Source organism: Conger conger, chromosome 6 (assembly GCF_963514075.1).
Source record: "Conger conger chromosome 6, fConCon1.1, whole genome shotgun sequence".
Lineage (NCBI taxonomy): Eukaryota > Metazoa > Chordata > Actinopteri > Anguilliformes > Congridae > Conger > Conger conger.
Window position 1 is genome coordinate 33,702,507 of NC_083765.1, and position 144,179 is coordinate 33,846,685.

General features: G+C 42.4%; 2 protein-coding genes across 8 annotated transcripts; one reads left to right on the forward strand and one right to left on the reverse strand.

Moving 5' to 3' along the window:
- The first annotated feature begins 12,011 nt into the window (after positions 1 to 12,011).
- LOC133130198 (mineralocorticoid receptor-like) lies at positions 12,012 to 82,684 on the forward strand. The gene is made up of 9 exons (XM_061244575.1): positions 12,012 to 12,345; positions 14,405 to 16,189; positions 51,395 to 51,531; positions 63,524 to 63,640; positions 66,781 to 67,098; positions 68,802 to 68,946; positions 70,816 to 70,946; positions 78,519 to 78,676; positions 79,379 to 82,684. Exons 2-9 carry the CDS (start codon positions 14,424 to 14,426, stop codon positions 79,532 to 79,534), a joined length of 2,928 nt encoding a protein of 975 aa, XP_061100559.1. The 5' UTR covers positions 12,012 to 12,345; positions 14,405 to 14,423; the 3' UTR covers positions 79,535 to 82,684.
- Positions 82,685 to 88,862: 6,178 nt separating this feature from the next.
- On the reverse strand, positions 88,863 to 141,173 carry LOC133130810 (rho GTPase-activating protein 10-like). Of its 7 annotated transcripts, none has more exons than XM_061245671.1 (23): positions 140,527 to 141,173; positions 123,892 to 123,987; positions 123,411 to 123,472; positions 122,077 to 122,148; positions 121,127 to 121,228; positions 118,573 to 118,683; positions 118,153 to 118,257; positions 117,698 to 117,827; positions 117,295 to 117,401; positions 117,050 to 117,144; positions 116,724 to 116,805; positions 116,417 to 116,456; positions 115,875 to 115,943; positions 112,978 to 113,052; positions 111,454 to 111,541; positions 110,666 to 110,724; positions 106,485 to 106,590; positions 105,842 to 106,001; positions 101,078 to 101,216; positions 98,982 to 99,111; positions 92,572 to 92,694; positions 91,094 to 91,182; positions 88,863 to 90,247 (listed from the first exon to the last, which is right to left on the reverse strand). In XM_061245671.1, exons 1-23 carry the CDS (start codon positions 140,678 to 140,680, stop codon positions 90,159 to 90,161), a joined length of 2,283 nt encoding a protein of 760 aa, XP_061101655.1. In that variant the 5' UTR covers positions 140,681 to 141,173; the 3' UTR covers positions 88,863 to 90,158. The 7 variants fall into 7 exon arrangements, with proteins under 7 accessions (XP_061101655.1, XP_061101659.1, XP_061101657.1 ...); XM_061245675.1 differs by having other exon boundaries at positions 88,863 to 90,312; XM_061245673.1 differs by having other exon boundaries at positions 88,863 to 90,503.
- Between the last annotated feature and the right edge of the window lie 3,006 nt (positions 141,174 to 144,179).

Below are 144,179 nucleotides of genomic sequence, written 5' to 3' on the forward strand. Positions count from 1 at the left end.
TGTGTGTGTGTGTGTGTGTCTGTGTGTGTGTGTATGTTTTCAGGCTGTCAGAGTGATGGTTCACAATGTTTCTCATTCATTCTGCTCTGGTACACTTTCATCGGGGTTCCCAGTTGCTCTGAAGCAGTTCCTACTGTACACAGCTCGTATAAGAAACCCCACAGAAACCGCATCTCTGTTGGCCAATTGTATAATAATATTAATCTGTTGAAAACAATTTGCACATTACAATCAGAAATTATTGTGTAATAACATCCCAAAATAACATCCCCCTGTTGTTTATTCAATAGAAATTCATTTAAATGTAAATTTATACATTTATTTATGGTTGTGAGCGCCCAAATTTCGCCAACTATGTGAGTACGTATGTGCATGCCACAGATGGGAACATAGGAACACATTTCTGGGCAGCATACTTGCTTTTGCTTCAAGTACTGTTGCTTTCTGTTCATTTCCAGCGTGTGTATGCCTTGGAATGTACTGGAAGGGAACATATTAGATACAGAAAGGCATTCCTTTTTTAAACCAAGAAAGCCTGGAGATGCACATGGTGTGTTTATTTTGTTCTGAGCCATAGATGAATTCCTTTTGCATCTTCAAGTGATATTTTTATTCAGAGAGGGCTTTATTTAAGGCTCCCTCAAATATTTAAGTCAGTAAAACATGACAGCACCAAAGGCGGGTTCCTTAGAGCACAGCTGTCCTAATTTTCCGTTTTCTGACCTAGAATTATGTCCTCAGCTGCTCCGCATGTGATGCAGTCGTGCACCTCGCCGTTAAGCAGATAATATCAATGTTTACTGAAGTGGAAAGTGCCATCTTTTATTTTTAATCCCTGTCTCTTATTGAACATATTTTTAAACAAGTTGTCAAGGTTTGTAAATATTGTTTGTGATATTACTATGCCTTGATATATTTTTAATTTCTCTGCATGGTTTGTACTACAGAAGCATTTATGCAAGACATTTATTATATATAATTATATAATTGAATTATGTAATTATATGACCTTTGTCATCATGATAGGGCAGATTACTTGGAAAATGCAATCATGTGCTGATTAGAAATGACATGACTAGCCATAATACATACATTCAATTTCTGCTCATCCTCCTGTGTAGGTTTACATTGAAGTAGAAGTTTAATGTTGTGCATGTGTATGTGTGTGAGTGTGTGTGTGTACTGCAGCTGAAGTAATGGAAACTGTAATCAGGTAACCGTAAGAAAAGTAACTGCAATCACATTAGGCATATATTTAAAAGTATTCATCACCAATTACAATTACTTCATTCATACTCTGTGTAATATATAACCTGTTACTACCATCATTTGTATAGGAAATGAAGCAGTGCGGCAACATTAAGTAGCACTCTATGTAATGTCATGGTTAGTTAGTGTTCTTGTTTTCTGTGGTAAGGGATCCAAGATACTGTGCACCTATTATATGCTGTTGGCTAGTTGCTTGCTCCTGAACAATCATTTATGATAATTAATTTAATAAAGCGGCTGCAAATTAATCCAGCCGTCTTGTTTGAGTTATGTATTGGATACAATATGATTTAGATAAATAACTCATGAGGCTCTACTTTACTTTTTTTTAAATAAATGAGTTATTAACTCTCTATGTCATCAAGTGAAACAGAAGAAATGACTTGGATCTGTGGGATACTGGTCAGGCATTGGCAGCTACTGTCCATGGCGTCTTCCATTGCCTAAAGGCGGCAGTGCATCCTGATAAGCTCTGCCTTGGTTCACAGGAGTACAGTGCATTAGCGGAACATTTTTATTTTGCCTTGGACACAGAGGACATGCACCTCCATACTCACAATGAGGCTGATGGTTTAATACTGTCTGGGTCAAGGATTACTTTCATTTCCCATGGAAACAGTTTTTTTTTATGGAATAATGACTGTCAAATTTTGCTTAAACAGTCGTAACATTTACAGAAGGCTATCTGTGTGTGTGTGTGTGTGTGTGTGTGTGTCCACATATGTGTGCCCATACTGTATATAAAAAAGCTTCTTATCAGATGAATATTCAATATTGTGTCATTTCATTAATATAGTAGTTTTCCATATAATTACAACAACTGTACCATTTTCAATTATTACAACTAAAATTGCTTACAATCTGCAAGATTAATGAATGAAAATATAAGCTGGTGCGGTTGTCAGAGAGAGGTAGTCAACTCAACAGGAGTGCCTCTCCTCCTTTTGACAGACATTCAGCCCACCTTATTACAGAAATAACAGGGGCCTTTATTGGTACTGACTGGGATAAATAAACAAAGGCAATAGAAGCCTGTCAATTTCTCTGTGAAACTTCCGATTCAAGCCAGTGTTATTTTTATGTTTTGAAGACACCCACTTGATTTTCTTTTTACAGAAGGCAAAGGAAATGCTTGTGCTAAAGTAACCAAGCTGAAATGCTTCCAAACATTTAAATTACAAATTGGTGAAAAGAAAGGTAAGAACTTGCTCGTAAGAAAATATACATTTACTGCACTTTCTTATCAAGAACAAGAGGCTTCAGCTTCTATCAAATCACACATTGCTTGTTTGTCAAATACTAGTGTCTGAAACAGGTGAAACAGCCCAGCACTAGCTTAACTTCACTTAGTTCAGCCCAAGTTATGCTTTGTTAAATATGTTCACTTGGTTCAGATCAAATTATGCTGGGTTAAATATGTTCACTTGGTTCAGATCAAATTATGCTGGGTTAAAATTGTTTACTCGGTTCAGATCAAATTATGCTGGGTTAAAAAATGTATCTCGGTTCAGGCCAAAGACGATCTGGACTCATAGGTGCGATCCCAAGCAGGGGCCAATAAGATGCCACCCACCCTGACACACAGTATGGCTCATTATGCAACAGCTCTTATTAATTACCACTGACATGTCTGAGAATGTTCCCTGTAAAATTAATCATCACACTCATGTCAGCGCTCCATGTGTAACATCAACTTTTTCATGCAAACGATCATAGCCATTCCTCTTCACAAGCCATGTGGCAACACAGCTTGGCCTAGAAGCAGAGAATGTGTTTTCTTTCTCCCTCAGGAACGATTCTGCGTATAAAAAAACAATCGTCTTTTTTAAAATCTGGTAAGCTTGCAATGGAACTGCCACACAGTGGTTTGCAAAACCAAAGGCAAAGAAATGGCAAAGAAAATGGAAAGAGAAAGAGGCCAACCGAGAAATGTGAAACGATCAAGATAAATCGAAGAAAGGTTTTCATTGGTGAAAGCGATCTGCATTTCTGATAGACTGGGGAGAAGCCAGAGCTGTGATACTCAAATCTGGCCCTCAAGATCAAGAGTACAGCTGGTTTTCTTTTCTGTCTGATAGTCACTAGTCCACTGTCACTGATTGACAGGAGATTACGCTCACCTGGGGTGTCAGGTTTTAAATTAGTCCCTGATTTGGGGGGAGGACCAGCAGCACTACTGGCCCCGAGTACCACATTTTAGTACCCCTGCACCTTCAGTAACCTGCAGTGACATTATGGAAGGGGACAGTATGTGAGGAGACAGTATGGAAGGGGGCAGTATGTGAGGAGACAGTATGGAAGGGGACAGTATGCGAGGGGACAGTGTGAAAGGGGACAGTATGCGAGGAGACAGTATGGAAGGGGACAGTATGCGAGGGGACAGTATGTGAGGAGACAGCTTGAGAGCATACAGTATGGAAGGGGGCAGTATGTGAGGAGACAGTATGGAAGGGGACAGTATGTGAGGAGACAGTATGGAAGGGGACAGTATGTGAGGAGACAGTATGGAAGGGAGCAGTATGTGAGGAGACAGTATGGAAGGGGGCAGTATGTGAGGAGACAGTATGGAAGGGGACAGTATGTGAGGAGACAGTATGTGAGGAGACAGTATGGAAGGGGACAGTATGTGAAGAGACAGTATGGAAGGGGACAGTATGTGAGGAGACAGTATGAAAGGGGACAGTCTGTGAGGAGACAGTATGGAAGGGGACAGTATGTGTGGAGACAGTATGGAAGGGGGCAGTATGTGAGGAGACAGTATGGAAGGGGACAGTGTGAAAGGGGACAGTATGCGAGGAGACAGTATGGAAGGGGACAGTATGCGAGGGGACAGTATGTGAGGAGACAGCTTGAGAGCATACAGTATGGAAGGGGGCAGTATGTGAGGAGACAGTATGGAAGGGGACAGTATGTGAGGAGACAGTATGTGAGGAGACAGTATGGAAGGGGACAGTATGTGAGGAGACAGTATGGAAGGGAGCAGTATGTGAGGAGACAGTATGGAAGGGGGCAGTATGTGAGGAGACAGTATGGAAGGGGACAGTATGTGAGGAGACAGTATGGAAGGGGACAGTATGTGAGGAGACAGTATGGAAGGGGACAGTATGTGAGGAGACAGTATGGAAGGGGACAGTATGTGAGGAGACAGTATGGAAGGGGGCAGTATGTGAGGAGACAGTATGGAAGGGGACAGTATGCGAGGGGACAGTGTGAAAGGGGACAGTATGCGAGGAGACAGTATGGAAGGGGACAGTATGTGAGGAGACAGTATGGAAGAGGACAGTATGTGAGGAGACAGTATATGAGGAGACAGTATGGAAGGGGACAGTATGTGAGGAGACAGTATGGAAGGGGACAGTATGTGAGGAGACAGTATGGAAGGGGACAGTATGTGAGGAGACAGCATGAGAGCATACAGTATGGGAGGTAACTCTCATTATGAGCCAATCAGAGGACCTGAGGACAAGCTGCATTTGAGGGCCCAGATCCTCTCTGCTTTGGCTATTGTTGGTCCAGATAAAATCCTCATGTATAAAAATGAAAAATCCGACTTTTTCTTTGGAATGATGACCGTTCAAGTCTAGTTGCTGAATGTCTCAATAAGTGTGAAGCCACATGAGACTCCAACACAGCAGGGCTGCTAACTGGGGGCAAGTAGTAAAGACAGGATGTAAATCCTGAAACAGAACTTGACTGTTTCACAACCTGGTTTCTGTTAATTGGTATGAATTAATTTTGCACAAAGGAAAATGGGCCATTTCTTTACAATAGTGTATGCATGTAGATGCCTGGAACTTATTGTCTGTATTTTTGTCTCATATATAAGGCTTGCTCCATAATTCATTCATTTTATTCATAAGTTTTAAATAAAGCATTTTAGAGTTCATTGTACAAAATGGGTATTCTGGTTTGTGTTTGTAATGCAATTGCCTTCAAGCATGTCATCAACGTATCATATCATCACAGATAAAGAGATTTATCTATCAATATACTGGGAGCTGGATTCAATTTTTACTATCTTCTTCAGATATTAAAATACAATTTTCTCATTATGTGTGATTTTTGCCTTGTGCAAACTGTGGATGAGTAATTCCATAATTACTTGTACATTGCTTACATCAATAAGCAATGTGTGCTTAATTTTATATATATGCAGTAAGTTCATTTGAAACAATTTAATATTTTGGAAACATTAAATTACATTTAAATGACATTTTCAGCTTCAGGATTTACACCCCAAAACTGCTATATATGGGCTTGTGGGAATTTTAAGGAAGATTGGTACAACATTTTGTAATGATGAAATGCATATAATCATGTTTGTTGGGAGCCAGAAATGGCAATAGTGGTAATTTCATTATGAATGCTCCATGTAGTAAGGACCTTTCTTTACACAGATGAATGCATTGGACATAGTGAAAGATTATCCTAGCTGGACCCTGTGACTGGCGGCTCTTGACCTAGTTCTGGGTCCCAGCCCTGACTTTAAAGGCCCCGCTCAACATCGTTTTCTGTGTGCTTGGGGCAAGGGGTGGGGGGGGTGGTTCTTTACTGTAGAATATGTGCTGCACTCCAGAGAGGAATACTCACATGGCTACTGTCAAAGAGTTCATCAGCAAACCAATTAAAGCAGCTCAGATTGTGTTATCACTTCTCACAAAGAGGTGCCTCTCGTATGCAAAATGAAGTGAAGTGTGTACGTTCACAGAATCTGCATGGGGTTTTACTCTAATCCTCCTGCCCCCACAGCTCTAGCCAATCAGCTGGCTTCTGCCTCTCTGTTACATCACAGACTGACTGACCCAATTTGTCTGACAGCCTCTGCACCAGAGCTTGGACAAGTTCAGCTTAGGACATGCGTGTGTGTGTGTGTGTGTGTGTGTGTGTGTGTGTGTGTGTGACTGCATGCATGTGTGTATGTGTGTGTGTGTGTGCATGTGTGTGTATGTGTGTGTGTGTGTGTGTGTGTGTGTATACCCATGAGCCAAGGACTAGTGTGATATATGACACAGTGGTGCAAACATTAAGTCCAATATGATCATTTTTAAGTCTTAGCAAAACAAAACATCTTATGTAAGTCATGCCAAAATGCAGCCCATATTATTTGGATTTATTAATTAATTATTCATTATTAATTATTAATATGATAATAATAATAATAATAATAATAATTATTATTATTATTATTATTAATCCATGTGGCTTAACAGTTTGCAGTAGATGGATTTGCCCCCAACTTTATGCGTGTCGAGTTGTTGTAATTTGTTACAACTTCTTATTTTATTTTGATTTGTCTTTGTCTTTGCTAGTCACAGGATCAATGCAGACACTGCACAGTTTCCTGCTTCAGTATAAGGCAAGACGTACAATGTGACAAATGAAGGAGAAAATATTTTCTTACGGTGCTGATGCAACACGGCTCCACACAACAGGGCGGAAACGGTAAACACATGGCGCTGTCGTTAAATGTAGAGCAGAGAGGTTCCTGAGTGTTCACACTTCCTTCTGCACCATGTGTGCAGAAAGAGATACTGCTGGGTTCAATGAAAAATGATTAGATATCATTTCACCAAACGTCACGTAATTCTTCAATTAAGGGGGGCACGGTAATGGGCAGATTAATATTCTGGCTACATTTTACACACTGTGTCCCTTATGAATATGCATTTGCTGATGTTTTATGTCCAATGTGATTCATCTCAGGTTACGTTCAGACTGCAGACCTCAATGCTGAATTCCGTGTCTTTGCTCAAGTCAGATCTTTTAGGCTGGCTGTTCTTATTCATTTTTGAAAAGGGCCCAAAAGTACTGCCACTGCAGGCATGAGAGTGTGGCGAGTGACGTGTGGATAACTTTGCTGGTGTTCCTCCGGTTGGGCTGGGGATGACATTCTGTACTGACCGTATCTGTAATGTAGTGCATACCCCACCCACTTGCCATATGCTAGTGTATGAAATGCATGTGTGAAGTGATCCATTTAGATCCACACAACATTTGCTGCAAGTTGCAGGACTGCATATCAATTTATTTCCGCGTAGAAATGCAGCACAAATCAGTACTGAAAATATGTGGCTCCAAATAGTTTTTAGCTGTTCAGTGTTCTAAAAACATGTCACCTAGTACAGAATAAATAATTTTGGCCATTTTTGGTCTGCATGTGTTACTCTTCACCTTATTTGGAGGTTATTGCTATTAATGTAGCATAAGGAATCTATGCTCTGGGATCAAATAATGGAGAAGCCGTTTTTGGTGTTGAACTGTCAACTGCTGTGTATCCTTCTTTTGATTTCCCACTGGCGAGCTTTGGGGATGAATCTGGCCGGTCAGAATCGCAGGTGGGCAGCCAGGGGAAAGATCTGCGGAGTCTGACGCACAGCTCTCTCGGCCATGATCCCAGCAGGAAATGAGGGTTTTGGAGGATCTCGGGCTCAGTGTACGGGAGCATGAGAGGTCATAATTTCACACTGTCAGGGCAGGAAATTGACTCAGTTTTGAGTGAGGAGGTAGAGGCCACTGCTGTAACACGCTGTTGATAAAAACAGCCCAACGGACACCCTCCACTGCCGGAGAGAAGCTGGTCTACATTCTTTATATTCTTGTAATGCTTTTTGTCAGTCTTGTCCAGTACAGATCTGCACATTACAGTTCCTACACTGTCATTAATACAAATGGTGGACATTCATTGGTTAAAAATAAAAGCAGCCCAACCACCCTGAATTAAAACCTATAAGTTTGTGGTGCTGGTCCAGTCAAGTCCACTCCATTTTGTCTCTGTAATAGGGAATTCTTTGTGAAACCAAGCTGTATCACAAATATGTGGTAACATGCGTGATCATGCTGTCTGATGCGCTTGAGTGACAGTCGAACCATGGACAGGATTGGTGAAGACCAGCAGGGGCTGCCTCTGTCCCCACCCTCACAACGCAAAAGCAAGGTCACAGAGAAACCGGTACACATGTGTCAGGGGAAGAAGCTTACTGATCTCTCATCTTGTTGTACAGGTAACCTCCTTTGTTCTAAGGGTGAAAAATGAACAATATACACATGGAAAGCCATAGAGGAAAGACATAAATATATTTGGATTCTATTGCTTGTGGAATTTAAACATTATGAGTTCAAATGTGAGGTTTTTTGTGAAGCTAAAAGCATCCAAAAGCTAATCAGACCCCATACACCTGCCAGACCTCTCAGTTCTGCTACATCTGGATGCTTGGCACCTCCCCCTCGTCACACCTGCACTTCTTGGTCACGACTGCTGTCTGTTCTGGCCCCACAGTGGTGGAATAACCTTCCTGTGGACGTCAGAACACCAGTCTTTGACCACTTTCAAGCGCAGACTGAAAACTTGCCTCTTCAGGCTGCACCTTTCCCTCACTGTTGTAATTAAGCTATGTGTATGCTATAGGTTATAATTGCACCTATGTATAATTATTTTAGTATTCGGGGTATTATAGCTGCCAACTATGGTACGCTACTTGGTAAGTTGATTTATTCTTCAAAGGTTCAATTGTGATCTCTCTTGGACTTGGAACTGTACTTTCCTCTAGCGTCGTCTTCAGCACACTTGTCCCTGGTTATGATTTTCACTTTATTGTGCATTGCTCTGGATAAGAGAGTCTGCTAATGTAATGTAATGAAGCAGCATCCTGAAGGCACGGATATGTAAAATTGATTTAAATAATTTATTCAGTTCACCTGTAAATGTCTTGAGGAGTCATCATCTTTATCACAGATGCATTTTTACTTTGATTTTGTTTTTAATAGTAATTTATCCAAAAAAATCATGTATGCAGCATTATTTAGGATAACGTGAAAATTATAAGATTTTTAAGTGGAAGTGCTTGTTTCCTTGTTAAAAAGGAAAAAATGAATTTGCCTTCTTTTTTTATCCATGTCCCTAAACAAATACTGCTGCAGAAAATATTTTTCCTGATGATGATAAACTGCGCATGTAAACTTGTTTTTTTAAGACAGAGACACACAAAAGTTTTTGAATATACATGTTCAACTGTCTGTAGAGCTGTCCAAAGTGCTGAAATTACTGTGTGCCAATGTTCCTAAATGTACATTTATCATATATCTGGTCAAGCACAGAATATTTCCTGATATTCCCCCATTTTGTTTTCCCATTTGGAATAGTCATTTGTGCTTCTTTAGTCACCATTGCAGCTATAAAATGAGCACAGTGCAAACTACACTGTACTACAGCAGAGCTAGCCCTGACTGGAGAATAGTCAAATCTACCACTGTTTGACTACGGCTGGTAACCTGCTGCCACCTGCCTCATCGCAGGGGAAAATGTTCTGATATCTTCACTAATGTTTTCAATTCCCCCAGGAAAGCCCAACGAAATCCGCCCGTCAGAATAACACAAATCTCTCGTGTTTTCAAGAATTGTGTTTTAATGTTACATTAAGGGCCCCGTTGAAAATAACACATTCCCATCGCTGTAATTACACTTAAAAGCACCTCAGAGTCCTGTTCAAAGGGATGAGCCGGGATCTGGGTTGTCAGATATATGAGAGGCTCAGAGTCGCCGTTATCGTCTCCTTGGGAGAGAATTTCATGCTCTTTTAAGCAGCATGCGGGGTGGGGGATTGGGCGCTGTGGGGAAGGGGGGAGGGGGGTAGTTGTGCTGCAGGTCTGGGGGATCTATATTACCTGCCGTCACCTCCGCTTCCACACAACCACCCCCATGTCTGTGCTAAAGTTACAATCAGCTTCTGGAATACTGAATACTACTGTGTCGTAATGGGAAAGAAATGGAAAAAAAAACAAACAAACAATTTGTTTTACACCTAAAGAGTGTGATTACTTACAAATGAACAGGAAACAGCATTGAGTGAATCATACCACTGCGGCACCGAAACAGACAGTGAGTGGGCGGAGAGAGAGACAGCAAGGCTAACAAGGACTTTAACCCTCTTGAATTGTTGCATTTAAATCATTCTGCGAGAGAAATAGGATATTCAAAGTGCATGGCTATAAGCAGACAGAACATGTACAGTATTCATTATACATAGTTTTTTTTTCATATAGGTAATATGGGAGGATAAATTTATCCATGGAAATCAGTCAGTGAACCAGCCAGCTGTCTCTCCTGCCTATTTTCCTTTAAGCTACTGCTGGCTGTCAATGTCAGGTCTTGCATTTGAATAAAGTGAAATAAAACATTCTGAAGCAGGCTTCCTCTGTGCCCAGAAGCCACATAGACACATAGAGTATCTACATACTGTATGGGTATCATGCCTTACACAGTAGAAGACAAATGCAATTCAATCAAATGTGTTTTGTCTTTAATTTTGCAATCGTTTAATTAAATTTCCATTAACCTTGATCACAGCCTTTAAATTAGAATGACCTTTTCTGTATCGAAACTCGTTTGTTTTACTGCTGAAACTTCCTAGTCAAAGTTTTAGGAAGAAACAAAACAAAGCAACCATACATTTGTGTGTCAAGGGTAAAGAACAATTCCAGCAGACTGAATAACCATTTTCTATAATATTTGGAACCGACCACAGAAAACACTCAGGGCATAAATTGCTTTCTATTCCTCAAGCAGTGTCTAGAGAAAAGACTGCAACCAAACACATTTTCTCCTCAAAGACAGCACAATACTGTGTAATATCTATGTGCAGGACATTACTGAGACTTATGAAAAGAAGAATTGTAGTGACATTACGTTATGATGTCACCCTGCAACATAAATCAGCTTCTCAGTCTTTACAGTACTACAGTTTCAGCAGTACAGCACCACCTGGCGGGATGATATTTCACCGTCCCTCGACTACCAGTTGGAGACGCAGCTAACTGTCCTTGCTATGTCCCTGCAAAGTTTAAACATACACTGTAATACCTTTGAATTAATGTACTGGGTTTTGGTAGGACGTTTACCGACGTCCGTTTATACGCTCAACATCGCATGTGCAATTTTTCATTCCGTAAATGTGTACATTTAGTAATTATACAGATTTAGAGAAGCAACCTACTGTATTATTGCTGTTTTCAGATTAATGAGCTCTTGATATACTCTATGTATAACTATGGTATATTTGTTTAGTACTGTGACATATACGGTATGGATATATGAAGACATGCATGTTATGTCACGCCATACCGTAATCCACATACAGTACCCTGACGGCATATTACAATGCAAGTCAACCCTCCCTAAAATAAAAACAATACATAGGCAAACTTGCTATGAATTAAAATGGAAGATGCATTCAACCTGATGGTAAACCAAACTGCATTGCAGCATCAGAACATGTCAGTGGAATGATAACTAGAAAAATATTATTTATATATTTATTTATGTATAGGTCCATGGTGATAAAAAAAAATACAAGCATTTACCTTCACACGTGGTCTGACATTGATTTATGTGTGCATTTTAACACAGCTAACAGTTTCATCTTTACAGCAATAAAACCTAATCGGCCATGGTACATTACAACAAACTGGCATTCTCTGCAAGTTTAAAAAACATTTTTTTACCCCACTGTCCCCTCCATTTCTTTAGCTTTACAGAACACCTGCTTAATTAGAATGCCCTGTCCTACTTCCAAAGGCTTGCAGTAGCGAACCTCTGTGCAGTAGCCGAAGAAAGAGTCTACCCCCTCCCAACCCGCGCCCTCCCATCCCTTGAGTTTGCAATGCACTCGTTGCAGTAGGAGGATCCATGTGCACAGAATGACGTCTCACTGCAAGTCTGTCTGACTGCTTCGCTGTTATTACCAGTCTTCTGTCGGGAAGCAACAGAATCGGAAATCAGCAGTAATATGAAGTGAATGTAAAAATATCTAGACAGTGCTGTCTGAGTCGTCAGTGTCAATCGATTAAAACGACACTGTGCTGAACAGGATTACGACTGAGAAATGCAGCCGTATACTTTTGCGCTTTAAGCTGTCAGAACTGGAACTAGTGGATGTATGGCAGGAGTGAATGGTTGTCGTTACACTGGGAATATTATAAGGGAAACATCCTTTTCAGTTTATTATCGCCTCTTCTTTTCATTTCTGGATTATTACTGCCCAGCAACACTGTCACCTGACTAAATTGGATGTCGTAATTCAGGTAAGGACTCAAATGGCTATATGTAGGCTATATAATCCACTCAAATCTTACAGTTTATTTCATATTCACATTTACGCCAAGTTCAAAATAAATAGAGTAATCGTCGGGTGTTAGTTTTTATATGACTCGGTGTTTGTTCTGGATTTACTCAAAAGAAAAGATATTCACTTTGAATTACCCGAGTCTTCGTAAAACGCACGGTTCAGATATGAAACCATAACTGATATACTACGGTCTATAAAACCATATAGCCTTCCGAGAAATTTAAATAATCAAATTAACGAATGGTAGCGTGCTGTATAATATCCACAACGCAAATAACAACAAATAATGATGTTTAATTACGTTTTTAAAGGATGGTCAAACTATTTATAACTTTCACCGTGTAAACTACTCTACATTTATTTTCTCTTACGCTTTATCTAGGCCTATACAATTTGACAACCAATATTACAATATATTGTATAGCCCAGTTAGTTAATGTTTGTCAAATTCATGAACAACGGTAACCAACCACATCAGTGGGAGAAGTAACCTTAACCCCCCGTCACTCCATTCAACAATTTCTGTTGATCTCTCAGTAGAAAGTTTGACACGGAACCGTAAAAAAGTGTATGTAAACAGAAATATTTTTGTTTATACTACTTAAAAAGACTTTGTCTACATTAATCCGCGGTTTTGATGCGTTCACCAATGTCACTGATGTGTAGCCTAGGCTAGACTGTTAATTAATGCAAATTTGCAATTTTGCGTTTAAAGTTTCTAGCATCTGCAGTGATCAATATTACAATTATATATCGCAAGTCGTTTTTTGAAGTCAACCATATTCTTGCAAAGTAACGATGTTACTTTGATATTGCAATTTGATATTTTACGAAATCTGCTGGGTTGTTAACGTGTAATTTCCCGTTGGAGTATTTATTACAGAGAACATAAATTTGCATCCTGCTTTCACCTTAACACTTTCCCCTAGTTCTATTATGCTCTGTAGCCTTATGGATCTTAGAATCCCAGGCGACAGCGCAGCAATGTTTTGACTGCAGTACCAATAAATGTGCGAAAGACAGTAGTCGAACCAATCCGTAGGTAGCATGATGGAAGTTTTCTAGCGGAGCGTCTTATTTTGTCCAATGGCTGCAAACAAGAGGTGGGGGTAAGAAGAGAACGCTACGGAGCCACGTGATGTAATTTTAAAACACCAAAAAGAATAAATAAAAAAGTAAGTAAATAAATAAATAAATAAATAAATACTGGGGAGAATTGAGGGGTGGGATGTAATATAAATGTATTAATATGGCGTTACATTGAATGTACCGCAATATAGAATTGCTTGCAATATTTTTCAAATAAAATAAAAACGGTCGACGAATAACATGCAGTTATCAATAATAAGGTATTATGACGATATGCATTCTAGCAAAAACCCATCCATTGGGAAAGGCATAGCCTTGCTCTGCCAAAAGCAATTTGAAAGTGGCACTCAATGGTGTTACTTGGCATGAGTGAAAATTTCGGTTCACTGTCCCACTGGCCCCATCCTCCTGTTAGCCAGATCATATCTCACCCCTGTTCTGTCTCACCCCTGTTCCCTCTGCTTGTGCTTCCTAGTTATTCTCACTGGACATCTTCAAGCCCTTTAATCCTTTTTTTTTGTGTATACACAATTTAAAATACGAGAGATTCATACATGGTTATAATTATTAATTGCTTTCTCACTGTATCTGTTAAAAAGGCAAATAGTTTCAAAGATGCAATCGTGGAAATGTTTGCCCACTTAACCCCAGCATAACCATTGCAAACACTTCAAATAATTTTAGTACATTCCGTTATTATATGTATTGACTTTTTTAAAAATATGATTACCTATGTTGTTGTTTTTTGTGGATATATCAGAACAATATATCTCAAACTGATCAAACTGATGCTTTCCTTCATAATTTTCACATTATTTTAAATTCATTCCTTTGTTGAAATGTGTATGAACACAACTGCATGTATACGGAGTAATACATTCTAAATGCTCTTTTGCTTTGCATCCCCCCTACCCCCCATCATCCAGAAGTATCAATGGTCCAGTCATGGAAACAAAGAGATACCAAAGCTTCTTTGAAGGCAAAGACACGGAGCACAGGTGGCCTCACGTGCCCAATACGGATTACGGATCTGCAGTGGTGGACGGGAATCAGCCCAACTGTGACATTTTAAAAGAAGGTTTAATTGTCAGTCCTGGGCACAATGTAACGGACAGCTTCAAGGAGAATGATGGAGTCAAGGTCGAGCATCCCCCACTCTGCATGAAGCACGGTCAACAGCTCGCCCCCTCAGGTTTTGGAACTTCTGTCAAGCTGGAAACGGACTCTAAAGAGCTCTCCAAAACAGTGGCGGAGTCGATGGGGCTGTATATGAACGACGTCAGAGACGTGGACTACGCCTATGGCCAGCAGCGTGGCCACGAGGGACGAGGTATTTCCCAGAAACTGTACGCCCACGCTGGGTCGCACCTGGAGGCCAAACTGCCTGGGTCAGCGGACAGTCCCAAATTGACTCCTCCCCCGTCGTCCTGTCCCTTGATGCCCCATCTCCTGAAGACTCCAGTGGATGGTTCCTCTGGAGTCCAGCAAGGGTCTGGCTCTTTGGCCCTGGCAGTCCCTTGCAGCCCCCACAACTCACACAGTTCACTCTCCAGCCCGACCAGCCTCGCATCCTCCATCGCTTCTCCCTCTTGCTTCGGGAACCCTCGCTCGTCTGTAGGCAGCCCTGTCCAGCAGGCTCTCCCTGGGCCTGTCCTCCCCCGAATTCACCCCCGGCTCCCCACCACGTGCAGCCCTTTGAACAGCAGTGGTGTCGTTTCCCCGCTGGCGAGTCCCCTCAACGTTCTGAGGTCCCCAATCTCCAGCCCCCAGAGCATGAGCAGCGTGAGGTCGCCGCCCTCCTGCCACGGCAACCTGAGGTCATCAGCACCGAGCCCAGCGGGCGCCAACGGCAACAACACGCACCCGCCGCTGCGCTCCAGCCCTGGGGCCGCCAACGCCGCGACGGTGTCCAGCCCCCCGACCTCGTCAGGGTTTCCCGTCTCTAGCCCCGATAGCACCATCGGCCTCAGCCTGGGCCAGAGCGACAGCCTCAGCCCCGGGGAGAGGGGCCGGGAGTTTAAGGCCTTCGAGTTCCCCAAGGTGGAGAGCGAGGATGGGGACATGTACAGCGTGGGCCTTGACCAGACGGGCACGGTGAAGTACATTAAAAACGAGCCGGACCCTGAGGGCAGGAGCATGTGTCTGGCCTCGGTGCAGAGACGCACCTCCGGGGCGGCCTTCTCCTTGCAGATAAAGAGCGAACCGAACAATGGAGGAGCCTGTTTGAATCTTCCCTACGAGCAGCAGCAGCAGCACTCTTTAAGTCTTTTCCCTGGAACGGAGACCACATACTTGTCCCTGAGGGACAACATAGACGAGTACAGCCTCTCTGGGATATTAGGTCCTCCTGTTTCCTCCCTGAATGGTAGCTATGACCCTGGCGTGTTTTCCAGTGCTGCACTGCCCAAGGGGATTAAACAGGAATTGAATGATGGCTGCTATTACCAAGAGAACAGCAGTGTCCCGACGTCGGCCATCGTCGGCGTCAATTCGGGCGGCCATTCATTTCATTACCAGATCGGGGCGCAAGGGATGATGTCGTTTTCACGACATGATGTGAAGGACCAGACGAACCCCTTGTTGAATCTAATTTCTCCCGTTACATCTCAAATGGAGACCTGGAAGCCACACCCAGACCTGTCCCACTGCCCTTTGTCATCCAGAGGAGGAGGTTATGTAGGTCAGAACTACATCACAGAAAGCATGTCAAGGTAAGGATCATTTAAACATTGACACTGTCTGTGTTCTGTGTAGACGCAACATCTTGAGTACTTTGAGTACGGAGGTGAATTGTGAGCACGGCCCCTGTGACATTTTGTTATCATTGGTAATATTGCGGAGATGTTTGAGATGTTTTTGCTCCATATGAAGACTTAAGGACACATTATGGGAAGGATTACAGAGCTGCAAGCTGTCACTCATCTCGAGGGAACAGTACAAAACCACTAAAAAGTCGAATTCATGTGTTTAGGCATGCTTACATATATTTGGTGTAGGATTTGAGAATATAATAACTGTAATCATTTAGGTTTATTCAGTGCATCAGCACTGGAATCAGAAGGTGATAAATACACTCTTAAGAAAATGATGAAGAAAATTACAGATTCAGTGCCAAATTTGTTATTGGTGTTTTCCAGGAGAGCAACAAGTGAATAACAACTTCTGGGCTTTCATAGCTCGTTATTATTATTGATCTAGAAACAGGGTGAGTTTGATGGAAATACATTTTATATTTCCGTTTCTCATGTGAAACTGCACTAATTATATATTTATATATTTGATGCTCTTTTTTCAAGCCTACACCTTGTGAGGTCAGGCTGCATTAATTTTCCTGCAGTTGGTTTAAAATCCATTCAGTTCTTATAATCTCCCTCCATGAATGCATTCATTTCAAGAACACAGAGTGTCTATATCTCCCTGGACTTGAGAAATTTTATATATGCCACATTCAAAGAAAATGCTTTAAAGTAAGGGTGCTTTTGAGTGTCTGATGTTAAACCTGCATGGTTGGAGAGTGAGGAGAAATCCAACAGAGACCCAACAGGCCTGAACAGGGATGCAGAGAACACACACTGAGAGATGGCGTTTGCACCATTGCCACTGAAACATGAGATCCTGATATCGACTGTAAACACTGACATTCACCACAATGTAACTAGGAGCCAAAGTCTATCTCTTATCAAGGGAAAATGTATGCTCAAAACCCAATTCATCCTATTATCATTAAGACGTCAGAGAGAAACCTTGTGTAATGCAAACATCTTTTATGAAGAGGTCCCTTAGTTTTGAAGCAACTATATATGTTAATTATTGATGGTAGGTTCCATGTTTTTGTTGCCAAATGGTTGGATTAAACTTCTCTTTACTGGGAAGGTGCCCGAGCACCATAAAAAAAAAATCCTTGTATTTAAAAGAGGCCAGGCTGAACTATGTTTTAAGGGGCATTTAGATGGCCTAGATGCATCTCATTTTTTTTTCCTGATCCTGGAGATTACAATACTTCTAATACAAGCATAGCACACATAGTTTAGTACATTTTGTCCAAGTATAATCAATAGAAAATACAGTATATCACCACCAATATGAACCATCTCCGTTTAAATATATTTTGGTACAAATACAAGTGATAGTATTCACCGTGTAATATTTGTCTATCTTTTAATTTTTGGATGAATTACTGACACATTTCCATTATCTGAAGCCTTGGCTTGCAATGATAAGTATAACTGATAATTTTGGTATATTTACATTCTACATTGACAAAGTTTACATTTTAGTAACAAAACCACACATATTGTCTCCTCTTGCTTACATAAGATGAGTAAACACAGTGATCTTTTTCTTGGTTGTGCGTCCCATTACTATTCCAGGGTAGCTGATTTCCGTGTACTTGCCTAATGTGGCCCGGTGCTGTCTAGTTAATAATTCTTTTCCCCAAAGCTCACTACTACAACCTCAACAATTACCCGCACTGGCAGTCACAATAGCTGTATTAGTTGAGTTGTGTAAGGTGAACTGGGCCAAGGACAGTGGTAATGACCCTGTGGTTGAGACTCTCCCTAACCCACTCTTGACCTTGCTTGGCAATGGCCTATGAGGCTCCTTGCTTGAGCTGGCTTTGGTTTTGTCTATCTCCCCCCACTGCTCCCCCCTCAACCACTTCCATTCCAAATTGAAGGATTAGCCTGCCAATTCTTATCCTAAACCCTGACCAAAGATTGGTGCTTGTGGGCCATGCATCCACTCACCACACTGTAAATAGGCTCTTCAGTCATTTCATTTCAAGAATTGTCCCGACGTGTGATTGGCAGAAACCATTTTTGTCTCAAGCAATTCAAGCAATTTGTTGTTCACTTTCAAACCTCTGGCTATAAGTGACTTTCTTACACTGTATCCTTATATGTTAGTGCATGTCCACATTTTTCAATTACCAAACCTTTACCAAAACCTTTCCAGTTGCAGTCTTAAATATTACTCCAACAGTGCTTCAAGTCAACAGGAAGTTCATAAACTCACAAACCCACACTGCTGCCCAATTAACTGCATGGCCAATTAATTACACCACACTGCTGCCTAATTAGTGGATTTAGTTGAACAATTATGGGAACAATAAAAGCGTTTAGTTGATGATTGTTTTGATTCTTAGTTGTTGATTTTCACGCCACCTGACAAGATTGGGCCATTTTTTCCCACATCACTCTTAATCAAGATTAGGGATGGGCCAGATCAGGTTGGAGGACAAGCCACTGACAGCAGAAAACTAGTAAGATCACACATCTATGTTTATGTGTTCTGGTGCACTTCAGTAGAAAATACAGACGCTTCCAACAGATGGTTCTTTCACTGCTGCAATAAATTTGTCTACAGATGATGAATTATAGCAGGAAAACATCATAAATATAAAGTGATATAATTTCTGAAAGTGCTCATTTGCTTGAAATACGTATTTCTTGTCCCTGGTCTGCATCTGGGACGAGCCCTTCTCCTTCTGATAGGATCAGTGTGGTCACAGGTGTATCTGGGTAATCACGATCCAAAATGTATTCTCATGACTAGAATCTGCCTTTTTCTGTTGATGACGCTGAAACAGTGATAACTGGGTCTTTTGAGAGTATATTAAAGACCCACATGCATCAGCGTTCTCTTCCGGGTTTTAGTATACATTTCTTCTATTCAATTCAATTCAGTTTGCTTTATTGGCATGACAAAACACTACATTTCATATTTCCAAAGCATACAATGTTATAAAAAGAGAGCGAAGACTGACGTAGGTTTTTTTAAAAGTCCCTAACCCCGCCACCAGAGCCCAATTCCCCCTCCCGCTCTGCCTGCTGTGGTGAGCTCCCTGTGTTATCATTTTCAACGACATCCGATGATTATGCAAAAACATACGACAAGTCACATGGGACATTGTTTTACAAACAGCTTGGGAAAATAGCAGTTTTCTACCAAAATTGCAAATGTTTTAATCTAATCAGAATGGAACTCAAATGTGACAAGATGATATGAAAAAGAAACAGGAAACATATACTTATGAGCCATTAGGCACAGAGGTCAACCTACAGCTTAGCTACAGTTGTCTCCCTCCCATTTGAACTCTATTCTGTGTTACTGACCTCATTTCACCCGGATGAAAAAAGCACAGCTTCCTGGATAACAGAAATCAATTTCCCTTTTGCTCAGTCACTTCTCTACTAGAAACAAAACTTTACCCTGAGGGTATTTCACAGATAGATTCGATAGTTTTTATATAATGGTTGCATGAGTTTGCTGTGTCTCGATCAATAATTGCCTTTCAGCGAGCTCTGTGTGGCTGATAAGATGAAAAAGGAAGTGTGTATCCATCTCAGTGGAAAAACCCACTAACCAGACAGTGAAATGACTCTGCAGTCCCCGTAATGCCATATGGTCACAGGGATATCAGTGGAATCCCAGCCACCCTTGTCTTAATAAGATCCAGCTTATCATAGTGTCAGACGGGATGACAGGGCGAGTGGAGTGGCAGAGCGCCACAGAGATTTGACATCAGGTGTGACATTGAGCAGTGTCCATGGGACTAGGGGACTAACTGCGGAGGTCAAACCCATTCTCTTGTGACAGTTGAGACAGTGCGTCCAATATGCTGCTGTTTACATTTTACTTGTGATATTCAAGCCCTGTGCTTGTGCTAACATTGTCGATACAAAACATTACATAAGAGTAAAAACTCAAATCTTTGGCTCCCGCTCACCCCCGGAGTGAAATCCCAGTTATGCGTGTCTGTCTTTTGGTGGGCCTGTAGGCGGGGGTAACGTTTTTAATTAAAAAAGGCTGTACAGCAGAGGAATCTGGATTACACAGTATGAGCTGGCTCTGCTTTGAGAGCTTTTAAACTCATTTAAATGCAAAAAAAAAAAAAAAAAATCTGCTGAGACTGAATTTATACTTTAAAAAGGCACATTCCACTATGAGGACAAAGTACATTATTTATCAAATCTACACTGGTTAAGCATATTCTGTGAAAAGGAGAAAAATGACATTTAACTACTGTTGTTACACACAGACACAATTAAATGTGATTTCAGCCAAGCGATAAAAAATGAGAAAGCATTATCAATGACCTACTTTTGTGTTGTAAATGACTTGTGTGTGAAATCATCATGTACTCAATTTAGACAGCGATTCTGCCCTGGAGAGAAATGTCATTTGCTGTTTGTGGAGGAATGCTTTGTATTCTCTCTCAAATTCTGTTTAGGCCATTCATTAAAGAGCATTGAAAGCAGTTATTTACCTTGAAACTGTTAATGGCAAACTGTTTGGTTTGACTAAACTCTAGTACTGTACATGTTTCTAAATGAAACCTGTATGGAAAAGGACTTCCGACCTGAGGGCTGCATGTTTGAATTGAAGTAAGGCAACAGGAATGAGCTAGGTGCTCTACTTAACCCTAACATTCTCAGTAAAAATAGAGCCCTGTGAAAAGAACAAAATGCAAATTGCGAAAGATGGTTACAGTGCCAAGGATAAAAGTTAATATTAAGCAAATTAATTATAACATTGCTCATCATATCAACCTACTGAGCCAGAGGTATCATTCTAAACTGACGACAGCAAGATGACAGGAAATTTGTTACATATACAAATGAGGAAGGGAAGCATCTTGAACCCTGAAACAGGTGAATGTATTATGAGGTACAACATTTGCACTGAACCATCAGTGTTTTGGCACAGACAACAAATGTTTCTATTTGTTAATGCAAATGACTGACAGCAGTTTGCACCCATTAGAAAGGTTCATGAATCCTCCCTCCCCCATCACTTCCGTTGTCATTCAAACTAAACACTGCATTGGCTAGTGTATACTCACAAATATGTGGCCTACACAAAAACTATTTTTATTCCCCACGTGCACATAATAATAAGAAAAGATTCAACAAGGGGCGGGCGTCTAAAGTTTGAGTATTTCACCTGCTCTGTGTAGCTAAGGCTCAACAGCTGACAAGACAACAGGGGAGGATCAGTTCAACAGGAAAGAACACTTGTAACTGGACCCCTGCCAACACAATGTTCTGCACTGGGATGAACGCGCCTATTCCTGCTGGAGCGATAATAGGTACTTAATTGTATGTTCTTATACTGAATTAATGGATGGCATTGATTTCATTAAGCTCTTCGCCACTGGATACAAATACCCAATGAAATCCAAACCTGCACACGTTCGCCCGGTTCATCGCTCGGCTGGGAGCACTCTGAACTGTGTGAATCCCTCACCCACTCTCCGCTTGGCTTCGGATAGTTCAGTTGCGTGTGATTTGCAATGCTGGTGCTCTCTCAGTGGCTATGTTTTGAGCTTCAGCCTGATTTACTTAAGGCCAGGACGAACTTGAATTAGTTTGAAAAGTTTGCACATTGCATTTGCAATGTGGATCAGGGTTATGCTCGATTTGGGCTGCTGGGTGGCTGATCCTGTTAAGGCACTGTTCTAATGCATGGGCCCCAATGTGGGGTGTCAAATCTGGGCCGTGTCAGTGCTGATTGTTGCTGGCAGCCCCACAAGGTGAAGCACAATTGCCTGTGGCATTATGTAGGCATTTATGGGGTGTGGTTCGTAAAAAGTTGCACACTGCAACCCTGCTCAATTTTTGCACATTTAGCTTTGCCAAGTTTAAAAATAAGCACCACAATTTTCAAGTGTCGCTTTTTTCAGCATTTAGAGAGAAAATTCTCTAAAACATTGTTATCAGTTTTCCAAGAGTAATGTTTTGCATTAAAGCAAGATTGATAAATGATATATTGCGTATTTAAATATAAGCATTAAATGTAAATGTGACTCATGTCAGTGCTACAGGTGCAGAAATTGAGCAGGGTTACAGAGTGCAACTGCACCCCATAGACATGAGGACCTTTCAGTCTACAGAGAGGAGAGCATCTCACAGACCCTGATGGTCAGGCACCTACAGTCCGCCTGATAAGTGGCCAACTTACAAGACATGGTAGCTGATGTCACATTCTTATCGTTGATCTTAACTGGATCTCTAGCAGACTCAGAATAAGTGAGTGCTGATAATATATATATTTTTAAACAATATATTTTTATTTTTATCATGTTTCAGTGGCATTGGATTTACCTGGAAGTTGGAAACAATTGTATGACTGTAATTAAGCGAAAGCAAATGGTTGAACATGTTTGATTGTTTGAATTCACATTCAGATTACATTCACATAGTATCATCATCAGACATACCACATATCATCTCTGAAGGAGCCAGAATGAAATCTTATTCAAGTCAGTTCAACAGAAGCAGGTGCAGAAGTGTACCTGTGCTGAATGATGGTGAGAAGCAGGTTGGGCTGAAATGACCACCCCTGTTTAGAGTAAGAGAGCATCAATGAGCTGACCAAGGCCATGTAGGGCTCTCACTGTTAGTTTGCTGGTGTCGGGTGAGTGAAATTATCCAGGGCTTCAGAGTATATCTTTCACATATACAGTACTGTGCAAAAGTTTTAGGCACCTGTATAACATACAGATAAGACTTTAAAAAATAATTCAATGAAGGGTCCTAAATAAACATACTATACATTTTACATTACATTTTAGTAATTTGGCAAAATAGTTAAAAGCTGAATCAAATCAATATCACTATATACGCTGTCCTTCAGTTCTATAAGACAATCAGCGGGAGGTTGTTCCAAGCATCTGATCTCATACAGCCTTGATCAAGTTTTTATGTAAAAAGTAGTCAATTGCTTACAGTAATATGTAAAATTAAATCTTTTGGAAAATGAATATTTGAAATCTCAAATGTGTTCTTTTATACTAACACACACACACACAAAAAAAGAAACATATATAAAATAAAGCCTAGGGTGCCTAAGAATTCTGCACAGTACTGTAGGTTTATGAGTTTGTTTTGGACACTGTGGCAGTTACAGTCACGTTAAACCTGTTTTTCAGGATTTAAAAAGAATTTCCATTGTGCTCTTTAGGTAAATTGGAATCGCCAGTTTAACTTTTGTGCATTCTTCTACAAGAAAGTATCCATTCCCAATAATTTAATTCAATTGCTGACTTCAGTTCAATTTCACAGATCGGAAATCATGATCTTTTTGGATTGCCTCACTGGGCCCCTGACACGCAGTGGTTCTGGTGTGCTGTATTTCTTCAGAAAGTAAAAAACCTCCTGGACACCCCAGGTTTATATATAGAGATAAGACCTGCACCGTGACTTTTAATTGCCCCAAGGATTTTTATTTTGATTCCTATGGAGGGCAGAACAGAAACTGGCAACATTTTCATGGCGGGAGACAGAAGCAAGATAATATTTGCATATATATATATATGGTACAAAATACCAACATTTAATTAAATATTCCTTTTAATATGGAGAAACCAAAGAGCAATTTTAAGGGGCTAGGCTCAAGAATTAAAGCAAACTGGCCTTCCGCTGTGTCTGTCAGATGCCTTTTCCTCTTGCAGTATACACAGCTTGTAACAACAATAATACCTAGGCATGTAAACCTTTTACATCTTGTCTTTTGTATTTTTGCCGGAGACAGAATTTTGTTTTGTTTACTTGGCACTCACCTACAGCCAACCCCCTCCCACCCCTCCTCCATCGCACGCACACATATTCACACAGGCGCGCACACACAAACACACACGCACACATATCCACACCGGCACGCACACACACGCACACACATATTCACACAGGCGCACACACACACACACACATATTCACACAGGCACGCACACACAAACACACACGCGCACATATCCACACAGGCGCACACACACACACACACATATATTCACACAGGCATGCACACACACGCACGCACACGGAATGAATGCTGGTTAAAAACAGCCTGTCCTCATTTGAACTCTTTCCTTAAAAGAGTTATGGGCATGCCTGAGTGCCAATATTTCTTTCTTCCTTTTGAAAAAAAAACATGCTCCTTCATTATCTCTGAAGCTTGCTGTATCTCTGGTCCTGGATCTGGTAGTTGTGTCCTCCGGGTGCAGTGTTGTCCGGTCACTTTAATGGAGCGATGGGAGCAGTGTGTCCCCCTAAAAACTGTCCTCCATCTTAACTTTGCTTGGGGTATTCCCCCTTACTGCAGCTCTTGGAACCTGTCTGGACATGTATGGCCATGCCTACCCTGCCCTGAGCTCCAGAACACGCCACAATAGCACGCCTACAATTACCCATCCGTGTTCAGGCTGCTCTATGCCATATGGTAAATGATAAATGGTAGGAATTTATATAGTGCCTTTATCCAAAGCGCTGTACAATTGATGCTTCTCATTCACCCATTCATACACACACTCACACACCAACGGTGATTGGCTGCCATGCAAGGCGCCGACCAGCTCGTCGGGAGCATTTGGGGGGTTAGGTGTCTTGCTCAGGGACCCTTCGGCACAGCCCAGGCGGGGGATCGAACCGGCAACCCTCCGACTGCCAGACAACTGCTCTTACTGCCTGAGCCATGTCGCCCCTATATCTGTTGGGGCGACATTTTTTAAACTACTTTTACTAATGAGGCTTTCATTTCCTCTGAAGTATTACCAAAAGCACTGTAACAGTTTAGCTGTTATTCATCATTAGAAGTATTATCCACATCATATGGCTTATTCAGAAGACATACAAATGCAAGTATTTTACAGTAACAAAGCTGGTGATTCAGTCCAGCTTGCTATTTACCACACAGTGTGGCAGTTTGGCAGAGCATTAGCATGCCATTTATACACATGCCACTAACTCCGTTCTGCTGGTCTACAGTGCAAGCTGCATTATATTTGGACGTACTCCTTTTCAGCAGATTGTTAGACTTGATCCTGAGAAAACTATTTTTTTCCTATTAAACCAGTGTACGCTACTTTTCAAAGTTAGAGCCTACTTCATTTAGCATATTTGTAATGGAAATGCTGAATATCGGGGCCTCTCTGTGTGGAGTTTGCATATTCTCCCCGTGCTTGTGTGGGTTTCCTCTGGTTTCCTCCCACAGTTCAAAGACATGCAGGGTAGGCTGATTGGAGAGTCTAAATTGCCCGTAGGTATGAGTGTGTGAGTGAATGGTGTGTGTGCCCTGCAATGGACTGGCGACCTGTCCAGAGTGTATTCCTGCCTTTCGCCCAATGTATGTTGGGATAGGCTCCAGCCCCCCTGCGACCCTGTTCAGGATAAGTGGGTTAGGATAATGAATGAATGAACGAATGAATGCTGAATATATTTTATTTGCAGTAATTATGATTGAACAAAAGAGGCCAAGACAGTTCAAGCTCATTCTGTAGTGTTTAATGTGAAACTTCTCTGATTGTATTTTCAGATTAGTTTGCATCTTCTTTCCCCTACAGCTGAAAAAAGCCTCCATTAAAAAATATGAAAAAAAAAAAAAAAAACATGCAAGAAGCAACCTGAATAAGGAAGACCTGCCAGACTAGAAATATTTGATATAGAACAGTCTCTATCGGGCGGGTGCATATATGCATGTATGAAAACTATTGAATATGCAAAAAAAATAAAATAAAATAATACTGTACCTACAAAGCTTGTTGCTGGTCAGATATCATTACATATTTGCTAGAGTTGCAGTCATGCATAGTTTATGTTGGTTTTTGCTAGAATTGCATAATGGAAAGATATGGATCTTAGCTGACATTTCAACTTTTAACTTGTGGGCCCATATCATTCTTGGTAACTGAAATAGATGAAATTCTGTGTCCTCTAAAAGGTCACTACACCAACTGTGGATTATACAGAATTAAGTATGCATACAGTGTTTTACAGAAATTTTTGCAAAAAAGCGTACTGGCAACTAGTGAAACAGGAAATGTTGCTAGTTTCTGTGCTTTGTTTATTTGATCCTGGGTTACTGTTATGGAGCAGAAAAACCTGCTTACTTAACACAATATATACTGGGGTTTCACACAGGTCCTCTGTTGCCTTCAGGATATTCAGTATAGTGACACATTGACCCAGTAAGAAGATGAGATATCTGATGGTAGCCCACAGAAAAAAAGCACACATTCTATATCACATGTACCTGTTCAAAGAGCGGCCAAAGGCCATGAAACAGGAATATATATCATTGCTGCAGAAAAGAAAAATGTGCATGTTGAAATGTCTACAGTACAGTAGGTCAGAAGAGAAACGCTTGTTTGACTGTATGAGGGAAAGCTTTAGAGTGATTTTGTTCTGAGGCTGATTGAGGGTTGGATGGTACAATGATGTCCTGAGCTCACCTTGCATTAGGCCATCGGTATAGCGCAGCGATGGACATGATGTAACAACAGTGTTTGAGGTCATATTGTAGGATAGCTGGGGTCCTTTTTTGTCATTGGGAAATGGCCGCTTGAACGCTTGAGCCCTGAGTGCGTCACGTACAGCAGGGGGCGGGATTTGATGTCTCCCGGCTGATGGAAATTGCGGGAGTGTTGCGGGCGCTACGCCGCCATGTTGTGGATGTTTTGCGGGCACGTTGTGGGCCCCACAGCAGTCAGCTGGAAGCCAGCTCTGAAATTGCTTCTCACCCTTAGCCTCTGTGCACCTGTCATAGGCAGAGCTGCCAAGCCTGTTCCTGTCTGGCAGTCTGGACTATTTTTTACCACTTACCTTTCCTGGCACTCGAGTGGGTGTGGGGTCAGAAGTAGAGCTCTCTGGAATCACGTTAAAACAATGAAGTCTTTCACACTGTAATAGTTTTGTAATATTTAAAATTTCACACATTACTGCATCTCTTATGTCATTTCTTGTTTCCAGGCTTGTTACATTTTAAAATATGCATTTTACTGTAATAACCACATCATGTATCTGATGCAAATCTATGTAAAAACCGTGTGGAAGTCTCCCAAATGCAAATGCTCATTTGATCTGCGCTTAAGGCGTCAACAGAATACACATCTGGAGTGAGAATTTAGTATTTCTATGGATGCTTGGAGTAATACTTTGCATTCTTTGCCCAAGCCAGAAAACGAGGGAAGAATGCAAGGAAAAGTGTCATTCAACCATAAAATGCACATTCCCACCATAAAATGCACATTATACAAGCTGTCGATAAGGGCATTCAGGTACACAGCCAGTGATGTTGCTGATACCATCTGTTCATTTCTGGTGGTGCTATCCCCCTCCTCCCCAAAATGAGAATTTGTTATCTGACCGAGACAGCCAGTACATTACCAGGCTCCTTCCTCCAGAACCAGTCTTTATTTTTGCCCTTCGCTCGGCTGGCTGGCAGTACATGTTCACTTTCATGACTATTGGCTTATTTCGAATAATTGAATATAATCATATTATCTATTGATACTGACTTTGCCTTGGCGAAGAACCAGTCTGCTACTGTCGTTATCTCAAAGCCAGTGTTTTGTTCAGTTTTTTTCTACTTGTCAATACAGAAGGTAAAATGAATCGCATATTTATTTATTTAAAGACTTTCCTGGAATTCGCGAGCGCTTCATTCACAAGAACTTAACTGGTCCAAACAGTTTTTTGTTTTTTTTTACAGATGGCTGTTTCTCCCAGAAGGAGGAAGCTTTTTGGCCGTGGCCAGTTCTCAGGCCGGCTGGTGCATTAACTTCATTCCTCTCTTTTTTTTTACACGGCATAACGCGTTTAAATGAAGCTGTTCAGCGTACGTGTGGAAGAGCAGCAGCACCAGATCCATCAGCCAGGCTCACGCAGCCCCGTGTCAGCAGTAAGCTGTTCACACACGGCTACTTTTCATGGCTGTAACCAGAGGGCTTTGCTCTTTTGGGGGGATGCTGTTCTGTCGCAACATGTCTGTTTGTTGTTTTCGTTTACCTGTGTTCAGCTTTCTTTTCCCTTGAGCATCACAGTCCAGCCTGAACAGAGCCGGGTCTGCATGTAGAGTACGCTCATACTTACCTGCTGTTGTGATATGGTGTGTGTCGGTGTGTGTGTGTGTGTGTCTGTGTCTGTTTGTGTGTGTGTCTGTGTGTGTGTGTGTCTGTGTCTGTGTCTGTGTCTGTGTGTGTGTGTGTGTGTGTGTGTGTGTGTGTGTGTGTGTGTGTGTGTGTGTGTGCCTGTGTCTGTGTCTGTGTGTGTGTGTGTGTGTGTGTGTGTGTGTCAGTGTAGTATAAAGGGAACTGGGCCTATAAAACATATGTTCCAGTTTTGTTTCTCTTTGCACCATTGAGCAAGGAAGTTAACCTAAGTGATTTAGTAAAACACCAGCATGCATAGCTAAATGGTGTACAAGCTTTAAACAATGACAAAATGCAGAAATGCATTATTTCCCAGAGTATATTGCAATTATCTCAAAGAGAATGGGTCCCCAGCTGACTGGCTTGATCAGACTTTAGATCATCCCTGAGTTTAAATGGTTTAATAATCCGATCCTTTCTACCTCAGTTGAAGTATGTGGTGAGTTCTGGCAGGATGGCTGCCTTGCATCACCCAGGTGGGTGCAACACATTGGTGGATACTGAGGTGACATTACACCCCTCATTCTCTGTTGAGCACTGTGTTATTCTGAAATGTGTTAGCCTAGAAACAATGCAGTATTGTAATTTTATATGTGTTTATTGAAGGGACAGTTCGCAAAACTGCATTGGATCAGTATCACACTTACTGTATGTCAAGTGGGAAATGTTAACAGCAGATATTGATTGCATCCAAGCCATTTATAACAGAAAGCATGGGCTTATTGCTGTATACATTGAAACTGTTACACTCTAATGGAGGACAAATTTAAATTGCATTGGACTGTCATGTTAATGAAGCAAAAGCTTGAATACTCTATAAAATGAAATTTGGGGGATTTCTTTCTTTCTACTGCTTATATCGGCCCTTCCATTTAAATGTAACGCATTTCAAACTAGGCAGGAAAATGAATGAAAACTGAAACATCAAACCTTTTTAGCCAAACCCAACAAAGTTCTGGAATGGTTTGGCGCAGAACAGTTCTGTCAGCGGGTTAAAAAGTGTTCATTCAGCTGTCAGAGAGACAGGAAAAATATACACGCATGTAGAAAATAACCACCTTAGAAATGAGGTTTTTTGTAATGACTGTAGTTTGGTTGCCAGAGCTCTTTAAAGAGCGTAGTTTATGGAAACAGACCACCAAGGCAGCCACGGCAGGAGCCAGGTAGCACAGACAGTGAAAATCCCAGCATGCAAGTGCTCACTGGACCGCTATTGGCCCACCAGCATTTTGCACATCGCCACAACCAAACCAACCGCATGACTTGACTTTACTACAGCTATCTGTTTGCAGTGGGATCTTTCATCAGCCATTTTGTCTTCTCCCTGATGATCCCCATCCCGGGCGCCTCGCCTCAACTCCCCGCTGGTGGACTGCTGAAGTGTCAATTTGCAAAATATATTTAAAAAAGAAAGAAAGAGGGATCAGTTTCCCATTTTCCTGCCTGAGGTCACCGAAGCACAACATTGAGGCACCTTTTGTGGGTGTCCTTCCCTAAGAGTGGGCCAGCCCTGTGGTAGACAGTGAGACCTTTTGCAATGAAAAGTCGGTGAAACACTGTCTAGGCGTTCAGGTGAAAACCTGGCCACATTTGGCTGAAGGGTTTTATAGCAGAGTAGGACATAACCAGGCTATATTGGGGTTAACCTAGCCCATACTTGTCAAATGTCTTGATTGCCGTCCCTTTGCATGTCTAGGTTCTGGCTTTAGCTCCCTGAGTCCCTTTATTCTAACAGCACTCTGGCCATTGCATTGCAGTCAGTGGTCCTGTGAGTTTGACATGCTTGTCTAGAGTTCCACCCTTTTCTGTGTTTTTACAGAAATCAGCAGGAGCACAGTGTAGAGAGCTGTGACTGTTGAGCTTCCTTTCTGTCACAACACCGTGAACTCTCCAACTGGAGCTGGCTTTGAATGTTCACTTCAGAGCTTTAAGTCACAGTCACTAGGGATGGACAAAATACAAAAACCTCCCAAATAAATGAGTGTAAAATACAGGTCAGTAAGGTGGTGGCATTAGTTGCTTTGCCAGGGGCACTGCTATTCACTCAGCTTAATCATGCATTTCGGCTTAAGGGCAGACCTCACAAGAAACAGCAAATTAATTGAAAGTAAATGTCCAAACATTTTAAAATAAAAAATACATAACTTTTGTTGCTCATTCTGTTCAGATGAGCACACACATGATATGGCGCTGGACTGGATGAATGGGGTACCAGTAATCTGGCCTGATCCAAACTCTGGTAGTATTTACACAAACACCAAATGAAATACAGTGTCCTCAGATTTTAAGCAAGGAGACGTGAATGCACACACCCCAAATTGGAATGCTATAAAAAACAAAGAAAAAAAGCAGCAAATATTTATTTTTGGATCAGTGTGACTAAAGTACGCTCTGAAGGGTGTGTGAGTCTGTGTTGTCTGTGCGGTTAGAAAGTGCTCTGAGGATACCTCGGTATCATTGTGCTCATCCGAAGATAATACAAGTGAAGTGATATAACTGTAAACCAAACAGTCCATTTTTTATAGCTCATTGTACAAAACATTTCATGTACCCAAGCCAAACACTCAAACAAAACCAAGGCAAAGATAACAGCGGCAAGGAAAAACTCACTGCATGTAGGTTGAAGAAATAGGAATAAAAATTGGGAGGAACCGGACTCAATAGGGGGAGCCCTTCCAACCCTCTCGTTAATTATGACAGCGAAGGTGGGGGAACTGCGAACTTGGCATTGTTTACCCATTATCCCACAGTACAGTACATTTCTGCTATATGAAGAGATAACTTTCACTGGCTCGCCATTATAGTCAGTGGAGTGACTTTGCCCCTAGTTGTGTTGTCCTAATGCAGGATCACTCATTGTCATTTTATTTCTGTCACAGTATTCAGTGACTTATTACCTCCTGGGAATCCATTCTGTGCTCATGGACCAAACAGACACATTAACAAAACTGCATGAGCTACTGTACTGTATGAGAGCACTACTGTATGTGGCTACCATGAATTATCTGTCCTGTATATGCTTGTGTGTGTATGTGTCTGTGTGTGCTTGCGTGTGTCTATGAATGTGTGATCAGTGAGCACATACAGAGAAAGAGAGAGAGAGAGAGAGAGAGAGAGAGAGAGACATTGTGTGTGAGTGTGTGCTAGTAGGCCTACGTTAAGGTGTGTGTGTATGTGTGGTGCATGAAGGCTGGTACTTCTGACCAGGCAGTGAACGTACACAGTGGCACAGTAAAATCTTCCTTATTGAAGTGAGCCATATCCTGTACTCACCATGTGACATTGCATATAACCTCATGCTGCTCTGTCACCCACACTAGTACTGATGATAGGGAAGATTGCTCTTCCTTACAGATTGCAGATATGAAGAGCCATATTCTCAGGAAATTAAACATGCTGTCTATGCCCTCATGCACTCTCCAGTGGTGTTTTCCTTTCTTTCTTCTGTTGCTGTGCAGGAGAGTTTCTCAGGCTAATCAACAGGAATGAGTGACCTGGGTCACGTTCAGCCCCAACAAAACAGCAAAACTTCTATTTAAACGGAAACGGTGGCATATTGAATACCCTGTTGCAGACTGTGGGCGGACAGACTGACGTAATGTAGTACGGTTTTCTATTATGCCTTCTGAGAGGCCACTCTGTACGTTCTCCGGGCCTACACCCCCGACACATCCACCAAATAGGAGCAAACATACCTCAAAGCCCGTTGCAAAATGTTGCACACCATTGGGAGGAAACATATCATTCAACCAGGAAACCATAGAAAAACATTTTCCATTTGATCTTACCCCTAGCCTTTTCTCTGAGGTGTTGTTGTGACCTCACAGGGGTCAGTGGGCAGAGCTGTCTCATAATTGGTCAGTGGTGAATCATCATGTCTAAGCACCATTTTTCTCTCTATCTGCTGTCAAGGACATTGTAATGAAAATATTGCTTTCTAATATTTTAGGAATATGCTCTAACCTCTGAAAATTTTTATGTACATCCTCTGTTTAACAGTCATGACTAAAATATGGGGAATGACAGTTTATAGATACAGGAAATTCAAGTGAATTCATTTCCTGGGACAGTAGTTCTGGATTGGCTTGCTGTATTGCGCTGATTTAGCAGCCTGTTGTAAATTGAATCTCTTGCTGATTATGGAGGGTTAATCCATCAAGCCATTAACTTGCATTTAATGCCAAAATCCAGTTAGCATGTGATAAATAGACTGAGATACTGTAAAGCCTGGCTGTACAAACATGTCAGACTGAACCTAATTCATGGCCTTAAAAATAGTATTCAATGTGGCTGACTGCAAAGATTCACTGTAAAGATCGCGCAAGGAAATCAAATTACCACAAACATTTCCCTGCGGGTTCCGAAAATGTATGACTGTGGCCTTTGATTTGTCTATAATTTATTTGTTAATGTATTAAAAGTGGTCAGCATGCAGCCTGCAGCTGCCGTCTTTGTCCGTTTGTTTTCAGATTACTCAATAATCCAATTACGGCCTGAGAGCTTTCTTTAGCCTAGCCTCCTGGCAGCACTAAAGAGCACTCCACAGCAGCGTGAACCCCATGACCTCCTACGGTGCTCCTCTTAAAGTGATACCCCTGTAGTCTCCGCAACAGTCAGTCGACTCAAGCCTTTCTGAAGTGGTAGAACCTGAGTGTTACCATGGGAAGAAGCTCAGGTGAACTCATCTGGTCGTGTTTGTGAAAGCAAAGACAACTTTCCAGTCTCCAGTTCTTTGGTCTTGTTTTTTATAGTTGAATAAGATGTGGATGGGCATTCAATTATTATTGCTGCTATTAAAAGCTGTACATTCCTATCTGCTCAATATCAATGTCAAATGATGATGCTTGGAACACAACTGATCTTGTAATGTGAAAGAAGTGGAAGCAGATTTCTCTAGGGGGAGAAGACAGTGTTTACAGGTGCCCAGAAAAGGTTAATTAAATTGCTTGGTAAGAGAGAGCATCTCTTCTCTGAGCTTGTTGCCAGGCAGAGGAAAACCTTCTTAATAGTAGCATTGGATATCTTAACATCTCAGGTATGAGCTGAATGAAAATACATCACTTGCTAAAAAGATAAATTATATTTGGTTATTTTAAACCAGTGGTGTTTAGTTTTGTTTTTGCAGATACAGCACAACACAGCCTCTATAGGGTGATTTTTCGCATTTGAAAACACCAAATTATCAAGGGAGCATAGAACTTGCTTTTACTTGTTACCCAACTTGAGGAGACTGTGCATTTTGAGGCAATATTTTTTTTCATTTTGAATTATATATTGAAACAACAAACTGGCAGCCATGTAAAAATATGAATTTGGTAATTGCCAAAACAGGCATTGCATTTGTACAGTGTATAAAAGAATAAGCGTATAAGTATATTTTCCATTATGATTTTACATATACTGCACCTTCTGGCACTGGACCTGAATACTAAATATGACATTCGGGACCAGCTGACAGATGATTAATATACATAACTGATAAAAGGCAGGTAGTAATAACAAACTATATGTAAAGCCAACACTGCGTCTCTGCAAAGGGCCAGCTTTTTAACTGATTGAGAACTCTTATCAGCAGGTTTTCCTCCCAGAATAACTGGGGTTTCCTCTTTACTTACATGACCTACATAAGATATTATACAGGAAAAAGATACTGAGCTCCACACTCAGCATGCCTTGCATTTCAATGAAAGGCTACCATCAGATAAATGTTGCTCGGTGCTATTTCAGTTTCATTGGCTGTGCCGTTAAATCAGTGGTCCAATTTAACAATTTTTGTGGTTTTCTCTTTCTGTCCTTGAAACAAATTTAATCAAAACATTAGAGGCTCAGACAGCACAGTCTCCCTGGCTTTATCAAAAGCCCAGAAATGCTGGTGCAGAATTTTTATTCATATGCACATATTTCAGGAGAAGCTGTTACAGGAAAAGCGCAACTCTATTCCTTCTTCCAGTGTCTTTTATTTTATTCAATTTAAGTGTTGTATAATACTTCACCATAGCCTTGATTGACTAGTTTTCACTTGACAGTATATTCACTGGAAAAATAAAGCTCTGGAAAATGAATGTGAACTTCTGACATATCGGGAAAATCTCTTAAGCATATGTACTCTTTCTGGTCAAACTTTTCATCAGTTTACATGAGGTTCAAGAGGAGTTCAAGAGAACCGTACTCTTTATACAGTTGTTCCAGCTTAATTCCTTTTAATCCAGATATGTACAGGTACAGCCTGTTCAATATTTGTAAGTTAATGTACTGAAGTGGCCAAAATTCATTTGTCATTGAAACTAACAAAACAAATCATCAACAACAAAAGATAGCATGAATCATTTTGTTGAGTTATTAAGTGAGTGTGAAAACATAATTCTGTTAAAAGCCTGTCTTTGTCCCAGGTAATGTACAATGCATGCAACATTGCAGGCGCTCAAAATATTGAAACTAATAAATTACATTCAAATGAAATGAGGGACCAAAATACATTTAATGTGCAAGCCATTTGAAACAGCTAAAAACAATCCCCGGCACAATTACTGGACTGGAAAACAAGCAGTCATTAAGAAAAAAATAATGTGTGCAATTTCAGAAGATAAGATGAGATAAGAGAAAGAAAATGGAAGGCACTAAATGAGGTATGAGCAGCAGAACAAAACAGGCAGATGAGGAAATAATTATTGTTATAAATCAAGTCCTATGATGTTTCTACCTGTGTAGTATGTGCTAGTTTTAATTCCAATATTTTTTCCAATATACTGTAAGTGAAACCAGCTGCTAATTGGAAATGTCTGACTTAGCTGTCAGCAGTTAGTTCCTTTCTTAAGGTCACACTCTGTTGGAAAGTCTCTGAATTGATACAGTAGTGGAATTAAAGCAATTTTGCAGGTCTATTAAATCAATATTAAGATTAAGATAGCTGTGGAAGAAATGAGCAGAATGAGGACAGTTGGACAGAGATCAGATAACATGAGTTGTTATTGCTTGCTTGCAGTATATGTTGACTGTGAGAATTCAGAGTGATTTTTAAATCACAGCCATTGACTTGGTCAGGGGACTGCTTGGACTGTCTTACAGTTAGCACAGCACAACAGAGAAGAACACAGGGTTTATTGACCAGCTCAGGGGCTATAGCTAGGGGCTGGGACTGTAAGATCTGATCTGGTGGAGGAGACACAGAGAGAAGAGAAACCAGAAGAGGAAGTCAGAATGAAGTCATTTTCTCTTCTCACTCAGCCCAGTCTTGTGAACTACTTAATTCCGCATAACCGTGTATACAGCCAATGGAGACAGTACATAGTGCCAAAGTCTTATTTGCGTGTAAGTCCAGGGTGTTGACTTTTATGCCATCGTTGCGGCGGTGTGGATTCCTAATGTGTCAGGTCTACGATGACGCTATATGGCGCATCCACACATGGTACTTCTTAACCAGCTCCTACCTGCTCCTCATTCCCAGTCAGTTTCTCTCATGGAGAACTACACCCAGCATTGATTATGAAGAGAGAAACTGCACCCAGCTCCATTTCACTCAGCTCCTGAAACGACTGTTTATGATAACCACAAATTACTGTTTACTTATCAGAATCCAACCAAAATCAACTTCTGGCAATAGTTCTTGGGCAGATGTGTTGGCTGGAAATCTCTCGGAAACCAGTCGGACAAATTATATTCTCTTTAATTCACAATATTAATAAAGAAAGCTGAAGTTCCATTTATATTTTAATATTGAAATGTGCCTCTCTGATATACAGTATGTGGGCAGTTAATAGAAGTGCTACAGTAGAGGGTGTTATGCTAAGCTCTGTTCAGTGTTGACGATAGCTCCTTTGTGTCGTAGGGGTTTGGATGCCTCCCACAGTGTCTTCAGTATTGTTGTATTCCATAATTATGTCTGTAATTTCCAGTGATGAAGCTGGGCATTAGCAATGGAGTGCTCAACGTGAAGCTTCAACAATGAGGTGAGACACAAAAGAATTAAATTGAATCCATAAGTGGGTATTCTTTCAGACAAATGAAAGATTTTTTCTTTTGTTAACAATTTACTGTAGCATCATAGCATACAGTGTTTAAAATCTCACTAGCAGCTGGAACTACTGGCAAAAAATTAATAAATAAATAAATACATGGAAAAAATCTAAACCCTAACCCCTGTCCCTAGATTTTAACGAAGTGGTTTTCGAATAACTCCGTTTTGATATTTCTCTTTTCTCCTAGTACCACATGCACTCTCAGTAAAAAGGCATGAAAAAGTGCCTACAAAGGGGCAAACACTTGTCACTGTGGTGGTGCCCGATAGGTACATAAAACTACCCCGAGCCGGCAGTGCATAATTCATCTGTACCTTTTTTGCTTGAAAAAGGTACTTACTAGTACCCAAATAGGACGTTATTGAACTTTCATAGTGCATTTGGGAAATGTGTTCCTTACAGAAAAAAATGAACCTCCATTATATTTCCTGTATTTCTGCGATTTACAGTTATAGTCAATGTAATGCATGGATTTTTTGAGCACTTACTAACCTGTAAAGGCGGCCATTCTGGCTCGAAGAGAGATATTACCGAAATGAAGACAGAATGCAATGAGATCAGCTTGAGAAGTGGTCATAGTCATGTGTTCATGTGTGTGCAGTCGCCTCTGCTCTGATACTCTGTGAATCGCAGTGACCATGGTGAGCTGGAAGTACAGAGGAATCAGCAGGACCTCTGTGTGAACAGAAGGTGTGATTTATTCACAGATGAGAATGTGTGTGTGTGCTTGCTTGTACATGTGTGTCTATTTGAGAGTGCATGAGAGATTGTGTGCGTGTATGATTATGTGTGCATTTGTATCTTTGTGTATATGCCTCCCGCGGTATGTGTGTATGTACAGTATGTGTGTGTTTACGTGTGCATGAATGTGTGCATGTGTGTGTGCGCATGAAGTGTTTTATATTAGTGTGTGTTCATGTGAATTTGTGTGCATCTATATGTGCATGTATGTCTGTGTGACTGCGGCTAGCAGACGAATGCCTGTAACAAGTCAGAACGAAGTGTTGAGTTTTGTAAGCCTTTGATTTATCCCCTGAACTGGACTTCAGTTTTAGTTCTGTTATTTGTTTTTCCCCATTGCATGCATTAATATAAGCCATTTGCTGACTGAATTGACCACAAGCATTCAAAAGCAGGGTATACAAACAAAATCAGACCAGATTTAGAGATTATATCTCAGTGGTTTGTCTTTTGGGGTATTTATTTTAGAGCTGTGCCCCAGGGAAATGTTTTTAACTAATAAATACTTACCCAGCTGTAGCTCGTACCCAGTCCTAATTGGCCATGCCGTCATGCAGTGAGGGAGGGATTTAGTCAGCAGTGTGGTTCAACTAATTCAGTAGGGTATAGTATGGGTCTTTTATTACACCACTCAGAATCTGTGCCAACACAATAAAGCGTGCAAAAAGGGAAGGGGTCTGAATACTTTCTGAAAGGTCTTCCTCCGACTCAACTCTATGTGAGCTGAGCTGTAGCCTGCAGTGTGAAAATAAGCAGAATGGTGACATTGTGTGTTTCGGAGGAGAACCACAGCTGTCGTCACTCTCCTGAATTGGCAGTTGGGTTCACACATGAACTCGGCTGCAGGCAGTCTGCCATTCCATATTTTGGTGGTAATTCAATATGCTCAGCCCAATGGTGCACGGCAAAAAAATAAATAAATAAATTATATATATATATATATATATATATATATATACTGTCATTTTTTTTTACATTTACAACTAATTTGCAATTGCTTAAATTAGCTATTTAATTGAGGCAAAACAACATGTGTTGAACAGGTTCTTTGTTTTGTTCTTTTTGCTTTAATTAAGTACATTCTTTTAATCAGAATATCCTTTGACTATGTGATGTGTATGATGTGACAGCTTCTGTAAGATTTTAATTAGCCAGTTAGAAAAACCACACTAACATGAACAGGCGCTAATGAGTGAAAGTGAGTTTTCTTATATTGATTTATTTAAATGATTTAAATTCACAACAAATGCTTTTAATTATTTGCCTAAAAGAATACATACAGATTGAAATCGAAAAGTATATTTTGAAGTATATTTGTATCCTGCTGTTAACAGATTTGTTTATCAAAAGTATAAGTATACACTCACCGATCACTTTATTGGGAACAGTTTTACTTACTACTTACAGTTTACCCCTACTCATTCATGCGATTATCTAATCAGCCAATTGTGTGGCAGCAGTGCAATGCATACAGTCATGTAGATACGGGTCAGGAGCTTCAGTTAATGTTCACATCAACCATCAGAATGGGGAAAAAATTTGATCTCAGTGACTTTGACCATGATTGTTGGTGGCAGACAGGCTGGTTTGAGTATCTCAGAAACGTTCACACACAACTAGTCTCTAGAGTTTGCAAAGAATTGTGCAAAAAACACATCATAACACATCATAACTCTAAGTGGATAGGCTACAGCAGTAGAAGTTTAAAAAAGAAGTCTAATAAGTACCTAATAAAGTGCTCGGAGAGTGTATATACTAAGTTATATGCTTTTATATAAATTAGATATGTATATAGTTTGTAGCTTATACTGTATGATTCAGCTGTTCTGCTTTACCTAGGTGGCTCTGACCTTTTGTGTCGCCTTGCTAAATCCTTGTGGTGGTGCGACTGAGCTTGTGTTACTAGCTTCTGTCCTTTAAAGAGTTGAGCACGCTCACTTTACAATCTGAAAAGAAGAAAGAAATTCATAAAGACTGAGATTTCACTGCAGAGATGTGTGTCCACAGAAACGTTGTGAGCCTCGTCATCACGCACACATTGGATTGTTGCCATGCTGTTGAGTAGCAGTGTGGAAGTACTGAGGGAGATTAAGTGACAGTTGGTTGGCCCTCGATGGGCAGCAGGGTGATATTTCATCCTCTGCATGGAGCCTGTTAAACAAACTCTTGAGAGCAAAGCTAACCAGTGTGTGTGTGGGGGGGAAGGAGGGTTGGCGAGGGGTTATCCATGTCTACAACCTTCTCGCCTGGATTCAACCACCAGCCGGCTTCTTGCTGCCAAATGTTCTCGGGGGCCTTAGCTTATGGTTGCAGTTTCAGTCTTATGTGATGATAAACACTTCTGGCAGTTATCCCAAAATAAAGTGTTGATATTCACCCCTCTCTCTTCATTGCATTTTTTTTTTCCGCAGTAGTCTTTTATTTACATTTGTTCAGCTAAATTGCAAGTTCCTTTTCCAGTTTAAAATGGCAGGTTAGAGGTTATAACATTTTGGAAAATATTTGAAGTGCTGCAGCAAATTAATAATAATAATAATAATACTAATAATAACCAGGGTAGTCTAAGAAGAATTATCTCTGGCAATTGATCTGAGTAGTTGATATGTGAAGTTTTCCACTGTCCTATCCTGCTTTTGGGAATGTTTGTGTAAATGGGATTTAAGCCTCATGTTACTTCCTGTTTTGCTACTGTTGGACACAAGAAAGTTGAGGACCTCATGCCCCTTGCATTTCTTTGACCATAGATTACGGCAGCTGAGCAGCTTCTCTCTAGACTTCCATCCATGGCTTACATACGTGCGCTACGCTAAACTGCGGCGGCACGTATATCCTCACATCCTGTTTATATGGTTACTTACGGGACTCTTACAGCCAAACCCATCTGCCTCGTGGGGCACTTCAGGAGAATGTCCCTGCGTGAACCCAATTGTTTATTGTTCTGTAGAGTAAACATCCAGGCTCGATGGCCCTATCAGGGAGCTAAAGCGGACACTGAAGCTGTGCGACTTCACTGCACATTTATTGCATGTTTCAGTGGATATTTTTTGATATTTTAATAAAGAAAATGTCCACCTGCAGGGGTTCTCTCAGACCCTGACTGACCCTGATAAAGGCAGTGGGTGTGAAGGGCAGAGTATGTGGGGAGAGAAGGAGAGAGAGAGCAATCCTTTGAAGGTAATCTCACGCTCGAAGGGTTTATCAGTCCTGTTTGCCCCAGTCGCTGTTAGACTGGTGTGGAGGTCGCCACCAAATCCAGGCCAGCCTGCCCCTGCCCTACAGAACTGCCCCTTCAACAAGGGGCTTCAACCACCGGGGAGAACAGGTTCACAAGTTCACTCCATGCCACTGTGTTTGAGTGACGCTGATTTACCTAGACAGCTCAGATATTGGACTGCTTTCTAAGTATATGGCAAATGTCGCTTATCCAGAATAAACCATTTTAGCATGTGGACAATTAACTCAGTGGTTTGGGGAAATGGTGCCAGCGGCAACTCTGTCCAGCTTTCCTCATAGAGTTGCTCTTTCACATTGTTATCACAGAACCGGGGTTATTAGGAAGGAAATTACGATGAACTTGTGTGCCTGGTATTTTACGCCCCCTCTGTGCATTTAACCTCTGTCAACTATGTGACAAAACGGTCCTCTTCCTCTGCCTGGAAATAAATCCAATGTCCAACTGTTTAATTTCCCAACAATTGAAATAAACCCGATGCCCACTATTTACTCTCCAACAAATGTGTCCAGGTGCCAGCTGGCCCTGGGTCTGGCTCGGAGTACTCTCTGTTTCCTGATCTGACTCGTTCCAGGAAGGTGATGACTAAACACGGTGGACGTTCACTAACTGATCGGCCCAAGCCTTTGCACAGTAAACACAAATATTGTCAGCCGGCCAGATGGAACTGCTCGGGGTCAGATTCCGGAAGGGTACTTTAGAAAGTGACATAACCATAGTTTTGGTATTTCTTCAAGTGTATAATATAGAAAGCAATACACTCATGGCAGGTGTAAGCAAGCTCTGAAATGTGTCTTTGCACTCTGCAGCATGGCCTTTTATACATTTTTAAATCAAATATTTTTGGCAGAGGAAAGTTATTTACAGGCTACTATAAGGACATACAAATACATTTTTTGATGAGGAGAACAGGCCATTCAGCCCATGTTGGCTCATCGGCTTGATTACTGCATGGAAATGAACTGGCCCTATGTCAAGGCTGGTCTTCAACATCCAAAGGGTTTTCGCTTCTATTATATAACCTGGCACGCTATTCCACAAAAATGTTTCCTAATATCAGGGCTAAATTTACGTCTATTTTCCCCCTATGTTCCCTTTTTGTGTTGACAGAACCACCTACGTTTTGTTTATGATGTGAATCATGAACTCTTGAAAAGCACAAAAAATGTTGGTGCCTTAGCTGGATATGAACTATGCCTGTTTGAACATGAGATTCCTGCAACACCTGACCAATGTATTAAAATAATATCTATAGCGCCATTCAAATATTAACACATGGATTTCTGCTACAGAATGCGACTTGCGTGAATTCTCCCCTTGGCAGGGAACCTTGTTCTTTATCTCAGCTAACTGTGTCTTGTTGAAAGCAGTGTCAGATGGCTGTGGATAGATCCCCACAGCATCCCTACTCCTCATATATAACAACCTCTCTCACCTCAGAATGCTTCCTTCCTTGGACAGCAGGTATCCACCTAAGACACGGCAATCCATTTCTGCCCTCTGTAGGGGACATTCAATTTCAATTTTAATTGTATGTCACTTTTTAGAGAAAAAAAAGATGCTTTACAGAGTAGCATAAAGGCACCTGAACCCCCCAAAATAGCAAGCGCAGTGGGGAAAAAGCCTGAAACAGTGCTGAGAAAAAACTCCCCAATTGGAAGAAATCTCAGGAGGAACCCGACTATAGAAGGGGAGCTCATCCTTATCTGGCCGGCAGGTGTAATGGTAAATGAATAAAACAGAAATATAGTCGCTGGTCTAAAGGAGAAGAAGAACCATATATTCTACTTTGCTCCAACCTACAGTGTTTGACTGGTTCTGTAATGGGCACTGTGACATTAGTTTCTCCTATACCTGTTCAGGGTGCTTTTTACATGTGAAACACGGAATCAATCAAAGACCATTATCATCATCAGAAAGACTTTAAAAGCACAAACTAGCCCAAACCGTCAGTATGCAAGCATACAGTAAATATCATCTCAATAGAGGGACTGGTTTTGGTTTTGTGAAGTAATCAGTGCTGTACTGCTCTTTAAAGAGGAGAGAGGACGGCACATCACCCCTAAAGTTATTTTTTCCCCACTTTACTCAGACATGGCTATACTGTAGATACAGATGAAATCACAGTGCAAAAAGCACCATGGAAGGGAATCAAACCCCTACCTGGTCAGGGGAATTCATATAAAGTATGAGCTATAAGAGTCTACTCACTTTCCTACACAGTCTTCAGTGCTGCCCTTCTCCTATATCATGCATTATTCCTTCATAAGTGATATTTTTGTAGTATGAATACAGCACACTGAGCTCTGAGGTGCTGCCAGGTGCTGCGCTCTGCTGCATTGCACAGATATGGTACATGCAGATTTATCTAGCTGAGTGTGTACTCTCAATTATAAATTAGTCTTGGATGTACGATTCTATTGTTCGCACTGTGGATATTACTGTACACACTGTAGATACGCTATGGCTTTCAGGGGGTCCCGTTTCCCTGGCTAGGATATGAAAGCTGCTGATGTCCTTTCTGTATCCTTCTGAGAGAACCCTACCTGTGGCCTCATGGGGCGGGCAGGCACCTGCAGTGAAGCGCCTGTAATCTAAATCTCTCCGAAAGGCGTGTGATTTATTGTTTACTCAGGCACTTTTGTAGACGACCCCTAATGAGGGGCACCTTCATTATTGGAGCTGGAGGACGCTGGTCCTGAAGGGACTTGTGTGGCAGGGATATGAGTGGGTGTCGGCATAATGTTTACGCTAACTCAGTACCACTATATAACCTGGCCTGAAGGGCATTAAAATGGAAAATATCTGCACTGGCTGTTAGTATACAGTATATTATAGAAACACAGAAACTGCTCCAGCTAGGTTTTGAAACAGCTGGTTGCTGGTTGACCAGTTCAGACAGCTCTCAGCTCGACATGGTTTAGCTGGTTGTCCAGTCCAGAGCTACAACCAGCTTGACATGGTTTGAAACAGTTGACAAGACAAGCTACAGTACCTGCACTAGCTGTTTGACCAGCTCATACCCAGGTAGACCAGCTTCATGACCAGCTTGGTCATGCTGGTTGACCAGCTCTTACCCAGCTATACCAGCTTCATGACCAGCTTGGTCATCCTGGTTGACCAGCTCATACCCAGCTAGACCAGCTTTATGACCAGCTTGGCCAGCTCCATTTTCTAGCTGGTCAAGCTGGCATAGCTGAAGGTAATCTTCACGTGTGTTCTTTTTAATTTGCGTTTAACTCAGTTTCTTGTCTTCCTATGCCCTGAATCAGTGATGGTTATTGTTTTGGCCCTGCCGTTATGCCCAGCCCACTTGAAAAAGAGCCGTAAAATGTAATGAAACTGCTGGCAGCTTGCTTCAGTGGTGCAGGCACCTGCATTTTTTGGTGGTTTAACCTAATCCTTTTCTCAGCTGGTTCGTTCATGTGAACATTGTTTATATTTAGCAATTTCAGCAGCCCGGATGACGGTTATGTCAGAAAAGTTGTTTTCTCACACCTGCGTTGCTGCTAGTAGCGTGGATTGCTTTTACTACTTTTTCCTGACATGCAAGCGGTACAGCTGTTCTGCACACAGTATGTTCAGTTAAAAGGCCCATGAAGAAGGATTGGTTTATTATAAAACTGGCAAATGACAACTGGTGCTGATCTGTGTGGGAGTTGTTTTGCTGTTGCTGTTGCTGCAGCTTTCTCTCGATTCTGAGTCGGTCGCAGGCTTCCTCTGTTGTCAGAATCACACAGGTCCTCAGTTGATCTACAGTATTGATCGTCCTGGAGGACCATTCGCCCCCGCTCGACTGTCTTTTCGGCAAACTATTTTTGCTCAATTGGAGCTGCCTGCGTTGTGAGGTCTTCATGCCTTGGTTCCGTATGGTGAGGCCTGTGGTCTCCTTTCCGCCCTGAGCTTTCCCACATCTCCACAGAGTTCAGGCAGCCCTTCCTCTGACCCCTGGCATCGGCCCATTTTCTCAATGTTTGTTCACCGCTGTGAACCAGATCGACTTAATGAGGCTGGGAACCGAACTGGGCCAAAAAAAGCAACCCTTCTTCTCTATGTTCAGTAACCACAAACCTGCTCCTCTATGGCTCAGTAACCACAAACCTGCTTTTCTATGTACAGTAACCACAAACTTCCTCCTCTCCATTCAGTAACCACAAACCTGCTCCGCAATGACTCAGTAACCACAAACCTGCTTCTCTATGTTCAGTAACCACAAACCTGCTCCGCAATGACTCAGTAACCACAAACCTCTACATTCAGTAACCACAAACCTGGTCCTCTGTGTTCAGTAACCACAAACCTGGTCCTCTATGGTTAGTGAGCACAAACATGATCCTCTATGTTCAGTAACCACAGCCCTGGTTCCCTGTGTTCAGGAACTGTAATCATGGTCCTATATATGAATTAACCCTAACCCTGGTCTTATATGTTCAGCAACCACAGTGCTGGTCCTCTTACCATGATCCTTTAAAACCATGACCCAATGCTTAGAAACCCCACAATCCTATTTTTGTATGGTCATTACTGTAACATTGGTTCTATTAAAGAACTTTGGAAGGCTGACCTCAGCCTCATAGCAGTTTTTTGTTTTATTTCTTTTTTGTGAGCAGTGGTGGTGGGCGGGGCCACTGTATTCCAACTTTTCCACCAATGAATCACCATCTCCCCCCACTGTACGGACTACAGTATGTGCTGATACAGCATGGCTCAGACAGCTGTGAAGCAGAAAATCTGAACAATGTGGAAAATGCTCCCACTGCAACATCTAATATAGACCAAGAGCTAAATACGAGCCATGTGCTACACTGAGTCTGAACATCTGTCCCGCAGCAAAGACACGTGTTTGGTGCGGCCCCTCGCCTGTTTTATACACCAGCAGTCAGAGAGGATGACTCACCTGAAAGGAATTGCTTGATCATCCAAAGCTAGATCATCACAGCCATGGATGATGTCAGTCATCGATTTCATCCCACCTAGCGCGATTCATGCAAGCTACAGCTGTCAGCCAGCTGGTTAAGGTTCCATAGATAAAGAAAATTAGTTCTAGGATTTCTTTAACGCGCCCTGGAGTTTCATTTTAAATGCCAACATGAATGTGAGCATTAAGCGGCTTGCAGTACCCAAACAGTAATATACATTCAATGAGTACTTTATTAGGTATTTGTTCAACTTATTCTTCTGCTGCTGTAGCCTATCCACGTTTGACATGTTCTGTGTTCATACCACTGTTTTAACGTGTAGTTATTTGAGTTACTGTCATGTTCCTGTTAGCTTCGACCAGTCTGGCCCTTCTTCTCTGACCTCTCTCATTAACAACGCATTTCTGCCTGCAGAAGTGCTGCTCACTGCATGTTTTTCTGTTTTTCACTTCATTCTCTGCAAACTGTAGAGACTGTTGTGCGTAAAATCCCAAGAGATCAACCATTTCTGAGATACTCAAACCACCAACAATCATTCCCTGGTCAAAGTCACTTAGATCACATTTCTTCTCCATTCTCACATTTGGTCTAAAAAACAGCTGAACCTCTTGACCACGTCTGCATGCCTTCATGCATTTAGTTGCTGCCACATGATTGGCTGATTAAATATTTGCATCAACAACAGACCTGGTGTACAGGTCTACCTAATAAAGTGCTCACTGAGTGACATTGATCATTTAATGACTGTTTTTGTTATTTGTTGTGTTCACAACAATGTCTGTGTTTTAGACAAAATGGGGAACAAAGCTTTTGAAATGAAATTGTTTTGAATTGTGTTTACAACGGTTCAGAACATCGATCAGATAAAGTCCATACCCTGAAGTGTTGCCAGCGGGTGACTGCGATGGCCAATTCAACATGCACAGTTCCCTTCTCCAACCTTTTATTGGTGCTGCAGATTTTAATCTGTGACCACTGACAAGTTGTTCTTTTCACCTGCACGGAGCAGGTACACAAACCGTGGTATAATATCGGAATAATATCTTGACTAAAGTTTGCAGAAATCAATAATTCAGATTTGTCTGTGAGCTGCTTTTCGCTCTTGACTTGGTGCAACGCCACAGTGTTTTGAAGCGTTGCAGATCTCATTCCGCTGTGTTTGAGCATGACTCCCTGCGAGTAGAAAGCGTGTAAAGTGGAGCTCCTGCCCAGAGCGTCGTGTGAGAGAAAACGCCCCTTTGATGGCGCTGTGATCCACACGCCCTCGGGTCCTCCGGTCTGGAACCACAGCCGCACGTGCAAATGCGAGGAGGCTGGGAGTGGGAAGGAGAGCCGGGATTGATTTCACAAGTAGACTGCTAGCTGCGCGGGCTGGTTTAAGGATTTGAGATGCGTACAGTGTGTCCGTAGGCTGCCAGTTGGCAGTGTCAGTTATTCCACTTTACTGTATCCAGGACATTGCGGTTCCTTAATCCTTTGAATGAATGAGACTTGCACTCTAGCAGTGACAAGTTCATCGATTGGTCCTTAATTATCTAATTGGTCATGTGCCTCTGACTGTTTACTGCCGATTAATCCAATTAGAGTCCTTATCATGATGTCATGGGGACAAGGGCTGACGTACAGATGAAATGTTTTCCTGGTCACATGTTCAGGGAAAACTCTGTATCCTTCAAACAGCCCTACAAACAGCACAGTGTATTTCTATTTGGAATAAGAACAAACTGCCTTTAAGATCACTACGAAAACAGCCTCCAAGGGAAAATAATGTAACTTTTTATTCATAATGGTGAAATGAAAATGGTTAGGACATTGATCAAACCATACGAGCGTCTTTATAGTGCAATAACTGGGGGAGTAGAGGTCCGACTTCACTGTGTAAGAGGAGGCAGTTCTTAGAATTGGGCCCATAGATATGAAGCTTCTTAGAGCACGGGTGCTGTGCGGATCGTATTGTGGCTACAGCGGGCCTTGAACCAGCAGCCTTCCAGGTCCCCATCATGTACCTTCACCACTAGGCTACTGGCCGACCCACTAAGCTCTTAAAGATTGTCTGATCTGTCCAATCAAGTTTCTAGTCGATCGTGAGGCCCACACACCATTCACTTATACATTCACATTGTACCTACCGGCAATTTAGAGTCCAAATTAGCCTACAGCATATTTCTGGACTGTGGAGTACCTAGCAGTGGCAACATGCAGTCTCCCCACAGAAAGGCCCTTGATTGGGATTCACCACACCGCCATGCTGCCCTGTACAGTACAGGCACATACACTTACTGAGCACTTTATGCGGTATTTATTAAACTTATATTTTAGACTTATTAGTCTACTGCTACTGTTGCCTATCCACCTAGAGGTTTGACACGTTGTGTGTTCAGAGATGCTCTTCTCCAAACTCTAGAGACTGTTTTGCATGAAAATCTCCGGAGATCAGTTTCTGAAATACTCAAACCACCCTTTCTGGCACCAACAATCATTCCATGGTCAAAGTCACTTAAATCACATCCCTATTCTGACATTTGGTCTGAAAAACAGCTGAACCTCTTGACCATATCTGCATGCTTGTATGTATTTAGTTGCTGCCACATGATTGATGTACTGATTAAATATTGCATTAACAAGCTGGTGTACAGGTCTATCTAATAAAGTGCTCACTGAGCATATTACCTAATTATTGTTATAAATATTAATCTTATATTCAGCTGGAACTGTTTCCTATAGTAACTGAGGCACAGCTTTCACAATCAGCATTGCTGTTGATGGGTCCTTGGGAGTACTTGACGTGTATTTTCTTACATTCATCCCTTGAATGTCTCTTTACCGGCCTTTGTAAAGCAAGCTGGTCGTCAGAAATGTATGTGAGTATCTGAAATATCTTTCATTGCACCAAAATCTGCATTGGCCTATTTAAAACACAGTAAAAGTTAAATAATAGAAGTAATCCATGCCTTGGATTAGGTCCCTTAAAGTCCTAAAGGTTCCTTTAAGAGATAGTGCCCTTATTCTCTCTGCTCCTAGTGGACAGATATGATGATAATTGTAAAGGCAAGTAGACAAGACAATATTTTGTCACCTCATTGAAATGAGCAGCCACATTCATAACTCCAGCTCTCAAGTTTATTGCCATCCTCTGTGTGGATTTGTAAAATGGAAAAGTCACCTTGTGGAGATCGAGCGTTTGAAGGAGTGGGGGCCGCACTCAAGCAGGGTGCAATATAAAATCGATACGACCCCAGGTGGCATGAACAATGGCGAAGAGGAGCATGCGGAGAGGCACCGGTGTCGGTAACACGGCGGTGTTATCGGTCCAAGGTCTCTGCCCAACAACAGGCCGAGTCGGTGTACTTGTTGTGCGCAACCAACGGGGCTGCATCTGGGCCCCTGCCGGCTAGTACATCTAAACTGCTGTTTGCGCACATTACGTGAGAATGTGCCTTTGAGAGGAGACAGCCTGTTTAGAAAGGGACAGAGACAGAATCCTAAACAGATCATCAGCCTGTGGTATTGACTGGACGGCTTGTGCTCTAATGAGACAAACTGAGTATCTCCAATGACCCTAAAGGAGGGAAACGGAGGGGGAGAAGCCAGCCGAATGTAGCTGTTTTAATAACTCCATTCTCAGCCTCAACAAACCTGCAGAGTTCATCTGCAGATTAAAAGGTTTCATTATTAATGCTGAATACCAAGTAAGGCGAGTAAATTATAGCGATGGTATGTTTATTTTTTCTGAAAAAAACCAAAATGGAAATACAATATAACTTCTTGATTTCACTACTGTATTTAAATAAACCTACTGCATCAACAATGGTAGCTTGTTGTTAATAATAACTTAAATGTTAAAGCTCCTACCGCCTTGGCAATTCAGTAAATAAGGGCACATGTGCATTCAAGCCATGCGTCACTGCAAACCCTCAGAGACTCTCACCTACCATGTGAGATTATTCTAGCTGTCTGCAGAGTACTCTGTCTTCCAAATGCTGTACCTACCATGGTCATTTGATGTGGATTCAGTCAGAGCTGACTGGGAGTTGGAAAGTTGAGGGGTCAGAAAAGAAAAGTGAGTATTTCTTCCGCCCATGAACTCAGAAATCTGATTTCAGTAATTAGTTCTACTTCCTGGGCCTGGCTGAAGTATTGTGCTAAATAGCAAACCCAAGTGATTGGAACAAAATAGTGGAGAAGACTTTCTGCATCTGAATTTTCCAACTCTGTGCCAAATGTGACTTGGTAATGGGGAACACGGCGTATGTGAAAAGTACAGTACAAGAGTTAATTTAGGAAAAACTAAATGAATTCCTGGCTTGGTTCAATTTACCTTTCTCACAGTCAAAGAACACCTTACTCAGACACCTTTTTATGCTTTACCCAGACTACACTGTAAAAAAATCTTGTTTCAATATAAAAAAGTTTGTGACTGCATTAGAATTTTAAGTTCAGTGAACTTGATATGACACTTGCCCAAGGTGTAATTAGTGTAGACTAATTCCTTTACACTGATTAGTCTTCTCAAGTTCTTACAGTATAGGCCAGCATAGGTGATGTAGAGTTTCATTAATTTATTCATATAATGGAACTAATACTTCAGCATTTATATCTTTTGGGGAGGTCACTGTGCATCATCATAAAGGTTATGCTTGTGCGCACTCTGCTGAAAACATGTCAGATTTGGCTACTTTCTGCTGATTCAGAGAAACTATCTAGAGCGTGAGGCCCATTTCCTGGTGTCTGTGTTTCGACTAGAGGGCGTGTCTCACAAAAGGATATCTCCCTCCCTCTTGCATTCTCTCCCACACTCTGTAAAAGTGATGAAAGCCTTTTTTATTTTCGCATTAAATCATTGGTGGAAACATAGGGTAAAACCAATGAGATGGTCCTGGGTCACAGGGTGAGGTTTGGTTCGACCTCCAATTCCCATGCATAATCGAGGAGCCATCCCTGAGACAAATGGCTGGGGAACGGGGTGCTGAATGGGGACGGGGCCCCATAGTGTGGGGGCCCCAGGTATCACCGACAGAGATGCCTGCCGTAAAGGAACACACGACACACGTTACCTGTACACTCCTCTGTTCTCAGCTCTCTGTAGGAATCAGCCTCCACAGTGCAGAATGCTTCCCTGACCGCTGCAGTAACAATGATTCACTGTGATCACTATCAGTCTGGGCCGCTCAGTGTACATCCAGCTCTCAGGCTGCGTTATCTTTACTGCTGCGCTGTCTGTCGAACTGCTCTGCATCTCCCATACTGCGCACGTATTTCACACTGCGAGAGAGTGTAATCTCACTCTTTATACACTGTCTCCCATACAATCACACACTGTTTGTAATTTATCTATATGCTGTCTCTCATCCACTAGATACTGTTATCTCAGTGTGTAATCTCTCTTTCTACACTGTCATACTCTACAATCTCTCATACTGTTATCTCAGTGTGTAATCTCTCTCTTTCTACACTGTCATACTCTACAATCTCTCATACTGTTATCTCAGTGTAATCTCTCTCTTTCTACACTGTGTCATACTCTACAATCTCATACTGTTATCTCAGTGTAATCTCTCTCTTTCTACACTGCGTCATACTCTACAATCTCTCATACTGTTATCTCAGTGTAATCTCTCTCTTTCTACACTGGCTCATACTCTACAATCTCTCATACTGAGTGTATAATCTGTATTGTATGTGTGATCCTATGCACACTATAATCTCTTAATTCTCTGTTATCACTTAGTTTGATATTTTAGGCATTGTGCTGCTTCTCACTTTGTACTACATCTCACACACTGCGTTATCTCTGATTGTGACATTGTAATTTGCAGATATCAATTTTCTTCTATTGGATCAGCATGGATAGTCTGTAAAATGTTTACCTATTTTCACAGACATGTGAGATCATTGCTAAACGTAGTTTTTTCTAAGCATGCCGCTGCAGTGTTCCTACTACAAACAAACTTGTGGCACAAATCTCCTTAATTCATATCAGGACACACTAAGAGAAATGTTGCTCTTATAGTCATTGTTTTGTCCTTCCTTGGGTGGCATAACATGTTAGAAAGTGTAACTTCTGTCCCTGCTTTGTGTTTCAGCACGACCCTAAGGCACACGTCCATTGGCTCCTCATCGGCCAAAGTGTGCTTGGTTTGTGGGGACGAGGCGTCGGGATGTCACTACGGGGTCGTGACCTGTGGCAGCTGTAAGGTCTTCTTCAAAAGAGCTGTGGAAGGTATGTGCAGTATCCATGGGGTTTTCTTCATTGCCAATTATCACACCTGTCATTCTCTCTATGCCAAAGGTTCATGAATATATCTATCTATGCATAGCCTGAAACAGTAGTTCTGAGCAGGGTGTGTAATGTGAAAAAAGGTGTGTCTGTTGCCGAGAGATCTGAAGCTTTGTATTTGGGTGCAGTATATGCACTCAGTGAGCACTTTATTAGGTAGACCTGTACACCAGCTTATTAATGCAAATATTTAATCGGCCAATCGCGCGGCAGCAACTAAATGCGTAAAGGCATACAGACATGGCCAAGAGGTTCAGCTGTTGTTTAAACCAAATGTAAGAATTGGGAGGAAAAGTGACTTTGACCATGGAATGATTGTTGGTGCCAGACAGGGTGGTTTGAGTATCTCTGCTGATCTCCTGGGATTTTACGCACAACAGTCTCTAGAGTTTGCAGATAATGGTGCTAAAGACAAAAAACATCCAGTGAGCAGCAGTTCTGCGGGCAAAAACGTGTTGCTAATGAGAGAGGTCAGAGGAGAAGGGCCAGACTGGTCGAAGCTGACAGGAACGTGACGGTAACTCAAATAACTACACGTTAAAACAGTGGTAAGAACACAGAACATGTAAAACCTCTAAGTGGATAGGCTAGCAGAAGTCTTAATAAGTCTAATAAATACCTAATACAGTGCTCAATGAGTGTATATTAGAGGCCCCAGGTTGAAAGGTATATTGGACAGATGCAGTAGCCAAAATGGGTGCCTGTGAAACCTCACGCTGAGATTAGCCATTTTTTATTGATAAGTGAACATTAAGAACAAATATTGATTGAACCCAGGCGATAGTCTTCTAGGCCATTGGGCAAGTGCCTTCAATCGCTGAGCCAATCAGAGAAGCAGAGATTGCAACATGAGGGAAGTTTGAGCTTCTGTTTGAAATAAATGCGATGATAAAAAAGGCACAAGCAGCTGTCACCTTTCATTATGCCAAAATGACTGGACTCAAATCTGGGGTATATACATTTATGCTTGCACAGAACAGGAACAGATGGACTAACTTGTGTTTTAAATTTTACTGTTATTTTATAAATTCAACTATATTTTAAATTGTTCTCTCAAACTGCTTCCAGCTATATTTGAAAAGCACCGGTGCAACTTTTTCTTGCCTACTGTTAGAGCCAGTTGGTAGTAGGGACAAAGTTTTAAACTTTCCTTTAAACTTTCCTTTTTCTTTAAACTGATCTACATTTTCCTTTGCCCTGGTTTGGGAAGATCAGAGCCTTCTGTAATGTTTATTTTGCTCTCCCAGAACTGACTATTTCAGGAAAGGACCATCAGTTCTGCAGGCCTTGTCCAAGCTGACTCATCTTGCACTGTTAAAACTTGTAATTTCCCTCTGGCCAGTATGTGGCCACTGCAGAGACAGTTACCTTAAACCCCCAGCAGGTCGGCGCTGTGCAGCAGGCCTGCTCTTATCTCTGCTGAATAGAGAGAAGAGAGAGAGAGTGGGAGATATTGAACAGCCATTATTTTGTCATTGAGCCAAACTGTGTATCAAACACCCAAAAGGGAAAAAATACAATATTAATTAAACCTACAGGGTTAAGGGGGCCATGCAGTCCAGGGTCACCATGGAAACTTGATCGGACCGTGTTAAAAGAGTGGCTGTAAGCACTGATAGCAAGTTTTATGTCAATTGACTAAAGATTGGGTGTAACTAAGATATGAGCTTGCATCCTGTTCAGGTCGTTTGCCTTTGATTTGGCTATAATGGATGAATGTTTGGTATGGTGGCCTGTAGCGTATTGGTTAAGGTACATGACTGGGACCTGCAAGGTTGGTGGTTAGATCCCTGGTGTAGCCACAATAAGATCTGCACAGCTGTTGGGCCCTTAACCCTGCATTGCTCCAGGGGAGGATTGTCTCCGGCTTAGTCTAATCAACTGTACGTCGCTTGGGATAAGAGCGTCTGCCAAATTCCATTAATGTAATGTAATGTTTTTGAAAATCAAAAATACATCTGAGAGGTTTTGTGAAAATTGGTCTGAAGATGATCTGTGCAATATGGTAGTCCATTATGGCAGCCACATCAATTTAGTTGAGATAACAGGTTGTCATGTCTCAGCTTTGGGATTTACCAAAGTATCAGCATTCCTTCCACATCTGCAGAAAGGAGTCCTGAGTCCATATGCCAAGTTTTGTAGGAACACATCAAAGCGTCTGTATGCACCCAAAAAAGAAAGAAAGATTGTGCTCAACAATAATATTTTTTCTAAAAAGATGTCACAACTATTAACACCCCCGTTTGTTGTATTTTGTGCTATTTTGTGCATCCTCCTTTCAAGATAACTCTACTGAGTCATCTTCTATCATGTTTTATGTGATTTGTCAGCATCTCATGTGGGGAGAAGGGGCTCTTTGACAATTCCTCCAGAAACTTTAGTTGGTGCTTGTGGACTGTCCTCTTCAATTTAAACCACAAAATCACAAAACCACAAAAATTGTGAGGTTAGTTAGTCATTTCTTGGTGGATTTTGTGGTGTACTTGGAATCACTGTATTGCTGAAATATGCATTTGTGGCCAAGTTTGAGCTTCCTGGCAGGGGGAGCCAGGGTTTTGGCCAAAATGTCTTGGCACTTGCTGGAGTTCATGATTCCATTGACCTTATCCACTAGACCACTAGAACCCATAACGTCAAAGATCCACCACCATATTTCACCTTAGGTATGAAGTCCTTTTCAGAATACTGTATGTGATCGTCTTCTGATGCCAAACCCACCACTGGTGTGTGTGGCCAAAACCTTAATGGTCTCCTCTGACCATAACACCCGGTTCCAATTGAAGTTCCTATGCCGTTTAGCAAACTCCAGATGCTTATTTTTGTTGATTCAATAGAGGCTTTTTTCTGGCAACCATTGTAAAAAGCCTACTGGCATCCCATCTGATGGTAGATGTGGAGACTTTTTGTCTCCCAGATGCAACAAATCTGTGTAGATCCTTTTCTGTTAAAACAAGTATTTTTCTCTGAGCAATTGCATTACTGTAAAATAATCTAATTTTTCAAGCTTTTTTAGCATGAGCTCATTGCTCATGCTTGCGCTATTTATTTATTCTGTAGAATTTCCTTTGCTTATCTTTAACCATGATGTGAATACTTTTGGATTGTACTGTATGTACTGTACATTGTACAGTATACACTGTGTGTGAGTGAGAGAGAGAGAGAGAGAGAGAGATAGAGAGAGAAAATGAGAGAGGATGAAAAGGTAAAAAGAAAGAGGGAGAGATAGAGAGGTTTTGGTTTTAAAACAATGACTCAGCACTAAGGGGCATTGCTTGACAGTCTGCTTCCCCCTCTCTTTCTCTATGGTAAAAAACTCTTCATCCTATGATATATGAGAGGAGACTGCAGGACACAGCCAAGGATACAGGTGGGAATTAAAACAGCCATTGCTTAATTTCTGTTGGCGTTGTCCTCTCAGGGGAAAGAGCTATTTCTGTGCCCTCCAAAGCAGGAAGGCCTGGGAATATACTGACTCAGACAAATCACAAAGAAAAAAAAAAAAACACTCTTTTAACTCTTAACTTTGCATTCTTCCTGATTTACCCATGCATGCACACTGACTTTTGCAATGACAGTCTGGGGGTTCTGAGTGTATATGTAACAAATTATAGGGAAGGAGAAATAGGCATGTTTGTCATAATTGTGTTTAACTGCGCCTGCTATACGTCAGTTCCTCTATTATGGTAGTATTGCCCTTCTTGTATGACCAACAGAATGTTCAGGAGATATTTCTCAATCTGTGCCCCTACTGGACATCTTTGAACTTCTTCTGATACTAGATATGGATACTAGATACTGACCTTGCATTAGGTTTGCCTTGGGTGTAAACTAGGGCAAGTAGTATTAAAAAATGGTTGACATTACATGTGGAGTACCACAGGGATCCATTTTGGGGTCTCTTTTTCCTGTTTATAACCCCCCTGGCAGTATAATTTAGTAGCTATATCATTTCAGTGTTACCTAATTACCACAGTGCCATCAGTACATTTCAACTGTGCAACTGTATGCATATTTAAAAGAATGTAACATCTGCAAAATGTTTTACTTATTAGATCAAAAAGAAAAGTTTGTGACCTAGGCTCCTCAGCATTGAATGTTAAACCAGAGGGGAGGAACATGTAGTTAATCTACATGTTCGGCTTGTAGCGTAGTGGTTAAGGTAAATGACTGGGAGCCGCAAGGTCAGTGGTTCTAATCCCGGTGTAGCCACAATAAGATCCGCACAGCCATTGGGCCCTTGAGCAAGGCCATTAACCCTGCATTGCTCCAGGGGAGGATTGTCTCCTGCTTAGTCTAATCAACTGTACATTGCTCTGGATAAGAGCGTCTGCCAAATGCCAGTAATGTAATGTCATGTAATCTTAGAGTCGGAATAGAGCTTCCAACCCCATATTTCTGTTGTTTGTTTTTTTACCTTCAGAATATAGCTGGAGATTGTGTCTTTCACAGCATTTCACAGTCTTTTCTGGTGAAAAAAATTATTCACACATTTGTTTCATGTAGATTAAATTATGGTAGTGCCCTTTTCCCCTGGCCTTTAAAAGCACAGTATAGAAAGACTACTATCTGTCCAAAAATGGTGCTGCAAGACTGTTGACTAAAACAATGAAGACAGTTCATATTAGCCTGCACTTGCACTGGTATTGATTTTGAAAGTCCTTTACTTGTTTTTAAAGCCCTAAATGGCTTGGCACCAGAAACATTGCTGAACCTTCTGCAGCCCAACCAACCATGCTCTTTGATCTGCAGATGCTAGATTTCTCTGTATCCCAAAATTTCACTATACAGCTTCTTTCTCTGTCTACACTCAGTGAGCACTTTATTAGGTATCTATTAGACTTATTTTTTAGACTTATTAAGTCATCTGGTGCTGTAGCCTATCCACTTAAAGGTTTGACGCGTTGTGTGTTCTGAGATGCTGTTCTGCATACCACTGTTGCATGGTTATTGGTGTTACTGTCACCTTCCTGTCAGCTTCCACCAGTCTGGCTCTTCTCCTATGACCTCTCTTATTAACAATGCATTTCTACCGACAGAACTGCTGCTCACTGGATGTTTCTTGTTTTTCGCTCTATTCTCTGCAAACTCTAGAGACTGTTGTGCATAAAAATCCCAGGAGATGAGCTGAGATACTCAAATCACCCTGTAGGGCACCAACAATCATTTTATGGTCGACGTCACTTAGATCACATCTCTTCTCCATTCTCACATTTGTTCTGAAAAACAGCTGAACCTCTTGACCACATCTGTGTGCTTTTATGCATTTAGTTGCTGCCACATGATTGGCTGATTAAATATTTGCATTAACAAGCTGGTGTACAGGTCTATCTAATAAAGTGATCACTGAGTGTATATTTCTTGACCAAGCCTCATTGTTCTCTAGTAGGGAGTTCCTAGCCTCAGAAGTTGAGAAGTATAGGAGCTACAAAGTGAAGGTTGATAACTGGGAAACAGGAGTTTTGCTCATAATTCTCCATTGCCATACCTACACATTACAAAAACAAACAAAGCTAGAGAACACAGGTTTTTACAAGGCATTAACTGTTGTGTTGCCATAGATTGTACGTGTTAATTGCATTGGAATTCCAATTTACTGTTATATGCTTCCTACCTCTGTCTCCCTTGCAAAGTAGATCATTAATCTCAAGAGGTTAAATAAATCTGTAAATATGACCGGGAAAGCAGGAGCATGGTGAGGAGGTGAGGTAACTGGTAACAAGGTAGTATAACAGTTACAGAAGACAGAAGTGCGTGAAATTTACAGGTAGATGTGAGAGCTTTGATTCCAAGATAAAGCAGCGCTGTTATAATTTCAAACAGCCCAATGCTGAATGCTTTAAAATGTACTGAAATGCAATGCAATGTAAAGAAAGAGTCTTCACTGCTGTGCGATGCGTGTTGAACAATTGGTGTCCTTTATGTACTGATATACCTCAGCATATCCAGATAATGGGTTTTAGCAGTGAATGAATTTGCTTCAAACTGGGCTGTCCCTTCTTAATCAAAATCTAATGCAGCTCAGAACATGTTAAGCTCATGCTGTGTTGAGCAAAGCTGTTATCCATCTGAGAAATAACCTACGGTAGTTCAGAAAATCAAGGGAGTCATTTCAGAGACATGCAAAGCTCTTAGCTTTATCCTTACTTAATTTACCTTGCCCTGGTCACATGATCAAATTTGCCGTGCCTGTTCATGGGACATGGGCAAGATTAATCAGGTGTAATGGGTGAGCAAAGTCTTAATAAAGCCATCACGGCCCATGACATCAGCCATTTCATGTCTCCTTTGTGGAAGGTTTTTTTTTTAAATCAGAATTGTCTGACATCACAAACCATGGTGCATTTGATAGCACAGACCACAGTGCGTTTGATATCACAGACCACAGTGCATTTGATATCACAGACCACAGTGTGTTTGATATCACAGACCACAGTGTGTTTGATATCACAGACCACAGTGTGTTTGACATCACAGACCACAATGTGTTTCACAGCACAGACCACAGTGCATTTGATAGCACAGACCAGTGTGTTTGATTTCACTGACCACAGTGCATTTTACATCACAGACCACCGTGTGTTTGATAGCACAGACAACATTGTGTTTGCTATCACAGACCACACTGTGTTTGATAGCAGAGACCACATTGCGTTTGATATCTCAGACCACAGTGCGTTTGATATCACAGACCACAGTGTGTTTGATATCACAGAGGACAGTGTGTTTGATAGCACAGACCACAGTGGGTTTCATAACATAGATCACGGTGTGTTTGATAGTACAGACCACAGTGTGTTTGACAGTCATATTCAATTATTGTTCTGAAATTAAAGAAACATATGAACCATACTAAACTATATGCGTGTATTCTGGTTATAAATTGCATTTTTAGCTTATGAAAACCTTGCCATTTGCTCTGAGCTTTTCTTATTGTTTTCAAACAGGGCAGTCATTTCACCCCACAGGGCAGGCCATTGTTAAATGGAATTTGATCACTGCTAACCCAGTGTAGTGGTGGAATATGGCAGGGCATAAACAGAATGAACCCACTGTTCAACATTCAGCAGGTGAGGCAATAGAGCTAACATTTACCACATTTATCCAGAGGGACTTACTTTTTTTATATACAATCCATATATACAGTGTAAATACATAAATAATAGCCAACTTGATCACGAACACCAGAACAGAACATCACCTAGATTACAAAGCTATGACTTTTCAACCATTTTCTCTCATCAATCTACAATCTATCAGATCACAAATAGAAACGGTCAAGCCTGTGCAAGAAAGTGGTATTTAATTGTTTAATAGCCTTTGTGATCTTGCAGGATGAGGAAAGAAGATAACGTTGTTGTTAGCATATGAGCTGCATATCTAATGCATATACAGTAAATGCTTCTGTCTCCCATATCCAAAGAGCTTTGTGGGATCTGTGAAGATTATTAACCCAAAAGGGCCCCAAAAACTTAACTCTCCGCATTTTACCCATCTATCGTCACTCTATCACCATATTATTAAGCCAGCGTGCGTGATGCTCACACAGACACACATGCACACGCAAACATTCAGACACACAGTCACATTTACCCACACAAACACACACACAGGTGCTACACAGCTGGCCCCTGACAAGTTTATTTTGCATTAATACAGCTGGTGCTAAGAGCCATTAAATCTCCACCTCAGCAATTTAACACCGAAAAGACACACCATTTTTAGCCTGATGCACAGAAAACTGTGGACTGGCTGAAATGATTTATGTTGGCGGTTTGATGTTTGATTACATAAAACTGTATGCGAACATCAGTGGATCCATGGATGCAGCTGGTTTGAAGAGAGGCATTTAGGGTGAGGTGTTTACAACCTCAGAGGAAAACAGAAAAAACACGAATCTGCAGCATAAACAGCACAGTTTCCTTTAATGCCAAGCCAAGGTTTATATTTCTTTAACTGTTTTACCGCAGTTGTCTTGTTACCCCGGTTGTCACAGCTCATATTTTACTGAGTACTCCCAGTGAGAACACAGGAATGAGAGCTGCAAATGAATTAAAGAACCATACAGTAATGCAGTGCCTCATTTCCAAAATGGTCTGAAAAAGTTTGCGGGGAGAACAAAAGTGTGAGAACAAATTCTCGTTCCTGCGTTATAAAATAATGACGACAGCTCTTCTGCATTGTTTAGAGGACCAGCAAAGCCAGCTTCCCAGATCTCACACGCACCAGAGGGGATACTCCTCTCTGTGTAAAGGGGATTCAGGCTATCAGTTATTTGGAACTATTCAGAGGAGAGAATTGATGATTCTGCAGAGGCTGCTGGAGTTTGGAGCACAGAGCGAGGCCACGATTTATTGAATCATTGGACATGGTGCCATGACAGTTCCACTCTGAATTCTGAGCAACCTAAATTCACAAGTCTCATCAGTGTTCCAAAAAAATGTCTTCTTCCGAGATCCTTCACGGTCACTGACTGCGCTCAATATCCTGAGTGTGATGTCACTGGCTAAAAGGAGTCACCGATCTATTCAGTAACCAATCCATTCATTAACTTTCCTCTTGGATTGCGCTGAATCAATTTTCTTTAGCAACTTGGAGCTGTGGCCTGTATTGTAATTGTGGAATATCAAAATATTAAAATGAGTAAGTAACAGTTTGTTTCTTTGTTCACAAAATTTTAAAAGAAATAGTCGTTCAGTTGAGTGATTGAGCTTCTTTCCTTGCTTCTTTTAACCACTTTTGAACATTAAAATATTAGTAGGCTCTGGCCCGTCTGTGGTTTTAACGTTGCGTTAATACCATTATGTAATCGAGTTTAAAAGGCCTGTAGTGTTGGCTCAGAATTATTCACAGAACAGAAGTTGGAGGGGTGGGAGGCAAACAAGGATTCCAGAAACAAATCTCCGCAGTTTCTCAATCCATACGAAAGGTGCGTGATTAATCCCTGGAAAAGCCAGCTCTTATCAGTAAATGTCACTTTCTGTAAATGTTGGGGGGGGGGAAACCCCAGGCCCAGTGTGCAGAAGTTCCATGTTGGCTGAGAGTACAGTTTCTGACAATAATTAACGGGATGGAGTAGAGGGGGGAGGGGGTCTCTCAGCAGGCAGAGGGGCTGTGGGTTTGTCTCTGTTGACTCCAGTCGCATCGGTGCGCGGTGCTGCGCCCCGTTTCCTGTGCTACAGTTGAATGTTTTTTAGAGCAGGAAAAATGGCCTTATGTAACAGCCATGTGATTCAGCCCGAAATAGCGTCTGAGCTCTGACTGCTCCTCCTGCTGGCCCTCTGGCTCTTGCCAGACCTCCCGTCAGACAGACGGATGCAGCGTGCGCCTGTCCTGCCCGACAGCCTCGCGCGTTCTGCGGGCGTGGTCCGCGCGGAGAGGATTAACCGCGCCTCCGCTCCCGCTCGCCGCTGTTCTGTAGCCTCTCCGGAAAGATCTGTGTACAGTGCGCGGGACCCAGAGAGAGAGGGGAAGGAGAGAGAGAGAGAGAGAAAGTGAGAAGAGGCACACAGAGAGTGTGTGAGAGAGAGAGAAAGAGAGTGAGAGGAGGAGAGAAGAGCCGCACAGAGAGACAGAGAGAGAGAGAGAGTGTTTGAGGAAGTCCTGGACTCCCAGTGTTGAGAGGGTGTAGGCGGGCGGCTCGCTGTCCTGGGGTCAGTTCTGGCTCAGAGAGAGCGTGGGTGTGTGCTGCTCTGTCCTACAGAGATACAGGAAGGAGTGCATAGCGGGCCTGATATACTGCAAAAGCACGCTCTGTCAGACTTTCGGGTAGGTTCTGCTTTAAAGATTCTCAGGTTGTTACATTGGCCAGACCACAAGGCCAAACCCTCGTATCAATCATCCAACTGGTGAAGGCCTTTGGCCACAAAATGGAGGTGTGTGGTGGAGGGGTGGGGGTTAAACACTAGCCCTGAAACCTATTGTTCTCCAGCCGGCTTCCACTTGTTTTTTTCCGTTGCTGTTTTTATTATGCATCGCCCATCTGCAGCTGATTCTTTTTTTCTTAATTGGGTCTAACACTCCTATGCGCACATTATTAAAAAACGGGGAAAAACAGCAATCTCTCGTGTTTTGCAGCTTTTTTTAGGTCAAAACGATGTCCCCAAGTGGAATTTTGTTTTTGCCTTCTGTTGTTAATTAAGTTAATTAATCCATCTGCCTTTTTCCTGTCCATTTGAAAACTGCATCTGAAGGGCACAACGAGAATAATCCTTTATTATCGCATAATAAGCAATCTGTGAGTGGAGTTGTGCGACTGAGGCTCACTGAACACAACAAAATGAGCATAAGGGTCTGAAGAAAATGACAATGGTAAAAAATCTGAAATAATGAGGCTTTTGAAGATAAGACTTTATTATCTGCATATAAATATGTACTCTGTCTTTGAGAAGGCTAATATTTAATTTGTAATATTGTGCTTGTGCAGGTTGTATTTAATCACTGTATTAATAGTTAGAAACGATGCACAGAACCTTTGGTAATCAGAATTACGCACCGTGCTGCAGCCTTTCAGTTAGTTACGCTCAAACTCATTTCATGTGGAGAGAACAAAGACAATGCTATCACTTAAGGGAAACAATCATATTCAAAAAAACAATTACATAATAATGAGTCTGTCACTGGTGGGTGAACTTATTAAAATCACCAAAATTGGCAAGCTTGAAAATCACAAAAGACAATTGCTAACAGGTTCAAGACAATTCTGCATTCACAGATAGCCTAAGCGTTTGTTTGTGGGTCATGTCTGCAATACATATCTTTAATGTTATTGAGAAGGTCTTCCATTGTATTTGTATTGCATTGTATTGTAATTGTGGGTTAAAGTATATTGATTTTTAGCCCACAGTGTTGAATAATAATTTCAAAATGTGTTTAAAGAGCATCTATGGTTGTTTATATCAATTTGATGAAAGCAACACACCAGGATACAATATATTAAATATAGTGTTTATGGTAATGCTTGAAAGGCAAAATTTACCTTAATCTATTGTTGCACTTTTTCCTGTTCCTTTGCCAGGAAGATGAAAATGGATGTGACAGGGACCATTTCAACGGAAATTTCAATACATTACATGGATAGATAGCTTACGAGTAGCCAGTCAGGATAGTGAACAGCGACACATCCCGCCGCACAATAAAATGTTTAGTGTTAATTCAACTCTAACAGAGTTTATACGAGTCCACTAGGAATGAAATGTGCCCAATCATAGAAAAATGTACTACACCAGACTTGATTTAACACTGAACATTTTACTGTGCTGTCAGAAGTGCTTTCATTATGGAGCCAATACATTGCTGCAGTAAAACACAGCTTTCTAGACTGGTGAAGGATACAACTGGAGGCCCTCTGTAGTTCACAGGATGCATTTTAGTAGCGCTAATAAGATACTCAGGAATAGGTGTGGGATCGGAATGATACCTACAGTAAAGAGAACAATACACAGACTGTTTAAACAGACGATTTCAATGGCTATAATTTCATATTTTTCATACTGCCTAAGGTGTTGTGCTATCTAGATCTTTCACAAGTGAGGGTGAGATCCCCCTTTAAGAAAAGAGAGGCATTTTCTTCTTAAAGGGTGTGAATATTGCAGACAGAGTCGTATACAAAAGTACAATGAAATCAAATGTTTATGAAAAGTGTGGGGATATCATTGCCTGTAACAGAGAAGATAATGTGATAATGAGAAAAGTGATGCCACACACTAAATGCCCAAATCATTAAAATAGCACGTTAGCCCCAATATTTGCTCTAGCATTGTACCTACACTACGAATATGAAACAGTATGAATGCTGCATCTACAGTACAGTATGAGTGCTCATCAGCAGTAATATGCAGTATTCTGATCGCACACCAGCTCTGTTTTGCTGTGTACATTAGGTCATGTCGCTGACTTTGTTTCCTTTAAAGCTAAATGTCCTCCTGTTTCCTCGCAGGTCAGCATAACTACCTTTGTGCCGGGAGGAATGACTGCATCATTGACAAAATCCGGAGGAAGAACTGCCCGGCTTGTCGAGTGCGCAAGTGTCTCCAGGCCGGGATGAACCTTGGAGGTATGGGAACACACAACTGCCAGAGGGAAAAACCTTTTAAATATCCTCAACCGTGGTCCTGGAGAGCCACGGGGTGTCCACAGCCTTGTTGGTACTCAGCTCTTCATTGATCCATTAAAGTGGCTGTTGAGCAGTCAGCTTCAACAGGTTTCTTTCGGTGTAGATTGTTGTCAATTTTAAGGTGAAAACAAAAACCAGCACACCCTGTGTACTGTACTGTAGCTTAAATGTGTCCTTGGATCTAGCGTTTGTGAAAATCACAATCTAATGCTACATTTCTCTGTAAATGATCACCAGTTGTGGCATGGATACATGCTTTCTGATACACAGCTATTTTCATTATTGGAAAATCAGCAAAATGATACACAGAGGAAGAATTGCGCACAGCTCTGATAAAATACTGATCTGGTTTTGTATTCGCCTCCATTGGCTTTATTTTTGGCATTGCCTCTCCCCAAGTTTTTTTGCAGCATACAATTGAAGCCATTCACACAAAAACAGAAAGCAGCTGAGAAGTTACCATAAAACTGAGGCCAAAAGAGATGGCATGGAAACCAACATTTTCGACATAATGCATGCGAGCTTGTTGTGGTAAGACAGTACAGTAGGCAGAGGTGACGCCTTACGTAGGCGTGTACAGTACTCTGCAGTGCGGCTTCTGTGTTGCATCGCTGCTGAGGGACGCTGGGAAGGTTGACCGAGAGAGCCCTGCTGACAGACGCACCTGTGCAGAATACCTGATCAGCCCCTGAAGCTGGTGCCTGAAGCCCAGAGTTTGAGCTGTGCCCAAGGTTACAGTTACCTCAGTCTGCGCCAGGCCATTTCTGCAGGGCCACAAGCATCTGCTCACGTCTATTTCACACCAGCTGAACAATAGAGGGTAGGCATATAATAACGCTAATACAGCCTTTGGTTAATTCACTCTGGTTTTTCTGTTTTAAGAGCAACCTTGTGTTATAAAATGGATCCCTGACATAAACAGTGTATTCATATAGTGCCTCTATGAATATGACTCTTCAGTCAGTGGTTGCGGTATCAGAGGGCTAAAACTATGTTTTGTTATCAAATAGCGATGTCAGAAACCATTGAAAATCTAAAATTTGAACTGTGAGCAGTTACTGAAGTATTATCACACAGTTTGGCAGTTCAGCTGAGTCATAGCCTGACAAGTCTTTAACCTGTCTAGCATTGCATTTTACCTCTCTGTGAGATGCCAACACTGATTCCTCAAACAAAAGCAAGCATGGCATGAGTGTTTGTCATGAGTATCCCTAGAAACACATTTGCGTTTCTGGATTGGTGAAAAGAAACGCTAGCCAATGTTATTTTTAAGGTTTAAGTAATTTTATTTATTGTTGTTTTATGTCTTTCTAATTATATAAAAAAATGTGTGGCTTTACTTTTGATTGCTGTAGAGGTACACTTTACAAATCTGTGAATAATGCAATGTTAAGCATATTTGTCTCCAAGGAAACCAATTTGGTAATGGAATTTATTCAACATCTGTTTTTTTCTGTATTTAGCATACTGTGAGGATTTCTTAGAGCACATTATTTACATTTTTGAAAAAAGTAATCTTACAGTTCAAAGGAGAGGTACGTTTTGGCAGAAATCCAATTTAATCAGTTTTGATATTCTAACTTTTCTTTGTTTGTTTTAACACATCCTCACCAACTATATACAAATTTTAATGCAAGGTAAAAAAAAGTGTAATATATTTTCAAATAAGGTTATAACCAACAGTACATTACTTCTAGAATTTAGACATGCAGTATATTATATGTATACAATGCTTTCAATATAATCATGGCATACAGTGAATATATTATTTGAAGGTGAGGTAAATAATTGAATGTTAAAAAACCAATACTAATGGCTGACATGGAAGAATTACAGATTGTCTTGACAGCAACCATACCACCATATCCCCTTCTCTCTGATCGCAGGGACTAAGAAGGCTTAGGGTCAGGGTTACTGCTGCAGATTGTTAGGCCAGTAGGGGGTCAGTCTTCCTTCTGGACAAAGCAGAAAACCAAAATCTTAATGTAGTGACTTAATGTGGGTCACTGTTGTGTCATTTTCTTGTGCCTTTATTTCAGGTCCTGACTTACTGTGGTCATTAAAGACCCAATGGCAATTACTACAAAGAGTATGACGTTCCTTCAGTCCTGGCCCATCTAATCATCCCCTGTTTTAATAGGCTTAATAAGCTTGATAATCCATCCCTCTCCATCTTAGAATGGATGCTGAGCGTTGTGCTGAATAAATGCCTCGCATCCACGCCCTGAGTTCCACGCGTAAGAATACATAATGAGCAGAACTGGCTGTGCAGCCCATTGGGGTCAGCGGATAGCCTGGTGGCTAAGGTGCTTGAGTGGGTCCTGGAAGGTTGGCTGAAACTCCAGTGTAACCACAGTACGATGTTTGCAGCTGTTGGGCCCTTGAGCTAGGCCCTTAACCCCACATTACTCCAAGAGGGAGTGGCCCCACTTTAGCCTAATCAACTGTAAGTTCCTTTGGTCTGTTAAATAACTGTAATGTATCTGGGCTCACAATTTACCTAAAGTCTAGAGAGTATCCAGCAGTGTAACAAACCTGGGCTTGTGTCTCTATCTCTGCTGCCGCTATTACATTAGTGGTGGTTGCAGTGAGCTTCCCTCCTTAAAAGCCTTTTGAGTTCATGAGATGAAAGGCTCAACACACTATTATCATCATTTCTGGCTCTTGAAAGTGAGAAGAATTGTGCTGAAATTTCCTTTTTTTTTTTTCTTTAATGGGCTACACAGTCGTTTGGTCTCAGCAGATTGGACGTTCTATGTCAGAGATCATCTTTTTTTCCCCCGGGCAATTAACTGAACAATTGGTGTTGCTGATTGGCCAGACTGTCTTCATCCCTGACTCCCAGGTGAAGGGAGGGTGGAAAACCAGCAGTTCTCAGCCCTCGATTTCTGGTCTACTGTAGGTCCTTGTACGCAGCCTGCAGTCTAGTGGCTAAGGTACATGACTGGGGCCCGGAAGGTTGGTGGTTCATTCCCCGCCACAATAAGGATTGTCCCCTGCTTAGTCTTATCAACTGTATCCATGGCTTTGGATGAAAGTGTCAGCAGTCAAATGATTATTATTTTTATTGTGCTTTGCAGCCCGGAAGTCAAAGAAACTGGGGAAGCTGAAAGTGCTGAGTGAGGACGGGTCCCTGCAGAGCTCCAAGGATGGCCAGATGTGCCTGGCCTCGGAGAAGGAACTGAGTGCCGCTGGGGCCCTGGTGCCTGGGATGGGCGGCATGACGCCGTACCTCTCCCCGTCCATCTGCAGCGTCCTGGAGCTCATCGAGCCTGAGGTGGTGTACGCCGGCTACGACAACACCCAGCCAGACACCACCGACCACCTCCTCTCCAGCCTCAACCAGCTCGCCGGCAAGCAGATGATCCGAGTGGTCAAGTGGGCCAAAGTACTACCAGGTCGGCGGGTCAATTCGTACCGCTGTAGTGTGCGCATGTTGTCATATGGTCGAGCTGCTGCGTTTTTTGAGCCAGGAGCTCCACACAGCCGGAGATACGAGTAGCCCGCTAAGCTAATGTCCTCAGCCAAGGCAATGAATCATAGTCGTATTGCTGCTCCAGGAATGACATCATATTCTATAGTGGATGGCACATCCTCATTGACATTCTGCTACAGCCTACTCATGTTCATTGAAGTTTCTTAGTGACAAAGCCCGGCTCTCTGAAAACCTTACATTCACATTCAAAATATTAAACCAGTGGTAAATATATTGACATCTTTTTTTAAACATTGAAAGTTATTGGAACACATACATGTAGGCATAGGACAATTACACTATGCAGTTAAAAAAACTGTCAGCTGCTATGATAACAGCATGTGAATGTCAGTGTTGCATGTCTGATTTTTGTTTCCTGTGGCTAACAGCGAGCTAGTTATCAAATAAATGAATGTTCATTGAATTTTTTTGTTAGATCCATATTTCTTTCCAGCAAGTTGTGGTTCCACCTTTTAACTGTATGGCTTGTTAATATCCAATTTCAGAATGTGTAATAAGTTTGGAGAATAATGTTAAGGAGAGTGTTGCATGGGGCAATGGCTCACCTACGTTTTTATGTTTAATACTTTTTGAGCGGTTGCAGGTTCTGTTCAGGCGTATAAATAGAATATTAGGTGAACAGCAGGCCAGAATACATATTTCTGACTTTGAAAGCACCACGTCATCACCATTAATTCATTTCAGTCCTCTCAGAGGAATTTTATAATAATTTATTTAACCTCAACAGTAGAATGTGTAAAAAGGCTCATTGGGGAAGTACCTGTGATGTAGCTCTGTAGCTTTAAGTCTGTCCTGGAAATGCTTGTCACTTTCACTGCCTAGCATTTTTAACTCTTTCTTTGGTATTGTGTTGGTTTCATTCCATCCTCTCGTCTTGTGTTTATTAAAGTCTGCCTTTTCCAAGAAGCAAGGATTTTTCAAAAAGGGGCAAAAATACACGTACAATACAAGTACATGTTCTCATAGCTGTACGGTATGAAACTGATAGAATAGCATGTTGACATTGTGCTGAACACGGTGTAATTGTAGTTGTCAAATTACTGCAAACATCTTAGCCCTTCCTGCCCTGACTGAGTGTAGCAAATGTGATAAAGCATTTTATGACTTGAAAGAGTATTCGAGGTACAGACAGGTAGAAGGACAGGGCAGGAGCAGTAGATGGAACCTACGAGGGAATCATGGCCTTATGACTTACTGCTGCAGTTAAAATTTGAAAGGGTAAACACAGATTAGAATATTTCTGGCCATGTGCCAGTGTATATAGTGTGTACTTTTGTGTGTATGTATGTGTGTGTGTGAAGGAGAGAGAGAGTGTGTGTGTGTACTTTTGCCTGTGTGCACGTTTGTCTGGATGTGCACACATTTGTGTGTGTGTGTGTGTGTGTGTGTGTGCATGTGTACATGTGTGCATACTGTACAGTATACCTTGTGCATTTGTCGTTGTGTGTGTCATTAGCAGGGAACCCTATGCATGTTCTTCTTTCTCCTCCATTAAGTAGAAGAACGTCGCTGTGTCACCACACGCTTTCCCCCTCACCCTCCCCCACCCCCACCTCTGGACTCATCTCTCCCTGCCCCCGCTCACGTCTGCCTGTCCTCCTCCAGGTTTCCGGGCCCTCCCCATCGAGGATCAGATCACCCTGATCCAGTACTCCTGGATGTGTCTGTCATCCTTCGCCCTCAGCTGGAGATCCTACAAGCACACCAACGGACAGATGCTTTACTTTGCCCCGGATCTCATTTTCAACGAGTAAGTGGCAAGAAGCACCACTATTTCACCTCTTCTGGAAAACAATGTTTTCAGTCAGTCAGGCATTTAGAGTGATATAGGTCAATATTTATGTTTTATTAGATTTAGTGTTTAAAGTAACATTAATGACAATGTGTTGGTCTGCTTTGACAGGATCATTCAGAATGAGGGAGAATACTGCAAAGCTAATGCTCCTAGGAATCTTACTTTTGTTTTCTCAGCGAGGAAGTTTGTGTCATCATAGCAGGCTCATTGTTCCTGAATGGACCCTCTTCCAACAGGAAGTGCTTGCACACATTGGCATCGTTCCTCAATCTTTTGTGTGTGTGTGTGTGTGTGTCTGTGTCTGTGTCTGTATGTGTGTGATCAAAGTAGAAATAAAAGGAAATGGAGCAAGTAATCTGCTGTAATGTATTTGGAGAGGAAGAGCATTGGGGAGGTGTGCGACAGTGTTATGTGTGAGTGCTGCAACATGTGCCATGTGTCTGTGCTGAGCAAATGAGGAAGTAACAGGAACAAGAAGACTCTGCCCCCTGCAGGTCACTTAACTATACTGCGCCACAACAAATGCAGTGTGAGTGTTTAATTAACTGAACTGAAGGGAGCCTGAAGCAGTGTGTCATAACAGACGATTCTGAGTGGAGGCAGCGAATTTGGTGAATTTTTACGTTTGATTTTACATTTCTTCTTTTGGGAATATGTTCAAATCATAACATTTATTTGTGCTAATAGCAACACACAAAAATGATTATATGTCAAGTTCAAGTTTTGCATATTTTGATCATTTGGCATATTGTTTGGGTAGCATTGTTATATATTCAAGAGTTACATTGACAATATAGCAATCAGTGTAGCATCATACTGTATATAACAGCAGGAAGGAGTATCGAATAAAGTTTTATCTTGGTGGTTATGGGTAGTTCCTGGAAAATGTTGTTAACGATGAAAACATGAACAGCCCTTTCTAAATTGTCTTGTTTATGCTTTGTGAGGTTATTATCGAGCCTTTCAGTAATTCATTTCTTTACTGATTAAGGCCATCATATCATGAAATGTTTTTGTTTTATTTCATTATTATTTGTGAATAGCTCAAAATGTTGTTTTTTTGTGGTTTTCGAGTTATGCTGTTAATTCTAAAAATGCAGCTCTGTCCAAATTGCTACTGTGACCCTCATGCGGTTGTAGCAACTGATGCAGAAAGACAGATTTTTCTGCCCCATTTCTCAAATATCCCATAATGGTGTTCAACAACTATACACCAGAATGGGGGTGTCCTTTGACTCAACATTTGATGAACAGGACCTGTGTGTCACACCTGTTCTGCTATTAAAGAGGGAAAACTACTTAAGTCCAGAAGTCTCTCTCTAAGAGAGAAACAGTCTGCGTATTATCTGTCTTAGAGTGAGATAGTCTGTACTATCTGTGAGACTGAGACAGTCTGTACTATCTGTGTGAGATTGAGACAGGCTGTGTACTGTCTGTCTGAGAGTGAGACAGGCTGTGTACTGTCTGTCTTCGTGAGACATAAAGCTTGTGGACTGTCAAATTCTCTTCCATTGCAGCGTCTGCTCTGATGTGGTTTGTGGCGTAAGATGTAAGCTTGAGCTTTTTCCCAGGAGGCTTGCGTTTGATTTGTTTGTGGTTGTCATTGAGGGGGATTCCCGAGCTACAGGGCCAAACCCAAGCAGTCCCCTGCCCGCGTAGCATCTGTTTGACAGGTTTCCATATAGCGTGTGTCATACACAGCTTCCCACTGACTCTTCCCTGCTGTTGTCCTGTTGTGTTTTTGTCTGTGAGATGTTTGAGTTTTCTGGTGCGATGCAGAATGTGTTGATGGAAGGAGTTAACGTTCCTGGCTTCCTCCCGCAGGCAGCGCATGAAGCAGTCGGCCATGTACGAGCTGTGCGTGGGCATGCGGCAGGTGAGCCAGGAGTTTGTGCGCCTGCAGCTGACCTACGAGGAGTTTCTGTCCATGAAAGTTCTGCTGCTCCTCAGCACAAGTGAGTGAACGTATACACAGCCGCATGCACATGCATGCGCAAACACACACGCGCGCATGCACACTCACACACTGAAGAAAGAGGACATAGAGCTGTACACTCAAGTGTATGCAGACATACACACACACGCGTGCGCGCACATACACACTCACACTCACACACTGAGGAAAGAGGACTCAAGTACATACAGACACACACGCACACACACACACGCACACACACGCGTGCAGGCACATACACACACACACACACACTCCAGAATGAGGACATGGAGTTATACTCATTTTTGCACTCACACAGACATATGCACACACACGCACACACACACACTTATGCACACTTCAGAATGAGGACATTGAGCTATACTCATTTGTACACACACACACGCACACATGCACCCACACACCTGCCCACATACTCCCACACATGCATGCACATGCACGCACACACACAGTGAAGAATGAGGACTTATCACTTGCTTCCCTTATGACCAGGACACTCATTGCCTCTCAAACTCTACCTAATCCAGGTAATACCCCCCTCATAATTAAGCGATCAGTACGCTTTTCGCCTGACAGGTAGATACTTGTGAAAATAAAGACATCCGATGGCCACCAGCTGTACAGGATCAAATGACTCAGAGGAGGAAACAAAAAATAAGAGCTTAAATAGTTTGTTCTCATATTGAGGAAATGTCTCGACAGGAAAGGGAGAGATATGTTGTGAACATGGCCCTGTATACGGCACTGAGAATAACAGATTAACAGTATGTTCCTATTTTAAATTATGGTTTTTTGTTTATACAATAATTGGATGATTGAAGTGACTGGATCGATGAACATGAGCGAGTTCTGTAAAATGGCCGTTTTGTGTAAGATGGAAAATAACAAGAATGTTACCTGGTAACAGAAAAAACACAGAAAGAAGGATTCTGAAAGAGGAAGAGTCTCGGTGAGAGACATTTAGAGAAGGGAGAGGTGTTCTGTGACTCAGTCAGTTTGGATGACTTACTGTATGTGATTTATAGAGATATTTATCAAAGCTATCAGGTCCTGGACAGAACATGCTTGCTTTCTGTTTTCCAGCGTGCTGTAAATATGTGTGGGGCTACATGTGCCCGTAATTACTAAAGAAAACATACATTTTCTGTCTTCATTATGATCTTTGGCTTTAGTGATTGCTGATTTTGAATGATTTTGAACACAGTGATATTTCATCATATATCACCAACTTGGGCAGGTAGGCATTAATGTATATACAGTTTGAGGCAAATATTAGACTTCGTACTACAAGCTCCATTTCAGAATTACTCGCTTGAAAGCGCTTCAAGTGCGTGCCAATTTACGCTGCTGTGCTTATAATGGCAAGGTGATAGACCTTGAGCAGTGTGATACCAATTATCATTTCTTTTTGACAAACCTTTTATACACCCATTTTCCTTTCCGCCACATTGCACATTGGAATGCCTAGTCGTGATCACCGCACGGCGCTGCGGTACAGTGCGTTAGCGCTGGGTTACTGCACGGTTACAGGACCTGATGCAGGAAAGGCACGGGCACACAGTGGAGCGGAGCAGTCAGTAATATGGTGGACGCTGCCCTGCTGACTGCAAATCTCCATCCTTATATGCCACCTCACCCCACAGCCTCGGGCAGGGTCAGGAGTTCTGCGAAAGGGATAGGGGATTTTTTCGTTATTATATGCATATAATTATAACAGTATTTTTACTTATGCTGTACGTGTGAAGGGAGGGTCAGCTGCTGTGGGTGGATGTGTCTACAGTATCTGTGTGTTTCTGTGTGTGTGCGCGTGTGTTTGTGTGTGTGTGTGCAGGTGTGCGCGTGTGTTTCTGTGTGTTTGTGCATGCATGTGTTTGTGTGTGCATGTGTGCGCGTGTTTCTGTGTTTGTGTGTGTGCATGTGTGCGCGTGTGTTTCTGTGTGTGTGTGCGTGTGTGTGTGTGTGCGTGTGTGTTTCTGTGTGTGTGCGCGCATGTGTTTCTGTGTGTGTGCATGTGTGCGTTTGTGTGTGTTTGTGTGTGCATGTGTGCGCGTGTTTCTGTGTGTGTGTGCGTGTGTGTTTCTGTGTGTGTGCATGCGTGTGTTTGTGTGTGTGTGTTCATGCATGTGTGCGCATGTGTTTCTGTGTTTCTGTGTGTGTGTGCAGGTGTGTGTGTGTGCGTGTGTATGTGTGTGTGTGTGAGAGAGAAGCTATTATTGCCATTCCTATTTGACCTTGGCTAATGTTTCAGGTTGCCAGAGCTGGCTCCTGTAAGGTGTGACCTTGCCTCTGTTGGAAGTATTGACCTGTTGAGTTCTCATTCCCCTGCTCCAAAGCAAGGAGCCACTCAGCTGCGCAAGCCTGCGTTTAGCAGCTTTGAGAGAGCCTGTGCTTTGCTTTTACTCCACGGTCCTACTGTAATGTAAAGGAAAGGCAGGCCGGCCCCTGTTCATTATCATGGGTGCTTGTATGAATATACCTTTCTTCACTCCCAACATTCTCCTTATTTATAGGTACTGTAGTTGAGTTTCCTGATATGCAGTTAGAAAATCAGTAAAAATCTGTCATCTTCACACATTATCAGAGGGCATTCATGAAATTATTATACATTAACCATGTCGGCCATATTTTATGTCGTATGATGACTTTGGAAGCGAAAAACAAGAAACTGATTTGCCAGTAAATGAGATGAACTTAGAGGGGATGATTAGGTGGCCAGATTGGGAGTTTGACCAGTATGCTGCTCCTCTTAACACCCCGCTTCAATGAGTGCTCTGAGCCATAATTACCAAAGTGAGTCGGGACCTTGCATTTGAATCTCATTTTTAAAACTGTGCAGAATGTCTCCATCATTGCTCTGGGGGTCTGGCTATTCTGCCTGATAACAGCTACCTGAGCTTCCCAGGAGGTCTCCAATCCACCACACACACACTGTTATAGGAGGTCTCCAATCCAGCACACACACTGTTATAGGAGGTCTCCAATCAACCACACACACACTGTTACAGGAGGTCTCCAATCCACCACACACACAGTTATAGGAGGTCTCCAATCCACCACACACACACTGTTACAGGAGGTCTCCAATCCACCACACACACAGTTATAGGAGGTCTCCAATCCACCACACACGTACTGTTATAGGAGGTCTCCAATCCACCACACACACATACAGTTACAGGAGGTCTCCAATCCACCACACACACGCTGTTACACACACATACACCCATGCATGCACCCACACACACATGCACGGATACACACATACTGTTACACACACACACACACACACAATTGACCACATACGAATTGTTTGATGACAAAAAATGGAAATAAAACATTAATCAAAAAAGCCAGAAAATGAAACAATTTATATGTTTAATAGCTATTTTGAAAGAACAATTTCAATATCGCAATGGCAATAATTCAGATATTTTCCCCATTTACTGTGAAGCACTGCAATACCATGGTGCACTTCATTATGATATATTTACAGTACTTTCCATTTCAGTAATATAATTTGCCTTGAAGTATTGTTGTGCATGTTCAAGGATAAAAAAAGACTTTCAAATGATTTCTACCATTTTATTTTCATTTGCAGTATTAATGGGTTTCATTCAGACATGTTGACCTTGCATTCCCTTTTCTTCTCATCTTGTTGACCTTTGACCCGGGAGATCCCTGTGTCCTCTCTCACTCAGGGGCAGATTAAACGGCTGCAGTGTCAGTGTCTTCACTTTAGACCGACTGTTTGGTTTTCCTGCTCTGAAAATGACACAGTGGGATTTCTGTGGAGGCAGCCAAGTGCTCTCTGTGGCGTGGAGAGGGGGGTGGCAAGGTTACAAGAGGCCAGCTCTGCTTAGTGCTGCATGGGTGTAATGCAAGTTCTCCAACAGATAAGTGTGTTGACATGGGGAGGGTGATGCTGCTAAGTGCTAGCCCAACCACCTGCCATTAAATGACATGAATCAGAAACTACTTTATCCCTTCAGGCATGAGAAGAGCATCTTTGCTGAAGGGAACAAGCAATTAAATTGAACATGCAACCTCTCAGTTTACATGCAATTTTCATATTGTCCTGAAAAATGATTCAGCTGTATGAACAGCTCAAGTCCTGAGGCGGTCATGTGTAAGAACCTACAGTTTATGGAAGTTAATGAGGATGAATACTTACATCTCCATTCTTGGGTTAACCAAACATGTTAAATATTATTACATTTCAAGGAGGGAGGGGTGAGTTACCAAGCCAGCCAGTTATGCAATTATGCAAAACTTATTATCTCATTGCATGGTAGACATGCTTACCCAAATACCTACTGTGCACTACATTGCCAGTTGAATTCTGTTTAATTTGTATAGGATTTTTTTTACAGAGACACTGGCAGAAATATACTTCATATATAATATACTAAATATGCAGGGAATAGGGAAGATGGAATCATTGTCATTTTAACCAGCCGGTCAATCAGTCAAAAAACCTAATCACCAAGTCAGTTGAATTTGACTGGAATTTGTCTTTACAATTGCTTGAGGAGTATTATTCATATCATAAAACACCATGCACATTATGTATTTATTTGGCTGGATATTCAGTGAAAAGTTCAGGTGCCTTTCTGCAGGGTCCAGCGGCTCACTGGAGAACCCACCCGGCATCCTTCTGGGGACCGCGGTGTCACGCTGCCCCTGCCGCGCTGCTACCTGCAGGGAGCCGCATTCCCACGACTCCAATTACCCAGCCGTAACGGCGCGCTTTCCGCAGCGCCAGCCTGCCACTAATGAGCCCTATGTAGGTCACAGGGGGGAGGAGCCTAAAACTGACGTGTCACTGTTTGTCACGCCACATCACCTCTGACTCACTCTGGTCTTTACCTAATGCAATTACAATTTTTTTTTTTATTAGGACATGACTTCAGACACACGGCTAATCGTTTGTGCGGGTCGTGTGCAACTTTTAATTTATTATTCATTATCTGTAGGTAATTTGTAAGTTATGTGTGGTGTTATATCAAGTTAATGTGAACTGAGCAAATTACTCTACCCCACTCTACTACTCCCCACGACAATCCAATCTTTTCTCAACTCTCCTCTGATCCAATCCACTCCCCTCAGTATACTAAAACCAGAGGTGTGGGTGTGCCAATTCTGCAATTTTGCTCAAACCTTATATATTCAGTAGAGTACATGCACCCAAAAAGTTGAAATTGCGGTTTGTGTCAATTTTGGAGTGTCATATTATTTTTTTTTCTATATTTGATGGCTTGCTACATCAGCACCAGTCTTAACCATTTTAGTTAAGAACAGCCACAAGGAAAATGAAGTTAAGATCATTTACTCAAAAATTATGCAATGCCAAAGTTGGGTCTGGCCGGAAAATGAGCAAAAAGTGTTGCATATTCAACCAAGTAGTTGGTATAATAAGCCTAATTATGTACAACGCATTTAATTGTTACTTCTGTGTTTTGGCATGTTTTGATAATTTCCAATGGCGTAAGCTAAAAAATAGTAGGGCCCAAATGTTTCCTTTAAACAAATTGATCTCAACTCGTTTTCATTCATTTCTCTTGAAAGAAAAGCAGGCGAACGATAGGACTAATGTAACACACAGCTTCTTCGTATTGAACCCTAAATTAAATTCATCATTGTATTCATTTTATCCATATAAATAGAGTGGTCAAAAAAGACCACTCTATTATCATAACCAGCAATAAGAAAATATGTGCTTCAAGATTATTTAGGCTACAATCTATGCAGATCTTTTCCACACCAGTCTATTTTCTGAGTGTGAGTGCGAGTCTACATGGCACACAAAACTGCCTGGGGGAGCTGGCTATATCTGATGGTGTTGAGCATTGTGAACGAATCATTGTAGTGATACTCAATTCTCCACCTCTGTCATGTGGTATATTTCATTTACAAAACACTGCTGTAATAACCTCAACCTCAGCATCACCTTTTTCACACATGACAAAGCCGCAGATGCTAAACGAGAAGTAATTTTTTACAAAACCAGAACAGAATTTGAATTCTGAAAACTATTTCCGTCATGTTACGATTATTGCTTGCGATTTCTTGTTTAATTTGATTTACGACGTAGCCAGCTGCCACCCTCAACTACTGCATGGTGCTGTGAGTAAGAGCAGCTGTAACTGATGTGATAAACAGGCAGCTGGCAGACCTGACTCTGTCCCATTCCCTAGCAAGGCACTAAAGTCATGCCAGTCCTGCACTAAACACATACTTTTGAAAAGCAGTGCAGTGCCAACATGGGGATATTGTTTTTTATGTGAGGTAAACATGAATAACTTATGATTAATTATAACACACACACACACACACACACCCTTATGACCCACTGAAAAATCTCAACTCCTGTTAACATCTCACAGGTTTCTAACCATGCCATTGATGAAGACATACTGTACATTACACATTTAAGCTCAAAATACTCTAAAAATATCATATTAAATTAACACAGGTGTAATCCGGCATGCATCTTTCCAGATGATTCAGCTGCCGAATGTCATTTAACATTCTGGCTGAGTTCCCGGCCTGTCGTTCCCCTCAGACCGATGGGGGACATTGAGATCTCTCCTCAGGACATTTGGTGCCACCGATTCACTGCCTGCTGTGCCTGAGTTCCGGGGGCCTCCTGAGGAGGCCTCCATCTTAATTGAATTCAGTTTTAATGCTCTCTCCAAAAAACCTGTGACACCTTGTTCTCTTCAGGAGGAGCTAGCTGTTACCCAAAAGAAAACGTAACCATGGATGCCCACACTCACTTTTCTGTTTTCAAAGCATCATTCTGATGGTTCCAATGTATTGATCTGACCACATCTCTGTTGCCCATGAGTTTTTGTTAAGTGTGCCTAATTGTTACCATATTATGTATGGTTTTATTTAAATTATGCTAAATAATACTTGGACTTGCAGTCACTGTTTTCATTTTGTCAACATGGCGTCACTGAATGCAAAACATTTAAGAGATTTAAGGAGACTGTCACAGCATACATTTTAGTTGATCATGCGCATTAGTGAAGGAGTTGTGTGTATCAATACATTTTCACATATTTCTCCCTCGCACATATGGATTACATATAAACCTTTTATGCTATTTCTCTGGGCACCTACTATATGATGTAATCAGTGTATTATAATGAAAGACTCAAGGTGGTCATTTCGAATATTAGCTAGAACATTGGTGGCTGCAGCGGACACCTTTTTCTTGGAAACACACTGATGTCTCTCGAATGTGGCAGTGCAGTATAACAGTGAGGGAACTGGGCTTTTAAGTCACAGTTTGATTCCCAGAAGGGGGCACCCCGGCTATATCTGGGGACAAGGCAGTTAATCGGAATTGTTTCAGTATAAATGGACGGTATGTAAAAAAATAATTTAAAAAGTCACTTGTGTAAGTTGCTTTGGATAATAGAATCTGCCTGAATGGAAATGCAAATGCTTGCAGCCAATACACCTTGGTGTGGTTTTTATTGTTATTGCTGTGATAATGAGTATGTGCATATTTGTACCAGGCCATTTAGGTGTCCCTTAGTAAAACATGCATCTGATTACACAGTTCCCAAGGAGGGTCTGAAGAACCAGCCAGCGTTCGAGGAGATGAGGGTGAACTACATCAAGGAGCTGCGCCGGTCAGTGGCCAAGGCCACAAGCACATCCGGCCAGACCTGGCACCGTTTCTTCCAGCTGACCAAACTACTGGACGCCATGCATGACGTAAGTTATCAGCGGCTATCAGGAGATAGCAGTCAGTCTGAGAGCCACTTTGTCATTGGCATTTTGAAAGAACAGCATTTCCTCATATGAGTTATCAGGAAATTCTGGTTTAGGGTCATTGGGGTTACTGTATATGTACTGTATATTAATAAGGTATGTAGCATGCTACCATACAATGACTTAGTTACTTGACTTACTTCATCCCAGTGAGACATAAGGCTACAGTGAATTTTCTCCACACTCCTTGGCAGCTTGTTGCGCCTCTCCCCACGTCAGGTTCATCTTGGCCAGCTCTTTGGTCTGTGTTCGACGCCAGGTGGTTTTGGGCCTTCCAGGTTTTCTTTTCCCAGGTGGAGTCCATCGCAGAAAAACTCTTGGGATCCGGTCCTGTTCCATCCTTAATACATGTCCCAGCCATCTCAGGACGTCTGTGTGTGATTTCTTTTGAACTGTTCCAGCTCCCAGTTTTATTGTACAGTTGCTGATTGGATATTTTGTTTGGAAAAAGATGTTGCATATACGCCGGAGGCATCCATTGCGGAAGGCTGGAGGTATGGGTTGGAAACATTAGGAACTTGTACAGTAATACTGCTCCGTCCCAGGCTTGCTATTATAAGCACACATAAGCACCAGGGTCAGCGAGTTTAGAGGTAGTGGAATAGGACACACTGTTCAGGCCTGAAAGGTGTCTTTTCTCTGCAGCTGGTGGGGAACCTTCTGGATTTCTGCTTCTACACCTTCCGCGAGTCCCAGGCGCTGAAGGTGGAGTTTCCCGAGATGCTGGTGGAGATCATCAGTGATCAAATCCCAAAGGTGGAGTCGGGCTTGACCCACGCCCTCTACTTTCACAAACAGTGACAGGGTGGAGCACCAAGAGGACCCTGTCGTAACATGCCGCGCCACCGGCCACGCCCCGGAAGAGCGCTCTCGTGTCTCGTGCCCGGACAGCCAACTGAGAAGAGCGTTTGGGAGGAGACCTCCCCCTGACTCCAAAGACCATGGAAACGTTTTGACGGATAGAAAGCCATACGTTTGTTTGGTTTGTCAACCGCAAACATTCAAAATGCACACACATGCACGTGCACACACACACACACACACACACACACTCATCTATTAAGTCACCCTGGAAACGGGCGTGTAGTCTGAAGTTCTATTGTACAGCTGGCAAACATTGCTTTTGCAGTACATTAGTCTCAAAAGTCCGTGCTTCAGAAATGATTTAATAGGAAGCCTTCTGTGGCACTTTAACGAGAGAATACAGGATGCAAAGCTAACAACAATAACATCTGAGCATTTCCCAAGGGCTACAAGAGTATTAATAAAAAAGACACGCGCACACACACAAGCACACGCATACACACGGCCGCACATGCACACACATGCACACACACACACTTAATTTATGAGCGAAGTGCAACAAGCAAGCTTTTACTGATATGCAAAACCTAGGAATATTTACGCATATGAGGCAAATCATTTAAAAAAAGAAACGGAACATTCCGGCAACAGCAGGACGGGGAGGTGGGAGTAAAGATGTCTTCTAATTAGAACATTCACAGCAAGAGATGGAGAGTTACACAAATGTGTGTGCTGCGAATGTACCATGGTGCAAACATCCATAATCACAAACTAGGACAACAAAAGTAAAAACAGATGCAAAACTCAGCTCTGTCTGAACTATGAAATTCAACCGGGTCCATTTCTTACAGCAGGATATGTGACTGTGCTATAATTCATCTCTGTGACGCCGTGTGCTTACTACAGCTATTTGTTTTAGCTGTTTGTATTCATGGAGTCAATTGCTCATTTATTCGAAATCAGCGCTTTCTGAAGCAGAAACAGACTGCTTTGAGGTTCCAGCAATGTGAAGGCAACATTTCTAAAAGTGCTTAGATTTTTTAAAAATATGTTCTGACAACATTTTATAACAAGTCGCTGAGCTTCTTAAAGCTAAGCAGAAGTGACACATGCAAATGTGCATATATTGTGTTGTTCAGCAATTGCCATAACATTTATGAAATTACAAGTATCGACAGAAACTCAAATAATTTGTACAATTGTAATGTTACATTACATCAATGAAATAACAGCTGTAGATATCTGCAGATATCTGTAAGCGGCCTCATTTACAACAATGCTTTCAAAGACACTGTAAAACTGAATCTTATTATACATGTTAAAACATTTTCTTTTTTGGAAACCAATATTTCACCCACCTTCAGTGTTTATTTACAGTTTTTACATTTTATGTCCAATTGGTTGAATTCTACTGTTACAGCCTGTCCATCCAATGAGTACACCCATGTGAATTATTATTATGTTTTTTGTATACAATAGATTTTCCAGACTCCACCTCCACTGAGTCTTAACTGTCCAATGGGGAAACCCCCAGACTGTTAGGTCACCATGTTTCCTTCAGAAGTTGGAGGAGGGGGAAGTGTGTCAACGGAGGGCTTCTTTAGAGCTCTTTTTCAGGACATTTCTTTTTCTTTACAATGGGATTAGATCGATCCCACTGCCAACCGTAGATTTGCACAGAAAATGAAATGTGATTATTGAGACATAGGTATTGCTTTAATGTGATGTTTATGTATAAACATGATTGGGTATGTGTGTGGAATAGGGGGTGGGGGTGGGGTATACCACGTTGCATTGTGGGCCCTGGTCAGAGTGAAAGAGGAAACACAATTATGATGGTGTACAAATGAGCATGTCTGTTGGCTCTCATGGATTCACTTTCTTTTTGTTCTTTTATATATTGGTGTGTGTATAAATTGTGAAGGACATGAAATTAGTTGTAAAGATGGTTTTGTTGTTTATTTTCCTTTTTTTATATATAAATATATAAATGAGAATAAATGTAAGTGGTTCATAGCAAGAATGGGAAAGTATTTTTGAAAGAATTCTATTTTGCTGGAAAAAAAAAATATTTAAGTACTTTGAATAAAAACTTTTTTTTGTAAAGTGAAATGTTTATGCATGCACACAGAAAGAGATGTTTACAGTGTAGTGAAGGGAACATGTGCCTTTTTAACTGATATGTTTTACCATTTTGCAGTATCTGTTGTAAATACCACAGTGAGTCATTATGTTGAGTAAAATAAGAGTTTCCTCTTTACCTGTGTTGTTAAAATAACTGAAGTTTGTGTGTCTCCCACTAATGCCAGTATTCCAGCGAGTTGGTCAGTTTGTGGAGGTGATGCAGGAGCCATCAGGAATGTTTTGGTAATGAGAATGAATGTACAAACTATTGTGACTGACACCAAACTACCTGAATGTTAGCGTAACTTTTATTTGTGTTCATGTAACCTAAAGGTTTTTGTATTATTTTGTATGCTCTGAATTTCATTTCAATATGGCTGTCTCAAAATTTGCCATATCAGAATGGCTTTTCAGTTTTACCGGTAGACGCCGGTGCAGTGTATTGATAAAATTTGCAGCAGGTGTAATGTTTTCACCTTAATGAAAGCGATTTTCGCGCTTGTTCCCACTCTAATATCTTACACTAGATTCAGCTACAGCCAAACGGTGGCCGACCTGCAAGCATAGAGATCCGATTCAAAGATCAAATTTCAGAATTTCCGAAGGAGCAGATGTCACCGTGCAACCGTTTGTGCAAGTGTGCCATATGACCAGTCTTATAAATACTCTATAAGGAGTCTACAGGAATGTAGGAGCAGAAGAGTTCATCTCACTGTCAGCTGGGTCTCCATAGGCTGTCCGTGGAACATCACTCAACCTTTTTAATTGGAATGTAGACTCTTAAATAATGCATTTTCTCCCTTTCTCGCATTAGTTCACCCGCTCTGCAGTGCGTCAGTAGGACTGGCCTGAGGAATATAGCACTTTGTTTCACAAAGACAGCGATCTGCTGAGACTCAGCCCAGTTCATCCTGTTTCCAACAACTTCTTGGATTCTGTATAATAAAATAAATATGGCAACTGATGATTATTAACTCCAACTCAACTTCTCAGTACTTCATAAGAATAAAAAAAAAAAAGTAACCCGCATTGTCTCTGTGTGATGAAAATATTATGTTTACCGTGTGGGTGAAAGAGAAATGTTGTGATCTTCTGTTTGGAAAGGGAAAAAATGAGGCTGATGCAATCTTCCACCCGGTTTTTGATGCTACATTCACAGCTCCTGAGCCCTGTTTCCTTAACATACCTGTGCTCTTCCTCCTCATTTATAAAGCTGTTTTATTCCAATGCTTTGTACAATACGTATGTGTCTGCTGATCTCTACAGTGCAACAGCATCCGGCACAAGGAAGTTAGCAGTTCCTACAAAACTTACTGTATATCTTGAAGCAGATCTTGCCCTAACTGTGTTTGCAGAAATATGGAAGGATTCCAATAAACCCTGTAACGAATGCGCTTTTGTTCCTTATTCGGCACAGTCTCTGCAAGACAATTCAGCGGGATTCTGACACCAAGGCGACTGGCAGCCAGAGACCCGGCTCATATTCTACAGAGAGTCTTCTGAACTAAGAACTCTGCAGACATTTTGTGTTCCTTTAAATATAACTCTGCTGTGCAGCCCCGGCCCCGCACCCATAAAAATACAGCCCTGAAAATCCACCGGCTGTTCTGCTGCCTGTCAGACCGAGGCAGACAGACAGGCAGCCATTACATGCACGATACCATGGAATGGGAATGAAGAGGGATGCGTTTCACAGGGAATTCAGTCTGCTTTCATTGAAAACTCTCGTGTTAAATTGAAGACATAAAATCTGATATATGTTCACTTTAATTGACAGCAATGGGTCAGCAGTAAGAGAGTATTCAAATGTTATAACAAGCTGGACTCATATTAGACACTTGTAACAGTGATAGCACCAACTATAACCAACCTAAACACTGATATTGGATATATGCATGGTCACTCCCAGATCGATGTTTTAATTATTATATCTATAAAACATTATTTTCACACTGATGAAATGTGAATGTGGAGACCCAGTAGAGTTGCAGAATACAAGTATTTTGACTTGAAGTTACCGCAAGAAAGCCTCCATAAGAAAGTTTATGCTTCTGCAACTGGCTGAGAAGTGATGCTGCTTTGATTTGTTAGAAAATTTTAAGAGCTGTAAAAAAAACAAAAAAAAAAACCCTGAAAATACCCTGAATATTTGCATATTTTGAAGGATTCTGGATGAAATGGAAGGTACAGGACTATCAGATATGTGGGGGGAAAGGAGATCTTAGTGTGCGAGGAAGTCGAAAATCATTTTGGAGGTGCTGTCCCAGAACAGTATGAGAGGGGGAGGGGGGGGGTGAGTGAGACTAGCAGTGATTATGGGCCAAAGGGGTCTTCCAGTCTCTACAGAAGCAGGGCTGGGGCGCTGAGCCGAAGCAGAGACATAAATAACAGCGCCATGATGCCAGAAGAGGGATGGGAGAGAAAGAGGGAGGGAGGGAGGGAGGGAGGGGGAGTGAGAGAGAAAGAAAGCAAGATTCCTACACTGAATACCCCCCCCCCCCCCCCTCTCAAGACATTCACACACAGCTTTAGTCACCGTGTGCAGAATTTTCCAGAAAGCCAGACGGAAGAACAGACCGCTCTCTCTGCTTTTGCTCTTTTCTGAAATCCGCAGCCCTCTTCCAAAACCTGGCTCCTAATCTCAGGCAAGCTCCAGTGAGCTCTCGCTGTGCTGGAGAGCCACATAAAGGCACTCTGTGGGATCAGGCTGACGCCATGCCTACTGCTGCTCACGTCCTCCTGTCTCCTCACCTGTCCTCTCCCAGTCCTCGGTCTGTAATCTCAGAAACGCACGGAGCTGGCATACGGACTGAAGCACAGGGCTGCTCTTTTGCTTCAGGGCTTAGAAAAAGGGTGCTCAATTGGGGCAGGTTTTTTCAGAATGTCAGAAAGAAAATCAGTCCAAAGAACCCCTTTTTTAGAAAGCCTAAAGACCTCTATTAGGTTGCCATGACTATCAAAACAGGTTAAAAAGCACCATTGTGCCTTAGTCAGGCTGGTAGGTGCTGTGCAGAATGCTAGTCTGTACACCCTCTATGGAATGAGTCCCAGGTAACATGGAGGAATGACAATAGGGCAGGGTAAGACGCCATCAACAAGCCGAAGAAATATAGAACTGATACGCCAAATTACAGTATGTAATAAGTTCTAAAGAAATGCCTACCATTCAAACCTGAGGCTTTATAATTTTCAAAAAAGGAATGCTTTGCATCTTTTTGACCAAAGAAAGTACGTATTTTCCTCTTCAGCCAACAAAACAGTTCTCCACAGCAGCGGAAACAACCCGAAAACCAAATTATCGCCCACCCCCCGCCCCCTGGTTTGTTCCAATTTTCTGGGATATCTGTGAATGTGTTTTGTATTTGGGCTTTTTCTGTTATTTTCTGTACTGAAAATACAATACAGACCGTTATTCCCTGCATGCAAGCTTCATGTAGTGATGTTGTAAGTATAGCATACTCTATAACTGTATGCAAATAAGGTGGGTTTTTGGCAGTGGATAGGAGTCACAGTACACCATGATGAGGTATGGCCCATCAGACACAAAGGAACAAACTGCAGTATAGTCTTACAATTCTTCATTTAGGACCACATTTATAAAACACATTATAAGGGCCCAAACATTTCAGTTGCTGCCTGATGTCATTCACTCGTGTGCACAATTAAGACAAGTTTCCAGAACATTAACGACGCAGTTGCAATGGGTGCAAGATAATGTCAAGTTAGATGCCTAGAACAAAGGCACTAGGACGTAGCTGCCATTTCCATGCACACACACACACGCATGCACACACACACACACACACACACACGCAGTAAGGGATCCAAGCTGTACAGGGAGATGCTCTTTCTGCTAACACATCTCTGGGTGGCTGATACAGGCTCAGCTGCTCTTTAAGTCACGCTATACAGAACCACTCTGTCACATATCATGACATACCATGTTAACTGTACTCCCAGCCAGGTGATTTGGGTCTGAGTGAATAAATAATAAGTGTGTATAGTCATTAGTGCACTAGAGATACAATATGCCACCACATTTTAATCTGTGAGCTGGGGTGTGCTGAGCTGAAACTCAGCTGTGCTATGCTGGAGAAAAACATCTCATTTACAATCTGAATCAACCATCGGTCACCGCATTGTGACCAATGAAAAGCGCACTTTTCGTAATATCGTCTTCGGCCAAAAACGTACATACAAGCGTGAGGTTTCACAAGCGCTGTCAAGCCCATTGGCCAGAGACCCTGAGAGATATAGCTGATTTCCTCTGCAAACGACCTTTGAATCTGGCAGGTGGAAGAGAGTTTTCCTCGCAAAGAAAATTAGGATTCAGCACAGGTCCAGGACCTGGAGGACGAAAAAGACCTTGGAGTGTGATCACGGGAATAATTATCCCGCCTCGTTAGCTCTGCCTTGTTTGAGAAAGCAAGCACTCCCGTGGCAGCAGTTCTAAGCCCCATCTCCTGCTTGAAGTTTCTGTTTATTTTGGGTGCGGACAGGCTAAATAACCAGCCGTCACCCTTAGCCTACTACTGCACAAACTGCAGGCCTCTGGCTTTGAGGTCATCTCCACACTAATTAACAGTGTATTATCTTCAAGTGCGCGTGAGCTGCATTTGTCATCACTCAAGTGGCCTTTTTATCTGCTTTCTAATTCAGTGTCAGAGTTTCAGTTGACTGAAATCTATGCTTTCATAGCATTTAACATAAAATTTGAGGAGCGACATGGCGAGATGTATTCCACCGCTGAATAGCTACAGTAGGTATATTCTGGCCAAGGTGCAAGAATACACTTTTCTACCCTACACATATGTATTGACTTAAAAAAAAATTTTAACCTTTATTTATCCAGTTATTCTCTTGAGATACACTCATTTTGGAGAGAGACCAGCAGTAGATTCTCCAGACAGACCAGGACTAGGCTTAATCTGCATCTGTGAAACTGGCCCTACATACATGCTTTCTCCAGCCAGTGAAGTGAGAAGAGAGGAAGAGGAGCGGAGGAGAGAGGTTTGTAAATGAACATCCTCTCCTCCATCTGTAACTGTTTTCATCAGTAGGCACCAGGAGGAGGAAGCAGACCTTCTCTTTTACAACAAACAACACCAAGATGGTATTTATTAAGCAACCCTGAGGAGTATCAGATGTTAGGAAATTAAGTTACAAATAGTTTGGAAGCAATGTCAAAGCCACTGATTGCATATCTATTCGACGTGTACATGGCCAAACTGTATTTTGTCCTAAGCCCAGATGAAAGCTAGGTCTCGAGGGGATGATGCCACTCCTTTTACTTGCCTTTCGTAGACTAGAATGGCTTTCATGATGGATGGCGACATGGTGAGATTCAGTGAATTGAAAAGGAGTGATTTTCTCTTATGGGTTATTAAGATAGATCAGGGGTGGACAATTCCATTCCTGGAGGGTTGTGTGTATTTAGGATTTTGTTGGCAACAATTACCCTCGGTCCTTCACACTGAGAGTGTTCGGAGATAATCTTTTTTTTCTTCAACCAGTAGGGGAAATTGTACACCAATGCCAGTTCACTTGTAGATTAGACCACAATGAACCATTCTGTATGGGTACAGTTATTACAACAATTATGAGCTGTCATTTACTGTTGTTCAATGCATTTTGTTAAACTGGCTACTAAGCTAATTTGGCGGTAATTAGGCGAATGAAATAAGTCATCAGAAACAGACATGGACCTCCTTCCCGACACATGAAATAAACTGCAATGTCCCACTTATTGGTAAGTAAATTAGTCATGTATGGAAATGAAGTTGCTGATTTTCGGTATTGACCTACACCATTACAAACATCACAATGTCTTAACCCCATAAAATGAACCCCGGTTCTATCTGGGATGTGATCACACACCACAATGACCATGCATTCTTTCAACAGCCCATGCTAGTATAATCTGGATTTGGGGAACAAGGCCTTTCAGTTGCCCACCTATTGGCTAATTTAAAAAAGTACCTCTGTTCAGGATGGAACCTTCAGTGAACATCACAGGAAAATTGCCTCAACACCCAGTAATTGCGTTAGCCATTTGGAGCCAGTTTTTTTTTAAACCAAAGGTTAACATTTAATAATGAGCCAGCTCAGTGACTGGAAATGTTAACTGCCACTGAACTGAGCTTAATGTCATAAAAAAGCCATTAATGAGTCGATTCAATACTAATTTTCTTCACTCATATCACAGGATGGCATTAAAAGGTTGCTTAGACCTCTAAAAACTCTGCATTTCATGAACTTTCAGAAACACACGACACCAAAGTCACCCTTTAAAATGCGTGCACTGCGCAAGGTGGATCACGTGTGATTTTCAGATGCGATGTCTCAGACATCAATCTGAAAACTGGGAAATGCTACTGTGTAACAGGGTGCATTCATAATATAGGAACAATATGAATGTGTTACTGTCATTACTGGTCTATCTTAGTCCAGTATTTTTGTCACTTCCTTTAGAGAGAATTCTGCTGTAGCATAATTTAAAGTACGGGCCGGTAATATTCACAGTACAGACGCATAGTCTCATCTTGTAAGTAAAAACATTCACATACAGAAAGTCTCTTCTGCTCTGTAAAGAATTTGCAGGACAGACAGTCTCTTCATCTCCGTAATATTCACAGTACAGGCACACAGTCTCTTATACTTTGTATAATCAGTCGCAGTACAGTTTAATCTCTAATATTTACAGTACAGTCTCTTCATCTCTGTAATATTCACAGTACAGGCACACAGTCTCTTGTACTTTGTATAATCAGTCGCAGTACAGTTTAATCTCTAATATTTACAGTACAGTCTCTTCATCTCTGTAATATTCACAGTACAGGCACACAGTCTCTTGTACTTTGTATAATCATATGCAGGAGTTTATTCTGTAATGTTTCCAGTACAGACACAGTCGGGTCTCCTCTTTAATAGCATTCACAGTATGGACACACACAATCTCTTCTACCTCTCATGATCATTCATAGAACAATTTCTTCCCCTGCGCAATGTTTACAGAACAAACACATGCTTAAATATCTTATCTCAGAATTACAATCAGCTTCTAGTGAGATATTTCTGTTTATGTTGGTCTTGATGGCAAATCAAATCATCACTACTGAGCCAATAAATAATGTACCACCGACACATACCTCTTATTTTTTATTACTAATGTTAGTAAGACATATTACTCAGGGCCCAGATGACGAATTTTAAAAATCTTTATTTATTTTTTTTATTGATTAGAAAGATAACCAAACGTTAAATGCATTTTTGCCTCGATATATGATTACAAAACAGACATGTAAAGCACTTTTAATCAATCAATGGATGTCTTAAATTAACACAACTCCATTCCACAACAAACACAAACCAAGCAGAAGCTCCTGGTTTAAAACAACATTCGTAATATTCAAAACCAGGTTTTATGAGTGCATGCAATAATATTGGTATGGTACTTTACTGCAAAACTGTTAATTGACATCACATTGCTTTGCAAAAACCTTCAGCAAACTGGACATATGTTGTTCTTTGTAGAAGAAACTGAAATCATGTTCGACAAAGCTTTTTTTCTCATTAAACTGAACACCAAAGCCCTACATATGAGGTCTGTCTAACATAGCAATATAATACTTAACTCAGATCGATAAAATATGATAAAATGTGCTTGTGATCATAAAAATATAAAAACTCATCTAAACAACAGCAATCAATAATCAGAGCAACAGGTATTTTCAGTTTACGTTCACAAAAAAGTGCTCCAATTATATGCATTTTTTATAACTGTTCAGAATCCCTGAACAAAGTTATGTGAGAAGTCATCCACTTTTCATCAACATTTTCCCATTAAATGTGTCTTGCTTCAGACATGGTGAACCAGAAGACACTATTGTGTGCAATTACTACAGTACTTTATATGCGCACTGCCTCTAATAGAGAATTACAGCTCCAAATATTAAACTCATGCAGAACATCCAAACATTTGTAAATGACAGTAACCATTAAAATAACATATTGCTGTCATTCTGTATATTTCCCAAAATGAAGACTGGTTCTGAATACCACAATGTTACAATGCCACTCTCCAAAATACTGAATTATACATTTGATTCTTCCCCCTTACAGAAACAGAATATCCTGAAAACATATTGAGTTAAATATATTATCAAGACACTGCAATACTTTACAATACATCTGTAAATATATAAATCTTTGTCATTTCAATACCGCAACTTTCAATACATCTGCAAATGTTTATAAACTTTATTCACAAATAAGTTGCTTTGAAATAAATTTCTCATGATACGTTACATAACAGCATATTCAAATTTCTGTAAGGGCCCTTTATATATGATATTTGGTAGTCTTGGGGAAGTGCGAGTTGATAAATATCTGATTGGGCGGGTGGTGCATAAGAGAAAGTATGCAGGGATGAGTCAGCATGCACAGGGGCAGAGATCATGGATACCATGTATAAGGGGCTAGCGGCTAGCGGCTCTGGCTACAGCATCTCCACGTAGTTCTCTGGAATGAGGCCCCGTCTCCCCTCCAGCTCCCCCTCCAGCCATCCCGGCTCCTGGGAGACGGTCACTGTGCAAGGGACACGCACACAGGTCAGAGGTCAGGAGGCGGGGGTCAGCGGAATTAGGAGCGGTCTGTGCGATTGGAAAGAAATGGCAAGGGCTAAAAAAAACATGCGCTCCTAGCAAGTTTCACCCTGCGGAGTCCAATATCTCTGTTCCTCTTCCACACAAAAATAAGAGACGCGGAGACTTTCCTGTGGATTTTTATGCGCTTTGCAAACTGCTGTGAATCGTCAAACTGAAGTGTAGTGCTGAGCCAAGATCTGATGAGCCCCAAAGACACAAAAAAAAAAAGATTAAGGGGGGGGGGAATATATATAAACCAAACTGACTTTTCAGCCATGACACACCATCTTCAAAGAGTGTGGTGTGCGAGAGAGAGGAGCTGTCAGGCTGGAGCGCAGAGCCTGTAGACTCTTGCTGGGTCCCACAGCTTTATGCAGGACACCCTGATGTCTGAAATCTGTTCAGTATTCAGACACATTATATTCCACAATGCAGCCCCTGCTAATGGCTAGTTGGTGCAGTTGATAATGTTCACAAAGGCCAGCTCCTCTTTTGATAACTCCACATAAAGGCTGTCTAAATCTTCCTATTAGTGAAACTTTTGGTATCCCGGCGCGCAGTCCCTGGCCGTGGAAGAGGACAGCTAGAGGGTTTAGGCTCAACATAGGGCTGAGAGGGCTCCTTCACACTGCACACAGGAGTACAGTGTGAAGGAGCCCTCTCAGCCCTATGTTGAGCCTGAACCCTCCTCCACTGATCTCAGATCAGTCTCCCTGCCCAGTGTGGTGAACTTCACATACCCCTCCACTGATCTCAGGTCAGCCTGTGGTGCCCTTTGGGTGCTTACCGTCTAGGAATATGGCTCCAGCCTGGAAGGAGAGCTCTGAATGGTGTTCAGCCTCACAGGGGTACACCGCCTTGGCCCTCCGGTTGGGGCTGCTAGGAGACAGAAGGCAGTGAGGGTATGCTAGGGAAATTCATTTACCATACCTTTTCAATTATATTTCATACAGCTGTATTTATGCTTGTCCACAGGCACGAGTGCACAGAGACACCAATATTCGCTGAAGCATATTATGCCCTTTTGGTTGTCGCCATTTTTAACAATCCCGATTATCAAGGCACACAAGTCGCTAAGCGCTGAAAATCCCTTTCTATGACGGGCAGCTCCTCATCCCACCATCAAGTTTAGCCACTTGGGAAAAGCTATGAACAATGACACCGGTCGGGAAACACGTCCTACAAGCCAGTCCGTTTGAAGGTTCCTATACTGCACTGCCCATGGAAAAGTGATGCACCAACACAAAACCCCCGTGACGCAAAGACGAAGACGTGCCATGGGAGCGTCTTTCAGGGAGAATCTGATCCTGGATCAGCCCACAGAGGGATCTGTGCCAGGCTCTGTCTGCTGAGAATACAAGCCTGCACCTGTTTGCCACCGCTTCAGAGAGAGGTCCCTCACACGGAGCGGAGACAGAAAATCATGTTTTGTGCAGTCGGGGATACAATTGGAGAAAAGTCTAGAAACACATTCTGCATCAAGAAAGAACACCACACACACACATATACGTATATGCAGTGCACATACATTTGTTTATTCAATAATTTTCATCAAAGAAAAAAAAGGACTTCCAAAGGACTTCAGTTAAATCAAAATTTGGTTAATATTTCAGCCTCGACAAGGCATTTCATATGAAATGGCTCTGGGAAAACTACTGGAACTTCTGTCTCTTCTCTAATATTTATTTTAGTTGGCAGAATTTCTTGGCACATACTGCCTTCGATATTTGATAAATATTTCATGCATTTACTCAGAGCAGCAACAAAGACAAATAAATTGGAAAAAGTTTTGAGAACTCTCTGAAGCTTGTGACAGAAACGCATTCGCCCTAGTGATTGACACCGATTGACAAGGGCGTGCTCATGAAATACTGATCAAGTGGGCGCAGTGCTAATGGAGATGGATATGAAGCAGGCAGCAAAGGCGAGGCGCCCCATCCAGTGACGGGTCACAGGCTAGTGCAGTGAGCTCAGTCATCTCATGGGCCTGTGGACACCACTGAGTGAGTGTGCAAAGAGAGAGGGAGAGAGGGAGGGGGGAGAGAGAGACAGAGAGAGAAAGTGGGAGAGGGGGGAGAGAGACAGCAAGAGAGAGAGAGAGAGAGGGAAAGGAAGAGGGAGAGACAGAGAGATGGATAGAGATAAAGTGAGACACAGAGAGAGAGGGAGAGAGACAGAGAGAGGGATAGAGAGATACAGTGAGACACACAGAGAGGGAGAGTGAGAGAGAGAGCTTATGTAACCGGGGGAAGAGAGGATGTTTACCTCTCCTGCTTGTCCACATCAGCGGCTGCGGTTGTGGGCGGGGCTGGGTTTGTGGGAGTGTTTGAGGGTGTGGATTGACAGGCGTCGGGGGAGGCGGGTCCTGAAGTCGCTGAGGAGACGACTCTGAGAACAGAGTGACAGAACTGAGCTGCTTTTGGAAAAGCCCTGCAGTGTTTTCAAATGCAAAGAGTATGGGCAGGGCTGGCATACAAGGCCGCTCGGTCTCAACTGTATTACCATGGTGCAATCGCAGGGATTTGAATAAAATAACAGACGGGCACAGTCACAGATCCTTTATTTATATACCTATAGTAGGATTACATATTTCTCAAGTTTTTGCCTGCAAAAGATGAGTTTTCCTTTCTGGTTTTTCCCAACCGTATTTTAATAGAACATTGTTACATTTTGATTTATTTGACTGAATCCCTTTTCTGGTAATATTGCTGCTATCGTTACCCACAGTATGCTCATCACATGTATTGCTGGAGAGGTAGACAAAAACACTTTACTATGAACAAGGCCCGCCTTTTCAAGACAAAGTATTCTGTGCATGAAGACTGTTAAAGTAGGTTTCACCCATTTCACTGAGTCACAGCACACATGGGAGGACAAGTCCTTAGAGTCTGAACACAGGAGAGACCCTCAGTCAGAACAGTGGACAGACTCATAGTGTAGAAACTAAGAGTCAAAGCAGTGGAGAGGATTAGAGAATCACAGTAGTAGAGAGGTTTAGAGAATCACAGCAGTAGAGAGGTTTAGAGAATCACAGCAGTAGAGAGGTTTAGAGAATTGCTGGTGGCTCTGGTGTACTGACTTGGAGGCTCTGCAGTGCTGGGCTGGGTTTGAGACTCTGGTGTGCTGGGGGCTCTGGTGTGCTGGGCTGGGAGCTCTGGTGTGCTGGGCTGGGGGCTCTGGTGTGCTGAGGGCTCTGGTGTGCTGGGCTGGGGGCTCTGGTGTGCTGGGGGCCCTGGTGTGCTGGGCTGAGGGCTCTGGTGTGCTGGGGCGGGGGCTTTGCTGGGCTGGGGACTCTGGTGTGCTGGGGGCCCTGGTGTGCTGGGCTGAGGGCTCTGGTGTGCTGGGGGCCCTGGTGTGCTGGGCTGAGGGCTCTGGTGTGCTGGGCTGGGGGCTCTGGTGTGCTGGGGGCCCTGGTGTGCTGGGCTGGGGGCTCTGGTGTGCTGGGGGCCCTGGTGTGCTGTGCTGGGGGCCCTGGTGTGCTGGGCTGGGGGCTCTGGTGTGCTGGGCTGGGGGCTCTGGTGTGCTGGGGGCCCTGGTGTGCTGGGCTGAGGGCTCTGGTGTGCTGGGGGCTCTGGTGTGCTGGGGGCCCTGGTGTGCTGCGGCGGGGGCTTTGCTGGGCTTGGGACTCTGGTGCGCTGGGCTGAGGGCTCTGGTGTGCTGGGCTGAGGGCTCTGGTGTGCTGGGCTGGGGGCTCTGGTGTGCTGGGGGCCCTGGTGTGCTGGGCTGAGGGCTCTGGTGTGCTGGGCTGAGGGCTCTGGTGTGCTGGGCTGGGGGCTCTGGTGTGCTGGGGGCCCTGGTGTGCTGGGCTGGGGGCTCTGGTGTGCTGGGCTGAGGGCTCTGGTGTGCTGGGCTGAGGGCTCTGGTGTGCTGGGCTGAGGGCTCTGGTGTGCTGGGCTGAGGGCTCTGGTGTGCTGGGCTGAGGGCTCTGGTGTGCTGGGCTGAGGGCTCTGGTGTGCTGGGCTGAGGGCTCTGGTGTGCTGGGCTGAGGGCTCTGGTGTGCTGGGCTGAGGGCTCTGGTGTGCTGGGCTGGGGGCTCTGGTGTGCTGGGCTGAGGGCTCTGGTGTGCTGGGCTGGGGGCTCTGGTGTGCTGGGGGCCCTGGTGTGCTGGGCTGGGGGCTCTGGTGTGCTGGGGCGGGGGCTTTGCTGGGCTGGGGACTCTGCAGTGCTGGGCTGAGGGCTCTGGTGTGCTGGGGGCCCTGGTGTGCTGGGGCGGGGGCTTTGCTGGGCTTGGGACTCTGCAGTGCTGGGCTGGGGGCTCTGGTGTGCTGGGGGCCCCGGTGTGCGGTACAGCACATCAGCATTAGCAGAGAGAAAGCGGGCAGGCTGCAGTGTTTGATGTGGATGAGCAGCAGCAACACCTCTAACAGCAGTGCGGGAGACGACGCGAGCCAGAGAAATCACACGGACGGATTAAATTCCCTCCTGTTACTCCAGCCCAAGACTGCCTTTTTCAGCTCTCACTGAGAATAGAATCAGGCTTAATGAAGGGGTAGCCGCTGTCTCGCTGTACTGAGATCAGTTTTATTATTCCCCACTGCTCTCTACCTCAGACTCTGTGAAAGCCAATTTGGAGCCATCCTTCAATTCTCTGCAGATATTATTTGCTGGAGCTCATTGTGTATAGGGATTTAATGAGCCAGCACATTCTTCGTCTATTACAAACAGAGTGTTTTAATGTTTTTTTTTCCCCCCACAAGGGGAATACTGAGCAGTTGGACGGATGCGTGTACAGTCACAATAACAGATCCTCACCACCGAAAAGTCCCTTCAAATATAGAGGGCATCTTCACACAGAATCATAGATCAGGCAGCCCTTGATGACACATTTCTTTTTAACCAAATCCAATTTTAAATGTATAATCATAATAACTATGATTGCTTGAGATTACAAGCTAGTTATAAAGTTAGACCACAGAGTTCAAAGAACTGGAACCAAAATATTTAGCTTCATTAAGGATCCCGATCCTTTGGTTTCTCTTTCTTCCTCTAGGCTTCTTCGGGACACCAGACAGATCAACACCCCTTTTCAAAACCTCTGTGAAACATAACACAGCACGATATAGGAAAATCCTTGTCAAATACCCACACAGACCGTTATGGTTTGTGTAGACCGGAGGGCACGTCGAGGGTCGATCCGTTTTGGGATTTCATCCTGACATTTGCTCTTCATTACGTAATTAGCCCCCCGGTAACGTTTTTCAATAAAGTCATGAGTGACTGTACATTCTCCCCGTGGTGGAATTGTTTTTCTGTGGTCTGACACAGGGGTGAAGCAGCCGCGGCGTATATGAATAATGGTTGGAAGAAAAAAAAAAAGAAAAAACACGCACACACACATGCAGAGGCACACACACAGACAGACGCGTGCGCGCACACACACACTCACGCATGCACGCATAGACACATACTCGCACACACACACAGATGCGAGCACGCACACACACTCACACACAAACTCACACATGCGCGCACACAGACAGGCGCACACACACACACACACCCTGGAGGACTAGTTGTGCTCCCCTGACATACTGTAGGCAAAGTTTTCATTATCACTGAATGACTAGGCAGATACACAGATAGCACAAGGTCAGAAGGTACAGTGAGATAAAGGCGCGTTTGTCCCTTTAATGTGGCTGTGTGGCTCATTAATGGTGAGATGGTAACAGTGTCCATTAGAGGGGTCTGCTGCAGAGGGTGTGCAGGGTGCAGCGGCACAGTCCGGGGCCCAGTCACAGTGTGATTTATGGACCTGCAGTCTGCCAGCCTCATCACACACCGAGCAGGAGCTCACCTCTGCAGGGCTGCTCCTTTCTCATCTATTACAGCCTGATCAGCAGCCTGTGTGACTCTCACACACACTCACACTGACACTGACACTCTCACACACACACACACACACACACACACACACACACACACACACACACACACACACACACACAGAGCAGGAGCTCACCTCTGCAGGGCTGTTCCCATCTCATCTACTACAGCCTGATCAGCAGCCTGTGTGACTCTCACACACACTAACACTCACACTCACACTCTCACACACACACACACACACACACACACTCACACTCACACTCTCACACACACACACACACACACACACACACACACACACACACACACAAACACACTCACACACTCACACGCGTTCAGAAACGCACGCGTGCACACACAGATACACACACGTGCACGAAAACACGCGCATTCGTACATGCAGATGCAGACACACGCATAAGCACACATGCAGGCACACACATACACAAACAAGAAGACAAACATGCACACATGCACGCACGGCCGCACTCAAACGCATGAACACACACATGCACACACATACTATATATAGTACACACACATGCACACAGAGGCGTGCACACACATACTGCATACAGCACACACATGAACACACACATGCACACAGAGGCGTGCACACACATACTGTATACAGCACACACACGTCCACATACATGTACACATACATGCACACTTGCACGCACACATACTGCGTTTCTCAGAAAGGCCTTTAATAGCTGACCTTGGAGAGCTGCGGAGTTAATGGATATTCAAATTACTTCATGAAATGGGTGCTTCCAAATGATCACAGAATGAAATATGGTCGTGAAAAAGGGGAAATTGTTTTTTTCCACAAAAACAAAACAAAAACATTTTTGAGTTAGGCTTAACCAAAGAAAATTGACTTAATTTAAACAAAGCATAAATAGCATTAAACGCATTACATTTGGAGTGCTGTTTATCTACAGCTGGGAATCAAATTTCGGTATTTCCTCCACAGTGTTGTTGCACTGTACTTCTGTTTCTGTAAACAAGCCCATAAATCAAACATTTCAGCCACATTTCTGCAGAACAATCAGGCAGCGAGGCGGAGTGGCCCGCCCCTTCCACGCGTTCATACCGCGGGGATCCACAGCCCGCAGTGTGGCGCGCTCAACCCGGCCCCACCAAACGCAAGGCCACAGAGAGTCAGGAATCAGCATTCCTGATGCACCACACTGCCAGCGTCTGGGCCTGGATGGAGTTTTCACCTGATGGACTCGCGATGACTCAATGTAACAACCAGTGGGCCATCGCTGAACGAGCAGCTCCCGCCATTACTGTGAAGGAGAATTATATCCTTCGGAACAGATTACATGCTTCGATTAATCCATCGATCTAAGCATATAATTAATAGTGGGAGTTTTGAAATTCCTTTGGTGCCCTTGCGAAGCTAGTCCAGCTCGTCGCAAATCTGTTTATCTTAACATACAATTTTTTTGTCATTAGTCACTAAGGCTTTCTTTCCGCACCAAACAGAATGACATCTGTGGTCTTTTTCCTAACATGCTATTTTAGTCTTAATCAAATAGTTAAGCAGTGAAACACACAGCAGCACACAGCAACACACACACACACACACACACACACACACACACACAATCTGGATATTTTACCAAATCAACACAAGTCCTCTGGTGGGTGGCTGAAGGGCACCGCTCCACCAGGGAGGATAACCCGGCACCTGGGAGGTTAACCCAGCACCTGGGAGGATAACCCAGCACCTGGGAGGATAACCCGGCACCTGGGAGGTTAACCCAGCACCTGGGAGGATAACCCAGCACCTGGGAGGATAACCCGGCACCTGGGAGGTTAACCCAGAACCTGGGAGGTTAACCCAGAACCTGGGAGGTTAACCCAGCACCTGGGAGGCTAACCCGGCACCTGGGAGGATAACCCAGCACCTGGGAGGTTAACCCAGAACCTGGGAGGTTAACCCAGCACCTGGGAGGCTAACCCAGCACCTGGGAGGATAACCCAGCACCTGGGAGGATAACCCAGCACCTGGGAGGTTAACCCAGCACCTGGGAGGTTAACCCAGCACCTGGGAGGATAACCCAGCACCTCTGAGTGACCAGCCCAGGTCCATCAGCATAACGCCACACTGCCACCTTACAGAGATAAGGCCAGGCCTCGCCCACTACTCCCAGCGCTCTGAAGTGGCACCCTGCTGCTGGAACCTGAGGTATGTGATGACACTAATGACACCTTCCAGTCAACCTGTCGTTAGCCGGACGGTGACACTTTCGCACACTCTGTCCAGTCTGGCAGGAGCTCCTTCACATTCACAACGGAGCCCTGCTCCTTTCCTACAGCTACCACCACAAATATGTGCTCATTGTTAACATTCGCCCACTCTGTCCCCCGCCATGCCTCACAGCAGTGCTGGGTACTACCGAGGGACAGAGAGAAAAAGAGCGCAATAGGAAGAATATGGTATAAATATAATCAAAATAATACATATAATCTAAATAATAATAAATATATCATTTTTACAAGATTATTTTAGATAGATAGAATATTTTACTGGTGCCTATACTATTGCAACAATAACCAGTGTTATTGTTACCAACATGTATGTCTCATGTTAGTCAAAATGAGTACAGCACTTTTGTGTTTCTAAATTAGCGGAATATTACACTTCGGCAAATTCTACTTTCGGCATTTCATGCCAACAGAGCATATTGAATTGAAGTCAGCTGAACTGATATACACACACATACAGTATGTATAATATTATACACAGAGATGGCAGGGAGGGAGAATGGCGGTGGGGTCCGGTCCCGGCCCCGTGCCCTCCTGATGCAGGCTTGGAGGGAGCAGGGACTCACCCCGCGTTCCCCTGCAGGACGGGGGGCTTCTCAGGGGGGGTCCCACAGGCTGAGGCGCTGGAGGATTTTGACGACACGGACTCAGAGCTGCCTAAAGACGCACCGTCAGCCGTGCAGTTCGAGCTGTCGGCTGCACACAAAACCACAAAGAGAGGGGAACACGTTATCAAAAACACAGCCACAACAAGACCTGAATTACCTGCTGGAATCCACAGTTCTGACTACACAGGCAAAGTACTGCTGCAATGATACTGTTGTTTTGAACCAGTTAAAATGGCCAAAGCCAGTATTTGGAATAAAAATATGGACCAACCAGTGACAATATATCAGAGAAACTATGCCTTTAATGTTCATTCAACCAAAAAGGAAGGTTCAGACCACACACACACATACCATTATGTATACAAGTTTATTGACCTCAAACAAAAGAGAAAACATGTTTTTTCATAACTGCAATATCTTTAATATCGTGCCAACATATTGTTAACACATTTGATTACTTTTCTTGAATTGACCACATCATTATTTCCATATTTAAAAAGGATAATAACTTAACTTAAAAAATACCAACATAGTACTTATTCTTTAATTATTTCAAGCCTAACAAACTAGTATTTTGAGGAACTGGCAAATTCAGTGTACTTCAAATCCAACATCGGCTGTGAAGATCTTTCCCTCTTAAGCTGTTTACTTGAGGCTCTGATCAATATCTCTCAAGAAGAGTGTGACCTCAAATTCAAAAGCCCCATTTGCGGTTCTGTGAGGTGAAAACCAGCTTGTAAAAGCAATTATTCTGAGTCCAGGTGGAAGACAAAAAGATTTCAAGAATATTGCTTATTTCACCGACAGAAATGTAAATACCATGCAGTAAAAACCCGGTGGAATACATGACTCTGAAGAGCATATGTAGTTTATTTTACTTCAGAGTAGGGGATGTGCTACATGACACCTGCAGAGTGTTAGGGTGGGGCAGAGGTCCATGATCCCCGGCTCTCTGGGTACTGGGCTTTAGTAGTGGTCTGGCTGTAAGTCTTGTTTGCGTTATTCAGAGGTGACCACCGTAGGGGCCACATTGACATACTGTAATTGCAGTCTTGGTCACGGTCATCTGCAAAGGCTACAATGCAGTCAACCACGTGCAGCCTAGATTATGACCATGCCATAGATATTACAATAGACTAACAAGATGGTTGACTTTTACTGTACGTTCCTTCCAGCCTCTGTTTAGACTCAGGTTAGTTAAGGAAGTTTCCGGTAATTTGGAATCCTTGGAATGCAATTTTCAGTGACACTTCACTTGAACCCCTTGCCTTAAGGCCGAGATAGCACTGCCATACACTTAACATAGCAGCTGTCACAAGATGGCAAAACAGATGGTGTCAGTTGATGTCAAATTATTCCATGAAAGTGTCATACTTTTTTCGGTAAATGTTATTACGGATGTTACCATGCCATTTGACATAACCTGACATAATCGGTTATAACATTTTGTGACAGCTACTATGTCACGTTTATGACAGTGTAATGTCAGCCTTATGGGGAGGAGTTCAAGTAAGGAGTTACCCAATTTTCAATACCGCTGCATGGTATTGGAATCAAATTTGAGTTCTCACAAAAAGGTGTTAAATTGCAATGTTTCCGGATGAACAGGGGACAGAACGAGGAGATGACCATCTGGCAGGGCAATAACAATATCTACAGCTGTTGAGGCTTTAGCAAAAGTGACACAAAACAACATGGAAGATTTAAAAACACAGAACAAATGCATACACCGAGGCAGTAAGAGCAGTCGTCTGGCAGTCGGAGGGTTCGATCCCCTGCCCGGGCTGTGTCGAAGTGTCCCTGAGCAAGACACCTAACCCCCAAATGCTCCTGACGAGCTGGTCGGGGCCTTGCATGGCAGCCAATCGCCGTCGGTGTGTGAGTGTGTGTATGAATGAGTGAATGGAGAAGCATCAATTGTACAGCGCTTTGGATAAAGGCGCTATATAAATACCTGCCATTTACCATTTACACCAACATGAAAGGCTTAACACTGCAGATGGCCACTCTGTGTGGAACTGTGCAGGGCTTTCTCTGGATGGTGCGACCCTCACCTGTTTGCATGTCCTGCACTGGAGGATTATAGACCGCCAGGGGCCTGTTCTGCCGGCTCTGCTTCCTGGACTGCCGGGTGGGGGCAGTGAGGGACGGCACGGTCGTGGAGGGAGACGTATCGGGAGAGTCCCCAAAGATCTGTAATCACCAGTTAAAGCCAAGAAATAGTGGGACAGGAGAAAAAAATAAACTAACAGGCTAGCTAGCAAATGTAATTCAGCTACTCCAATGACATCATACACAGCAGACAGAAAGGCATTGCTGGACAGCCAGTTTCTTTGAATCCTGGAGTCTTTAAATCTGCAATGCACTTTAGAACAAGCCAAAAAATAACCAAACAAAACAAATCGAGGGTTTTGACATTACTGCGTGTGGGAGGCGATATAAAATGCAGTGTGAACTTATCTTGACCCTGAAAGAAAAATATACACTGAAAGCAGAAAGACAAGACATGTTTTGATGATTCTGCTTGCCTGGTAACTTTGTATTGTGACTCGAGAGTGAAGAGCTGAGGATTGAAAAGCGATGAGTAACATCTGATCAGAGAAAGAGCTAGACAGACAGACGAGAGGAGACGGGAGGGAAGCCTGATACAGCCCACGCAGTGCAGCTTCAGCATGTCTCTGTCTGTACAGATGGACCTGAATGCAAAACAACCTGTGGGACAGCTACAGTCTGCAGAAGACCTGACTGCGAGGAGAGCCTCTCACTGCGAGGAGAGTTTTACTGAGGAGAAAAACTTCCAGGGAGGAGTCTCATCGTGAGCAAGAGAGTCTTACTATGAAGAGAGTTTCACTGTGAAGAAAAACTAACAGGGAGGAGAGTCTACAGCATGTCTGTGGACAGGCGGACCTGAATGGAAAACAACCTGTGGGACAGCTACAGTTTGCAGAAGGCTTGACTGCGAGGAGAGCCTCTGACTTGGAGAATAACTTACAGGGAGGAGAGTTTTACTGTGAGGGGAGTCTTGCTGTGAGGGAGAGTCACTGTGAGTGAGAGAGTCTTGCTGTGTTAAGATTTTTACTGTGAGGAGAAACTAACTGTGAGGGACTTTTACTGTGAGGGAGAGAGTTTTACTGTGTTAAGAGTTTTACTGTGAGGAGAAACTAACTGTGAGGGAGTCACTATGAGAAAGAGAGTATTACTGTGAGGGAGGGAGTCTTACTGTGAGGGAGAGAGAGTCACGCTGAGGGAGAGAGACTTGGACTGTTAAGAAAGTCTTACTATGAGGAGAGCTTTACTGTAACGAGAAACTTACTGTGAGGGAGAGTCACTATGAGAAAGAGAGTATTACTGTGAGGGTGAGAGTCTTACTGGGAAAAGATGGTCTTACTGTGAGGGAGAGAGTCTTACTGGGAAAAAATGGTCTTACTGTGAGGGAGAGAGTCGTACTGTGAGGGTGAGAGTCTTACTGTGATGAGGGTCTTGCTGTGATAATAAAGTCTTATTGTGAGGAGACAGAATTTTACTGTTAGGAGAGTATTATTGTGAGGAGGGTCTGTTACCGTGATAAGAATAAGTCTTACTGTGTTCTGTAAGATGTATGTCTGTTAACCTGAGGAAGTACAGTACAGTGAGGACAGAAAGCCTGTTACTGTGATGGGAGTGAGTCTGTTACAATGAGGAGAGAGCCTAAATAAGAAAGCATAACTCGGCAGACCGCTCCCTAGGTTTTAGATTGGTATTTGAATTCAGACTTAATGTGCCAGAAAGTTAGTACCAGACAGACAATTTAAAATTATAATTGACAACAAGTGGAATTAGGACATTTTCTTTTTTTGCAACTATGTTTCTGGAGAGCTCATGAGAAATAATGAGAGACCTCTATTTAACCAGGGTGGTCAAATGAGAACAAATTTTTCATTTACAATGGCCTGACAAAAAAGCAACCCTTACAATGCTCTGTTTTTACTGTATATTAAACAGAAAACAAAATGCTTAGAGTTATACATAATGGATTCTACAGATGAGCAATATTTAAAACGGATTAATGGCATTGAAAACATTCATGAAAAAAACCCCTCTGTCAGCAGTCTGACTTCTGCTCACTTCCATGGCTTCTCTTGCTGCACCCACCCAAGACTTTGTCACAAACCCTCCCCCGAGCCTGCATGCATATGGGAGGCTATAGCTTATTCCACAATTCAACAGACTTTGCCACACTGAGGCCTGTCTGTCTTGCACCATGCCCCACACATTTTAAGTGTGAATGACTGAACAGTGAAATGCCAATTAAGTGATTTCCACAAAAAGGTTTAACAATACCAGAAATTGGCTATCATTTACATCTCTGTAGAAAGAAAATAAAATAAAACACCATAAGAAAACCCTTCATACATTTTGTTAAAAAAGTCTTATAATGAACTTGCATGAGAGGGTTAAGAGCATCATTTCACTTATTTAGAATTGAACTGATGCGCCACAGTCTATTTCTTACTTTGCCCATGTAAGAAAAGGATGTAATTCACTGAGGATGGTCTGTGCATGGTGCGTCTCTCATCCAACATACTCCCACACTTGCTGAATGCTCCCTCTGAGGGTGCATTGGAGGCCGGACTGGAGAGGGCGTATTGAGCCAAGTTGTTCAGAGCAGGAAAATGAAAACGTACGAGTGTCCCACCAAAGCAAAACATGTTGAATTTAGAGTAGAGTCCAGCTTAATTGACAGATATACCCTAATCTTGGTCACCAAAGACCTTCTGCCTGTGGCTGCAGTGTCCGTGGGTCCGTTCTCTCAGTTGGAAAGGGGACTGGTGGAAACTTGCTCAGGGGATGGAGGTTCCTCCTGGGCCCAAGCACTGAACATGGATGGTGATGGGCACCATCATCAGGCATCTTCAAGATGCATCTTCAATTTTGGTGTAAGGAATACTGCTAGCCTAAAGAATATGCATAGGGGTTCAGCATTGAGACATTTGACCATCGAGGCAAGAAAAACATGCCAGCTGTCTCGGACTGACCAAGGCAATATGCGGGAGACACCATATTGTCTGATCCAATGTAATTTGCAGAATCTTTGAATGGTGTCAGGAACGACCTCATTCAAACTATTGAATGTCAGGGTCACTACAACTATTTGCTGCTCGTTAAAGTCTATCCTATGCAGGCAATTCCGTCATACAGATTATTTAAGAGAAGCACAGAGTTGATGTCATCATATTGCTGAAGAGCAGACTGATGCATGTCATAGTTTGAATTCCATCTTGTGTCAACAGTTCCTGTCAGTTTTTCATTTTTTTCCTTGCTGGCCAGAGGGTTTTAAATAGCAACCAGTTTTGTTTTTTTACATTAGTGAGCAGCTGGGAAGTTCCAGGGGACCTCTGCATTTCCCCAGCTGAGAATGGGCTGGTCAAATCACAAATGTTTGCACTGCAGTTGAGTCGCCTAACTCCACATAGAGCTGCCATTAGCTCCGCAGCCTGTGACAAACACCATCTTGGTGCCCACTCAAACTGGATCAGTTCCAAACTAAAACTTTTCTGGACAGGAGAGTGCGGATGTTTCCCCCCATTTTTGCTGGGTCACCTTCAAATGGTGCTGCAGATAGTATCCAGAAGGCAAGTTTGAAACGATCACTAATGTAGTGAATGGTGGCTGATAGGATTGACATTTTCGAGTAATTTTCTGTCCAAATGCCAGTGGTTAATGCACATCCATATCTTCCTATAGTTTGTTGAATTTCCTTGATGACATCATTTTTAGGGCTCTTTTCTGCACATGTTGGGTGGGGAAGCACATCCTACAAATGAAGCTGTCCCAGCTTGGCTGCCATGTTTACAAAAATCTGGGCTAGCGCAATTAATCCAATCCTGGCAACAGCCAAATATCCGCACAAACCTCATCAATAGACTTTTCTGTGGTTTCCTGCCTAGTTGGCTCACCTTGGGTTTTTATTTGGATCTGTCCCTTCACAACTTGACGTGCCTTACTTGTGACCTCCTTTTGCATTTGTTACACTGTGCAAACCAGGTTACCCACACATCGAATGTTCCTGGACTCCTTTGGACCATTCTCAATATTTTTGACGTTTCAATGTGTCACACCATTGTAGGAACGCCCCAAATACACCAAAAAGCGGAAGTATCTGAGAGGTGAAGAAAGTGCACATAGTCTTACCAGGCGCTACTGGAACAGTCTATGTCTGTTGTGCAGTGGTGCGAGTCAAGAGAATGCAGGCTAAAATGAATACAATTTATTTAACAATGTGAAATGCAGAATTAGAATGCCAATGTGGAAAGGTGTAATATGAATGGCTATACGAAAGGTGCACAGGAGGTCATATTAGCGTGTCACCTCAAACAACTCCACGTTTCCCTCTATATACCCAGGGTTTACAGAAAAAAAAACAAATCAAATAAATAATCATCACAGTCACAAGACGTGATGGCGTGATGTCACCTACTCTACACAGCTCTTAGTTCAGGCCCTAGTGCTCTCACACCTGGACTACAGCAATTCCCTTCTGCAGCCAATACAGAATGCACAACTCATCAGCAATCTTCCCATGAGTAGTCGTGTCTCCATCTCAGTCCATTGGCTTCCTGTTACTGATTGCATCAGCTTTAAAACCTTGGTAGTGACCTTTAGGACAAGTAATTGGGTGTGTGTTAAATGAATGCAAAGTATTGTAATGTAATGCAAAGTCAGCCCTATACAGTAGCAGAGGGGTGGAGTCACGCCTCTTATAGGAGTGGAGAGGTGGAGTGAGGAGAAATCTAGCTCAAGTAGAGGTAAAGGACTGGTGTAGAGGGGTGAACACCAACCTTCTCCTGGTTCTCAATCAGGATCTCCACCACAATATTCTGAAACTTGAGGTCCATGATGGCAGCGACGGTCTCCTCCTGAGGTCTCATGAGCGTGGGTCCGAACACCACGCCCAGGTTAGCAACAGTCATCAGGTTCTGTTTGCAGTGGGCTGCCACACTGTAGGAGATGGGCGGGCGGGGGTCGATTTAGGCAGCGGTATTAGACTACTTCTACAGTACTGCGCCTTGCACCATATTTGGTGTGCCATATATTTTCTGTGAAAAAGGGTCAGCTGGCTTTTTACGACCTGAGGGGGAGAGATTATGCGCTTATCTTCGCTTTACTCCCATTCCACGCTTGGGCAAACTTTGTGACGTTGCCTAAAAATGCCTGTAAAATCTCAATCTGGTCTAATCCCAGTTTCTGAGCTTCATTCTGAGTTCTGCAATTCCAATCCCATTTTGGAGGCAAAACACTAATCTCCTGTTTAGGAAATTAGACCTTAATCCCTCCTGGATCTCTTTCATCAAAGGGCCACCAAATGGCATTTAGGGGTTGGGCTTTAAACTGTCCCCACTTCCCCCCTTTCACAGAATCCTCGCCCTAAAGAGTGTCCTGCTACCTAGCAATAGTGAATCCTCCTCACTTCAGGGGACTTACCTGGCCAGGTGTTTCATCAGCAGCCCCAAAACCATGAGGTTCTTCTCTGGGAGCTTATGGATCAGGTAGTGAATGGCCTCCACGCGAGACTCCGGACTTCCACACTCTGTTCATGCCAAGAGGAAGAAATGGTTATTTGTGTAGTGAATGTTGAATAAATGCGTACGTTAACTAAACTGCATAAGGTGTAAAATAAACCACAACGTTTTAAATTAAATGACATTTTCCTACTCAATAATTCTCATTAATTTGACATAGGGCGGCCCGTAGCGTAGTGGTTAAGGTGAATGACTGGGACCCGCAAGGTCGGTGGTTCGATCCCCAGTCTAGCCACAATAAGATCCGCACAGCCGTTGGGCCATTGGGCCCTTGAGCCAGGCCCTTAACCCTGCATTGCTCCAGGGGAGGACTGTCTCCTGCTAAGTCTAATCAACAGTACGTCGCTCTGGATAAGAGCGTCTGCCAAATGCCAATAATGTAATGTAAACATAAAGCTGAAAAACCTCACCGTAAAAACAGCATACTGCTTTACTGTAATATGACTGCAATGCAGTGCATGAACACCAGTCATATGAATATAGTGTATGAAAATGCAGCATGTCAGTAAACATGTGGAGGGACACAGTTCTGAACTGCACTGAGGCCAAGGGCCTCTGTGCCCTTTCCCTCAATCACCCCACATTAAGCTCTACTCCAATGCATCTGCTAGAATACCTGCCAACCAAAGTTGGAGGTAAAGTTGATCTAAATTTGTCAATTCTCCTAAACCAACTTACCCTAAAGCCTGCTTGTACCCACTTTAAACTCTAAGGACACAGAGGCAGCAAATTATACTGAATAATCACAGTAGAGGAATGTTTTCTTGGAGGCCACAGACAAATAAGTAGTATTTAATAAGCCACCCAATTACAACTATCTAGGACAGGGATTCTCTATAGATGTGTAAATTCAGGTTTAAATGCTTAAAGCGACTAAGGCACAGCTGGCTACAGCAGGGCTGCAGAGATAGTGAAGGTCTGGAACTGTCACATGTGCACGGCGTGGCGTATTAAACCTCCTACAGCAGGATCAGCCTTAAATTCGCTCACCCCCTCCAGGGTCTGACAGCCAGCACCCACGCATCCCCCTGCTCATTATAACCGGAGTGACAGGGGTTTCAACGCATTCTGACAGCCTTCACAAAATATTTATTACTAATCCATTGGCGCTTTCAGAACCAAAACATTGGACAGAACTGATAAAACATTTAAATCGTGATCCCATTAATTCCCAGCAAACAGACATTTTCCAGAATAAACCCGTAATAAGTTTATGTACAGTACACCTGGCGTTTTTATTGATAATGATTGTTTACCGTGGAAAAAGTCTAACTGCATACAGAATATCAGACCAATTATGTTTTATATCCCTATGAAACCCTGCAATTTATCAAAATCATAAACCGATTAGGATATGCTCAGTACACACTCCTCTCACATTTCTCTGTTTCAGAGAGATAGACTTGGCCAAATATACCATAATATTTACTTAAGGGCATTTTAGAGCCTCATACAACAGTCAGTTTCCTTTTAAATAGTTCCCATTTATCCAAACGTGTATAACATGGGTTGTTGAGCTGTTGTTGTTCTGAGCTGTTTTACTGAATATATACTGGCCCTGGACTACTAATTGAAATGTTGCAGTATGCAACCGTAACATACTATGGGGCCTATCACATATAGCAACTTTTGTAGGTGTTTCATTTCTAGTTTCCACAAGTTGTCAACACAGCAGGTTCGAGTGCGACTGTGAGACAAAATTACACTGCACTGTTTTTTGCCATTTTTATTAACAACAGAGACGAGCATGAGATGAAATGTTTGGCTATGCATCTTTCAGAAATATACAAGGTTGAAAACATTTGAGTCTGTTTTCCATAACTTTGAAATGGTGAAAACAATGCTTATTTGTGCAGATGATAATAAAGATCATATTCCTGAAACATATCGTAATACAATATCCTCTGGTGCTGGGAGAAAAATTGGAAATACCCCCCAAAAAGTATAAAATCTATTTTTTCCCTATTCTGGCAAAGGCTGGTCTTTTGACAAGCCTCCAGGCCTCCATACAGAGTGAGTACTGTATGTGAGCGTGAGAGAACTAATGCAAGCAGAGATAAACAGAACAAGAGAAGACTCTTTCTCCAGAATAGTGCACTCATTTTCCAATTGAGACGGACTGGATCTCCTTTGGGGAAATGACCTTTGAGAAAAAGCACTGCTCAAGTGGCCCTTGACAATGTGAAACATGGTGGCTGGGCAGTAATGGTTTTGGGCTGCTTTAATGGCTCAAGTCCAGTACATCAAATCGATATGAACCCACCATGTACTCCACCCTAAACCAGAGTATCCAGGAGCAGGGGGGCCCACAGGGCATCTTCCCAAGGCACTCAAAATAAAATCAAGTCACGGTAAAGGTAGCATGAAACAGATTTATATTCTCATATAATGCATGGTGCATTGGCGCAGACAACCGCGGGGCAACCAATGACAGAAATAATAATCTGTTTTTTCTTTTCTGTCAGAATTTAAATAAAACTAAATTGCCTAAACATTTATTCAGTTTTAATTTCCAATTAAACCTGTAGCTATATACACTATTCTAAGAAACACTGAGAAGAGTATCTTGAAGTTTTACTAAATGAAATTAATTGCGTAGCAATGTCATGATCCCATTTACAGCGGTAATGACTCCATATCCAACTGTTGCTCAATCAAAACAAAATCTAAAAATATATATAACGTACTATTAAATAATTAATTGGCAACAATGACATGGCTTACAAAACTGAACTGAGAGATTTCCTTTAGAGGGGAAAAACGGGCAGGCGGTGTTCGCACACGTTTCAAATTTATTCTTGGCTTTGCATGGACCACATGTTTGAACCTTATTTTTAGACTACCCAACGTCATAGCCTCTGTTCCAGACAAAAAAAAAAAAAGAATAATATGGTTTGTTGTTTAGTCTTTTTGGTCTTTTTGGTCTTTTTGGTCTCTTTGATAGTGAGCACAACCGTGGCAATGTTAAATTAGTTAGAGAGGAGATAACTAATGCACTTAATGCATGTAGCTTGAACATGCAGTATGGGCACAAACACTGTGCACTCCAGTTCTGAGATAAATAAGTATGCGCAATGTTGTCGGTATGAACCAATACATAATGGTAGGGTAAGTATTTTACACAAAGGGTAAGTATGTCTTCAAATATGTTTTATGTACATATTACCAGTACATTAACAGTATTAGCCAAGAGAGAAATAGTTGTAAAATATTGCATTAATCCTCAAACACAGTATTTGAAATGCAGTCTATCCATAACTTGTACCAGTAGGCCTACTGTAGTTATTTTACCGACCGTCATGTAATTAAAATGAAAATACTGTTCAAGTTCTTTTACGCCATTCTTCTCAAAATGGGTGTAAAAAATAACCTTTTTTAGGCCTACCCCAGGGATCACAGTGTAGTTTGAGAACAGCCACAAACGTTTAAAAACAGAAATAAATAGAGGAATTAAATATTAAAGAAGAAAAATGCAATAAATGCAATGTAAGCATTTTTCCTGCATGTGGCATTACATCAAAAACAAACTGAACAACATACGATCCTCAGAAACTGTGTTAATGGGCTTTTGAGTCAGCGGATCATGTGCACATTGCATGTACCTTAGTCCTCCCTCCTGATTTCCCCCGCCCCCCAAAAGCGTCTGCCAAATGACAAAAAATGTAAATGTGAAAGCCCTGAAATTATTATAGGCCGTAGACAGGGCTGGGCAGGTGCCAATGGCAGACCTGTCTGACCCGAAAACTACAACAAGCTACACCAAAACAGCAATGCCCTGCTCGCTCTTGACTGACACAGACCTGTCTGACCTGTAAAATGCAACAAGCTACACCAAAACAGCAATGCCCTGCTCGCTTCCGACTGACCCTCCCCAAGCAGCGGCTCTCCTCCCACTTTGGCACACGGCGAGTCCCAAAATTACCAGAGCGATGCGGTTGGTCTCAAAAATACAAAAGTAAGTAAGAAAGAGAAGCTTTAGAAACACAAATGTACAAATTTGTCATGCCAATAAAGCATATTGAATTGAACTGAGAGAAATGGAAAGACGAGCACACAGATACTAACAGAGGCAGACCAACTCACTTGCTGGGACAATGAACTCTTTGTAAAGTCCAGACGTCATCAGTGGCTCAGGAAGGCTCCTTCAGAGAGAAAGTAAAGGAATCTGGGTTTAGATCACTGGGAGGAGCAGGGTGATGATGAACAGACTAAAATCACCAGTGCCAGCCAAACTATACTACGGTACTACCACACTATGCTAAGAACATAAGAACCCGTAAGAATAGGCTATTCAGTGAGCATTCAGGACTGCGTCAACTTGAACAACTTGAAGATCTCTGCCTCTACTAGACCTCTGTCTCACCTTCAGACTGGCTAAGGAGCAGACAGAAGGAGGGAGTGATTACCTACTGACCTGTGTGAACTTCAGCACCCATCACTTTACCACACTCAATACCAAATGCAGTATGTATGCTAAGTGCTTCTGCTATCAGATCATTAGGGAAACTCTTATCGATGACAGCACAGCCTGTGGAGAACACAACGCTCCCTCAGGAGAACTGCACTTCTGCCTGTTCGGCCCTCGTGGGTAACGAACCCATTCCCTTTGACACATAGTCCATTTTCACCATTAGGTCTAACCATAGATCCGGCTGATTTATAAAGGGCTTCTCATTAAACTGGATAAACAGGCAGTCACTGCCCATGGCGGGAGCAGTCAGGGACCCCCCCCTCCCCCCGACATGGAGACAGATAATGCTACAGATAAGCAACATGGGACTGAAACTCTAATGAAGAATCATGTTTCACATGGAGAAACTGACAAATGTATAACTAATAGTCCGGCCGATAGTTTCAGTTTGTGTTCGTACCTCAGATACTGCTTTAATGCGCTCGTTATGGTTTTGACATCCCACTCTTCAGCGACAGACAGATCCACTTCACTGCTAGCCTTCTCATCTGAGAAGAAAATAAATTACACAATGTATTCACACATACTTAGGGTCACACAGTGCGAAGTCAGAGCACAATGCAGAACAAAAAAATAAAAACTAATACTGATGGAAACTAGCAAATGATATCACAGAATTAGACAAATTTGCAGAATGTAGCAGGCTACCAACAAGAGTTCATTTAAAGTCAAATTCAGTTAAAATCTATTGATTCATTTCAACATTCAGGCTATATCCAAGAGGAAATCCTGGATATAGCCTGGATATAGCCTGTTCAAAGCCAGCAAACGTTGCCTGCCTATTATGATGCGGAAAATGGAAGAGTGAATCTCTATGTATGAACGCAATCAACCCGGCAGCCTTGCAATTTGGGGAAGATGAATGAAGAGGAGCCTACATGTACCCACAAGTGCAACTAAATTATGTGAAAACAGTGAGCAATTTTGTAATGTTAATAAAAATAATGTTATGCCAATAATTGAATAAATATTAGCAGGCTAGCAATTCTAGTTGTCAGACTAGCCAGCCTATGCCTTCTGACATAATAACTAATCACGTGACTAACAGTAAGATTTCTCCTTTGCTATCGCTCCAGACATCTCAAACGCTACTTCGGAGAGCGATGCGGACATCACATGCGCATTTGAGGAGCGATGATTCTCAGCAGGCTGTAACATTTACAGTGGAACGTGCTCTCAATGACAGACATGCTTTATAGTGTAAAGGAGCACTCAGACGCTACAGGACGGTCAGGGGCATGTCTCTGTGTGCTTGTCATTCAGAGAGCGGAGCTTCGGGGGGGGGGGGGGGGGGGCTGAGGTCACGCCCGTCGCAGTCTGGGACGGAGGAAGGCTGCGCTCCAATTTCCTGCTTTTGGTGAGTGAGCCAAGTGTCGCCCCGCAAGAGCGTCCGGGAGTCTGTCTGCATGCCAATGAGACGCTCGTACAGGCAGGTAACGAGCGCGCGACCTACAGACCCTGCTCATGGTCACTGTGCTAAACCCCACTGTTTCTCAGCTGCTCTCCCACATCTTCCCCTTCTCGCCCACAACAAGGGCAATGTACGTGCTATAAACTACAAGTGAACCCAAAATATTTATTTTGGTTACAGCTTTGCCCTCACAGCAGTGGTCCAAGTCCAACTTTACTACTTCACAACTCTCCCTCTGCTTCTCGTCTATCTATATTCACCAGATGTTTGCTGGGATATAAAATGACTTTTGGTATTCGGCATTGTGGATAACTTTGCATGGGCAGATACAATCCTACTCTGGCAGACAGCATTGCACTGGCCTTCTCCCTCTCCTTCTCCATCTCTCCCTCCCTCCCTCTCTATCTATCTTAAGAGTGAGTGTTGCCAAATGTTGCACATAACACACAACATTAAAATGTCATAATTTTGACCCAATAATTCTGACTGTTGTGAACACGGTGTAAATCTTACCAATCATCAGGGTCAAAAGCTTCTGAACTTTAGAGCTGACCCCCACCACTCTGTATAAGCCTTGGTCATTGACACCTGAACAGAGACAAATCACAGTGAAAAAAGTGTAAAACTGACTAGCCACAGATGCATTAAAAAGAGTCATGTCAATCACGCAAGACTTCAGCATTTCATGTCCAGGTTTCCAAACTAATGCGTTATTTGATACTGCACTCACAGAGAGATACTCATCCAGAGCAGAACAGCAGTTCTATTCACAGGAACACAGAAGTACAATATCACCAGTAGGACACGGAATGCAGGCCTACTCGCAATCAATAAGCTACGTCGAAGCACAGATTATACATTGTTTAACATCTTCTTTAAAGTCTTGCAGAAGCAGTGCAGAGCATGTTTTGTATCATCTCGCAGACCAGCAAGGTACTGCTGCCCTCTAGTGTTAAACCTGAGGCATTACACTATTCAGCCGCCTTGCTGCAGAGCTGCTTTTTATTCACAAGGGGGACAGAAATATTTATCTGACTAAACATTTCCGTACTGCAGACTACCTCAATTCTTGCCTGAATTCTCTCAGGATTCAGTGCAATTTGACATTAAATATAAAATACTTGAAGCTGAATTATGCTGCCAAAACTGACACAGTTGGGCTTATGATACAAGGAAATGGAAGGAATTGCAGGTAGAAGCAGCGATGGTGGAGAATATTTGCATAAAAATAATACCAGGTGACATCCGTGATACAAAATGAGGGATAGAAAAAAACACTTAATAAGTGATACATTAATAAGGTTAATAAGGTTACATGAAATGGCATTAACAGATGTAGTTGTTAGCAAACTAACTACTGAAAAAACTTTATCCATGCATATGTACATGATTAACTCAATATTACTGTACATCATCAATAACTAATGTAGTTCACAACTACATCAGTTAATCCCAATTCATATGGGAATGAACAAAACAGTTAGTGTATTTGTTAATGGTTAATTCTAAGTTTACCCTATGGTTTGCAAATGTATAAATATTGATGTAACCAATACACTAGTACACAAATGCATTAACTTGTGCTTGTTAACATGAATTAATTGATGTACAACAAAGTTAGTTAATGCCAAATCATGTACCTTATTGTAAAGAGTGACCAAAAATGTAATAAACTTTAGCACAGATTTGAAGAAAGACAATCACTACACGAAATACATACATTTCTACATATGGAAACACAGACACACAGAACATCTGTCTGTCGGCATGTACGTGTGCATGCCTGCTGTCTGCAGTACTTTCATTTCTGCAAACATGCAGTATGCGTTTCCTGTAGCAATTTCCTTCCACTCTGCTCACATAGTTTCAGTTATATTTACAATTATGGTTCAACCCATGTATAATTGCACAGTTAACACTTGGGTAAGAGCTGATTGCCGAGAGCTCTCCAGGACCAGGGTTGGTACTTGACCCAGGTTGCGGTTTTTCGACAGTGGACTTGTGGGCAGACTGGAGATGCCAGAGGAATATTTTCATTGGCATTTTTGGACTACAGCAATGTGAGTCTGCTACCACTTGAAGGAATCACTCCCAGCTGTGTGCAATCTGATCTGTGTATTATTTATATAGAGGCGGTTGATGAAAGCCAGGGGGAGACTGTTTCAGCAAACTTTAATAAGGAACACATAATCACTTCTCATGACAGAAAACTGTTCTTCTCCATAGAGAGATTGTGGCAAATTCCATTGTGCTGACACTATGTATACTTCTGACAATAAAGCTCCAGTGATGTGGTTAGAGCTCACTTTACACGTATGGGGAATGGATGCAAATGCGGTGCTTTTGAACATATGCATATACATAACATTACTGGGCATTCACTTAGCAGGTGCTCTTATCGTAAGCGATTGATGATGCATGAGAACAGGGTCGGCGTCAGAGGGGAGAGCCCTGGGAATGTTGCTCTGAGCCCTGTTGCTCTGAGCCCTGGAAGATGGGGAGGGTAATGTATTTGTGAACTTGCAGTAAATATTGAATGATAAAGAAAGGAAATAATCCCTGCACACTGCTATTAATGTTCCCCGGTGATATGTATTAAAGTGAGGTAAACAGACAATGTCTCGACCTGTTTGTGGGCTGCGTGTAGCATAGTGGTTAAGGTAAATGACTGGGACCTGCAAGGTCAGTGGTTCAATCCCCGGTGTAGCAACAATAAGATCTGGATAGCGGATCCGTTGGGCCCTTGAGCAAGGCCCTTAACCCTGCATTGCTCCAGGGTGGATTGTCTCCTGCTTAATCGAATCAACTGCACATCGCTCTGGATAAGAGCATCTGCCAAATGCCATTAATGCAATGTTTGGTTTTCGTCAGGTTAAATGTGACCAGGGAGCATTTTTAGTAGTGTGCAGGTATCATTTCTTTATTTTGCATTATTATTTTTCATTACTAAATTATATAATTCTGTCCTGGACATGGGAATGTCACCCAGCAGTGCCGTATTTGAATATGACTACTCTAAGGGCTTGCATTAAGACTGTAGGAGGCTATGGTTGGTATAAAGTATTACATTCTAAGGAGACTCTAACAGCAGTGGTTTCCAACCCTGTTCCTAAAGTTCCATCATCCTGTAAGCTTTCATTTCACCCATAATTTGGCACACTTGATTCTACTCATTAGCTGCTCAATGATATCTCTAGCTGTTGAATGAGGTGCACGTTGTTTGAGTTGGAGTGAAACCTGCAGGATGGTAGATCTCCAGGAACAGTGTTAGGAACCACTACTCTTACAGTCATATTTCTGCATATCTTCACATGTCTAATTTCACTGCCAGGTTTCACAGACATGGTAACAGGATTGCATCAGTAAGCGTCAGTTTGTAGGAATGACTGATTTTCCAATGATTTTCTCACCTCTTTTTTCAATGGCAGCAATTGCATTCTTCACAAATGCTAATCCAACTTCATCCAACTGTGCATCGACTGCAAAATGAATTCAAGATCTGTTTTTGATCCAACCTCGGGAGTGTACAATTGGCACATACACATGCAGATATGTTACACTGATGGAAAACTACATTCATGGAAGACAAAGAAGCATGGTGCTACTCTGAGCTAAACGAGGCCATTTCATTAATTAGGAGAGAGTAGTGTAAGTTAAGGGAAAAAAGAAATTGCTGTAATGCATTTTGAATAAAAAGAAAATAAAGCAGTGCCCCAGAAGGACATTCAATAATCAATATAAAAACTCACTCCATTCTTCAGCTTTGAGCAGTCATAAAATGTCTTTATCATTGTGTCACAAAGATATGGGAAATTAAAATCACCAACATTATGGCTTTCACCAGCAACAGTAACCAAGAGAAGCCCAGATTTAACTCTTCACATACACCTGATGCCTGGGCATTTATCACTTTGGGCCACAAAGAAAGAATAATAAACTTTAGGATACTTGCTTCCTCTTTCTCTCGAGTAAGTCCTCCCATAAGAGTGTATCTGTTTAAACAAGGAAATATTTAGATTTACATCATACAGCTGCCTGTGAAGATTGTTTTAAGATGATTTAAGCCCTGCTACAAATGTATAATAAAGAAAGTGATAAAAGATGTTGGCCACTTTACAATACACAAAGCAAAAAAACTTGGCATGGCATGAAAATATCAGGACAGCACAAAAAAAACCCCAACAGAAATGGGATGAAACACTATAAAGAGTCATTGGGGAGGGGGGTCAGTAGAGATAAGGGTTCTGGGGCCCACTCACTGGCTCTTTGCCCCCCATGGCCTGCATCCAGAACCTGCGGTCGTCTTCGGAGAGTGCCTGCACAGCGAGGAGCACCCCTGGCCTAGTGAGGTGGAGGGGGATGGGGTTACTAAAAACAATCATTATCATTTTCTTATCATTTTCATACGAACTCCAGGCCTTGCTGTGGCAGTCCTGTTCATTTCTGCCAGTGATTTTAAACCACAGGGGCATCAGGCCCGTTATGATGTCATTTCCTGTACTACATATTGAGGTGGCAAGAATATTTTTTCTTAAACTGACTGTAGACTGGTCACCTGACGCTAGAACTGGAACACAGCTCTTACCGGTCTGTTATTTCTATGTCAAAACAGAACCTCCGGTCGAGCATATCGTTCATTTTCCGTATGCAAGACTTCAATGTGACAGACTCCGTTTCACCCTGGCAATGAAGAGAGACAGAGATGCAGTTTTTACGGCTCCATTATACAAAGTGGGAAACACCAGTAGAAGAGGTAGAAGATGTAGAGGCAGTAGTATAAGTAGTAGGAGTAGAAGAATGAGTAGAAGAAAAAGAAGAAGATTCACTTACAATCTTTCCCCCCGATCTGTGGTCAAAAGTCACCATGTGCAGGATCTTCTGTTCTTTCACAAAAGTACAGTATCGCTTTACCCAGCTGGACCCAAATGGGGGTGGTCCTAAAGATAGCACAATGCAATGTGACCGGCACCTTTAGGACCACCGACAAACACACATCTGTGCTGAACAGCTACAGAAAGGGACCATACTAGACCATAACGCAACTACATTATACAACCTCCTATTGGCTCTCAAATGACCAGGTCATAAATAATTCTGGTTTCCCTTAATACTATCCAGATTCCGAAAATGTCAATGCAAGACACCCAGTGATTGTGCTGGTGCTGTTTATGAACAAAGAAAAGCAAGGCCAAAGCTGAGGTGTAATGCAGCACTGTGCCATTGTGATACTTACGCTTCTCCTGAACATAGAGATAGCCCTCCACACTGATGGGACTCGTCTGTCTGTGGTCTTGAGGGCTGTCTTTGATCTTCATCATCAGCTCCATGACCTCTGACCTGGTGCCCTCAAAACGACCACGTGTCTGAGGATGAACCAATGGCAGAAGAGCAGACAGTGTATGAACACTGGAGAACAGAGTCACTGCAAAAATGACCAGATTATGACCACTGCAAATACCAGATTAGCATAGCAAAAGATTTTAATGAAAGTAAGTACTAAAGAAAATCTAAAATAAAGTTTTCAGACAAACATTAGTCCTCTACACATCTTTCCCGCATTTAATGAGATTTATGAAATGACAAAACTACCCAGCAAGACTGCTCATGAAAGTTTCAGATGATGATTATCAGAAGCAGGAATGTGTCTTTGAAGAGTGGTTTTGCTGGATAATAGGACGAGTATCTCACATTCTGAATATTGATCTGCAGCGCTCTTTTGTAATGGTCAAAGTCTTTGGCAAGCTCATATCCCTGGTGATAAAAGGTGAAAACTGTCTGAAAAAAGGCCAGCATCTGAAACAGAGAGAGAGACTACATGAGGCATTGATTTCATATTCCACACTGGTCAAAATGACATAGTAAAAATGTCAAAAAGGTCAGTCACATATTCCGGTATCCGATGTTAAGTATACTCTATGTACACCTTTGAATAAGGACAGTAAAATAAAGCAAGTAAACAGGCCTCTCTGCAGTCGGTGTCAGAACAGGCTGGTGTTCCCTGACAAGGGTAACTACTGCACAGTCACTGAAGGTGTTTACTGACATGTGTAAGATCACTAATGAAGGCGTTTAAAGGCAGTGGGTGCATAGGTACAGCTGTGTACTTACAGGTTCCACGCACTCAAACTTCTTCCTCTCCTGTATTTCCTGCAGTTTGCAGACATACTCCAGCGACTCCTCCTGAAAGTGCTGCTTCATCGCCTCCACCTGAAGATCTGCCTGCAAAGAGGATGACCAGAGAGTCCACTACATACAGATACGGGCCACAGTCCAGTCTGTTATCGGAAGAGAGACTACCTACATCATGCAGTATGCGCCACAGTAGTCCTAGTCCAGGCTTTTAGCAGAATAGAAACAGAACATACAATCATAAGTCTGCTCATATTGTAAGATTGTATGTTCTGGTAAAAGCATAGACTGGCACTGTGGCGCACACTGTATGTTGTAGGTAGTTTCTCTTCCGTTAACAGGCTGGACTGTGCTCCAGGCTGTTACTGGAAGAGAGAATATTAACAGAACATATAAACACATACATACAATACAGGCAGTCACATTCAAGGCTTATACCAGAACAAACAAGAGACTACACAGCATACAGCATGTATCACAGTCACAGTCCAGGATTATTCCAGAACAAAGAGACCACTCACAACATTCAGTATGTCCCACAGTCAAGGACCAGGATTATTCCAGAACAAAGAGACCACTCACAACATTCAGTATGTCCCACAGTCAAGGACCAGGCTTATTTCTTCTACAACAGAGAAAACTCACAACATACAGTATGTACCATAGTGAAGTGCCAGGCTTATTCTAGAATAAATATAAACAACTGGTAACATACAGTATGCACCATAATCACAGTCCCGGTTTATACTAGAACATATTATATGCTTTCTGAAACAGAAAATAGAGTCCAGAAAAAAAGAGTAAAGTTGATGCTGTCTATTCAAACAAAAAAGAAACAGGCCTTCATTCCCTGACTGTGCGTGCATTTGTGTGTACATGCGTGTGTGTGCATGTCTACATTGTTTGCTTATAAGATGAGGGTGGTTTTGTTCAGCTCTGAACTGAAAGGTAGCAGAAATGCTTAATCAAAAGGGCCACTGTAAACTGTACTGACAGAACCTGTACACAAAGGAAAGCAAACGCTAAAGAGAACATAATGGTACAGCAACTATTTCCTGTGTCCTTTGCATAGATCACATACCACACCAGTGTCATGATCTCACCTCGGCATCCTAAAGAATCTGCACACTCTTGTGTTGCTAGACAATAATGAGAAAAACATTCTTGATGACCATGCACTTCTGCGACAGTGAATTTATTTCAAGTGCATAAATAAAGACCTCCTTTTGGCCGTTTCCCCCTAGAGAAGAGTCTCTCTGTCCTCCTCGCTCTCTTCTTCCACCCAAAAACGCAAACCCGAGGATTTCCCCGACAACCGAAGACCCTTGTTTCCAGGTCCCCTCCCCCCCGGGTGGTATGAGCCCCGGATGAATGTCGGGCTGCGGGTCTCGGGCTTCAGAGGCGGTTGCCGTGGCGGCTGACCTGGGCTCTGCGTCTCCTCCGGGCCCTTTTCCATATGAGGGCAGGAGGAATGTGGAAAAAGAGCAGGCCTGGGAAGCCTCACGGAGTGCGCCTGCTCCTGGTGAGGTCACGCTTCCGCCATCAGCGCAGCCCGTGCCAAGCCCATTGTCTCCGCGCTCAACATAAATATCCTCTCCGCATCGCTTTTCCAATATAGACGAAGACGTGTTTTCCGACTGTTTCCTGTCCTCCTCAAAGGAAAAATTCACCACACAATGCAGATGTAAAGTGCGATAGGAACATCTTCTCGACACAGCAATATATCGACTGACAGAGGACAAGAAGTCCTCACACATACAGTATAAGTGCTATATTTTGCAATGGTATAATGGCAAGTCGCAGAGAACATGTATGCAATATTTATGTACTTTCCATCCAACATAGGGGCATGGCTTTTCTTGGCTTTTCTTTCTCTTCTCATCTTATGAGTGTTCTGTTGCCAAGCAGGGTATTATGCTCTGGGTGTCTGCAGACAGTATAAAAATGTTCATTTTTGGTTGAACCAGGTCGAATGGAGTGTTTCCTTTAAGAGAAGTTGTTTTACACCAATCCATGTACGTTAAAAATAGCCATTTTTTCCATAATATGTCAACTCGATAAATGAACATTTTTGCCACAGAGAAGTCATTATTTTGTTGAGGTTCAAGGTCATCTAGGTCATCTCCTGTTGTAACCCTGAAAACAGACCTCAGAATATCTACATTAATAGAACAATGTATTATTTTCCTTTTCAGATTAAAACATGCAGAATCCTGCATTAGTGCAACCACTGCAAAAGGAGGGTTTCAGCCCCAGGGCCTCTACAGCCTCACTGCACAACAGCGACTCCTGCGGCCAATCAGGCCCGCATGCAAACCGCTCCCTCCGACGCCATTGGCTGGTCGGCCCGGTTAGAGTGACTGTACTGTGAAAAGAAGCAGTGGCTTCCAGCGAGTATTTCGCAGGACAGCCACCCAACCCCCCACCCCCCCCTCCCACACACTGACAGTAGACATATCGGCCCATAAACAGGACTGAGCATTCCAAACTGGGATAAAGAGAGGAAAAAAGAACAGAGCAGAGGGAACAGTACCTCCTGTAACTGCTGCTCCTTCTTCTTGGCTGACAGAGTTAGGAGCTTCTCCAGAGAGCTATAATACTTTTCTGTTTCCTTCTCGTACTTCTTTCTCTCCTCCTGAAAAGGAGATGGCGTGAGAGCAGGGGAGACAGACCTTCTCATTAGTACCTCAGACCGGCCTTACTGCACCAGAGAATGTGAGGAACATAACTGTACGCATTTAATACGGACAAGCAGAAAGTACATATCGCTAATGATTCACTATTCAAGTAAGAATCATAAATCTATGTGACCTGACCCTAACAAAAATGATGTTTCAGATGCTGGAGAGATGATGGTGACAACAAGGAAGTTGGTGATTGGAGATCACAGAGTAGCAGATGAACTCAAAAAGCGCCAGAGCAACACCAGGCCACTGGCCACAACAAATAAACAACTGTGCTACCAACGTAAATAAAGCAACCTAGGGAAAACAAACTTCACAAAACATTTTGACAGCAGGTTTCTCTGTATTGTGTGTAAGTCCTATATGGACACAACTTGACCTAAAAGTCCTTGACATATGCTTAACCTCTGAAAATGAGCTTGACGCCCTTCACTCGCCTTCGAAGAAGAGCTCCGTATCACTGAGGAAGAGCGCAAAGCCGCCACATATCATTACAGACTAACCCGACAACTCCAGCTGTCCCCTCGTTCTTAATTTCAGCAGGTTCCAAAAAGCAGCAGAAGTGTGCGGTGCTTCCAAACATCCACTAAAACGTCACTGTACTCGGCACGTTTTCAGAACATGCATCAAATTATAATATTTTGGTATCAACAGAAGGGAGACAGGATTTTCAGTGTCAAGAATACAAAGCAGGCCATCTGGTTAGTCTACTGTAATCTGGCCTATGTGGCTGTACCACTGCAGACGACTGCTTCACTGCGGAGGGAGAGCATTGTACTGGCGAGTGAATGCGGTGTACCTTTGCTGAGCCGAGCTGCTCCTTGCGGAATTTCTCCAGAGGTTTCATCAGTGTCTCTGTGATGTTTTTCGTCTGGGGAAACAGACAGGACCTCTGGACACACTACGCCACGGAGAAGGCCACAAGGAAACTAAACAAAACATACCTTACCTATTGAACCTACTGTATGTTTATAAGTGCAAATGTCTGCTTATACTGCTGTCGTACATAAATTGGAAAAAAAGTCAAACACGTAGTACCGGAATCATAAATACTGACCCATCTTCTTTATGCTGCTCATCTGACAAAATACACAGAAATCTTCAGATAAATATAATAGTAACACATGAAAGTGGCTATGTGGTTAATGGCTACAAAAAACCACTGCAGCATAAAGGTATTGCCAACCACAAGAGAAGTGGGTGTTTTTAACCTGTCAGTGAATTAATCATATACAGTATGTAGCCATTTTCATGTGGTATGGGACCACGTTTTCACATAAATCGGAAAAGGGCTTATGTGAATACATACCACGGGTACTCTTCTTCACATTTATCAAACCGATTGGAAAATAGACTGAGGTAACACAACTGACTGGCAACAGAAATTATGTTATAATTTGTACTCCACTAGAGAGGCTGATTTTATATTGGTAAGGTTTCATCCATAAGCTTTCTCCAAGCAACATCGTGGATTGTCCTTCAAACGCTTCTGACTTCTAATCAGCTTAGACAGTACTGCTTGCTTGTAAAAGCCTCAGCTGGCTGTAATGATATTTCAACCATTCTGCATGAAAAATACAAAATAATAGAGGAAATCAGGAAGGGGGCAAATACTTTTTCACCGCACTGTGAAATATGGTGATATGTATAATGAACATCTGGAAGATGGATGACGCAGCTCAACTCAATTAGCCCTAAATCTGACACAGTAGCATGGGTTGTCATGTGGCACAGCTGTTATGGGGGGTGGACAGGTGGCCAGGTTCAGATTCCAGGTGGGTCCCTGCTGTGCAAAAAGGCAATTAACCTGAATTCATTAGGCCAATACCCAGTTGAATTCATGTATAAAGTGGCGGGCCAGGAAATCGGTCTCTGCTGTCCCAGCATTAAGACGATAACAGAGTGGCTGCTGGAATAGCCACACTACCCTTACGCATGTCCTCCTAAAACAAGGACACCTTTTTGTTTCCCACGGTATAGGCGTCACTGATTGGGGCATTCGATTGACGCGTTTCCAAGACAGTGGGGTTACCATGACGGCCATTTTTATGGCCAAGTACACTCAAATAAAGCCAAAGAGAAGAAATAAAAGAGGTTTTACAGTCTCACCAGCGGCAGACTGAGTACACTCACCATCAGCTCCCTTTGGTCCTCAAGATTCTTCAGGAAAGAGGCAAATTCCTGCAATGACTCATCTGAAACACACACAAACACACACGCGCGCATACACACACACACACACAGACAGAAACAGGGACACAGACACAGACAGAGGCACACACACACAGACACACAGACAGAAACAGAGACACAGACACAGACAGGGGCACACACGCGCACACACACACACACACACACACACACACACCATAACATACCACAAGAACACGGTTAGTTATTCATGATTATTTAGCAGGTTCCATAGCGACAGGCAAAATAATGTCCCGACATTATTGCAGTAATCCGTAGAGAGGAATTAGACATATAACACACTGACAGCAGTTATACACAACGCATGAAGATGTGCACATGAACATATCAGTAGAAACCCTACACAGACATTAAGGCGGGCTGGAAAAGTGGTTGGGAGAGAGAGGAAGGAGATTGCTCTCACCAATGCATTTCTCATCATCGGTCTTGGCATCTCCGATGTACTCAAACTGAAACTCGGCCAGACAATGGGCGAACTTGCGCTGTGCCAAGGCCAGTTCTGAAAGACAAGCGTCACATTCTTTAATCATAGCTGATAAAAGGCATGAGTCGAACCACCAAAAAGAACTGAAACTGTACAGTAGGTAACATACAGCTTATGTGACAGCCTTCTTCTGCAAATATGCCAAATATACCAATCCACTGAAAAAACACTGAGGTTTTCCTGTCTGCCACTTTCTGTTGGTTTTGTCTTTTGAAAACATGAGGCGAGTGCACTGGTAGAAAATACAGAGGAAGAACACAGAAAACAGCAATCCAACTCTTTAGGCCTCTTTCATTTAGGCTTCAATGTTTTTATGTAGTACAGTGGTGCTTACTTTTAAGTGCAATATATTTAACACTGATAATATTGTGTACTTTGCCTTTTATCATCGAGTATCTTTCACCTTGAGTTCCCTGTGCTACAAACCAAACAAAATGTTTTTCTCTTGATCACAAAAGATAATGACTGGTCTGTACAAATTAGTTGCTGATATTGTAGAACAGCTCTGCCCATTTTTGTCGGCATGAAGCCTCATTCTCCAATCACTGATGCCAGCAGCACACCAGCACCATCCAGTAATATCCCAGCCCCACCTTGTAACACATCACCCAGCAACACAAGCTGATGTCAGCAACCCTAAGCTAGTGGCACACGCTGACTGGGTAAGAGTATTTTCAAAAGAACTGGTCGTAGTCCATGAGCTTTGTTGGAGCAACAATGCTACTGTATCACCTGTTCATTCACTAATCGTGTAAACACCGTTTTCCATTTACTGTAGCTTTACATCAGTAAAATTTACCAATTGAAAATTAAAAATCCAAAATGGCTGAACTCCTTAAACTCTCACACACATCCCTGCTGGACTGGAAGCTCTACTGGGGCACCGTCCCAGCATTCCCATCCCCCCCCCATGTTTCTGTGCCATTAAAACTGCCTTACATTCACCTGCAGCCTCTCACTGACAAGCACCCGCAGTTGACAGCTGTCTAACTGCTTGCCTGACAGTCATGAGTGGTATATTTTACATATTTTTCATGATCATTTTATTTGGGCACAGAAACTTATCACTGAGGCACATGCCCCTGTAAGCGTGGTCTGGCAAAGCCCCTGCTTCCCTGCATTTCCCCCCAGTGCAGTACGTCCAAAACCAGGACCGGAAGTCTCCATACAGAATTACACCTCCCCATCGAGACTGTATGCAGCCCTATCTGCGGTATTTGCCGTTTGTCCATTGATAGGATTAATAAAGCAGTCAATGAAAAATTGAGTGAGCTAAATGAAAAATAAATAAACATGCGAACAGAAATGCGAACAGTCTGCCTTTCGGAGCTGCAGTACGAACCGCATTAAAATCAGACAGTGGTTAGAGGGAGAGAGAGAAACTGCTCGCGGCTCTGAAATAAAACCGAGCCGCAAAAGCCCGCAGAACGACACCTTCTGCCATCATCCCGCCGCCTCCGCACAGCGAGGCCAGCGCCAGCGCGCGGTCACGTGATCGCCTGGCGGCATGTGCAGAGGGGCCGAGAAATGTGAATGTGCCAAGTGCGTGGGCCCCGTCGCCCTGCCGGCTTTTAGCTACGCAAACAAAACGGTCACCTTCAGCGCCGCTCGGGTGGTGAAAAAAGAAAACAAACCGAACAATAAAAAGGTGCATCGAAAAGCGCATGAGCTCTCAAAATGAGGCTGAACAGACTACTCTGCACTAAGCAACGGCAATGCCTCCGTCTCTTAGCACCAGATGGGCCTGTCTCAGAGCAGAAGGGAGACGGACTAGTATTATAGGGCTGGGGGCTCGGGTCTATTTCAATTCAGCAAATTTAATTGAATTAATTTGGGAAATTAATTAAAACTCAATTCATGAACTGTTCTGCGGAGGTGTTTCAATTTGCGGACGGAATTGGTGAAAACATCAGAGAGGAGGATTCCTGGGACTGAAGCTACAGCAAGCAACTGTCTTTAAGGCTCTCATTTGACAGGCCCAGGCTCAGTTCATGGTACTGTGAGCCCAACACGTTGATTCTCTCACTAAACTTCCAGATGCGCTTCTGATGAATCATGGTCTGGTGTAGGTGTGGCTCCAATTGGGAGGTGGTGATTCAAGACAACTCAACTGCAAACCTATGACAGAACAATGGCTAATACTTGGTAGATCAGTCAGAGTGCAGGGAAACCACAAAGATATCACAAAGTGTAACTTTTCTTTCCAGACACAGAGGTAGAGACATTTCTAAACTGCTGAATACACCAGTGCATGTTCACACACAGTAAAACTATTTTTTTTCTGATAAAAGGATACTGTTTTAAGGATAGTCTACAGCTGCGTCACATGATATTATTATAAAAAAGGTCACGCAGATGCATAATAAAATTATTAAGATTGCCTTTTGGCCTCCATTAATGCACACACCTTTATTTTGTGTACCGAATCCCTGACAGGCCAGGTCCAATTCTGTGACAAACATGACACCAGGAGACAGCTTTAAACAAACCAAATCCCAGTCCATGGACTATGTCCATTTCTGGATTTTATCTTCTGTTACCACAAAATACCCTAGGTCATTTACCAACTTGTACAGTCACATAGACAGATACCAGTTTACTCAGAATACACAACAGCAAAATGTTTAATGGAGGGACGGAGGAACAGTCTTTATCTGCCATTCATGAGCTTAATAATAAACAAAGCTAGCCTAAATAATTGGGCGAATAGCCTAACTAAGAGCAGATGTTGATCTGAAATCCAAAATCAGATAGGATCTTCCAGGAAAGGGCCATCCTATCCCTGTTGGAAACAAAAGTACACCCTTGCAAAAACCACAGACCATATACAGGTCAGCTGTGGTGCGGTCACCGCTTTCTGGCCAATGAGGAGGGGGATGAATGGGTGTCACTGTGTGTAAGGATATTGTTAAGAGGGGAACGGGGAATTGACAGACATTTGATTAACATACATGGCCACTGGTACTTCATGTCGTATACCCCAAATAAATAAATGCAAAAATACACAAGTATTACATTTTCATTAATTTTAAGTATAGAATACTGCATGTACTTGAACACATTAAAGAATTAACTAAATTGAGGGAAATAAAAATGAATTTCAGCTTGCAGTCTCTAAAAGTCTGCAATGGATAGGCAACTTGTCCAGCATGTATTCCTGCCTCTCCTCTCCAGTAACCCTGACATGGAAAAAGGGCTTTCAAAAATGGATGAATTAAATTAAGTTAATGAAATGAATTAAATTAAATGTGGGTTTCAGGAACCTTCCTCAGTGACTGAACGGTCTCTTTGCTCCAGCTGGGTAAGAGATTCAAGCGGCAGCAAAGGAGCTCGGCGCATTTCACACAATTCAACTGAAGCTGAAGGTACGGTACTGTAGTAAGTGTCATTTCTCCATGAGGAGTGTGTGTATTGGTCGGGATGGTCACACTCTACCCAACATTCTGAACAAAATTACTGCTTTATTTAGGGCTAAGATGATATACCAACAGTATGGAGATGTTAATTTAAAAACATATGGGTCTCTGTAATAAATCCACATATTTTAGTTCCGTGAGATTAAAAGACCAACTGTTGTAAATCAAAGTCAGACCGAAAGAAACACACAGCATCTCCGATGATTAACATTCCATCGTCCCAGCTGACCAAGAGGCGAGTGCCTTTCCCCTCATGGTCACTTGCGAGAAAGCGTGCCAATAACACGCCATTTTTGGGCTAGGAGGAATGCAGCTGAAGGAAAGTTCTGTGCACAGTGCTGTACTATTGTGGGGCCCTGCACAACAGAGAGCACTCTTCTGAATGACGTTATTTTACACAGCGCCACCATTAGAGGATCTGTCCCGTCACCCTGACTCCTGCCACGCCCTTACAGCACCATTAGCTGTTACTCAGCCCTTAAACACACTACACGCAGCTATCACTCATCCTGACTCTGCTGTCGAATAAAGAACAGGACGGATGGGCAAGTAAAGGGCTAGCTCCCACTGTATACCGACCGAAGAAGGTGTTTGTTTTTTTACGAGGCAGCTGTCGCACACATAAAGCCCAACCCAGCTTGACTTAAATTATCACCATGTGGGGTAGGGAAAGCACAGACCCACAGGAAAAACAAAAACATCAACATATTCAGGACCTGTTTAGAGGAGAAAAATATAGAGTAGGTGTTAAAAAACAATATTTCTTAGATAAGTGAAGAGACAAATGGAGGATTTTAGTAGTTGTTTGCAACAGGGCTTGTAACACTGAGGTATGTGCAGTTACACCCTTAATAAAGGAACCTACCTTGAACCGCTTTAGTAAATATCCAGTATTAGACATGTAAAAAATAAATGAGAAATGCCCACTGTGCAAGACACACTGGACAGGAGCTAAACGCCCAAATGTCAATGTTTCATTACCACAAACCTGGGATGCCTTCACAGGACCTCCCCCTCAAGTGTCCCCAATAATTACAGCACAGGGCCTTTCCAGATAAGTTTTTACAGGAGTGCTGCAGACTGGGACCTAGCGCCCACCTCCAGGCCCCTCACTGGACCAGCCATGCTACGGCTACATTACCGCCGCACGACCCTGGCTCTAATACAGCAGACACAAAGTGCCACGGCTCCCTGTGAACCAACGGGACAGAGCAGTTCTAGCAACACAGAAGACACACCTCTGTCACCTCTGTTACCTCCAGAAGACACACCTCTGCAGAGAAGACATCATTATTTCTCCCCATTTCATCATTATTTTGGGCTGTTCGAACGTCATTATGGGACTTACTTAATTATCTCCTGCATCATTCTGACACCCTGATGATATGGTACCCTTCTTCAATTCAAAGCAGTTGAATTACTTTTTATCCTGAATGATTTTAAATAACTATCTTTACTCAAGCAAGTATTTGAAATGCTTTAGTCGGCAGTAAATTCCTGCAAATGATACTTTAAATATAAATGTCTATTTTAACCAGTATGTTTTCCCCCCTAGATTAGATAGGTCTGTAATTATACTGGTGGTGGGTGGATGTAATGCAGAAATTGAAAGGTGATACACCTGGTGGACAATGACAACCAGAAAAAGAGTTACTGTTTATCACACAATACTGACACACCTTACTAAAATGACATTAAAGTCATGTATATATAGCATTGCGCCGTACAGAGAGCAGACACACATTCCACAGCCATAAACTGCCCAGCCCAAACTGATACTCCCCAAACATAGGACTGCCTCAACCAGACATGTTTTCACAACACTGCACCGTAGACTGAGACAATCCCTCACATAAAACCTGTCACACCCAGCATTAATCACAGTAACAGCGGTGCTCCCTAAATGCACATCAGGAAACAAAAACGTAAGGCCATTGGGAACAGAGACTCTCCAACAGAGAGTAAATTATTCTTATTTTAATGTGTTGTCACAAATTAGGTTAGTTTATTCACAGCTGAACTGATACACTCTTAAGCGATCTAAAAATAATAATACATGATAATGAATTATGAATGATCAAGGTTCTGAAGATATTACAGAATGCACTGTAAAAATCTCTTGAACAAGCAAAGCTCCTCCACATTCCTTCTTCAGGAAAAAATAAAAAAGGAACCTTCCTATGACTCATAATGGCCGAGCCTTCCATTAATCTGATAGGACTCACAAGGCTTCCTTTAACAGGAAAAATATGTGAAAACCCAGAACTGCGATTTGAAGCTGCGGTATCCTTATTTGGGGTGTGGGGGTACAAAACTGCCCCTACAACACGTGTCTGCTCTACACCCCACAGAAGACAGCCCATCTTGCAGCAGTGCAAAACATCCACTTAAAGAATGAACATTCAAATGCAAGCCAAACATAGGGACTTTCAACTGTAGAACATGCAAGGACTTCCCAGCGCATGGAAGAAGATTGTCGGTTTCACAATCCACAAAAATTGCCACAGTATCCATAATGTCCCGTCATCTACTATCAAAGAAAAAGGCTGCGATACAGTTACAGTCCTGAATCATTTAGTCCATGGGAAAGTAATGCGGGTCTTTGCTACATGGGTGTGGAATGGAGATAAAAACTGTGTAGCACACAGAACAGCACGGTCACACACAATGTGACAATTGACCAAGGTTATGCCCGCATCCAGAAAAGGGACTGACACAGCCGCACGGCGTGACTCTGAGGCTGATCATGTTGCACTACGAGGACCGCAGAGGCGTACCGCAGGCCAGCTGCTGAGAAAGAGGGGGCGAGGAGCAGCTGGCCTGGGCGCCAAAGGGCCGGGTGTTACTGTACATGGAGGCCATGCGTAATCCAATGAGCTCACGTCAGGCTTCCATGCAACTGATGGGGCATTCGTTACAAATTGCGGGACTCAAACAAACGCCAGATTCCACTCTTGGCATCAGAAAGCCATTCAGACTCTTCTGCCTGACTGAACACAGGGCTGGACTGGGCCTGAAAGACACCAGGGCTGGACTGGGCCTGACTGAAACCAGTGCTGGACTGGGCCTGACTGAACACAGTGCTGGACTGGGCCTGACTGAACACAGGGCTGGACTGGGCCTGACTGAAACCAGTGCTGGACTGGGCCTGACTGAACACAGGGCTGGACTGGGCCTGACTGAAACCAGGGCTGGACTGGGCCTGAAAGACACCAGGGCTGGACTGGGCCTGACTGAAACCAGTGCTGGACTGGGCCTGACTGAAACCAGTGCTGGACTGGGCCTGACTGAAACCAGTGCTGGACTGGGCCTGACTGAAACCAGTGCTGGACTGGGCCTGACTGAAACCAGGGCTGGACTGGGCCTGACTGAACACAGTGCTGGACTTGGCCTGACTGAAACCAGTGCTGGACTGGGCCTGACTGAAACCAGTGCTGGACTAGGCCTGACTGAACACAGGGCTGGACTGTGCCTGACTGAACACAGGGCTGGACTGTGCCTGACTGAACACAGTGCTGGACTGTGCCTGACTGAACACAGTGCTGGACTGAAAACTCTGGAGCTGCTTTGCAATGGAGATCCCACCCTACAGAGGCATTGATTGGAATTGGAGGGAGAGCCCTCCACACAGCCTGTTAAACATAGACTACAAGACTTTTCTAAATTTGTAAAATCCCTTCCATTATTATACAGAATTTGCATATTAAAAACAAATATGTATCATGGAAATATGTATAGTTTCAATGATGTTTAATCTTATTGCAACACACTTTCAACCTGTAGCCAGCATTAAATATTCATCAGCCATTAAGTAAAGTGGTAACTTTTGTTTGGGTCACTTTATTCTTTAGTTTCCATTTTAGCAACATAAGAATAATCACTGAAGTGAATCGAGTGGGCGGGGATGAAATGAAGAGAACCAACAAATCTGAAGCCATTCCAGACCTTTTGGTCTTCCAGCCAGTTTTCCCTCCAATGTCGGCCGCACTTCTCCACTCTAGCACTCTAAGTGTTCATGTTTTTTTCCGCTCAGTTACATCATCACTACACATTACATCATGTTTACACCATTTCATCACACTTCAGCTCAAGCAAAACAGCCCAAGGGAAATACCACCAGGAAATACATTACACGCATTCAGCAGTTTCACAACTTCTTATTCTTAATAGATGGTCTTTTGTGAATTGCGTATCAAGGATCGACACTTCAGTTACGTTTCCTCATTCTTAATAAATCACCTCTTTTCGTGAATTGGATTGACTCTTCCATTGCATGTTTTCTTATTTATAATGAATTATTTCTTTTTGAAAATTGTGTGTAAAGGGCCAATGCCCTTTACACACAATGGCCTACTACATCCTGGTATTGTTCCGATCTGCTGCTTTGTTCAAGTGGGGGAGTGAAACCTATATGTAAAATGCTGTTTAAAATAAAACATAAAAATATTATTATTTAAATAAATAAATATATTATTTATTTTGCTATAATATTAAAAAAAATAAGCTAGCCAAGCATAGTTTGTAAGTGAGCACACTATAAACAAAAACAGTTAAGCCAAAAAAATTCTGTCAAAGAAGTTCTACTGCTAGTTTTCCTTCTCTTCAAAATCTAATGCCTGCAATGTTCTACAAATGACACTGTTTTGGGGAAATGTATAAGCCTTTAAAGAGCATATGTTTAGCATTCAGCAACAGCCAATCAATCTGAAAGGCCAGACGGCTAAATGTATCGTCAGTTTGCTGCCATCTGCCACTGAGTTTGAATGAAGATTATTTGAAAGAAAGATTATTAGTTAAGGGAAATAATTATGCAGTTCGTTGGGATTTCCATTCAGTCTCCAAACTGAGGAGACGACCAATGCACTGGTGGTGCAGTGTGCATCTTAGATGTATGCAAATACCCAGCTTTACTTTAACTAGGTCTTTACTCTAGATCATAATCTAGATCAATGTTTCTCAAACATTGGTAAGTGTTTGGGTCTTTGCCACAAAATAAATTCTGAAAATATCTGAATATCGTTCCAACTATTTGAGAATTTGAGAATTTGAATCTTGTTTAAGATCTTCTAATTAACATACAATATAGACATACAGTGGCTTTAGAAAGTATTCACAGCTTGCAGTGTGCATGTAGTTCTGTCAGTGAAGTCTTCTGCGGACAGTCACTGACTCATCCATGTCTGCCTCCTGAAGAGTTTTTCTGATCTGTCGGACAGGCGTTTGTTGTTTTTCTCCATTATGGTGAGAAGTATTTGACCATCATCTGTAAAGGTCTTCCTTAGCCAACCAGAACTCACTGGAAAGATCACTGCAGATGGAAAGGGCTTTGCAATTACAGAGCTTTTGTTCATATGGATGTTCCAAACAGTTGATATTGGTAAACAAAAAAATTGGCTTATGCGTCTTTTTTTTTTTCCTTATTTCTCCGTAATGGTCTCCTTGATTTTCATTGGGACAGCCCTGTTGACAAACTCCAAAGGCAATCAAAAGCCAAGAATCAAGGCTGGATATAAAGCTCTCTCATACCTGCATTAAGAAAGCAATTTAACTCACCTGGTTAATGAGAAACACACATGAAGCCACATGTCACAGACAATGAGGAGTGGGGCTATGTATAATAAAATCGCTGTAAATAAAATCTGCATGTTCATGTTCTTTCATTCACGTTTGCTAGGTCTGCTACTGGAAGCCTTTTGTCATAATAGAGGATCACCATGCATGTTTTGTTTATGCAACATGCCCACGGTGACATAAATCACCACACTTGTTCACATAGCTGCTCCACCCACTATGATCACATGATGGTGAACCCTGAGGGGGGGGGTGCAGTTTAATAGAAAGTTTCCATGGATACCGGAGATTTCAGAGGCCATGGGTCAAAGAGCAGGTCTGCCCCTACCAACCGTTGCCTATCATAAAGGATGCAGTCTCTCTTTAAGTTTCATATCTGCTTATGCTTTCTGGAAAAACAATCATTCTCATTGTATGACTTCATGCGCCAGGGAATGTGACTTTAATGAAAGGCTGTGATGTAGTTTTTGGCAACGCTAGAACTGTAATTAATGGTAAGTGTTTGCCAGACCAAATAATGGTGCTCAGTGCTCAAGACTGCCTGCACAGCTCAACATAACATCATTCTTATTTCTTTTTTTACAGTGAAACTATGACATGGAGGGGAAAAAAAGACTACAACCTTGTTAATGTTTAATGGCGCTTGATTGATCAGTGGTGGTTCAGATTGACACACAGTGTTATGCTAATCTGAGCATAGGAAACTGAACAATGCTCCAATAACAGAAGAGGGGACCTTATCCTTAGAAAAACATTAATCAAACTCCAGACACTGAATGTAATGTTTTATTATCTTTTAACTGGCATGGTGTTCACTTGAATAACAAATCCACCACTCTCATCTGGGGGCGACTGGGAGATACAATCTTATGAATGATTCAAAATGCCTGCACACAGCCACTCTGTCCTGTTTTAATACCTTTCGGATAAATTGCTGTAATGACAACAGCGGAAAAAAAAAAGTTGCAACAGTTTCACTGGAATCCATCAATAGTCAAAACAAGCATACATTGGGAGGCCTCTATCCCACAAATGTAATGTGAAAATGGTCAGAGTGTCTAGCATGTTCTTCTTCACTGCTGGTCATGGCCAGAGGCTTTCCCATGTCACATTGTGCATAACACAAAAATAAACAGCAGCACTCCCATCCACTGGGTAAGAGATTGACAGACGAGAGGCCCAGTGCCACCAATGGGGGCGGAAACTTTCATATTCTACAGCTGGAGATATGTTCACTGAGCTTAGAAGATCTGACAAAGATGAGAGAAGACTCTCTCACTCAATAGGCCAAATTAAATTCAGAGGAACGTACGTGCGTTTGTGTGCACACACGAAAAGCGGGTAGGTCGTTAGGGGGCTGTGGGTGGGGTGTAGGCAGGGGTCACGGTTTTGATTGGAGTTTCCTAAATCATCAGAGGCCAGCGTTAGCGCTACATGGAAATCTGCTGGCTTTAATCAGTGGATTCGCAGAAGCAACGACTGATCCATCTCTCAGCATCTGCCAAAGGAACAAACAATGCCAGATACACGCCCTCTGCCTCTTCCTTCTCTTTCCAAAGCCTGCACACCCTCTGTCTCAGGGACCACAGGGCTCGTTTCTGGCTCTTCGCTTTTTTCCATTGCACAGTATGGGAATCATCCAGATCTCAAACTACCAGGAACTTTGGAAACAAGTCCATAATTTACTTTCCTGCCGACTGCATCCTGAATGTTGGAGGAGGTTCCTACAATACATTACTAACTGAAGTGACAAATCAAAGTGATGTTACAATGATGCAATTTCTGAATATTGCATTCAACCAATTAATGGTCTACAGTGTTACTGGCTACATTCATTGGTTTACTTGGTATCTAGCCAAGAGCAAGCAAGGAGTGCATTTTGTTTCTAGAATTAGGTATTTACACTAGATTTTGGCTTTGAATTGACACTCTTATCCAGAGAAACGTACACAGATTACATTTTTTTTTAACATGCAATCCAATTCAATTTACACAGCTGGGTATTGCACTGAAGCCATTGAAGTTAAGTACCACGTTAAGTACAATAGCAGAGTCCCAGCTGGGAAATGAACCCAGAACACTTCAGTTACAAGCCCAGTTGTAACCATTATGCCACAACACAGCCCCATGTACAGTACTGTTGGCAACAGAAGCATTAAAAGGATCTTGGATCTCAGTTTTGAGCTACAGTAATATAAAAGGGTGGAAAATAAATCTGTTAAGCATCCATTCTGGACTCTTAGATAACCAAGAGTCCAAAAATCCACTGTCATTTCTTCATTAAAAGACCGCAGGAACACAATTACTGTAGCCAGTCTAGGGTGCTATTCTTTCATTCACATTAACAAGGACACCCCTGAGAACCATGCATTTGTACTCACAAATTTCTTAGCCTGAAAATGTATACAAATTCAGGACTCTTTGCTTCAAGTCATTGCTGTATTTTACACAAAAAATCTGTACTAAAAAGTTAAAAAGTAAACAGCATTTACTCAATCTCATAACAAAGGTTTCTCGAAGGTGCAATTACTCAAGTATTCCGGTTTACGAGCCACAAAATATTTGAAAATAAGATCAGACTATTAAAAATTCAATGTCCCTACAGCAAACAAGAGTTAACAGACTCTCAATTATCTTCCTAATGGCCAAATGAATGGATATGCAACAGTGGCCGATTAAGGGTTTTCACTTTCAATATGTGTCCTGGTTAGAGATGACGAATAGTAAGCAAAGAAAATAAAGAAATATACCAACAAAGCTGCATGTGGGGAAAAACACTGACATGTGTGAAAGAAATGGAATAATGTACACAGCCTTTATTTCCAAAACACAGTATGTCTCCTCCTCTTGGATCTAAATTCTTGCCATAGTGAAGAAAAAACCCCAAACGGCAGTCTGACAGATCAGAAGCACACTTGGTGAGGCAGGCATGGATGTGTCGATGACTATTCTCTGCAGAAGACTTCAGAAACACATCCACAGAGAATACACTGCAGGATGCAAACCACTAGTTTGTTACAAAAAACAGATGGTAAGGTTACAGTTTGCTAAGCAGTACCTAAAAGAGCCTGCAGAGTTCTGGAAAAGGTCTTGTGGATAGATGAGACCAGGATAAACGTATCCCAAACATACACCAGTGCTATTTCTTCTCAATGATGTTCCAAACAGGTTGACAGTTTTTTCTTATTTCTCAGCCTCATAATGGTCTCCGAGACTTTCATGGTCCCCATGTTGACAAAAACCAATCAAAAGCCTAGAATCTAGAATAGATACTGAAGGTTTTCTTATATCTGCACTAAGGAAGCAATTGAATACACCTCACCAATCAGAAACAGCTGCAAAGCCAACTGTCCAATTACTTTTGGCCCCTAAAATGGGATGCAATTCTGACATGGATCACTCAATATGAATCTTCTGAGCTCAGTGAACCTCTTGTAAACACCCTCAAAATAAAGGTGACAGTCTGCTCTTTAACCCCAAATTCATAATTTCATTTCAAGTCTAATGTGCTGGAGTACAGAGCCAAAAGAACAGAAATTGTACCATCATCCAAATACTTATGGCCTGCACTGTATATGATGTTTATGATTTTCTTCCAGTGTAACACCATTTCTAGCCATGCAGCAAGTAAAAAAAAAAAACATTTTCTGTGTGCTGCCTGCAACCCATGTCTTCCCAATAAAGCTAACTGTGAATGGATAGCTTCCTGAATAGCCAATCAGACACTTTCCTCATTCAAGCAGCAAGAAGTATCCACCTTTTTGAATGAGTTACTGATTTAGATCTGCACTGATTTTGACCTTGCTGGCCCCAGTCAAGTTAACAAGCATGTGCCTACTACAAAGCCCCAGTTAAGAGGTCAAAAGATACAAGTTATGGCTGGTAAGCTACAGAAGAGAGGCATACATCTTTCCTTTAAACCAGTGAGGCCGTGAACTTGTTTTGTTTTGTTGGGACACAGAAGTTTCTCAGCTTTCAGACATCAGCAATGGATTCGTTTTTCACTTCATCTGTAGTCTGTGACTGCATAGATCATTTTAACAGTAATTAAGTGATCAAGGAACATTAGACTGTTAAAAAAGGTGGATGTTGCAGTTGACGAGTGACCCGACTGGCATGCTCAATAACCCAAAGAAGAAAGAAATAAAACCCATCTTGGATCTGTCTCCTCTAATGTATTTAACGAACTGCATCACATGGATGCTCACAGTGAAAAGGGCTGAGATACAGAAGAGTCACAGCGCAACACAAGATACGCTCCAGGCAGCAGATCAGAGGATTTGAGCACCAGAAGGACCATTTCCCTGAGCACGATAGCTGTTATTGCACAATGTCAATGGCTCAGTGCCACTTAACCAACTCTAACACATACATGCTATGGCTGAAAACTCACTCTGCTGTTCTACATCCGTTAACGAAAGGAAATGGATATATATAGATGCACAAGGCAATAAACATATTAGGACTGAGGGTAAACAGGAAACCAGCAGTCTGTGTGAGAGTCAGCGATTCAACCCTCGGAGAAAAGCCCACAATGTACCTGAATGCCCCCGCGAAGTGAACAGAAATTTCAGAGTTATAGCTGAAAGTTTCTTTAAGAAAATAAATAAATAAATGATATTTTCATTGAGTTTTGTGAATCATTTACTACATCTACAAATCGGTCAGTATTATGAGATGAAGCTAATATGGTCATTCATGTAAAATGCACTAATTTGTTAGGCTATGTGAAAAAGTTGTTTGGATTATTATACCGGTCGGACTGCACAGCATGACCATCTGTGACCTACTGCATATCCTGCAAGGTCATGATCTCCTCTCCATCACAAACACAATGACCGGAAACACAGCCAATCCCTGCTGACCCTGAAATAGTAACAATGCCCTCAAGCTGGCCAACCAGATAACTGTGAGCAATTACTTGCAGCCAATCACAGGACAGAATAGTCATCCCCCTGGTTACCACTCACCTATTGAACCACACAGTTTAAGTCACAAACATTGTGAATTGGAGACGTGTGATCCACAAAGTAATGCAGAACTAAGATCACAATAGGCAGAAAGGTGGGTCAAATAGGAGTATCCCTCTTATCATTTCCAAGGGTGTTCTTTCTGATACATGTAATCAAATCTGATACACCATTATGCCATACAATACTGGTTCAACATGAAATATAATGCTTTGCCACACATGTTTGGCCTTCAGAACACAGTGTGGTGCTGGTAGCACACAGTTTGGGCCTATAGAACACAGTGTGGTACCACACAAGTATAACACCCAGCACTGCGCTGTTACAAATGTGTTTGAAACAGGCGCTGTAGGAGAGAATAAATCTCAGAAGAAGAAACACAACAACCTCTGAAAATCCTCCAGCACATGTTATTCCCTGCACTTTTAAACAAGTCCCAAAAAGGACAGCAAAACGGACACTCCCAAAGTCACATGTACAATTTATTTTTAGCCAATTCTCTTTGTCTATATCCTTTCCATGGGGAATATTCAAACCGTGATGGATGGCTTCATAATAAAGAATAGATAATAGGATACCTTTACATAACTTGATGATATGGGGTCAGAAAGAGAGCCTTGCAACAGATTTAGCAAATATTTATTTCATGTCTAAAACTTCAAACAAACGCTAAAGTAAAATCTTAACAGAAAAAGGTTACCTTCATATGAATAAAAACTGATCTGCAAACCAACTACATTGTCTAACAGCATTTATGACAGCATATCAATCACAATATATGCACACTGGATCAACATCCACCATCTTCACTTCAGGAGTACTATATGTGTGTGTGAATAAGAGCCAGTTTCACGGACAGAGATTAAGCCTAGTTTTCTCATGGATATTCCCCATACAAAACTCTATACTCTAGTCTCAGGACTAAGCTAATCAGTGAAACCCACCCTAAAAAAAAATTTAACCTCAGGCAGAACATGAACAATCACAGAGAACCAGTTTTCCAAGGGAAGGCTTCATTTAGCTATCATTCCCTATCGATTTCACAATCCAATCAGGTGCCAGGGATCCGCCTGCATCCTCCTTCCAAATTGCAGAACAGAAAGGAAGTAATTGGCTGACTGTACACATTTAAGACTCATTTTTGAATAGTAATCATACCAAAAAAAGAGGATGTTATAGAAATGAATAGGTCTACTGTACATCTTGTGACTGGGCATTCAGAATTGGGGAGTACAACTTGGAAATAAAAACAAAGATGGGGACAACAGTTCAATAGGCTTCCATCTCCTTCAGCTTGTAAGCAAGCCTAATAAAGCAAACCTTTACAGACAGATGCCATCTCAATCCCCACTGAAGCAAGTAAAATAACTCATAAATGCACAGAAGGGCTGATGGCAGACTTCCCAAGAGAAATATATCCAGTTGGCAGAGTATATTTAAAGGACAAAAGTTAAATTATGTTATAATTACAGTGATCCTTATAAGGTAGTTATGTCCATCAAACCTTCATATACATAAAATCTAATTTTGCCGAATCCAAGCTGAAACTATAACAATGTTAACAACAAAAACTTGGTCTTGTCCAGCTATAAAAACATATGTCAGGGCAGACCAAGGCAGCCGAACAGCCTTCTACCAAGATGCCTGTTGAGATCAATTTCAATCAAAGTTGATATGACTGTAAACGAGTGCTTCTGAGGATGGTCACCTGTGGATGCAGAGACTGTTTGGAGCACATTTTGCTGAACTGTCTGCAAGCATTCACATTTCAATTTGTGCAATCAACCAACCATTTAAAAGATATGATAAAGATCTTTTTGCATTTTTACATATTTTTATATGAGTATATATGCTTCTAAAGTCAGATAGTAAATCATATATTGGCCCCAAAGGCGTGTGTAGGAACTTAAAATAGCTCAAATAGTGGCAAAGGTCAGGCCATGCAGAAGCGTTAGTATTTAGGGGTTAATTAGCCATTTAGTTTACCATTTAGCCTATATTGTGTCGGGCATATAAACATATTTTGTATAGTATAAGCTACTGAGCGGTAGGCTATTGTATGGTTACCTATTCTATAACAAAAGCATCACAAAACAAACTGAACAGGTAACCATTAGACTCAGCCAAAAAGAAAAAGGTCAAACACATCAGTGAAGTACTAGGCATCCAACTGCACCGTTGACCAAATATGGGCACTTCTACTAAAAAAGAAATTAATTGGATTACCCACAACATTACGTGTTTCACTTTTCTCCGAGGACTAGTCGAGTTAGTAATTTAGTTCATTGATCCAATAATGCAATCAATTTTGTCGCATTATTTTCTATTTCAGTAGGTATCATACCATATTCCTATCATAGTTGGTAGAAGCAAATCATTTTAAATGCCAGTCGTTTGTTAACCTACTAGCTAGCATACAACGATTACAATTCCCAGACGTTTACAGTGAATGAGCCTAATTTGCGTGACTAATATTACTGTCCTTCGAAGCTGTTGAAAGGTTGCTATTGCATCAAAACCGTTATGAATCATCTTTGTTGCAAAAAGCCATAGCATAACTTACTTTAGAGACTCAGCTAGCTGAAAGGTCGACTTACGTTTAATAGCACCGATAAGACTCTTGCCATCCTTGTACAATTCTTTTATAAATCTGTTCGTTTTGTCCAGCTCCGCTTCGTGTGCCTTTATTCTTTCTCTGAAAGAAGGACTGTCCAGGTAGCATTCGCTGAACTCCAGCGGGTGTAATCCCATTGTTGCAGATTGTAGTCAGTCAGTGGCGAAGCAGTCTCTCTCCGTAAAGTTCTTGTCCTTGCAACAATGAAGCCTGGAAGACCCCGTGGGAAATACTTTTTTTGCACCGGTGTTAGAGAAGTTCGCTGAAGTGAACTAGCTGACAGCGTTACGGTCAGAATTTCAACAAAACGGTTACTATTACCCGCAGCCAGTCAAAATGAAATATCTGGGTAGCTGTTTCACATCATTAACGGTATCTCCTTAGCTAGCTAATGATAGCTAGCTAGCTACGTAGCCTACGTGTCCGCAAACGCCCCCAGTTAGCTATTGTTAACCTCCCGTCGAGTTTTATATTCATATATAATATTACTTTTCTAGGTCCTTGTCAATGAATATTAAATTGTTTCATACTCAGGACGGCTATACAGCTAATGCCATAAAGCTTGCTGGCCAGTCAGCTGTGCCAGGACGCAGTTTGACAGCGGACTGAAGTGACGGACAGGGTTGGTGAAGTGTTCTGCTCAGGACGATTGGCGCTGAGCCAGCCTGTCCAACGTTGCAGGCATGCGTCAGTGTCAACCAATCAGAGGCTTCTATTCCATTTCCAACAAAAGTGCGCGATAAGTACACTCTTAAAAACTTAATTCATCCTGCATGGAACGACTTTATTAAAACAGCCTGGAAATAGATGTCCCCTGCCTCAGCTATATGCTGTCTTCTTGTTCCATGCTTTTGAGCGCAAATGGTTTGGATTCAAGCCCTGCAAAAAGGAGGAAACTATTTGGCCAGATCCGATCTGGGAGGAGGCCATAGAACTGCTTACTGCAGACAGAGGCAAAGTGCACCAAAAGTTTTTGAGGGGGCACAAATGGAAACAAACAAAATGTGGATGGTTTATATCCACAATCAAATAAATTTGAGTGGGCTGGTGCAATTGGTGGTCAGGGTGAGTGTGAAAAATTGCGGACTGGACTGGAGATGGGGTGTCAGGGGGCACTTAGTGGGCATGTGCAGTTGCAACAGCAGTAGATAGAGCATGTAGATAGAGCATATTGGCTGATATTTCAGTCATGCAGTAACTAACGCAGATACTAGTGTATATGGCTACATGGCACTGAATCATGACACTATATCAAAATGTAGTACCCAACTTTCATTTAATGCCAAGTGGCCAAATTGTGGCATTTTCCACTTCCTTTATCTCCTCCTATGAACCACGGCTTTCCACACCTTTGAGCATTGATATTGTGCAGGGACGAGTCAGAAACAGAAACCTGAGACACCTCTAACGGAGCCTATTGAGCTGCAGAGGATCACACACAAAGAAGGGCAGGTCAGCACGCTTGGAGCGGTATCCTCTTGGCAAAGACAGAGAATGCTTTGTCAGAAGCTATCACATTCAGTAGGGTTAGTGATGTACAGAGAGGCGAGATAGATGTTCACGGAGACAGAACTGGCTGCAAGTGAAGCTGAAAACTATTATTCAGGTTTTACTTTGCCTTTATTATTTTAGTTTGTCATTTTTACCTGGATCCTGTGAGGGTAAAGGGAGGAGACTTTTTGTTTGTTTAACAGTTCCATGCTTTCTCTCTCATTCCCATGGGAAATAAACTTGAAAATAAACACTGTAAAAACCAACATTTTCCATACCTCCCTGTGTCAAGCTCTTCTGTCCTCTTAGGGGTGAGTCATGGCATGTGACAACATCACTGAAACTGATCTGAGCACCACCCACACACAGTAAAATCTTCAGTGTTAAATCAATTCTAATAGGGTTTATTTTAGTCCACACTGGATTGAAGGTTCACATTTGATCACAGGAAAATCTTTCATGCAGCAACACAAAAGAGTCTGTAAATTTAGCTTTAATGCCTATCAATAAGCACTGCTAAAATGTCAATCACCATTGGAGTGAAATACAGGAATAGATATGACGCTACTGATGCCTACTCCGGATGTATAGTATTCATCAGATTAGAGCAGTGCTACTCAACTCCACATGCTGCAGGCTACAGTGTCTGCAGGCATTTGCTCATGCCGTGCACTACACCAACTGATTTCACTAAATATTCTACCTGCCTGGTTCACATATGGTAATTAGTGAAAATAGGTGATGTAGTGCACAGTTGAAGAAAATGCCTGCTGACACTACGGCCTGTAGGATGTGGAGTTGAGTAGTGCTGGATTAGAGTGTTCACTGAGTATTTTGCTATCTAGGAAACCTAAAAGTATAAGACTCTTACCAGTACAGAACCTGAATATGTAGGCTTTGGTCTCCAAACCAAAACTGAGAACTGCTAGAACATATGGTTAGACAAAGCGAGGCCATGACTTGCAGCAATTTAGTCTTGTAAATGTTAGCTCTACTCAGATAAAGTGTGAAACCAAGTTCAATAAGTTAAGTCACAAATTCTGTGAATAGTACACCTAATACAGTTCACAAAGGCAAGACTGAAACACTGAAAATAATATGCACACTGTGCAGTGATACGCACTACACTATGCAGAGAGAAGTTGAACATACAGTAGTGCATAATGCAAAGCCAGTAATCAGAGCAGGGATGTCCAGAACATTTGATGCTTAGATATTCTATACTCATTAATAAGTGTCAGTGAGTAGCACCTTAAAAGGGTTGTGTCCACCCTGCTTACACATGACCTAAAATCACTCTCCTCTCAGTAACAGCACTCAGATCTGTGCAAACAGCTTCTATGTCCTCTTACTGTATGTCCTCTGTTCTGATCCTACATTATCGCTGCTGCATATCGGTATCCCAGACAATGGCTACAATTGGCTATCTTGATGCCTTTCTGACCGCTGCTATCTAGGTCTGCCAGGTTTAGAGGCAGGTTGAAGCTTGATTGTGAAGGTGAGGTGGGGAGAAGAAAGTCTAACAGTGGAGACATTACATTACATTACATTACATTATTGGCATTTGGCAGACGCTCTTATCCAGAGCGACGTATAACAAAGTGCATACCCATAACCAGGGATAAGTTTGCTGAAAGACCCTAGAGGGAAGTACAATTTCAACTGCTCCCTGTACAACAAAGATAAGGACGAGGGCCAATTTTTTTTTTTTTTTTTTTAACAAAGAAACAAACAGAGCAAAAGTGACCAAAGTTAACTATCCCAACACTGCTTACCTAGCCAACTAAAAATACTGATACACAAAGCAAGTCACAGAGACAACAATTAAGGTTCACAGGGAGGTAGGGAGGGATGGGGAGAGGTGCTGCTTGAAGAGGTGTGTCTTCAGCTTGCGCTTGAAGGTGGGGAGAGATTCTACAGTTCTGACCTCAACGGGGAGTTTGTTCCACCACCGTGGAGCCAGAACAGACAGTAGTCGTGAGCGTGAGAGACAGAATATGGAATTCATTAAGAACTAGTGGTTAAATTTCAATAAATTATTCAGATTGGACATTAATATTGTCCAGTCAAGACAACACACCAGACCTGTACCTACAGTATAATTTAAAAACTGACATTGTGGCCAAAAAACAAGGCATCTGGCAA

Coding starts and splice junctions, on each gene's coding strand:
- LOC133130198 (XM_061244575.1), top strand. CDS start 14,424: ATGGAAACAAAGAGATACCAAAGCTTCTTTGAAGGCAAAGACACGGAG. Junction 16,190..51,394: donor ATCACAGAAAGCATGTCAAG/GTAAGGATCATT, acceptor TTTGTGTTTCAG/CACGACCCTAAGGCACACGT. Junction 68,947..70,815: donor CCGGATCTCATTTTCAACGA/GTAAGTGGCAAG, acceptor TTCCTCCCGCAG/GCAGCGCATGAAGCAGTCGG.
- LOC133130810 (XM_061245670.1), bottom strand. CDS start 140,680: ATGGGATTACACCCGCTGGAGTTCAGCGAATGCTACCTGGACAGTCCT. Junction 117,828..118,152: donor TGCAGATCAATATTCAGAAT/GTGAGATACTCG, acceptor GTTCATCCTCAG/ACACGTGGTCGTTTTGAGGG. Junction 101,217..105,841: donor TGATTGAGAACCAGGAGAAG/GTTGGTGTTCAC, acceptor TGGTGATTACAG/ATCTTTGGGGACTCTCCCGA.